At 44.2% G+C, this 144,179-nt stretch overlaps 1 protein-coding gene across 1 annotated transcript; it reads left to right on the top strand.

Moving 5' to 3' along the window:
- The first annotated feature begins 52,873 nt into the window (after positions 1-52,873).
- On the top strand, positions 52,874-132,556 carry LOC146808526 (vomeronasal type-2 receptor 26-like). The gene is made up of 5 exons (XM_085623978.1): positions 52,874-53,057; positions 53,586-53,842; positions 117,450-117,677; positions 122,887-123,010; positions 131,649-132,556. Exons 1-5 carry the CDS (start codon positions 52,874-52,876, stop codon positions 132,554-132,556), a joined length of 1,701 nt encoding a protein of 566 aa, XP_085480104.1.
- The last annotated feature ends 11,623 nt before the right edge of the window (positions 132,557-144,179 follow it).

Here is a 144,179-nt window from a genome sequence, read left to right as displayed (position 1 = left end):
ACTTATTGCTAAATGTGGGTGTTAAATTGGTACCAATGGTGTGCAAGCGACTCTTGCTTCTTTCTGCACAACTCTTGCCTCTTTTTGCATTTCTGCTGCTTCTTTAAGCACCTTTCTTTCTTTTTCTACACTTCTCTTCCCTCTTTCTGCACATCTCTTCTACTTTCTGCACCTCTTATACCTCTTTCTACAGCTATGTTGCCTCTTTCTGTACCCCTCGTCCCTCTTTCTGTACCCCTCCTGCCTCTTCTGCACCTCTGTTCCTTCTTTATGCACATCTTTAGTTTTTTTGTACCACTCTTGCTTCTTTCTGCATCCCTCTTGCCTCTTTCTCCACCCCCTTCCTTCTTTCTGCATGTCTGTTGCTTCTTTCTGCACTTCTCTTGCCTCTTTCTCCACCCCTTCCCTCTTTCTGCATATCTATTGCTTCTTTCTGCAACTATCTTGCATTTTTCTGCACCTCTCTTGCCTTTTCCGTACCCCTTCTGCAGCCCTCTTCTCTTTCTGCACTCCTCTTGCCTCTTTGTGTACCTCTGATCCATCTCTCTGCACTTCTTTTGTTACTTTCTGCACCTCTCTTGCTTCTTTCTGCACCCCTCTTGCCACTTTTTCCACCCGTCTTCCCTATTTCTGCACCTCTGATGCTTCTTTCTGCACCTCTCTTGTCTGTTTTTCCACCCCTCTTCCCTCTTTCTGAACATCTGTTGCTTCTTTCTGCACCTGTCTTGCTTCTTTCTGCACCCCTTGTGCCTCTTTCACACCCCTCTTCCCGCACCACTCTTGCCTCTTTCTGTACCTCTGTTCCTTCTTTCTGTTCTTCTTTTGTTTCTTTCTGTACCTCTCACTTCTTTGGTCACCCCTTTTGTCTCTTTCTGCATTCCTCTTCCCTCTTTCTGTACCCTTCTCGCCTCTTTCTGCACCTCTGTTCCTTCTCCTGCACTTCTTCTGTTTCTTTTTGCACATCTCTTGCTTCCTTCTGCACCACTCATGCCTCTGTCTGCACCCCTCTTCCCTCTTTTTGCACTCCTCTTGCCTCTTTCTATACCTCTGTTGCTTCTTTCTGCACTAATCTTGCTTCTTTCTGTACCTCTCTTGCTTTTTTCTACACCCAAAGTCAAAGTCAAAGTCAAAGTTTGCTTTATTCGGTTAAAATTTAAAACCATCAAAGCACAAAACAGCAGACAAAATAGAGGAAAATGCATTACAGAAAAATTATTAACACAAATAATAAATACAAAACAGATTGGCGCAATGTACAATAAAATAACACTTAGAGAATTCATTCCTATAGCTAAAAACGTGGTAAAATTTCATAATGACCTTAAAAAAAACATTTCATCTACGACAACGTAGTAGGCACAATAATCATTATCAGGTAACTATGTCAACTGGGCCCTATTTCTGACTCTCAGGGCACCCACTATAAAGCAGGCAACCCCAAAGCAAATCAATGGAGATTCCAACATTTGTAAATAAGCCAAGGCATGCCTAACTTGCTTAAATTGGCAATTTTTTAAAATCGGCAAGATATATTTTTTCCGCTGTACAGAGTAAAATTTACAGAAAAATATCATGTGCAACAAATTTTGTTCAGAAATATTATCACAGGGACAGGGCCCCAGAGTTCCCTCTTTAAAAAATCCTTTCGGGTATGCCAAGAGCCAGGGAAGCAAACCATGCTTAAATCTTATTAGCAAAAACATATGGAAAGGTTTATTAATGTAGGTTAGGTAGGGCTGAATCTTGTTCCCTGAACTCAACATCACAAACCTCCTCACTGTCGGTTTCCCCAGCTCATCACTTTCTCTTGACAACATTACTCTTGACAAAAATTGGGTCTTGATAGCTTTAATTTGCTCTTTACTAATCACACAAGGACTAGAGAACAATTCCGAACACCCTATTGAAGTCAATTTATTTTTGATGTAACTTAACCAAGGAATAGACAGGGCTTTTTCCAAGGACAGACAGTCCTGAATAATTTGTTGGTTTAGGTTTGGTGGCTGTTGTGCCCAAACCCTCAACCAGCCTAGTAGCGGGGCCACTGCTATTTGGTCACTGATATAACCCATCCCTAAGTCCTCATGAATATTAAAAGTGGGGGCAGAGGGGGGTAGAGACAGCAGTTTCCGAAAGAAATTATTTTCAACCACTTGGATATTAGGAGAAGCCTTGTAACCCCAGACCTCGCTACCATAAAGTGCCATGGGCAAACACTTCGCACTGTATATTTTTAATAAAGCGGGGAGTGGTTTACAGCCTAAGCGCTTTGCAAAGCCCAACAAAGCGCCTGTGGCACTAGCTAAGATATTCTTTTTTTGAGCACGTTGTGTGACCCAGGATGATCTGTCGTCAAATGCTACCCCTAGATATGGGAACGTCTGGACTTTCGTTAATTCCTGCCCATTGCAGAAAAATTTCACCCTTTTTGCTTTCCCTGAACCAATCGACATAGAATGTGATTTTTTTAAATTAATTAATAAGTCTAAAGAGACCATAAAATCATAAAATCCATCTAAGAGAGCTTGCAATCCTCTCGCGGTTCTGGCCAACAAAACTGTATCGTCCGCGTATAGTAGAGCGGGAATCATTTTGGACCCGGCTTTCGGGGTGTCTTTACAAATCGAATTCAGAACCGGTCCCAAATTATTGATGTAAAGCGAGAAGAGTAGGGGAGCAAGAATACACCCCTGTCTTACTCCCCGCTTTACCTGCCAGGCATCAGTCTGGCTTCCATCATCCCTGTAACGGACGACTGCGGTTGTGTCGTCATGGATTACAGCCAGGAAAGAGATCAAAACCGGGTCAAGCCCCAAACCGGCTAGTGATGCCCATAATTTTTGCCGATTTACAAGGTCGAAAGCGGTGGACAAATCCATAAAAGCTAAATGGAGGTCCCCCTGCTTAGCGACTGTATATTTTCCTATAATAAGGTGTAAATTGAGGCATTGGCCCACTGTGCCCCTTCCCTGTCTAAACCCATATTGTAGATCGGAAATGATGGATTGCTCCTCCAACCACACAGTTAAACGAGCAAGAACAACTTTACCCATGACTTTCATGGCAGAATCAAGGAGAGAAATAGGCCGGTAGCAAGCCGGGTCTTCTCTTGAACCTTTTTTAAAAAGTGGAACAATAACGGCTTTTGCCCATGATCTAGGGGCACCGACCACAGAAGCTGCGTTAAAAACACAGGTTAAAAGTTTCGCCCAAAGCTGTGGGTCTGCCCTATAGAGGTCCGCTGGGACACCGTCCGGACCAGGGGCTTTACCAGACGCCGTGGCCTCAATGGCCTCCCGGACTTCCTCCTCCTTAAAAAGGATTCTTGAAGCTAAAGTGTAATCCACGTAATTTGTGGGATTAGCTTCTTGTATCTCCGAATAGAGACCACTGAAGTGAGCCACCCATTTGTCTGGCGGGATAAGACATTCTTTGATGGTATTCTCCGTCTCATTAAAGAGGGGACTATTTATCACCTTCCAAAACTGGCTGCTATTTTTCTGTATGCTTGCATCCGTCAAATCGTCCCATGCCTTGGACTTTAGCTCGCGTTTCCTATCCTTTATTGCTTTTTTATAACCTTTTCTTGCCTCAGTTATCTTACTGGGGGTGCTCCCAGATTCTTTAAGTGCCAGTAAGAGAGCAGAGTGAGCACTAGAACAGGCATGGTCAAACCAGTTTTTAAACTTCCTGGGTTTAGGTTTCCCATGGGAGGTGAGACTCCCCTGGGCGTGTTTAGTGATTCTTTCGAAAGCATCCAGAATCACTTTCGGTTCCTCCCCTGAAGAAAGACACAAGCTAAAATCCTCTGTTTTGCTTTCATATAAATTGACGAGGAAATCGGCCGGGGTAATGACATCCCATCTAAGTCGTCTGCCCTGGCTTGTAGGCTCAAGATTTGAATTAGAGATCAAAGGCTGAGGAACATCTTTCCTCAAAGCCTTAACTTTGATTTCCAAAATTAGTGGGTTATGGTCACTTAGGCCATTTTCTGTAACACAAAACGAGCCCAATAGGTTCAGCATGTTACGTGGTACAAAAATATAATCGATTGTACTACCGTGGCCATGACCAGTAAATGTGTGAACCGGGTCCGACAAGTCTTGAACCGGCATGTAGAGATAATAAGACGATACTATATTCTCTAGAAAGATCCCGCCTTTAGTGTGCTCAAAGTGGGTCACTTCATTTGGGCAAAAATCTAAATAATTATTTAAGCAACAGTTAAGGTAACATAAGTGTATATTAAAATCGCCAAAAAGTAAAAGAAGATAAGGTTTTTCATTCAATGCATCAAACTCATCCAAGAAACTGAGTAGTGCTTTGAGATGTTCCAGTTCTTCCGTCCTAGTAAATGAATTGTAAAAATTCACCACCAAAAATGATGGCAGGTTAACACATTCCGTTTTCACTGCTAGGATGTGAGGAGAGTTAGTTGGTAATAACTCAATATTATAACGAAGCTTTAGGCTGAATAATAACAGGAGGCCCCCTCATGGTCTCCCCATATCCGAGGGTGTAGCATATTTAATAAAAGATTGGTAGCCATCCATAAAAAAAGGATCTTTGTCCTCCCATGTTTCTTGTAAGGCAATTATATGATATGAGGAGAGAAAAGCCAACCAATTTAGATTGCCTCGTTTGGACCGAAGACCAGCTATGTTCCAAGATAATGCAGAAATTAAATCTGCAGCTGGAAGGTCCATTATGTGCCCTTGATCCTTAGTTAGAGTGTTAACCAGGTTAGATAAACAAGGTAATGGAGCAACCTCTACATCATTCCAAGGTAAGTCCACGCCCATGTTTTCCCCATTAAAAATGGGCGCATTTCCTTTCTCGACTGCATCCTCAGATTGTAATGGCAAATTATTAACTAGTGCAGTGGAAGGGGCATTATTCGCCGTGACGGGAAACCCAGCAGATAAAGGCTCAGAAGAATTAGAAACGTCTATACTAAAAACATCATTATTTAAATAAGCTCCATTATCACTAAGTCAATCGTTAGTATCTAGAGTGCTAAGGGCTTCAAATCTATTTGATAACAACAAAGGATTACTAGTAGGGGCGTACTGAAGGGGACGCTCTCTCTGTCTGCCCTGACCTGCAGGAGATGGTGGATAAAAGAAACCCAATGGAAGAATGTTAATGTGGTCCTGATGAATTCTAATAGACCCTGCTTGTCTAAAAATGTGATCAACTATATCAGGGGTGCTGAAGTTCACCACAACGCAATCGCCCCTCAGAGACTTATTAGATTTCCCCACCCACGGGACCTTTCTCACCATTTTAAAACAATCATAGAGGTGACTCCCCAGGACTGTCTTTCCTGCCAAAAAATGAAGGGTTTTGTTTTTCAGAGTAGACCAGTGCTCTTCTTTACCATCACTAGTCTTAGGAACGTTGGCCAAGATAACGGTGTAAGGGCAGGCTTCTGGGGGCAGATTTAATGAGCGTCCCTCATATGCCAAATGTCCCTGAACTCTTCGGCTTTCAATAATATTCCTCGGGCCTAAACTGGTACCGTTAATGCTCGGGGCAGGTGGTAAGGGGATTGCTGAACTTGCAACAGTAGTTGCCATGATGTCAATCATATCCCCTACTCTAGTAGTAACTTCACCGAGGGGTAGTAAATCAGAGGGATTAGACCTTGGCACAGGGGCGCTTTGAACAGCAATGTGGCGCTCAATAAGAGTAAGTCTGTTATCAATCTCACTGAGTCTATCCAAGACTGGGGATATACACCTACTCAATCGTTCATCCAGCTGCTTAATTACATCAGCTAACATGTCTCTAAAAATAACAGCCCCCCCCTGGGCAACAGACTCCATAACACCGCTACCTGAATGAGGTGTGGCCTCGACCACTGGACTCTCTACCGGGTGAGTCGCCCCCTTAATAGGATCATTATTTCTGGATTGTTTAGCGTGATGACGAGGTCCGTTAGGAGCGTGAATGGCTTTCCTCTTACCTTTAGAAGCTTTAACATGGGCCACAGAGGAAGTTTTTGGCTGCCTAGTACGTAAAACTGGGGGGGAAAGAGAAGGAGAAGGACTGGACACGTTCAACGATGATTGAACGCTGGGATGATAGAACTCAGGTGCGGGCCCAGGGGAAATAGAGTGAGAAGTCCCAGAAGGAGCAGCCAACAAGGGTTGAGAAAGGGACTCTAGTGACAACCTTTTTTCCACGATCTCAATTTCTTTAGAGACAACATGTTCGGCTTTTTTCAAAAAGGCGTCTAAAGTTCCAGGACCTCCCACTATCTGAGCCTTGTTGAAGTTCTTAGCCATGACTTGTGCTGAACAAACAGATCCTTGCCGTAGACTGTGTATGACAGCCCCAAATCACCGTGTAACGTTCGTGCAGGATAAGAGGGGTGGCCCAGCTCAGCCCTGTCCAGCCCCGGACGGCCACAGACGGCCCGCCCTTTGCCCGGGCTTAGCCCGGCGATGCCCGCGCGCGTCCCGCGACGCGGGGGGTGAAGCTGTTTTTGTAGCGCCTTCAGGCGCGAGATGCTGTAGGTCCGCTTCCGCTTCCGGTGGGCAAAGGAGCCTGGGAAATGAAGTTTCCTGCTCCCTCCGCGCTGCAGTCGCCGAAGTCACCGATGCGACGGCGGGAGGGAGAGACGATCCACACAGAAACCCCCAAAGGCCAAGGCAGTGAGCAGGTAGGCACGGCGTTTTCAGACAGCCCCCGCTCTGCCGGGGGTGAAGCTGTTTTTGTAGCGCCTTCAGGCGCGAGATGCTGTAGGTCCGCTTCCGCTTCCGGTGGGCAAAGGAGCCTGGGAAATGAAGTTTCCTGCTCCCTCCGCGCTGCAGTCGCCGAAGTCACCGATGCGACGGCGGGAGGGAGAGACGATCCACACAGCAACCCCCAAAGGCCAAGGCAGTGAGCAGGTAGGCACGGCGTTTTCAGACAGCCCCCGCTCTGCCGGGGGTGAAGCTGTTTTTGTAGCGCCTTCAGGCGCGAGATGCTGTAGGTCCGCTTCCGCTTCCGGTGGGCAAAGGAGCCTGGGAAATGAAGTTTCCTGCTCCCTCCGCGCTGCAGTCGCCGAAGTCACCGATGCGACGGCGGGAGGGAGAGACGATCCACACAGCAACCCCCAAAGGCCAAGGCAGTGAGCAGGTAGGCACGGCGTTTTCAGACAGCCCCCTTCCCTCTATCTGTACCCCTCTTGCCTCTTTCTGTACCTCTGTTCTTTCTTTCTGTAATACTCTTGCTTCTTTCTGCACCTCTCTTGCTTCTTTCTGCAACCCTTGTGCCTCTTTCTGAACCCCGCTTAACTTTTTCTGAACCCCTTTTGCCTCTTCCTGCTTCTCTATTCCTTTTTTCTGCACTTCTTTTGTTTCTTTCTGCACCTCTTGTGTTTCTTTTTGTATCCCTCTTGCCTCTTACTCCACCCCACTTCCCACTTTCTGCATCTCTATTGCTTCTTTGTGCACTTTTCTTGCTTCTTTCTGCACATCTCTTGCTTCTTTTTGCACCCCTTGTGCCTCTTTCTGCACCCCTCTTCCCTCTTTCTGCTCTCCTCTTGCCTCTTAGTGCACCTCTGTTGCTTCTTTCTGTACTTCTTTTGTTTCTTTCCTGCACCTCTCTTGCCTCCTTTTGCACCTCTGTTCCTTCTTTCTACACTTCTTTTGTTTCTTTCTGCATCTCTCTTGCTTCTTTCTGTACCCCGTTACCTCTTTAGCCATCCCTCTTCCCTGTTTCCTCACCCCTGTTGCCTCTTTCTGCACTTCTGTCCCTTCTTTCTGCACTTCTTTTGTTTCTTTCTGCAGCTCTCTTGATTCTTTTTGCAGCCCTTGCTTCTTTCTCCACCGCTCTTTCCTCTTTTTGCACCCCTGTTGCCTCTTTATGCACCTCTGTTGCTTCTTTCTGTACTTCTTTTGTTTCTTTTCGCTCGTGCCCCTTTCTGCACCCCTCTTCCCTCTTATTGCACTCCTCTTGCCTCTTTTTGCACCTCTCTTTCCTCTTTCTGCACCTATCTGGCCTCTTTTTGCTCCTGTCTTGCCTCTTTCTGCACATCTCTTGGTTCTTTCTGAACTGCTCTTGCCTTGTCCTGCACCCCTTTTGCCTCTTTATGCACCTCTGTTGCTTCTTTCTGCCCTTCTTTTGTTTCTTTCTGCAACTCTCTAGCTTCTTTCTGCACACCTCTTGCTTCTTTCTTCACCCCTCTTGTCACTTTCTGTACCCCTGTTCCCACTTTTTGTATCTCTGTTGCTTCTTTCTGCACTTCTGTTGCCTCATTCTCCACTCCTCATAACTCTATCTGTACCTCTGCTGCTTCTTTCTTCACTTCTCTAGCTTCTTTCTGCACCTCTGTCACTTCTTTCTGCAAGCCTTGTGCCTCTTTCTGTACCCCTCTTCCCTCTTTCTCTTCCCCCTTACCTCTTTCTGCACCACTATTCCTTATTTCTGCACTTCTTTTGTTTCTTTCTGCAACGTTCATGCTTCTTTCTGTATCCTTCTTGCCTCTTTATCCACCTGTAACGCCCTGAACGTCTCAGGATCGTTTAACAGACACGACAATGAGGACGCAACCACTTGTGAAGGGTTAGTTCTTTTAATGAAGGCAAATAAAATACAAAGAACAAACAAAAGTTATAGTCACTGGAATCCTCCAGGCTAAGTACGTTACCAGCCCACAGCACGGATGGTCCTAACCGTCCTCTGCATATACGCCGATCCCGGCGTATGCCAACAGAGGGCAGAAATGAAATGGCCGACAATGCCAATCGGTAGGCTGTGAGGGGCACGAAGAGTGTTGGGGAGAATCGAGGAGTCAGGGAAACACCCAGCCGGGGTCTCTACCTGAAGGGAGCAGCCGCTCAACCTCTTCCTCAGACTGCACCGGGACGCGGAGTCACCTCCTGGTGATGCGTCACCGATACCCCAATCACAAGCAAGAAGACTGAACCGAGAGCAGCCGCTCGATCGATCCTGTGGACTTCCGAGTCTGTAACGCGGCAAACACCTCCTGGTGTGCGTTACAGCTGGCAGTCCCTGTGTCTCTGGTCGGGCTGGGAGTTACGACTCCAACCAGCAAAAGCGCCACTGCGCTTGGACTCAGCCGAGTCAAAAAGCGAAGCTCAATGGTTGACCGGTAGAGCTTCCGGGTCCTTCACAGGTGACGATGGGGCAAGACACGGCCCAGGGAGTAACGACTCGACCTACCTCCGTTCTTGCCTTACTGGAACACCACTCTGGAACACTGCTCTTCACGAAGCAGGTACGTCGGTGTAAACACAATATCCGACAGCCTTGTACCTCCCGGTTCCTCCCTTTATAGGGCGTGTTTTCCTTGAGTTATGTAACAGCTCTCCTGTTTACCTAAGGGCGTGTTTCCCTTGAGTTATGTAACAGCTCTCCTGTTTACATAAGGGCGTGTTTCCCTTGTATGACAGGAATTCTTGACAGTACATCCTCCCTCTCAGCGGCTCCCCACGGGTCCAGCGCTGGCAGGAAAACGCCGATGGAACAAGGAGACCAAGCGCGGAGCATGAACCCCTTCAGCCGGTTCCCATGAATGCTCCTCCGGGCCATAGCCTTTCCACGCAACCAGGTACCACAGCTTCCCCCTGCGCCATTTGGACGCCCGTATGCCCGACACTTCATACTCCACCTCCGACTCCACGCATACCGGCCTAGGTGTCCCAGACGGCTTGGAGGGTGCTGGTTTGAGCAATGATACATGAAAGACAGGGTGTATCCGCAATGACTGGGGCAAGCACACCTTCACGTTCACGGGACCCATACACTTGGTAATTCGATAGGGACCCATGTACTTGGGATGGAACACACTGTTCTTTCGAAACCTCATGTTTCTTGTGGATATCCAGACGTAGTCTCCAGTGCGGTACAGTGGCCCGGGCCTTCTCTTCCTATCTGCCGCAGCCTTGTATCTTCTCTTGGCCTCTATTAGGACAGCCCTTGAGCGCATCAACGTGTCTTTTATGTGTGCCACCCTGTCCGCTGTGGCGGGAATCCTGTCCTCTCTGAACGGATGTAGAAATGGCAAGAACCTGGGATGTTGGCCATAGTTGCTATAGAACGGAGATGACTGTGTGGAGCTGTGAGTGGCGTTGTTATAGGCTATCTCTGCAACCCATAGCAAGTCGACCCATTCTTCCCTGCCCTGGTCCACAAAACATCGCAGATACTGTTTGAGCGTTTGGTTCAGGCGCTCGGTTTGGCCGTCCGTTTGAGGGTGGTAGCTGGTGGACAGGGCGGTCTTAACATGCAGCGCAGTGCACCAAGTCTTCCAGAATTGCGCAGTAAACTGCGACCCCCGGTCCGACACGATCACCCCAGGTAATCCATGCAGTCGTACCACATTCTTTAGGAGTAGTGACGCCAATTCCCCGGCCGTAGGGACTCTCTTGCAGGGGATGAAGTGCCCCATTTTCGTCAAGTAATCCACCACCACCAGTATAGCCGTCATCCCCTGGTCTACCGGTAGGCCCACCACGAAGTCCAGTGATATGCTATCCCATGGTCTATCCGGGGTCGGAAGTGGATGTAAGAGCCCTTGGGTTCGGCCATGGTCGGCCTTCATGGTAGCACACGTAGGACACTCCTGTCCCCACCTCCTGACATCCATTCTCATGGTTGGCCACCAGAAATGCCGTCCCATGCTAGCCACCGTTTTTTCAAAGCCCAAATGACCTGCGCATGGAGAGTCATGGCACCAGATGAATGCTTGTTTCATTAGCCTAGGCGTGGGTATCAATAGGCACCTGCCCTTCAGGGGTATCCCGTCCTTCAGCTGCCATTCTCTGTGACTGAGGAGCCACCTCCACCATGCGAATGACCTGATCCCTCTCTTTATTCCCCTCAGGAAAGTATCCGGTTGGATAACTCCCAATACCATCCTCGGGGAAATGATGGAACGCTCGGTTGCAGGCAATGGTTCCTTAACTGCAGATTGACGGGACAGGGCGTCCGCCTTCCGGTTTTCCGTCCCCGGCCGATATGTGATGCGGAAGTTGAACCCCGCAAAGAAGATCATCCACCGCAGCTGCCTGGGAGAAAGGTGTCTAGTGGCCGTCATGAACTGTAGGTTCCGATGGTCCGTGTACACCGATACCACATGTCTTGCCCCCATCAACCAATGCCTCCATTCGGTGAAGGCGTCCTTGATTGCGAGAAGCTCCTTCTCCGCAATATGGTAGTTGCGTTCGGCGTCGTTGAGTTTGCGGGACATGTACGCAACGGGATGAAGCACCCCTGTGTCATGGTTGCGTTGGGACAAGATAGCCCCCAGCGCCACATCCGACGCGTCCGCTTCCACCACGTAGGGTTGATCCGGATCGGGGTGAGCCAACACCGGCGCCTTACCAAAGGCGCTTTTCAGGGCCTCAAAGGCTTTGTTCGCTTCAGGGGACCAGACAAACTCCTTGGACTTCCTCAGTAGCTGTGTGATTGGGGCCACCACTCCTGAAAATCCATCTATAAACCGCCTGTAAAAGTTGGCGAAGCCAATGAAACTTTGGACGTCCTTCACGCTTTGGGGCACCGGCCATTCTTTCACCGCCTTGATCTTTCGTTCTGCCATCTCCTGTCCCTCTGGACTCAGCATCACTCCGAGGAATTCCACGGATGTGACGTGGAAGTCACACTTGCTGAGTTTACAAAACAGCATGTTTTCCCTCAGCTTTTGGAGTACAGCTTTGACGTGGTGTACGTGCTCCTCCACACTGGACGAATAGATGAGGATGTCGTCGATATATACGACCACGTAGATATCCAACTCCTCTCTGAATACCTCATTCAAAAAGTACTGAAAGGCTGCCGGGGCGTTGCACAGACCGAACGGCATGACGAGGTACTCAAAAAGGCCGAACCTGGTCTTAAAGGCGGTCTTCCACTCGTCTCCGTCCCTCATGCGCACCAGATGGTATGCCCCTTTCAAATCCAACTTGGTGTAGATACGAGCTTTCTTGACCTGTTCCAGAAGTACACTGATGAGAGGCAAGGGGTACCGATTTTTTATGGTTATCGCATTCAATGCCCTAAAGTCCACACAGGCTCTCAGCTCCCCATTAGCCTTCGGGATGAAGAAGAGTGGCGAGGCGGCCGGAGACTTGGACGGGCGGATGAATCCTAGCTTGAGGAGTTTATCCAGGTACCCCCGGAGATGCACGTTTTCAGGCTCCGTCAGGGCATACAGCCTGCCGCTGGGAACGCTGGCCCCTGGCACCAGGTCGATCTGGCAGTCAAACTGTCTATGTGGTGGTAGCACTTCCGCCTTCACCTCATCAAATACATCCTCAAAACTGTGATAAGCCTGGGGGAGAGCCACATCTTTTTCTGCCGCTGTAGCCACCGTCTGACTCCCGCTCTCATCTGCGTCAAGGGATTCCGTTCTTATTCCACAATGCAGGATGCAATACGGTGACGTCATTTCGATGCGATGTGTTGGCCAATCCACAAAGGGGTTGTGTTTCTGTAGCCACAGCAATCCCAATATGACGCCATATTGGGGCGCTCGGATGATGTTAAAATCGATTTGTTCCAAATGGTTCCTCCCATATGTCATCGGAAGGACCCCCGTGTGCTGTCCGATGGGCCCCGTCACCAATCGCCTTCCGTCTACCGCATAGACGTCTTCGGGTACTGCTTTGGGAAGAAGCACTAGCCCTAGCCTGCATGCCTCGTTGTGGTCCATAAACATGCCAGTGGCCCCTGAATCCACCATGGCCACAACGGGTATCCACTGGTCATGCACTCCCACGTGCACCGTGATAAACAGGTGTCGTTGTCCCTTAGTGACCGAGTTGGAAAGTGAAGGGATGGATGAGTGACTCCGAGATGCCCCTTCTCTGGTCTTGGAGTCCTCTAGTTTTCCGCCGGTATGTCCACCACGGCTGTTACCGACCGGTTGGCCCGATAACGTGACGTCTTCGGTTTGGCAGGGCATTCACGTACGTAGTGGCCTTTTTTGCCACAATATAGGCACAATCCTTGTTTACGGCGTGACTCTTTCTCCGTGGCTGTGAGGCTCGCTCGTATTGCGCTGATGTCCATGGGTTCTCCCTTGGATGCGGTGGAAGTTTCAGGACTTCCCACCGTCACATAGGATGGAAGGGATTTTCCTTTTCTCCCATGATCCCCCTTTCTTTCACTTAGCCTATGTTCCAGCCGTAATACCAGGTTGATAAGGCCCTCACATGTCTTGGGTTGAGGGTCAATATGAGCCACGGCGTCCTTGAGCTCATCGCACAGCCCTTGATGGAAGAGCGCCGTCTGTTTAGCAACAGGCCACTTGGTTTCCGCAACCAGCCTTCAGAACGCGTTGAGATACTGCACCAGGTCGTTGGATCCCTGTCTCAACTCAAGCATTTCACGGTCCGCCGTGTATGAGTCAGCCCTTCTGTCGAATACCTTCAGGAATTCCTCGCGAAAAGCACCCCAATCACATAAGAGGGGGTCGTCCCTGCTCACCAGAGGTACGGCCCATTGTGCCGCGTTTCCAGCCAAATAGGATATAAGGAAAGCCACACGAGCCTGACTCGTGGGGAACGCCTTTGGTTTGCACGATAAATGTAGCGCCACTTGTGTGAGGAATACCTGCACTGTGTTAGGATCCCCACTGTACCTCTCTGGTGTTGCCAAGGGGATGGCTACCGGCATTTCCACTACTACCGCAGGGGTCTGGTTCGTGAGGGAGGTGCTGGGCGTGAGCGGGTCCAATTGGATAGCATCCAGTCTGGCTTTTACATCAGCTGTTTCTTGCCTAGAGGCAGCCACTTCAACTTGCATGGCCGCTAAAGCAGCCAGCACATCATCAAGTGTTGCCATGTCTGTTATCGACCGGGAGACAGTTAGTGTTATTACGGTCGGATATTTTGTAACGCCCTGAACGTCTCAGGATCGTTTAACAGACACGACAATGAGGACGCAACCACTTGTGAAGGGTTAGTTCTTTTAATGAAGGCAAATAAAATACAAAGAACAAACAAAAGTTATAGTCACTGGAATCCTCCAGGCTAAGTACGTTACCAGCCCACAGCACGGATGGTCCTAACCGTCCTCTGCATATACGCCGATCCCGGCGTATGCCAACAGAGGGCAGAAATGAAATGGCCGACAATGCCAATCGGTAGGCTGTGAGGGGCACGAAGAGTGTTGGGGAGAATCGAGGAGTCAGGGAAACACCCAGCCGGGGTCTCTACCTGAAGGGAGCAGCCGCTCAACCTCTTGTTCAGACTGCACCGGGACGCGGAGTCACCTCCTGGTGATGCGTCACCGATACCCCAATCACAAGCAAGAAGACTGAACCGAGAGCAGCCGCTCGATCGATCCTGTGGACTTCCGAGTCTGTAACGCGGCAAACACCTCCTGGTGTGCGTTACAGCTGGCAGTCCCTGTGTCTCTGGTCGGGCTGGGAGTTACGACTCCAACCAGCAAAAGCGCCACTGCGCTTGGACTCAGCCGAGTCAAAAAGCGAAGCTCAATGGTTGACCGGTAGAGCTTCTGGGTCCTTCACAGGTGACGATGGGGCAAGACACGGCCCAGGGAGTAACGACTCGACCTACCTCCGTTCTTGCCTTACTGGAGCACCACTCTGGAACACTGCTCTTCACGAAGCAGGTACGTCGGTGTAAACACAATATCCGACAGCCTTGTACCTCCCGGTTCCTCCCTTTATAGGGCGTGTTTTCCTTGAGTTATGTAACAGCTCTCCTGTTTACATAAGGGCGTGTTTCCCTTGAGTTATGTAACAGCTCTCCTGTTTACATAAGGGCGTGTTTCCCTTGAGTTATGTAACAGCTCTCCTGTTTACATAAGGGCGTGTTTCCCTTGAGTTATGTAACAGCTCTCCTGTTTACCTAAGGGCGTGTTTCCCTTGAGTTATGTAACAGCTCTCCTGTTTACATAAGGGCGTGTTTCCCTTGAGTTATGTAACAGCTCTCCTGTTTACATAAGGGCGTGTTTCCCTTGAGTTATGTAACAGCTCTCCTGTTTACCTAAGGGCGTGTTTCCCTTGAGTTATGTAACAGCTCTCCTGTTTACCTAAGGGCGTGTTTCCCTTGAGTTATGTAACAGCTCTCCTGTTTACATAAGGGCGTGTTTCCCTTGTATGACAGGAATTCTTGACACCACCCCACTTCCCCCTTTCTGCATCTTTGTTGCTTCTTTCTGCATTTCTCTTCCCTCTTTCTGCACCGCTCTTGCTTCTTTCTGCACTCCATGTGCCTCTTTCTGCACCCCTCCTACCTCTTTCTGTACTACTTTTGCCTCTTTCTGCACCTCTGTTGGTTCAGTATGCACTTATTTCGTTTCTTTCTGTACCTCTCTTGCTTCTTTCTGCACACCTCTTGCCTCTTTCCCCACCCTTCTTCCTCCTTTCTGCATCTCTGTTGCTTCTTTATGCACTTCTTTTGCTTCTTTCTACATGACTTTTGTTTCTTTCTGTACCTCTCTTGCCTCTTTCTCCAACCCTCGTCCCTCTTTGTGCACCCCTATTCTGCACTTCTTGTGCTTCTTTATGCACCTCTGTACCTTCTCTCTACACCCCTCTTCCCTCTTTCAGCTCTACTCTTGCCTCTTTCTGCACCTTTGTTCCTTCTTTTGCACCTCTTTTGTTTCTTTCTGTAACTCTCTTGCTTCTTTCTGTATCCCTCTTGCCTCTTTCTCCACCCCACTTCCCCCTTTCTGAATCTCTGTTGCTTCTTTCTGTACTTCTCTTGCCTCTTTCTGCACCCCTCTTCCCTCTTTCAGCTCCACTCGTGCCTCTTTCTGTACTTCTGTTCCTTCTTTCTGCACTTCTTTTGTTTCTTTCTGCACCTCTCTTGTTTCTTTCTGCACCTCTCTTTCCTCTTTCTCCACCCCTTTTCTCTATTTCTGCACCTCTGTTGCTTCTTTCTGCACTTCTCTTGCTTCTATCTGCAACATTTTTGCTTATTTCTGTACCGGTCATGCTTCTTTCTGCATCTGTCTTCCCTCTTTTTGCACCCCTCTTGCCTCTTTCTGCACCTCTGTTTCTTCTTTCTGTACTTGTTTTATTTTTTTCTACACATCTCTTGCGTCTTTCTGTGCCCCTCTTGCCACTTTCTGCAGCCTTCTCTCTTTCAGCACCTCTCTTGCTTCTTTCTGCACCTCCCTGGCCTATTTCTGCACTTCTCTTGCCTATTTCTGTAGCTTTGTTGATCCTTTCAGCACTTCTCTTGCCTCCTTCTTCTCCCCTCTTTCCTCTTTCCTCTCCTCTCTTGTCTCTTTCTGCATTTCTCTTGCCTCTTTCTATACTCAAATGGGAAGTGGAAGCTGTCAAATTTATAGGTCTGTGTGCTCTCGTGACTGAGGTATATGTCTACTTGTACATGTATTCCCACATGTATTATGCATCTGAAGTTGGTAGCTTAAAAAGCGGGTAGCTTCTCCTGTAGGTGGTTAAATCTTCTTAGTTCTACTCTGTCATTTAGATGCACACGTAGACATGTCTTATGTAAATACGTGTTATAAAGCCCCTCAAAAATACTATTGAATACCCATGTGCCCTGTATTATAAGCAAAATCAAATACATACACCTTTTTTTACAGAGATTTACAGAGTATGCTGTTTGAAACACAGGTATTCAAGTATTTGTATGTTTATTTTTATGTAACACGTCACAAGGTAAAAGAAGAGACACACGCATGCATACCTTCATAAACTTGGTCAGACTTCCAACAGTAATAAGGTTAGGATTGCTGTTTTATATCAGGTTAGCCTAACATTCTGAAAAGTCGATGAATAGTGAGGCTTCAAGAGAAAAGTGAGGTTTAAGACATCTTGGGAGAAGGATTAGTGATTAGGCTACTTTGTATGAGGCTGTGGAACGGTAGTGTTAAAGTAGGCCTCTTTCTGCACATCTGTTGCTTCTTTAAGCACTTTTCCTTGCTTCATTCTGCACCTTTCTTCCTCTTTCTGCACCTCTCTTTCTACAGAAACGAGAAAAATGACGACTGCGCACTAAACAAGTTTGCCAACTACTGCTTAGTTTGCAAAATAAAGGCCGTGAAAGCGAAAGTAATCGCGATCACAGCGAAAGTGATCGTGATCGCGAGGACGGGACGCGCTGTGTGTCAAGCATGCGAGTGGTGCGTGCGCAGCAGTGTACGGCGGCTGCGCATGAGCACGCTTGCGTGAACGCAAGCGCTAGGCCAGCGAGGTCTGGTAGATAGCACTTTGGAAACCCGTATACTAAATGTCGAGCAACAGCGCATGCATTGTTCTAGGACCGACCTAAACAGGGAAGACTGGTGCAGACACAGGGAAGAGAGGTGCAAAAAGTGGGAACAGGGGTGCAGAAAAAGGCAATTGAAGTGCAGAAAGAGGGAAGTGGGATGCAGGAAGAAGCAATAGAAGTGCTGAAAGAAGCAACAGAGGTACAGATTGAGGCAAGAGAACTGCAGAAAGAAGCAGGAGAGGTGCAGACAGAGGCAAAAGAAGTACAGAAAGAGGCAAGAGAAGTGCAGAAAGATGGAAGAGAGGTGCAAAAAGAGGCAAAGGGGGTGCAGAAAGTAGCAAGAGATGTAAAGAAAGAAGCAAGAGAAGTGCAAAAAGAAGAAACAACAGAGTGCTGAAAGTGGCAAGAGGGATGCAGAAAGAGACAAAAGAAGTGCACAAAGAAGCAAGAAAAATGTAGATAGTGGCAAGAAAAGTGCAGAAAGAAGCAACAGAAATGCAGAAAGAGGAAAGGGAAGTGCAGAAAGAAGCAACAGAAGTGCAGAAAAAAGCAACAGAAGTGCAGAAAGAGGCATTAGCAGTGCAAAAAGGGGCAAGAGAAATTCAGAAACAGGCAATTGATGTGTAAAAAGAGGGAACATGGGTGCAGAGTCAGCTCATCAGCAGACTACAGAGAATCCAGAATGCCTCCACATGCCTGATCCTCGACGTCCCGCGCCACGACAATATCACCCCCCACCTGAGGAATCTGCACTGGCTCGTCTTCGACAAAAGAATCTCCTTCAAGCTCCTGATCCACCCACACAAGGCACTCCACAAAACTGGCCCAGCATATCTCAACCGTCGACTCTCCTTCTATATACCCAACAGGAAACTCCACTCCGCTGACAACACCCTGGCCACGGTCCCATGCATCCGGAGAACTATTTTCGGAGGCAGATCCTTCTCCCATCGCGCCACCAAGACCTGGAACACCCTCCCCCTCGACCTGCAACAAACCAAAGACCTACTGACCTTCAGGAGACAACTCAAGACCTGGCTTTTGACCAGTAACAGCACAACCCCCCCCCCACCCAGAGCCTTGAAACCCTACCGGGTATGTGGTGCACTTTACAAATTATGTGATTGATTGATTGATTGATTGAAAGGCAGGAGAGGTGCAGAATGAGGGAAGAGGAGTGCAGAAAGAGGCAGGCGGGGTACATAAAGAACCAACAGAGGTACAGAAAGAGGCAAGAGGGGTGCAGAAAGAGGCAAGAGAAGTGCAGAAAGAAACAAAAGAGGTCCAGAAAGAGGCAAGAGAATGGCAGAAAGAGGCAAGAGAGGTGCAGAAAGAGGCAATAGAAGTTCAGAAAGAAGCAACAGAAATGTAGAAAGAGGCAAGAGAAGTGCAAAAAGAAGTAACCAAAATGCAGAAAGAGGCAAGAGAAGTGCAGAAAGAAGCAACAGAGGTGCAGAAAGATGCAAGAGAACTTCAGACAGTTCTCACACGGTTTCTGTAATATGGAACTAGGTCATACCATACATCATCTCCCTCACTGCCCATTATTCTTGATTACATTTGCAGTTTAAAATATATGGAGTAACGCAAAGAGCTACAATATAGCATAGACATTGCAAGTCACCCAGGAGTTCAATGGACGAAGTGCATGTTGGAGTTCATTTATATCTCAGAGCACTCTGAGGTGGCTTGCAATAGCCCTTTCATGTAAAGCAGGAAGTACTTTATTCCATATAATACATGGTCAGTCATACTCCCTGCCTAACTCCCACTGGCATTCAAAGCTAAAGCTCATGGCCTCTCTGAGGCCACCTAATATTGCAAGTAATGCAGTGTAGCTCACTTTGAAAACCTGTTTTAAATGTGTGGTGACATGACAGATGGTTAATTCCTGCTCTCATGTTCTGCCAACCAGGACTGCATTAAATAAACCGATGGTTGTAAATATATCCTCAGTAGCCGAGGGCTGGAAGCCTTAGGAGTAGAAAAATAAACATAAAAGAAACCTAAAAGAGAGATTTATTTAGGTGCTTACTGTTTTGGTCCAGGGATGTATTTGGCAGCAGACATAGTAACAACAGAACCCAACTGCTGTGTGTTTTAAAAACTAAAAACAAATGAGTTAAGATGTCATTGTCATATAGACGTCTTATAAACTTCCTTTGGATTGAAAATGCTGCATTCTAAGTACACACAGTCAGAATGCAGTAACAGGACCACTTATGACTCCCAACAGGAGCCTTTCAAGCTTCCTTAGGAATGCTGGATTCTGGGTATACCGTCAGACTGCAGTAAGACGATCACATGTGACTTCCTTTGGATTGAAAATGCTGTTTTCAAGATGTCTCGGTCAGACTGCAGTAAATAGATGATGTACATCCTTCAATAGAGGCCTTGCAAGCTTTGTGTGGATTGAAAATGCTGGATTCTAGATATACCCGTCAGACCGCAGTAAAGAGATCATGAACGGAGGACTTGCGAGCTTCCTTTATATTGAAAATGCTGAATTCCAAATGCCTCCATCAAACTGCAGCAAAGGGACCATGTACATCTTTTAATAGAGGTCTTCCAAGCTTCCTTTGTATTGAAAATGCTGGAATCCAGCTATCCCAGTCAGACTGCAGTAAAGAGATTGTGTACACTTTTCAACAGAGGTCTTGCAAGCTTCATTTGGACTGAAAATGCTGGATTCTATGTGTCTCCATGAGATTGCAATAAATAGATCATGCACATCTTTCAACAGAGGTCTTGCGAGCTTCCTTTGGATTCAAAATGCTGGATTCTAGATAGCTCCGTCAGACTGCAGTAAAGAGTCATGTACATGTTTTAATAGAGGCCTTGCAAGCTTCCTTTAGATTGAAAAGGCTGGATTCTAGATGTCTCCATCAGACGGCAGTAGAGAGATCATGTGCATCTTTCAATAAAGGCCTTGCAAGCTTCCTTTGGATTGAAATTGCCTCTTACTCCATCAGCCTGCAGTAACAGGATCTCATATGGCTTGTAATAGAGGCCTTCCAAGCACTTTCTTTGCATTGAAAATGCAGAATTACACATATTAGCTCTCCAATGACAAGAGAAAGCTTATGGAAATGTCCTCCTCAATGTACTGCATAAGGTGGTAGATGTTCAGGCCTCCCGGGTGTAGGAGAGTAGGATCTGATTCACATGGGTACCCCCACTTTTTGCTGGTGTTTCACTGTTTTTCCACCTTAGTCTGGCTGTGGCCCTGCTAATCAGGACCACAGCCTAGCTGCTTCCTCTCTAAAATGGTTTCCATGTACATTAGGTACATATCCAATTGGATTCTGGAGTGCCTTATAAGCCTCTAGTATATGGTATACTATGTACCTAGGGCATAGGTACCTCAGAGGCCTACCAGGGGCTGAAGCATGTATTAGGCCACCCCTGGGAAGCACTCCAAAATGACACCACAGGTCTGCTACTGCAGCCTGGGTAAGGTGGTGCGTGCACCCTTTACAGTGGTATAGGCTACCTATATCACTACTATTGCACCCACATATAAAACCTATAAGTCACTCCTATGGCAGGCCATAACAATCCTGAAGGCAGAGTGCTTGGTTTTTATGTGAGAGGGTGCCCCTGCATGAGCAGAGCCCCTCTGCAGCATTCGCAGTATCTCCTCTGATGCTGTTTGTGGTGCAGCCTGACCATATACTCTTAAGTGCATTATAACCTCGCGGTAAATGCTAACTTTGGGATGGCTGCACGGAAACATGTTGTGTTTGGTGTCAAACGCTTTGGAATACTACCCCCCCCCCCCCCACCAGTTCTGGCAGCTGGGGTAGCATTCCACCCTTCTAGAGGAAGAGGCATGTTCACACTGGTCTAACCCGGTAGGACTTTCTAGAGCCCTGGCATCACAAAATGGATGCCTCTGCCACAGACACAGGTCTGGCCTCCTGCTGCTGACCAAAACTCTGGCAGGGGAGGCCTGGACAATAGGTTTCCTGTCCCAGGGAGGTGTAACCACCTCCCCAGACAGGCAGATGTGTATTGGGGCTGGGCGGGAGCACTCTCTGGTGCTTTGAAGTCCTGCATTGGGGGCACACTTGGTGTCCCTGTGCATAGTCCAGTTCAAACCGGTTGCAGGGGCTAACTGCTCTGACATGAAACTGGACAAAGGAAATGGGTGTAACCACCCCTCTTTCCAAACCCTCCCATAGGTGGGTCCCTAGAGTATATCCAACCCCCAAACTTTGTATAAGTATAGGAACCCAGTCCTTGCGACTTTAGATTACCCTGGACGAAACTCTGCACCATATATCCTGGACCTTCAATGTTCTATCGCGACTAGAAGATGGAAGAAATCTCCCTTGGCGTCAAGGAGTGACTCCCCTGCTTGGCAGGCACCAAAGAGGCAACTGACCGGTCTGCATCGCTGAAGCTGCCGCCGGACGCCAAAGTCTTTGCATCACCAGAGTTAGATTTCCAGACTTCCTCGAGGCTACCCTGAGTCCACAGCAAAGCTGAGGCCCGTGGCTATCGTGGGTGACGTGGAACCGTGACCCCTGGACACGGTGAACTTTTGCAGCAACATCATCTTCCTGGTCTTCCTTGAAGTTGCGCTTTGGGCTCCGAGTAGCTCCAGCCTTGAGCATCTCCTTCACTGAAGATTTCTGGCCTCTACTCCATGAGTGACTCATGGGACAGTTTCCAGTGCGACTGCTTGAGGCTCCTTCGCGACCGCTAGCACATTGGCTAGTATGTCCCCACGAAGGCAACTTCTCTTCTGATTGGGCTTTCCTGGTTGCTCCAGATGTGCCCCGACTTACCTTTGCTGGGTGAGTCCCACAGACCTTGCTGGTCAGCACCGACATCCTTTCTCTGATTCCAAGTGACTTGCTTTTGCCAAGGTTTGTTGGGTCCAATCTGGTCGCTGACACTGCAGCACTTGACAGACTTCATGGGACAGCTTGAATCCAGCTCCTTGTTGTCATTAGCGCCTTCTGGACCTCGTGGCTGAAGAGTCAAGACACCCGTCACCTCACCTGAATGTAAATGTAAATGTAAATGGATCGCTTCCGACACTTCTTCTCTTCACGGCAGCAGTACTTCTTCGCCAGCTTCCATTGAAATCGACGACGCGACCCGACACCAAAAGACACCTATGCACCTAGCTTCCCTGGGTGAGGTAACACAAGTACTCCAGTGCTCCCATGGGTGCTAGCCCTAGAACTTCCTAAGTCCAAAGGGTTTGGTCCTGACTCTTTTCTAAGTGTCCCTAATCTTTAAATTTCCAACCGCGACATTGCCCATAGAAGCTAACGGGAACCCGCGGTTGTGTTTACACACTGCACACGGCCCCGTGGGTCCCCTGCGTCACTACCTTGGGTGGTTCCTTGGGGTCCCAGCGATTCTACAGGCTCTAGGCCTTGTATCTAGTTCAGTCGTGGTTCTTATACCACTTTATTGGTATATGGTTTAGTACGCCCCTAGGGCCCAAACGTGTATTTGTGCTATTACTGTTGATTGCTAACTTGTAAGTTAAGTACTTCGAACTCCAGCCTCATAAATAGACTAGAGGGGTGTGTTTTATATTAAATACATATATTTTAAATATATACCTGGTGTGGTTGTCCTTTCATTTGATCATTCAAGAGATTATAGACTGGTAAAACAAGCTGTTTTACATTCCTTCAAGACTTAGCCTGAAGGCTGCTCTCTATAGCTACCACTAGGATAGCTTTGTAATAAAGGTTGTCTTTGACCTATTCACCATAAGGGGTTGTTTGGACTGATACAGGGTGCCCACTATAACTAGTAGACAGCATATATCAGGCCAACTTCTCACACCGGGTGGCCTGTGGTTATGTTAGTTCATTGCAGTTATGGGCCTCTGTAAATGCATTTCAAGCGATTAAAAGTGTCTATCTGAAAAGTGAAAACACTGTGCAAAAATAAAAAAAAGTTCAGTAGTGCAACAGTGTGTACCCATCAATGTAAGGCCACAGGCATTGTCTCACAATACTACTATGTGAGTGACTGGGCAGCAGAACTAGCGAGCGCTGGAAGAGATGTTGAGTTGCCCCACTGAACATATGCAGCGAAGTAAAGAGGCCCAAGAGATACCTGTGCATTCACAGCTGCTAAAGGACCCTTGCCATGAATGGAACCGTAACCAGATATGGATGTTTTCACAGCCCATTAGAATTTGCAGGTCTACCTTTCCCATGGTTACAATGGGTCTGTCAGTCCAAGCACACTTGCTGATACGGGAAACACTGCTGTCTGTTGGTGTAAGATGTATCATTGGACTCAATGGCATTGGAACACATAATAGGACTATGATCACAACATAAACCAAAGTGTAAAAGTAATTAGATTAACCATCTGCAAGGTACCCTACCAGACTGTATGACAGTTGCAGAAACATTCTAGAACAACTTTTATTGGGCACAGCATAAACAAGGGTTTCCTTCTAGGTCCCAATAGGAAAAATGTAACTACCCATCCCAATATGGTTAGTGCTGTGGGCTGAAAAATCAGGACTGGTTTCAGGTCACCTCATGGAAAGTGGCGAGATGATGGACATGTATTCTCAAATACTGGATAGGCAAGCTAAGCCATTCATCCACACAAGGTTGATAGCACTGAAACTATCCAGGTGGCTTATAACAACTCCCACTATCACCTTGTGTGGCATGCTATATTTGGTGGTGTGCCAATCAGAATGCAGAGAATGCTGGCATTAACTACTGCTTTGCACTTGAGGAAAGTGTACAGCACAGACATGAGGTACAGTGGTAATCTGTATTACGAATGAGCAACACGAAGAAATACAATTTAAGCGGAGCTGAAAACAGTACATTATTATCGCTAGCTCAAAATCCAAACAGATTGTGTCAGAGGGCTGAAAAGGGAAGAGCAATAGTGGTAATGCACACCCACTTCTATCAGGAGAACGTCGATGAACATGTGGGAGACAACATCATGTCTCTCCCCCTAGAAGCAGATCTAACATCAGAAATAGCTGGTCATTTACGGAGGATTCTAACTTATGCAGAGGATATGGGTTGGATTAACAAAAAAACTAGAGCATTCCTAATGACCTTGTTAACAAAAAGATATGCTCCCAAAGATTCATAAGAGCATTACGAACCCACCTTTTTGTCCTATACTGTCAGGCTGTGGGTCTATTTTTGATCCAATAGGCAGATTTATTGACATTCACTTGCAACCATTTGTACAATCTTGGCACACATACATCCTGGACACGACAGACTTTCTAAAACGTTTGATATTTCTATGCTACGAAGGAGATGAACAATGGCTACTTTATACAATCAATGTAGTATCCCTTTATACCTCAATAGCACACACAGAATGTTTAGAAGCCATTGAATGGGCTCTTTTGCAAAAGGAATCTACTGACATAAACAATGTGTTTCTGTTAGAACACCTTCACTTTTGTCTACATCACAGCTATTTCACGTGGAACAAGACATTTTATTAACAGGTAAATGGCACTTCTATGGGCTTTGCAGGGGCCCCTGCTTACACAAATAAATTCATGGCACATTTTTGGAGATCCTGAATGGTTTAGAAATATAGAATATTTTTATCCATACATTGACGACATCTTCTTGGTGTGAAAGGACTCTGAAATGTCATTGCTTCAAAATATAGAGAAACTAAACACCAAAAATCCAAGGATATAATTCACCCACACCATCAGCAACAAAAAGCTACCATTTTTGGATGTATTGGTTGAACTAACAGACTCTGGTTCCCAAACTTCAGTCTACAAGAAACCCACTGAGAGGAATACTACTCTTCTGTTCCAAAGTTTTTATCTTCCAAGCTCAAAGCACAACTTGCCATATTCTAAATCGCACTACATCAGATGAATGTAAATGCAACATAAGGTTGCAAGAACAAAAGGAACAATAGATCCAAAGAGGATATCCCAGGGAACGATTGGATATTCATGAACACAAAGCGCTAATAACTCCACGAGAAGAATTGTTGACAAAGAAATCCAAAGAGTCTCCCAAAAGGATGGTATTTACATCTACATATTCCATCCATTTATTGAAGATCAAGCAAATTGTCCTGCAGAGATGGGAAATGCTATAACAAGACCCCGACTTCCATGGTTTATTTAATTTGAAACCATTATTTGCATACAAAAGAGCACACAACATTAAGGAGATTTTCACACAAAAAGGAAGCACCCTGAAACAGAAATTTGAAGGCACTAAAAAATGTCAGAACTGTATACATTGTAACAACGTAATTTCTGGCAACATCCACAAGCAAGTCATAAAACTGCTACACAGCAGATTGTAATACCAGCAATTTAATATATGCAATCAAATGCCCATGTGGCTTATTATGTATTGGCAAAGCTGAGAGAAAGTTGGAAATCAGGTTAACAGAACACAAGAGTAAAATCAGAAATAAGTATGTTAATTCGAATCTGGCAGTACATTGGAAAGAACACTGACACACCATAGCCCAATTGAAGTTTCAAATAGTGGAAATAGTTCCAGAAATGGAGGATATAGACAATACCAAAAAGTTATTACAGCGTGATGTTTATTGGATTAAACCAATGGAAACCATAAACCCTAAAGGATTGAATGACAAAATCGAGATGGCGTGTTTTTTATAGAATAATTGAGGGTTAAACTTCCACAGTATCACACAAGTAGTATGAATACACAATGCTGCAAGATATGAGTGACACAACACACAGGGACAATTCACACATTCAAATATTTCAGAGTGATTCACTTTAGAGTGTTCAAAATATAAAACAAGCATGAATAATATTGAATCATTAACGTTAGAACAGGATGATAGACACAGAGTCATGAAGCATTCATGAATTTGGATACACAGTTTCACTATCACTCTTGACACACTATTAACAGACTACAACTGCATTGTTCACTAACTTGGATGATTTTGTCTGGTTAGCAGGTTGATATTACAAACCAGGGAGTCTCTGAGAAACGGTAGTCCATCATCGCTGTCGGTTAGCCGGTATTTATATTATTAGTACACTTCTAGAGCAAAATTCTTTCAAACAAGTAAGGAGTAAGACGGAGAGTGGTGATTTACTTATAGAGTGAAAAGCTCTCAACATGGCGGGACTAGTTGACAATGATTGCGATTAGAGCTAATCTTTTCATGTCAGGTTTAAGTAAGCACGTTTCTAGATTCAAAACAGCGACTCATTGGAGACCACACAAGAGTTTGTCGGTGAACAATTTTTCTTGTGGATTGGGAGTTCTGTGATGCTACGGGTAAGCATATTGATAAAAATGTGGTTTTGGTTGGAGTCGAAGAGTTGCAATAGAGATGTGACACATTTATTTTATATTAACAAACTCGCACTAATCATCGTTTTTGAAAATTTCACAAACACAATTTTGAAATCAACGTCAGGTATGGATGCACTGGCAATTATAGATTGAATATCTATTTTGGCTCTAAAGATTTTGGGGCAGATTTACAAGCCCCTTGCGCCACGTTTGCATTATTTTTAACATGGGATAAGTGACGCAAAAGTGGTGCAAGGGGCTTATAAATCTGCCCCTTTGATTATAAGCATAGATTCCTTGTGGCTGATCCTCATTTATCTTGTAGATAGAGAATCGAACCTTGCACATTAAGGTAACTGTAAATATTTTTTGGGCATTAAAACGGCTACTCTTTTATTTGAACCAGTATGAAAGTGCCAAAAGCGGGACTGGGAGCACCAAGCTTGCGCACGTTATAACACAAGGTGTGTTTTTCATGGTATCATCCCGGGCACATTAAGAGGCCCATTAGGATGAAGTCCGCCCGCCACCCTAGCGGTGCTGGGACCGGCCACCAGTGGTGCAGCGGCCCCACACCTGCAATTAGGATGCCACCGCCACCGTGGCATCCTCCATTCCCAGCATTGTGGCAGGCGGTGCACACAGCACCGCCCGCCACAATGCTGGGAATGCACTGTGTGCATTGTCATGCACAAGGTGAAGGCACCGCTAGGTGCCTGCCACTATGTCCATGACAATGCAGTGGGGTACCATAGGTACTCCCCCTGTGCACCCCAAACCCCCAAACACCCTGGGGTCTGCAACAGGCCCCCAAAGCCAAAACCGCCTGCCTTTCCATGGCAGAGTCTCTGCCATGGAAAGGCAATTCCCCGCCATCATCCTAATATGGATGGCGGTGCCTGCAAGGCACCACCACCATAGTCCTGGGCTTTTCCGCCCGGTAGGAAATCGGCGGATTGCCTACTGGTGGAAAACCGATGGATGGTCTTCCCGTCTGCTGGGGTCCCCCCCGCCATCGTAATGTGGCGGGGGATAAGTCAAGCGGGCGGAGGAGTTTAGCGGATCGTAATGACCCGCTATATGTTTCTTTCTACACCTTTAGCATGCTTCATAACAAAAACTACAGACACACTTGAAATAAATATTGACAAACCTCCCTCTAACGAATATTACATTTTTACCCCCATTAAGTATGTGTATTTTTCATTTGTAGATTTTCCCCTGAAGAAGGGATGAAAGTCCAGAAATGCATTGGGCACATTTTTTACCAACAGACATGAAGATGATTTGAAATGTCAAAATTTGTTAATAAGATGGAAAGCTGATATTGCGTTATAGAAAAACTTCTACCCTGATATAATGTTGATTTTTTTGACAAAGATGTGTTAATGAACATTAACAAACACCATAATTCAAAAAAGCTGAAAGAAGAAGCAAGATCACTGGTTTGCAGATGAATATTACTTTATTTACATTGATTGAAATACTTGACACACAAGAATTACAGTTGTGCACGCCCTGTCGTAGTTCCTGGCTTACAGCTGGGCCCTCAGCACAGTGGCAATGTGGACATGGTAATCTATCTACGTTGAGTGATATATGGGAAAGGCAGATGCAAATTGCCTTCTTGCCTACACACTGCAAGTCTTTAACAGCTGTTAATTGCCCAGTCCTTCTATTATGTACCTTTGTCAGTAATTGCAGGGGGAACATCTGTGAACTCTTATAGCAGAGGTCATTAAACACTGCTAATATCCTGGAGAAAAGAGATATGACCATTAAATGTCAGGGTGGGCTTTTAAGGCAGCATTTTCATTAAATCAATGGCTATGAAATATGTCCTGATAACGCCCTAGCAGACCCTGCAGGTCGTGGCTGCAGGGGGTAAAAGTACTCAGAGCTGGAGCTTCAGGGGTACGGTGTGCAGGCACCGCTGTAAGAGCACGAGGCCCCATCCGAGCCTCATCCGAGCCCTCACTTCCAGTGGTGAGTCGAAGTATTGGCAGCACTGACAGCATTTTCAAGATCGGACTTCACTCATGGCAACAACGCTGCTGCTTTTTTCGTCGCAGAAGGTAGAAAAACCTTTTAAAGTCTTTGGGGCAGATTTACATGCCCCTTGCGCCACTTTTGCGTCACTTTTAACATAGGAAAAGTGACGCAAAAGTGGCGCAAGGGGCTTGTAGGTCTGCTCCTTGATTTCTCCAGTATATACGTACTGTTTTTCAAAGCCTGTCTGGCGCATCACCTTGATGAAGCTCAAACTCAAAATGCAACGTTGAGCCCTAAGCATATTTAAGTGAAGGTCGCAGCGATACTGCTTCCGGGCTACGATCTTCTGAGTTCTGATGCTAAAAGCTGCATCAACAAGCATCTTCACTCTGCAACTTCGGCCTCTCTCCTGTGTCTGCCCTGATAACCCTAGAATGTGAAGGTGGTCAATTCTCATTGGTCATATCTGTTTTCAAACCGTGGCTAACGAGTCGATAGACAAAGTTAGTGCAGATGTTTGAAGGTATGCATTTTAAGTTACTGTGGGGCATATTAACAAGGAACAGAGAAAATTAACGCTAAGGGCGCTTAGCGTTAATTTTTTTAACGGCCGCTATCTCTGGATAATATCGCCTGGTTATCGCGTTATTAACAACGCTAACCGCCTAGGCGATAAAAAATCCAGCAATAGTGGCATTTTGGGAGGTTATCGCTGGTAATGCAGCGATAAAACTACAATGATAGGAATATCCTTGTTGATAGGCCATGGTGGATTTAGCCATGTAATCCACCTCCCATTGGGTTACATGACTAAGTCTGAAAATTAGCAGATGTAAAAAAGCAGCGTTAACCATGGTTAGCGCTGCTTTTATTGTCTCTAACAGGGTTAGCGTGAAGCTTGATAATAGGAGAAATGTCAATTAGTGACATTTCTCCTATTATTTTGCTCTGGAACGCCCACTTTGTATCTCATTAGAGATGCAAAGGGAAGCGTAGTGAAAAAGGGTGCTAACATGCGATTTTGCATGTTAGCACCCTGTTGTTGATAGGGCGATATTTTTATCTCCGCTTCTTTGGCTTTTAAAGCCCAAAAAGTGGAGCTAAAGCCCTTGTTAATATGCCACTGTATTATTATCAAACGCTCTTTCTTCCTCACTTACGCCGTTTATACAGTTTAAATTAGATGTTACCATTTCCTATTTTACATTGACCTGTAGTCGAAGTAGATTTGTGTACAACAGATGTGTGGGTCATTCCACCTTAGATATAATTAGGCATAATGTTGTACATTCTGTATACATTATTAAATTGAGGTGGTAGATCGCTAAATGCTTTGATTCAAGGGAAACACAAGTCCCTCAAGTGAAATTCCCACTACTGATTCACTGTGCTCCACAAAAGAAAGAAGTTAAACCCAGCACCACACTAACCCTTCACAATCAAGGCGTACCTCACGTGCTGGTGGGTGGGCGACTGATGTATGTGGAGATCGATTTCTAATACTCGCTTCCCCACTTGGCCAAATTGTGTAATCCAAATTTGGAAGTGCTCCAAAACTCACTAATGCAAAAACAACAGTTGATGGAGAGAATGCCCAACAATGTCATACATTCACCCAAACTAGAATGGCATGGTGAGCTCAGACGTGAGTCCCGTGCTCTCCATGCCCCTGGAATCAAGCTATCCTGGCTGAAGAGGGGTGAAACCCCGAAACCGGTCCTAGGATGCTTGTTTCCAGTCCAGGGAGGACCTGGCTTGGCAGTTTGGGCTGGACTGTTCCCATGAGGCACAGGGTCAAGACTGATTTGCATATGGCTGGGTCCAAACTGCAATGGCATGGTGAGCAAAAAAACAATGGATTTAGGCACAGATCTCTGTACTGGGGTGAATGTATGACATTGTTCTGCATTCTGTCCATCAACAGTTCTTTTTGCATTTGTCACCCCGAGTGGGACGGGTATGCTCAGACGTGAGTCCCGTGCTCTCCATACCACTAGAATCAAGCTATCCTGGCTGAAGAGCGGTGGAACCCTGAAACCGGTCCTAGGATGCTTGTTTCCAGTCCAGGGAGGACCTGGCCTGGTAGTTTGGGCTGGACTGTCCCCATGGGGCACAGGGTCAAGAATGATTTGCATATGGCTGGGTCCAAACTGGAATGGCATGGTGAGCAAAAAAATGATGGATTTAGGCCCAGATCTCTGTACTGGGGTGAATGTATGACATTGTTCTGCATTCTGTCCATCAAAAGTTCTTTTTGCATTTGTCACCCCGAGTGGGACGGGTATCCTCAGACGTGAGTCCCGTGCTCTCCATGCCACTAGAATCAAGCTATCCTGGCTGAAGAGCGGTGGAACCCTGAAACCGGTCCTAGGATGCTTGTTTCCAATCCAGGGAGGACCTGGCCTGGCAGTTCGGGCTGGACTGTTCCCATGTGGCACAGGGTCAAGACTGATTTGCATATGGCTGGGTCCAAACTGGAATGGCATGGTGAGCAAAAAAACAATGGATTTAGGCCCAGATCTCTGTACTGGGGTGAATGTATTACATTGTTCTGCATTCTGTACATCAACAGTTCTTTTTCCAAAGCTCACTAGTTGCAAAAGCCCGAATAAACAGTGCCATGCATCTGTTATCTGTGATCAGACCGGTCCAGAGCATCCAGGTCTGCCAACGAGATTGTTGGGAACCTTTGGTGTATTTACCCTTTTTTATAACACAATTTCTTCTTTTTTCCTAGAGTTCGGATTGTGGCAGATCTGCGGCCAGAGGTCAGGACAGGCATGGGGCTTGCCCGCGATCCAAAAATGTAATTAACTGGGGTCAATAGGAATGAAGTTCAAGTTTCCGGAGCCACGATTGACTATTAAGTGGCATCCCTGGGTTTAGGTGGAACGAGAGATTGTGTGTGTAGTAGACACACGGCAGAGCACCATCATTAAAGTAACACTGCCGGTCGCTTTTAAGCCAGGTCAGCGCCTTGTGTCAAAACTGGCACTGGTGATCAGAGCATGCTGAACAAGAGATTATTGCCTGCGAAGGTACCTTGCTTGTCTGTGGGCATGCTGCCCTGGTGTCATGGTGCCCTGCTGGCATGAGAGACAAACAGAGGCACACTAAGGGCTGAGATTGTAACGTCTAAGAGAACACCCAACTGCACTTGCTTTGACACCCCTGACCTCTGAGAGTTATCAAGAGACTTACACTGTTCAACAGCAGCCGGCTGTCAACCATCATGTTGAGGAAATATGAATTTTTATGATCGATTGTGTCCCCTATCTTAGACCCCAACGGCTCCATGTACATGCTACAAGTACATGTATGTTCCCTCCACTTCCAGCTATGAAGACGCAAATACATATGCGTCCAACGTTAACATGTCCTCTTTCAGATCCACCATGAATGGATCGAATATTCCGTTCCTAAGTATGCCTTGCCACCGTCTTTATATGATGTACTTTTCACGTTTTTCAGCTCTGGCAAGTTAGGCCCTGAATTCTGCCATCGAGCTTTTCCTGCCTTCTGCCTCTAAAATGCTCCAGCCTGGACCTGTATCTGTATCCATGACCTTTGTCTAACTTCCTGCGCGACTAACGGTGCCAGGCCCGGCCTGTTGCCTGCCAAAGACTGTATTCAGCCTTCAAGTTATCTGCTCCGCTCCTCGAGAAATACATTCCTGTCTAGTAGTTTAGGTAAACATCCCTCCAGCTACAGAGCAAAGGGCCCGGCCTTACTGTCTCCGTGCAAGTAACTCATAGCTCCTGTTGCCATGGTGGGCCCATGCCCCCTCGCATCTCATGTAGACACGTAGACGCTTATACACGCACTAGTAGTTAGTATAGGATAGCCTCTGCCTGAGAGACCTTTCCTTCCAGATAATACAGTTCCTTAAACACAAGATATTAGATACGATTTGGGATTAGGTTGTTCTGACATCCCAGACTTCTGTCTCCTCATGTAGGGCTAAATGTCAAGTCCCCTTCACCCTCCAGTTACACGTCAAACACAGGTCATGCTACTGCGCGCACATCTCTGCCATGTATTTCTGCAGACCTTGCAGGATTCACTTATGGATCCACCCACCTGTGTCATCATCAGAATGACGTTTCCAGTACATGCCCTCATGCACGCCTATTGTAACGCCTTTTTCATTACGTATGTGTATTCTTATCTCTCTTCTCAACTGTCACGCCTTCTGCATATGTCTTCACTGTAATGCATCTACTATATATATGATGACCTGTCAATAAAGTATTGCCTCTATCCCTTCCCGAACCTTAGTGGTGACGGAATACGATTGCCTGGTTCGAACCAATTCCTTTGTAAGGAATAAACCCATTTTTAAAACCTCAAATACCACGGATTCTGCCTCTTATTTTTACTGAGTTATTCTTATTGAATTTTACCGCATAAATTAAGTCAGGTAATTAAAATTTACCACATAATTGGCTCCCGAATAAGGACACCTCTCACACCCCACGCGCCGGAGGTGCATTGCAGACCCGGTCTCCTGCCACAGCCGGACGGACAACTACGCGTACCTGCAGGATTTCCTGTACCTCCCTCAGGCCAACGGAGGTGACTGAGGCTGCGATCAACACCCAGACGAGGCGGTGAGGAGTGCGGAGGATCCCGACCAGAGCCTAGCTGAGAGAGCAAGATCCGAGGTATAAAGAGGCCCACCAGGTTCCGAAGTTCCGAAGTTCTGAAGTAACTAAGGCACGAGTCGAGTCCAGTCCAGTTTGGTCTAGTCCAGACCAGACTTTCCGAGGCCTTCTGTTCCGTTCCGTGCTTCCCGGTGAGTACCGTTGCTGGGGACGCATCTAGACGTGCGCATTGGTTTGTGCCGGTCAAGACGGGTTTGGGTACACAGACCTGGTCTGCACTGTTTCAGCAGTGTATCTGTACTGTTTAGCAGTATATCTAGTATTATGCAGTTAACTAGTTTTATTCTAATTATTATTGTTCGTTTCAAAATGTTTTAATATGTTTTAAATGTCGTGGTATGAGTGATTGTTCGATCTTCATTACTGTGTTTATTGTATTAATTGTGTTCAAGTCCGAGAAAGAATCAAGTAGTAAGGTTTAAGATGCCGTTATTCTCGAAATTAAGAGAGATAAAAACTAGAAAAGGGATACTCGAGGAAGCCGTTCCCGTTCCACCTAGAGACACTCCAGGGTACTTTATGTACCATAAACATGGCCTAGATGCCGTATTATATCTCGACTTGTGGGTAGACTACACCAAGGATTTAGCAGAGAATCAGAGATGGCCCGCCGTTGGGACATGGGATGCAGATTGCATCATGAGAGTAGAAGAAGCATTATGGAGAAAGAAAGCCAGACAGTCACAGAAAGATGCCATTGAATTATGGCGTAAAGAATCGCATAGACGCACAGAGAAAGCGCTCAGAAAAGAAGAGAAAAGTAGGGAGGATTCAGACAAAGCCCGAGAAAACGTATTGGTTGAGGAAGGTATCCGAGTAAAAGCAGAACAAGTAGACAGGCAACGAAACACTCTTATGAATGGTATGTATCCTCTTCTGGCCGAGGGTTTACCTAAGGCCACCCTGGAAGTACCGAAAGATCTGCCACCTCCATTGCTTCCGACTAAAGTGCACCCCAAGACTGCAAAGGACATTTTCCTTTCTTCCTATTTAGATGACGTAGCCCCCGAATATGTTAACCCTCCGCCGCCACGCACACCGCCTGCTAATGGCGCTCGACCCCGAGAAAATCTGTCCCCACTCCCGCAGCAACATACTCCTCCGTCCGTTCAAAACCTTCCGCCCGTTCCTTCACTTCTCCCTGCATCCATTCTTCCTACCTTACACCCAACGAATCCTTTTGGACCTAGCACCTCAGGAGGTGCGACAGGAAGTTTTCATACGCCGCCATCAGTGCGTCGATTGACTTATAGGGATTTAGCACACCAACGTACACCGCAAACAGCGAATTATGACATACTTAAAGAGCCTCTTACAGATTGTAGATATGATCCAGTACCAGGTAAAGACGACAGAATGATGCTATCATCAGTACGTCTATGACGAGTTGCGAACTATTTAATGATATTACCAGGAATGATTGAACATCTAGACAAAATATATCACTTTGTCCAAACAGGGCAAGGTCCTGAAAGTATTGGCGAGGCCATGGCATACCAGAAAGTGGACACGCAGAAACTGTTGTTACGCTTCTTTATAAACTGCCTGATAAGACACAGAGATAGGCCAGGTGTAGACGCGGAAGAAATGAGAGCCCTTAACAAATGGGGCCAGAATATAGCAGACGGAAAACATGATAAACAGAATAATATAGAAAGTATGTACCGAAGGATCAGGAAAAAAAGTAGAACAAATATGTGAAAAAGAACAGCCTGAAAGAGAAACAGATGCAGATAAAACCGAGTCCTCAGGGGATGAGGAACAACTAGAAATGACAACAGGACAATTACAATTACCAGCTAGAGAAACGATAGCTTATGTAGGAAAAGGAAGATCCTTCAATAATTCAATACGTCCGATACGTCCAGAAAGTAAGAGAAGTTTTCAAGCAGCCATGTCAAACCCAAAGACCCCCGAACACTTGTTTCAGGCTACTGATAAAATACTTCAAGAACAAATGGGGTACCATGTACTCGATTCTATGGATGAACAAGAATTAGCCAGGTCAGCAGTACAATGGGCTGACAGTTCTGATAAATATAGTAATGATGCGCTAGTACATACGTTTTTGAATCTTTCACCAGACGAACAGCGATTAGCTGGTATATACATGATACAACATCTCCTTATATTATATAAAGGCCAACACTCCGATCCTGGTCCCCTCCCTGATATACTGATAGAACTACTCATGAATAAATGGAGAGGTCTAGGTACCGATCTAATTAAAGTAATTCTAGAACATTGACACAGATATAGTGCCTTTCTGTGTCCAGAGTACGATCCAGCTCCCTCCATGGAAAGAAAGACGTATTACTTAGACAGACAGAATCCCTTACGCGAAGTGCACCCAGTTAGAAACAATGATAATACTTTTAGACGCGTGTTCGTGTACACGCCTATAACTAAAATAGAACTATTGGAAATGAAAAAATTAGTGCCCAGCCATGACAGAGATCCAGCAGGTTTTCACCGTGAAATAAAAGACATGTTACTCATGGGTGATTATACCTATCCTGACATTATGAGAATATTGAAAGTATTATTACCTGCCGGTATTTACGAGAAACTCAAAGAAAAAGAGTGGGAGGTGGGAGAACAAAAGATTGATTGGACCGCATTAGAAAATGAAGAAAATGCCCGAACTGCAGGCGTAGGGCTTGGAGACAAAACTAAAGCATTACCAGGATTATTAGTACAAGTGTTGCCACGTTTATTAACTACGAAAAAGGAAGACTGGGGAGCAATCTCAGCTTGCAAACAGAAACCCGATGAAGACACTAGTGATTTTTATTCCCGATTTGAAAAATGTTTTGGTATTAATAGCGGCCTGAAAGCAAGTAGCGATTCATATCCACATCTTTTTGTAACAAAATTAGTCGAAAATTCCTTGCCCCAGGTTAAGAATAGAGTATTGAAAGTAGAGAGCTCTTGGCAAGCAAATACCCCGTCACAAATGTTACAAATGTTACAGTACCACCAGAATAGAATTAGAGAAGAACAAGAACACGAACAAAGACGTATGAAAGACACAAAAATGAAAATGCTCGTCGCCCAGTCAGTTCCAGCTGACAGTCATAAAAAGGGTGCGACACAGTCCCGTAATTCAGCAGTTCCTGTTAAAGGGACATGCAACTATTGTAAACAGCCAGGTCATTATATAAACGATTGTGCAGTTCTAAAACATAATATCTCTACGGGTAAAACCAAGGAGAGACCACGTCCGCCCAGACAGGATCAGATCCAACAACAAGTTCCCCAGAATGTACAGCCTATGCAAGCTGCACAACAGACCGTAGCGGTACCACAGTCACAGCCTATTGCCGCAACACAAAACACGACACAACAGATGTACCAGTATGCACAAAATGACTATCCCGATTATCAGCGATACACATGAAACAGCCTAGAGAGGGAAGTTGGCTTACCCCTTATAGAGGTACCTGTAGATCAAGAGGGTCCTTATGTACATAGTCAAGTATTAGGGAAAGACAGAAAGTTTTTAATTGATACAGGGGCAAGCAGAACAACTATAAGTCACAACGAGGTTCCAGGGGCACCACTCTCAGGCTCACAGAATATTTCCCTTGGATTTTCAGGAAAACCTATTGTTAATGAAGTATCGCAACCCCTTCCTCTTGCAGTTGGTCCATTGACACGGACTACAGATTTATTGCTTACAAAATCATGCCCAGAAAACTTGTTAGGTATAAAGACATTAAAAGCTCTAGGAGCTGTAATATGTTGTTCCCCGGAGGGGGTACGACTATTTTTGCGTGACTTCAAAGGTCACTATGTATTTAGAGACATGGATCACAGGTTACAGAATGTCCCTGCACATTTATGGGCACAAGGCCCTACTGATGTAGGTTGTATGCATATTACACCATATCGAGTCACACTCAAAGCAGGAGTGGTATTACCACGAATTCGACAATACAAGTTACCTCCAGATGCTGTAGTGGCTTTGCTGCAAATCATTGACGAGCTCATTGCACAAGGAGTGGTAGTGGAAACCGACTCCAATGTGTGTAATTCTCCTATTATTCCAATTCTTAAACGAACTGATCCAAAAGCACCCCCAGTTTATCGATTGATTATTGATCTGCGCGAATTGAATAAATGCATTGTACCACAATATCCCGTGGTTCCAGATATCTCTTCACTATTGACAGCTATTGATTCAGAAGCAACGTTCTTTACTGTAATTGACCTCAAGAACGCCTTCTTTAGCGTCCCAATTGATCCGGAAAGCCAATATTTGTTCGGATTTAGTTTAAATGGACGAAGCTTCAAATTTGCACGCGCACCTCAAGGATTCACAGAAAGCCCCAGCATTTACAGCCAAGCACTGAAAAGACAACTTGACAGTATCCACATGCCTGTTAACACTGCCCTGCTTCAGTATGTCGATGATCTGCTGATCACCGCCCGAAGCGAACCCGAATGTGAAAAAGCATCACTGACGGTTTTACATTTTCTGGCCGACAAGGGGCACAAGGTGTCCCCTTCGAAGCTGCAATTTTGTGTTCAGCAAGTTGTGTACCTTGGGCACTTGCTGTCCAAAGGGGGAAGACAGCTCATACCTGATCGCATCCAGTTAATTATAAACATGCCACCACCCAAGACACAAAAGGAGGTGCGGGCCTTCATAGGTCTCACTTCGTACTGTAGACAATGGATTCCCCAATATGCATTTCTAGTAAAACCACTCATTCAGTTGACAACCCAGGAGGCAGCGACTTCGACTGTCCTCCCTTGGACTCAGGCACATACACAAGCTTTTGAAGACTTAAAGAAAGCCTTATGTCAAGCACCTGTTTTAGCGACACCATGTTACAGTAAGCCTTTTACACTCTTTGTTACAGAACGCGAAGGTACTGCCTTGTCAGTACTCACTCAGGAACAAGCAGGTTCACACAAGCCGTGTGCTTACTTTTCTAGCACATTAGATCCAGTAGCTCAGGCTCTGCCTACATGCCTGAAATCAGTCGCAGCGACAGCTTTAGCGATCAGACAAAGCGATTCCATAGTATTAGGACATCAATTGACAGTGCAAGTTCCACATTCCGTGGAAGTTCTTTTAAACAGAACTCAGACTCAGCACTTGACTATAGCACGACTGACAGGTTACGAATTAACATTGTTTCAGCCACACAGAGAAATCAGACGCTGTAGTACATTAAATCCTGCCACACTTTTGCCATTAAGTGGAACAGACCCATTGGCACATGATTGCATTGAAGTCATTACTATTACGACGAAACCCAGACAAGACTTGACAGACGTTCCATTATCAGATCCAGACCTGACACTTTATGTGGATGGTTCATGCATGAGAACAAGTACAGGAGAATTAGTGGCCGCTTACGCAGTCACGACAGACACCGAAGTTATTGAAAAAAATTGTATTGACACATTGTCAGCTCAAGCAGCAGAGCTCATCGCTCTGACACAAGCCTGTATTCAAGCCAGAAATAAAAGAGTCAACATATACACAGATTCACGTTATGCATTCGGAGTTGTACACGACTTCGGAGTCCTTTGGCGAGAGAGAGGTTATTTAACTTCTCACGGTGCCAACATTCAACACGGTCCCCTTATTCAAGCTCTGTTAGATGCAATACATCTGCCTACTTCGATATCTATCATGAAGTGCAAGGCTCATACAAAAGTCACCGATATCATTTCCCAGGGTAACGACCTAGCAGACCGAACAGCTAAGCAAACAGCACAGAATCGGACTCATGTAACTGACTTGACAAAGACAATAGTTCCGACACCGACACACTGCATGACAGTTAAGGATCCCGCCCTTGATGTAATTGACATACAGACACATGCTACGCCAGAGGAAATCAAGAAATGGACTGAATTAGGGGGGATCCAAACAGATCAGGGATGGATGACGAAGGGAAAATCTACATGGTTTCTCCCTGACTCAATGGTTCAAGTTATCATTAACACAATACATAGTCCAGCACATCTAGGAGAGAAAGCTATGTTAGACAGTATTCAAAACATTTGGTTTAATAAACACTTACGAGCTGCAGCCAAACAGAAAGTCCGTACTTGCATGATTTGTTGTCAGTTCAACCCAGGTAAAGGCGTACCTGTAGAGCAAGGTGGATTTCAACCTCCTGATCACCCTTTTGAAGTCCTCCAGATGGATTATATCCAGATGGAACGATGTCGAGGATTCAAATATGTCCTCGTAGTTGTATGCGCTCTTTACCGTTGGACAGAAGCATATCCAGTCTCAGATTACACAGCCCCGACCACTGCCAAGCAGCTGGTTCGTGAATTCTTCCCACGGTATGGTTTGCCCCGTATCGTGTACTCAGATAATGGCCAACCGTTCTCATCCGAGCTAATGAAACACATTTCACTCCTGTTAGGTTATCAATGGAAATTCCACTGTGTCCGGCATCCCGAGGCAGCAGGTCTCGTGGAACGTCATAACCAGACTCTAAAAATTCGACTTTCTAAAATCTGTAGAGAGAGAGGCGTCGACTGGATAGTAGCCTTACCAGTTGCACTCTTTTACATGAGAATGGTAGCACATTCTCGAACAGGGCTATCCCCGTACGAGGTGGTCTTCGGTAGGCCACCAAATATGTGGGGGACGCCTATACCTCGTAAAATCACTGATGTTGATTGTAATATGCTGACAGATTACCTTGCTTCCTTGATGTCTGCACTACAATCTTGCCGTTCACAGGTAGCTGCAGCCTTTCCCGACAACACCGAGGTGAAGCCCCATGAAGTGGTTCCCGGAGATTTTGTTTTCATAAGAAATTTCGACAGGAGGAGCCCGCTGGAGCCTCGCTGGCAAACGCCGAAATTAGTACTCCTGACCACGAGGACAGCAGTGAAGGTCGAGGGTCGCAAGGGTTGGCTACACTCGAGCCATATCAAGAAATTTCATGGACTACCTTCTGATTTGAACTCTCAGCCCTGCCCCCCTCCACAGACTGATTCAAAACTCCCCCTGGTCGAGAACACTGCTGCCCAAAACTATAAACTGAAACTAAGGTCTAGCAAGTCAGACAATTTGATTGTTTAAGTCCTCTCCTAGGTGAATCGGTTAAATTAGTCTCTGACATGTATCCTCTAGACCGAAATCGAGAGAGAGATAGACAGAAACAGCTCAAGAAACGTGCATATTGTAAATTACTTCATAGTCACTGTATAGTGACATAGTTGATTATGTTTTTTCTAAATCTTCTGATTATTGCTGCAAGTATACTGTTGCACATATACTACCCTATTTTCAAGCGTGCACATTCTGCTTCCGATGTTACTGCCGAACACTCTTTTAGCGAATTACCTCCACATGAGTTGCCCTACAGACTTGCGCTGCGCAACAACACATTCATTAATATGTTACAACACTCCCATCAGGCCAACAACGTTACTAATTGTTGGATATGTGGCCGACTCCCTCCTTTTCAGAAATACAAGGGAGTTCTGCCCCTCTTTCCGTATCCATTCACACACAATGGTTCCTGTGGCGCATGGTTTAGTTTGATAAATTCTTTAGATTCAAATACCGTAGTTTACCAGAGCAACTGGGTATGGGGAAACCTGAACTTAGTGTTGCTTAAAGCCTGCTACCATAACAAGGAGGGACTTCCCAAAAAGACAGGAACTGATCTAGAGAATGAAGTATATGGATTAGGTAATTTTACACTTAACCTCATGATTCTGAATGTTGAATCCGAAGCTGCACCAGTCTTGCCTGCTATGTCCGTATTACCAGTCAAAGGTGAATTATGTGTAAGAAAGAATGGTTCAGTACACTTGGGTCATAGTAAATGTACTACTGTGATCGAATTCAGTGATCAAGGCAAGTCTACATTTAGATCTTCCCGTCATTCCTACTTCATTTGTGGTCATACCGCATATATACGTTTACCTCTAGATTGGGATGGTACCTGTTACATTGCATTCCTTCTGCCACCTGTTTCCCTAGCCCCTCCTGATTATCATAGAAATACCCATCTAGTACACAATAGACCCCAGAGAGATCTCCCGATTGTCGACTACACTGAAACGGCATGGGAACAATATACAGACTTCAATAAAGGTCTCTTTCCCTACATAGGTGTTGTCTCTAATAGTAAACTGATACGCAGATTAACGAGAACCCTTGAAGCAGTAGTGAATGAAACTACCTCTGCCCTAGGCAACTTAACAGAGGAGCAGTCTGCGATGCGGATTGTTGTTCTCCAAAATCGTCTTGTCCTTGACGTCATCCTGGCCGATAGGGGCGGAGCCTGTAGAGTCATCGGATCAAGTTGCTGTGTTTTCATTCCAGAAAACGCGCCATCAGTATATAAAGCCATAACTCGCCTTCATAAGATTGCAAGTCAGATACACCAGAATCCAGGCACCTGGACGTGGTCCGGTTGGTTCTGGAGCATGTTGTCAGCCTGGGGATGGAAAGTCCTATCCTTCCTAGGTATTGGCCTTCTCATAGTATTCAGTTGCTGCCTGTGTCTACAATGTGGACCAGCGATTTGCGGCCTGTGTGCCACATCATGTATTCCACGTTCAAGTTTTCGTTCAAAATACCGGAAGGAGAAAGAAGAGCAAATGATGTTACATGAACAGATTGATGGATTCCTGAGGATCGATATCTCATGAAGGGTCCGTAGGGGACAAGGAGGGAATGAGGAACTATGAATTTTTATGATCGATTGTGTCCCCTATCTTAGACCCCAACGGCTCCATGTACATGCTACAAGTACATGTATGTTCCCTCCACTTCCAGCTATGAAGACGCAAATACATATGCGTCCAACGTTAACATGTCCTCTTTCAGATCCACCATGAATGGATCGAATATTCCGTTCCTAAGTATGCCTTGCCACCGTCTTTATATGATGTACTTTTCACGTTTTTCAGCTCTGGCAAGTTAGGCCCTGAATTCTGCCATCGAGCTTTTCCTGCCTTCTGCCTCTAAAATGCTCCAGCCTGGACCTGTATCTGTATCCATGATCTTTGTCTTACTTCCTGCGCGACTAACGGTGCCAGGCCCGGCCTGTTGCCTGCCAAAGACTGTATTCAGCCTTCAAGTTATCTGCTCCGCTCCTCGAGAAATACATTCCTGTCTAGTAGTTTAGGTAAACATCCCTCCAGCTATAGAGCAAAGGGCCCGGCCTTACTGTCTCCGTGCAAGTAACTCATAGCTCCTGTTGCCATGGTGGGCCCATGCCCCCTCGCATCTCATGTAGACACGTAGACGCTTATACACGCACTAGTAGTTAGTATAGGATAGCCTCTGCCTGAGAGACCTTTCCTTCCAGATAATACAGTTCCTTAAACACAAGATATTAGATACGATTTGGGATTAGGTTGTTCTGACATCCCAGACTTCTGTCTCCTCATGTAGGGCTAAATGTCAAGTCCCCTTCACCCTCCAGTTACACGTCAAACACACGTCATGCTACTGCGCGCACATCTCTGCCATGTATTTCTGCAGACCTTGCAGGATTCACTTATGGACCCACCCACCTGTGTCATCATCAGAATGACGTTTCCAGTACATGCCCTCATGCACGCCTATTGTAACGCCTTTTTCATTACGTATGTGTATTCTCATCTCTCTTCTCAACTGTCACGCCTTCTGCATATGTCTTCACTGTAATGCATCTACTATATATATGATGACCTGTCAATAAAGTATTGCCTCTATCCCTTCCCGAACCTTAGTGGTGACGGAATACGATTGCCTGGTTCGAACCAATTCCTTTGTAAGGAATAAACCCATTTTTAAAACCTCAAATACCACGGATTCTGCCTCTTATTTTTACTGAGTTATTCTTATTGAATTTTACCGCATAAATTAAGTCAGGTAATTAAAATTTACCACAATGTCACAACCGGGTCACAAGAAAAAAGGTGAAAAAAACGGCTGCCAACACTTCCTGGTTTGAAGTGTTGGCAGCTGATCAGAGTCAAGCTCGTGCTCAAGAGGGTTCGCGGATCCACCGCGGCCACCAGATACTAATATTTGTTTATGTATCTATTTCTCAGAAACTACTGACTGGATTTACACCATTTTTTTGAAAAAAGGTCGCTTTTTGAACCAAGACCTACCTTTTTGCCAAATTTGGTGTAATTCCGTTCAGCAGTTCAGGCTGTATCTTGGTCTAAAGTTTCCTATGGAAATTAACATGGAGAAAATGCATTTTGGAACCCCTTTTTTCTCAACCCCTGCTTGACGAATCACCCCAAAACTTTCAAGACCTGAGCGGGCCATTAGTTTTGAAAAATCCACGAAGATTCGTCTAATGGCGCCAAAGATATTGACAGAAGAAAAACGTTTTTGGAATAGAAACAAGGTCCTAACTATAACTATCTACTAGCGATCACCAGTAGCTAGTTATAGTTAGGACCTAGCTTCCATAGGAAAAGTACTTTTTGACATGGCTATAACTTTGATATAATTTGACCAATCTGCATGAAATTTCCCCCAAAAAGGGTCACAATGGGTACTATTGAGGGTGATCTGTGCAGCTTGAACTGAGACTTTGGGGGAGAAATGAGCTTGTGTTTGTAATGTTATTTCCCGTAGGAACCTTTAGCCACACTTACAGCCCGAACCACTGAATGGACTTACACTAAATTAGGCAGGGAGGTAGATTTATTTGGTGTAAATCTGTTCAGTAGTTGTTGAGAAATTTAAGTTTAAAATTATAGTAATATCTCAGGCCGCCGAGATTTCGCGGAGGTTTTGCAATGAATCTCAAATGCATGCACCAACGGGAATGCTCTGATTGGCTGGATGCCATCTGAATAGAAAGTTGCAGCCACCATTTTATCTAACGGGAATGGTTCCCGGGGCTGAAATTCTGTGTGAAAGCCCACAAAAAGGGTCAGCTTGGAGATCCTCTGACCCCATGGTTGAGAAATGGAGGTGTTAGTGACACAAGTTGTGTGTCCAAAATGTCTTTTTTTAATCGCGTGCGATATTCAACGCCGCAACAGCCAATGCAGCCCACCATGTACCATTGCGGGGAGATTGTGACTATCAACATCATCGTGAATATTGGTGAAAATATATTAATGAATCATTAATACGCAATGTTATAGAGACATTGAGATATTCATAAATGTTTTTATAGAATTATTACTGAGGAATATGTAGTCTTTTAGACCATATGGTGAATAATATATGCAAGCTGGGACATACCCTTTGCATGTAGTTCGAAGAAATTGTCAGGTGTATGCTTTTATAGATATTAACGGGCAGATTGTTATATGCACCGTTTTGCCAAATTTGTATCTGATTAATTTAAGTAGAACAGTACTGAGATAGTAAATAGACCACTAACACAGTGGTAGAGAGGCATCCAATAGGTCTTATGTTGTATTTTTTTATTTGGCTGTGCCATGCTGCATTACTTTCGAAGCACAGGGATGCGTTATATTTACATCAATTTGATGGATCCCTATGCTCTCCCCTGTGCTTGTGCACAACTGGCTGCCATGCAGCAACTGAGGTACTCTTACACCATGGTGCAAGGGTGCCTGTGCAGTGGGGATGATTGTTTTTGTGCAGGAAGGGACACAGTTCTGTACAAAAACAATCACAAGAGGTATTTTCCTCTTTGTATGCATGCTACAGAGTGCAGTACACATAGAAAGAGGAAATAATGAGGAGAAAGAAAAGTATTTCTCCATGTTGCATCTTTCTAAACCTCCCCTGGGGAATTGTAGGATTCTGACGCATTGACAGGTTTACGAATTGTTGCAAATTTGGATATGAGGCAGAATCCATGGGTGTTGAATGGAAACACCCACAGCAACACCTGTGGCATGCTTCTTTCACGCAGATTGCTGCCTGAAAAGCGCCTGTATTTATAAGGCCGTGAAATACTACGCAGTGTCTTGACATGGCTTTGTAAATATAGAGCATCACATTACGGCACTCATCCTCTCCCTATCCAACGAACCCAACACCGCCAGACACAACTTTCGAGAAGGCATGGACGCTGTCGCCAAATGGATGAAAAACAGCTGCCTACAACTAAACACCAACAAAACGGAAGTACTCATCATGGGCCCAAACCCAGAAGCCTGAAACGACACCTAGTGGCCCCCCGCCCTCGGAAGCCCACCCTCACGGACCACGCACGCAACCTGGGAATAATCCTGGACTCCAAGTTCAAAATGGACCGCCAGATCAACTCTGTCTCGTCCTCCTGCTTCCACACCCTCCGCCTCCTACGTAAATCCTTCAAATGGATCCCCCTCGAACACAGAAAGACCATCACAAACACCCTGGTCACCAGCAGGCTCGACAACGGCAATGCCCTCTATGCTGGAATAAACAAAAACCTCACCCGCAAGCTACAGAACATCCAAAACGCCACCGCAAGACTGGTCCTCAATCTGCCAAGACACTGCCTCATCTCCCAGCACCTGCGCACACTCCACTGGCTCCCCATCGAAGCTAGAGTCACCTTCAAGATGCTAACCCATGCTCACAAGGCCCTCCATGACACCGGACCAGCATACCTGAATAGCCGACTCAAATTCCATGCATTCCAAAGGACCCTACAATCAACCCAGCTCTCCTACGCCGTGGTCCCCTGTACCAGAAAGACCAGATCGGGAGGCCGCTCCTTCTCCTTCCAAGCGGCCATAGCCTGGAACGACCTTCCGCTCCACCTCAGACAGATAACATCGCTCCCCATCTTCGCAAGAAACGTCAAAATCTGGCTCTTCAACAGACCCCGCCATGATGGAATGGAACCTGTGAACCCCCACCTCAGCGCCTTGAGACCCTTACGGGTGAGTAGTCATGCTTAACACACACCTGATCTGATTTGATTTGATTTTGATTTGGTGTGTTAAAAAAAGTGATGATCCGGTAGTGCATGGGATTTGTAAATATGATTCCTTGCCTTGATGTTCATTTTAAAATTTACTATAGAAGGGATAAACAGTTTTTTCACAATGTATAAGTGGGAAGTGAGAAGTGAGATATGATGTAGCTGTGTTGCATAAGAGGGTGCTTAAATTTTAAAAAGTATCTAATAAGTAAAGTTTTGTGTTTTGCTCTGGGTTTGTTATATTGTATATGAGTAAGTGCATGTAGTAATATATCTAGGTTCATCTGTAGATCTAAAACTGCAGAAAAGCTTAAGCGCTCCATCCATCATCCCTATGGGTTTGCTTTGTTTGCCCTAAGTTGGCAGGGTATGCCCAGACGTGGGTCCCTTGCTCACTTTGCCACTGGATTCAAGCTACCCTGGCTGATGATGGCTGTTATCCAGAAACTGGTCCTAGGATGCTTGTTTCTGGTCCATGGAAGACATAGCTTGGCAGTTCGGTCAGGACTGTTCCCATAAGGCACAGGGTCAAGACTGATTTGCATATAGCTGTGTCTGAACTGGGGTGTTAAAAGTGAGCTAAAGAATGATGAGGGATTCAACCCAGATCTGTGACTGGAGGTGAGTGTCTGAAAAGATTCAGCGCTCTGTCCATTATCTCTTTGTGTTTGCTTTGTTCGCCCTAAGTTGCAGGTTATGCCCAGACGTGGGTCTCTTGCTCACTTTGCCACTGGATTCAAGCTAGCCTGGCTGATGAGGGCTATTAGCCTGAAACTGGTCCCTGGGTGCTTGTTTCCTGTCCAGGGAAGACATGACATGGAAGTTCAGTCTGGACTGTTCCCATGAGGCACAGGGTCAAGACTGATTTGCATATAGCTGTGTCTGAACTGGGGTGGCAAAGTGAGCTAAAGAATGATGATGGATTGAAGTTTAAACCCAGATCTATCACTGGGGGTGAGTGTCTGATAAGTTTCAGCGCTCCATCCATCATCTCTTTGTGTTTGATTTAAAACTGCAACATAACATGAAAACTGTGTTTGTATTATGTGTAAGTCAGTAGTAAAGCAGTTGGTGGATTGGCTAGGGTAAAAATGTTATATACTTCTTTTTTTTACAGAACAATATCTGCATAACTACACACAGTTACAATGCCTACAAAACCTTGGATGAAAAAGGAACAGAAGCAACTACAGTATTGTGAGAAGTTGGCCTGATATATGCTGTCCACTAGTTATAGTGGGCACCTTGTATAAGTGTAAACAACCCCTTATGGTGATAGGATAAAGACAACCTTTATTGAAAGCTATCCTAGTGGTAGCTATGGAGAGCAGTCTTCAGGCTAAGTCTTGAAGGAATGTAAAGCAGCTTGTTTTACCAGTCTATAATCTCTTGAATGACCAAATGAAAGGACAACCACATCAGGTATATATTTAAAATATATGTATTTAAGATAAAACACACCCCTCTAGTCTCTTTATGAGGCTGGAGTTCGAAGTACTTAAGTTACAAGTCGGTATTCAACAGTAAAAGCACAAATAAACGTTTGGGCCCTAGGGGCGTACCAAACCACATTCCAATAAAGTGGTATAAGAACCACGACTGAACTAGATACAAGGCCTAAAGCCTGTAGAAGTGCTTGGACCACAAGGAACCACCCACGGTAACGACACAGGGGACCCACGGGGGACGCGTGCAGTGTGAGAACACTGCCGCAAATCGCCATTAACTTCTATGGGGAAAGTCGCGGTTGGAAATTAAGAATTTAAGGATGCTTAGAGGATGACTACGAGAGAACCCTTTTGGACTTAGAGGTGTCTAGGGCCAACACCCACGGGAGCACCAGAGTACTCGAGTTACCTCACCCAGGGAAGCCGGGTGCATAGGTGTCTTTTGGTGTCAGGTCGCGCCGCTGTTTTCATTGGAAGCTGGCAAAGAAGTGCTGCTGCCGTGAAGAGGAGAAGTTTTTGGAGAGATCCAAGCCTGTATCAAGGATGGAAGGAACCTGAAAGCAGAGGGGACAGTGACCAGGGGCACGATAGTCCAATGCCCACAGATGTTGGGTGCTTCAGGTGAGTTGATGGGTGTCTTGACTCTTCAGCCACGAGGTCCAGGAGGTGTCAATGATGACCAGGAGCTGGATTTGAGGTGTACCACAAAGTCTGTCAAGTGCTGCGGTATCGGCAACCAGATTGGACCCAACAAGCCTTGGTAATCGCAAGTCACGTGGAAATAGTAAAAGGACGTCGGTGCAGACCAGCAAGGTCTGGGGGACTCACCCAGTGAGGGTAAGTCGGGGCACATCTGGAGCAACCAAGAAAGCCCAATCAGAAGAGGAGTTGCCTTCATGGGGACCCACTAGCCAATGTGCTAGCGATCATGAAGGAGCCTTGATCGGTCGCAATTGAAACTGGCCCTTGGGTCACTCGTGGAGTGGAGGCCAGAGATCACCGGTGCAGGAGGTGCTCAAGGTTGGAGCTACTTGGAGCCCAATGTACAACTTTGAGGAAGACCAGGAAGATGATGGATCAGCAAAAGATCACAGTGTCCAGAGGTCACGATTCCACATCACCCACAATAGCCATGGGCCTCAGCTTTGCTGTGGACTCAGGGTAACCTTGGGGAAGTCTGAAAATCTACCTCTGGTGATGCAAATACTTCAGCGTCTGGCAGGAACTTCAGAGTTGCAGACCGGACAGTTTCTTCTTTGGTACCTGCCAAGCAGGGGAGTCACTCCTTGACCCCAAGGGAGATTTCTTCAGTCTTCTAGCGGAAATAGAAAGTCGAAGGTCCAGGATATATGTTTCAGAGTTTCATCCAGGGTAACCTAAAGTCTCAAGGACTGGGTTCCCATACTTATACTAAGTTTGGGGGTTGGACATAGTCTAGGGACCCACCTATGGGAGGGGTTGGAAAGAGGGGTGGTTACACCCATTTCCTTTGTCCAGTTTTGTGCCAGAGCAGGGGCAGGTAGCCCCTGCAACCGGTTTGAACTGGGCTATGCACAGGGACACCAAGTGTGCCCCCAATGCAGGACTTCAAAGCACCAGAGAGTGCTCCCGCCCAACCCCAATACACATCTGCCTGTCTGGGGAGGTAGTTACACCTCCCTGGGACAGGAAACCTATTGTCCAGGCCTCCCCTGCCGGAGTTTCGGTCAGCAGCAGGAGGCCAGACCCATGTCTGTGGCAGTGGCATCCATTTTGTGATGCCAGGGCTTTAGAAAGTCTTTACCGGGTAGACCAGTGTGAACATGTCTCTCCCTCTAGAAGGGTGGAATGCTACCCTCACTGCCAGAACTGGTGGGGGGGTAGTATTCCAAAGTATTTGACAGCAAACACGACATGTTTCCCTGCAGCCAGTCCAAAGTTAGCATTTACCGCAAGGTTATAATGCACTTAAGAGTATATGTTCAGGCTGCACTACAAATAGCATCAGAGAAGGGTCTCCGAATGCTGCATAGGGGCTCTGCTCATGCACGGGCACCCTCTCACATAAGAACCAAGCACTATGCCTTCTGGATTGATAAGGCCTGTCTTAGGAGTGACTTATAGGTTTATATGTGTGTATGTATATATATATAGTGATACAGGTAACCTATATCACAGTAAGGGGTACAGGCACCACCTTACCCAGGCTGCAGTAGCAGACCAGTGGTGTCATTTTGGAGTGCTTCCCAGGGGTGGCATAATACATGCTTCAGCCCCTGGTAGGCCTCTGAGGTACTTATACCCTAGGTAAATAGTATACCATATACTAGGGGTTTATAAGGCACTTCAGAATCCAATTAGGAATGTACCTAGTGTACATGGAAACCATTTTAGAGAGGAAGCAGCTAGGCTGGGGTCCTGATTAGCAGGGCCACAGCCAGACTAAGGTCGAAAAACAGTGAATCACCAGCAAAATGTTGGGGTACCCATGTGAAGCAGATTCTAATCTCCTACAAGTATGTTTGCAGAAATGAGTTACAAAAGGGGCAAAATGCAGAAAAAGTGGTGAAAGAAAAAAGAGCTACTGGTATGAGGACAAAGTAATTTCTTAAAAATATATGCACACATTTGCAAAGATTACAAAATAAAGAAAATGAAATTTAGAGTATGAGAAAGAATAAGAGTGGACAAAATGCAGTGGACAAAGTGAAAGAACAGAAAAGATTGTAACAGACATGGATACACCTTAACCAGGAGACAGAAGCAGTTCAAGGAAATCAGAGCCAGAATATTTCATAGTAGAGTGGTAATACATCTACAGGAGAGAGGCACTGAAACAGAAAGAATGAGTTGAGAGAGTAGTTAGTAAACCCTATACTTTGAAAATGAAGCTTTTCATTTTGATTCTGATAGAATGAAGACTCTTGACAAAATAGTGTTGTGCATGAAGAGACAAAAACAATGGAAAAGATTAGTGAATAGAAGTAACTTTTGTACAGTTTTTAGTGGCGAATGGATGCATACTTCTAGTACAGAACCTTTCTTTAATGAGGAAAGCTATTAACAGGATAACAGATTAGTTTATGATATTCATGAAAGTGGACAATGTTATGAAATGAAGAATGGCAGTCCTATAGCAAAAGAGGTGATGGTACTTAGAAATGTAGAAGACGTTATTGCACAGGATGTACAAGGGAGGCATAGTCAGGCTCCTGTATACAAATGGAACTGTAGTAGTGTTTGTAGTATTAGACAGCAATTCATTGATATATTAATGAAATTGCTATGTATATTTCCAATGAAAAGTTTAAAACGGAAAATAAGTACTTTAAAAGGTTTGGATCCTTGCAAGCTGAGAACACATACAAATTTTCAGGGACACTGACTAGCTTGTTCATCAAAGAAAGTGTGCCAAAAGCACCTTTCTTCATTTTAGGATGTTAGCTGTACTCCACTCAACGGCGCGAACTTTAGTTAGAAGGCTGTACTATGCGAAAACTCTTGCTTTATGTTTAGAAGAAATGAATAGGGCATTTTTGCATGGTAGTGTGGCAGAGCATTTTTGTGATGATGTGCAGTTCTATTTCTTTGGTCCATAACAGGACGGTAGGGAAATTAAAGAGTTGATAACAGTAGGAGCTGCAGAACAGGACACAGGTACTACAATTGATAGTTTTTAGGAAGAGATAACAACATTTAAGAAAGTATGTGCTGAAAACCCAGAGTATGTTTGTATATGCTATCGACGCACTCACTACAAGACTCAAATGCAGACTGTTGGCTAATGTTTAAAAAGTGAAATAGAGATTATTGATAACTGACAAACGTTTGCACTATACATATTTGAAGAAGAAAGATTTGACTTGTCCACTAAACAAGTTATATGCAAGTACTGCTACAATAAATTAGAGGATAATAATATGCCTGCTAGTGTTATGTATAACAAGTTAGAATTGGTTCCCATTCCAGAAGCACTTCAAGGTTTAAATATTTATGAGTCCATTCTTATCAAAACTATACATCCATTTTAGGCTATAGTCCATATGGAGCCAAAGACAGGCAGGTTACCAGCAACAGAGCTGCAAAAAGGTCTAAAAGGTAGAGTAGTGTATTTGCCATTAGATGCCAAAAAAACATTGAAACGGTAGGGGTAGATAGAGATTTAGAAGAAGGACTAGTAATTGTTGTAAATGCTGTGCCTACCAAGAACAAGACGATATGGCAGGAGATGCTGCCAAAGTTAAAAAAACAACTTTATATCCAGTATAAAACAATCTTTACTATAGAAATGTGGAAAGCCTGCAAGATATCACATATATGGAGGATCAGACCAGGACAGAAGAAATGCATGAACAATATAGCATCCACTCTTTGTATTCTAAAGAGGTTATTAGTGATGCCATTGAGCTGTTTCAAATGAAGGAAGCAAAAGTAACTTCATTAACTTTGTGGGGAAAATGTTTAGAAGCTCAGTGTTTCCCACATCTTTTTCCTACTAGAGTAAGTGGCAGGTATGATGAGCAGCCTGTTCAAATACCTACAGATGAGTATAGATGTGGTAGACCTTATTCAGAAGATACTGGATGTTGTCAGTGTATTCCATTTATATTTTACATACTATTTGAGAGTGACTTGTCTGGCCTCTCATATGCCGTGAATCATATTCTAAAACCAGGAGGTAATTTGTATAATATATCAGCAAGAGAACGTTTGGAAAAAATTCAAGGACAAAATGAGCACTTGGAACACAATTTAATAAACCTAATAGCATGTCAGCTTGGGACTAATGAATATTGGTATCGGTGTTATGTTGAACTTAAGTGCAAGCCGAGGAACCTTGGATCACCTACTTGGTTTCTGATGCTGAGTTGTGCTGAATATGCATGGAGTGACCTTCTGGAATTCTTGCAGGAGACAAATTCAAATATAAAAGGCATTCATTTGAAGACACCAGGAGAACTGTGCTCACTAGACCCTGCAAATGTTTGCAGATATTTTAATCACAGATGTCAAGCATTGATGGCTTTCATCTTGAACAAAACAAAGCTCCTCTTGGTGAAGTGATTGATTTCTTTTGGCTGAAAGTGTACCAAGCCAGAGGTGCTCCCCATATTCAAATGCTGTTGTGGGTAAAAGATGCCCCAAAGTTTTGAACAGACAGTGATGAGTCTATGTTGTCTTTTACTGAGCAGCATGTAACTTGCTCCATCCCAAAGGAGAGTAGTGACAACATACAAAGAGAACAAGTTCTATGATTCCAAAATCATAGATGCTGAAAATAATTTCAGTGACAATACAGAGCAAAAAGATAATTTTATACAAGCTGTTTCGAATTCCCACCACCTGTCATTTCACAAGGAAGAGTCAACAGCTTTTTGTCTGCAGTCAGACATACACTTACAAGAAAATCACAGAAAAACATACAACCTAAGAAGAACAGATGCCTCCAAGTACATTAATTACTACAATCCTGTGATTTCGAAGATGTGGAATGCAAAAATGGATGTTCAGTTTGTTGCAGACAACTCAATTGCTGTTGCTCTGTACGTTACATCTTACATAACAAAGTCGGAGAAAACTGAGATGAAAGAGATGTGGGAGGAGATTTTAGCAGAAAAGAGTCTTATGAAGAAATATAACAGTTTTAATTTGAAAATGCTTTCGCACAGTGAGATAGGCTCCTATGAATGTGTAGACCAGTTAACCTCAGCTAGTTTGTTTTCCAAATTTAGATGAGTTCTATGGGTGAGTTTAGGGCTTGCTGATACTGGCAACAGAATACTGAAGTCTTTTCCTGAAATTCAATATCTTGCAGAATTTGTGTCATATAGTACAGATATTCTGAGGAGTAACATGCTGGATACTTACTATCCAAGAAGAAGTCGTCATCTGTAAAGGTTGTGTCTTTATGAAAAACTTCAATACTATACTTTCAGAAGTAATGTCAGTGAAAATATAGAAGGTAAATTTGGTGTGGCTAGATGTGAAGGATATTTGGTGAGACATAACAAAAGAAATTTAATTAACTATCAAAAGCTAAGTTGCCAAACTCCAGACACAAGAGAGTTTTTCTATTTAGCCATGTTACAGATGTTTACGCCATCGTGAACTGAAAGTGAGCCACTGGGAGAATTTAACTGTTATGAAGACTCATTCAATGCTGTGAAAGACAGCATCAAGTGCTCTGTTTTTCCAGTGTATCTTCAAATGTTGAGAGTTGAGATTGAACAAGAAGAGACAATTGCTGCTGAGATTGTGAGAAAGAGTTCTCAGAACAGTCAAAATTCAGCACCTGGAAGTAAAGATCCTCTTTGCCAGCCAAGCATTGAAAATGAAGCTGCAATAGCTATGAATGAGCCGGAGAATGCAATTCAGCAAACAAGACAGGAAACTGTGTATCTAGTAATACTAAACAAGCAATTGAATGCAGATCAGAAAGACAATTTTGAAGAGGTAAAAGGTAAAATAGAACATGATATCTCTATGGGAATAAAAGGTGTGCATGTTCTACATATAAGCCAGTGCTATTGTACATAAGTGGTCATGCTGGAACTGGAAAAAGCTTCCTGATTAAAGTACTGACAAGTTGCCTACAGAAAACAACAGATTCCAATTTGTCATGTAGTCACTGCACCAACAGGCGTAGCTGCTCATAATGTTAAAGGAGTTACCCTTCATTGATTATTAATGCTGCCTATTGAACAGGACAACACATTACAATATAATAAATTATCTGGTGATGCTTGTCATGAAGTGGCAAGAGTACTCAAGAAATTAAAGCTACTAATTATTGATTAAATCAGTATGGTGTCTAACCTAATTCTATCTCTTATACATTTAAGAATACAAAAAATATTAATAACTGAAGACAATGTAATTTTTGGAGGAAAACACTCAATAGTCTTTGGAGAACTGCTACAATTAACTCTCGTAAAAGGACAACCTGTATTCTAGAAACTACTACATAATAAAACAAGGAGTTCACAAGGAAGTATTGGAAATTTAAACAGTTGGGAAAAGTTTCAATACAATGAGTTAATTCAAAAGATGCGCCAAGCATCAGATATGCATTATTCAGATGTACTAAAGGAAATAACAATGGGAGTTCTCATAAAAAAGGTAAAAAAACACTATTACAAACCTGTCTCATCAAAAATGTGTTTCCAAGTAATCTTTCAGCTGCTGAAATAATGTACAATGGGGCATATGCATCAACATTAGCATTTGCGATTCCTTATTAGCGAAAAATAAGGAATCGCTAATAAGGAATAGCAAAAGGCTATGCATGTAGGAATCGCTATTCAAATAGCGATTCCTTAACATTCCTTATTACCGAATCGGTAATACCGAATCGGTAATAAGGAATACCTACCCATTCATTCCTATGGGCTTGGAGGCCCATAGGAATGAATGTAAAGCCATTCTGTATTAGCGATTCGGTATTACCGAATCGCTAATAGCTGGAGCACTTTCAAGGGTGCCAGGGTGTCAAAAGGACACCCTGTTGCACCCCTGAAAATGATATGTGCACATATGTTGCACACACACATGCTCTAAGGGCATGTGTGTGCGCAACATGACACTTTGAAAAATGCACAAAAGTGCATTTTTCAAAGTTTTTGCAAATTACCATGCAGTTCATCTTCATGGTAATTTGCTCCCCTTATTAGCGAAATCGCTAATTTTTTAACTTTGATGCATTGCATTTAAGGAATCTCACTTTGGGATTCCTTAAATACAAGAGCTATTTAAGGAATCGGTATTTAAGGAATCCCTATTTAAAGAATCGCTATTTAAGGATTCCTTAAATACCGATTTCTGCTTTTGGGTTGATGCATTGGGATTGGGTATTTTTTACTTAATACCGGGAGCTAATAAGGAATCGGTATTTTACCGACTGGATTTTGGCTTGATGCATAAGGGTGAATGTTGTTAAGGAAGAAAAGTCTATTGTGTGTTTGATACCAACTCTTGAGGAGTGAAGTAAATTCAATAAACAATTATTGCAACTGGAAAAAGAAGAGATCGTCGAAATTAGAACAAATGATAAAATGGAACATCAAGGAGTTACAGTGCTGCTAACAGAAAAACTGCAATCGAAATTGGATAGTTTGGAAAAGTCTGTGTCAAAAACTGCAGGATTGTCTTGTAATCTTACATCGTAACTTAAATGTTGAAGAAGGGTTAGTGAATGGTGCAAGATATGACATTTTTTAATTATCCAAACAGAAATGATGTGTAATATTTAGGAATAGATAGGCATTGATGATATTGCTGAAGTTAAGCAGAATGGTAGATGTGCTGTACGGTTCCTACTTGTCAAAGACTTGTTTGTCCACAGAAAGCAGTTCCCAGTGTCTTAAGCTTATGCAGTAACTATTCACAAAGCACAAGGTTTAACCTCTTCGATGCCCGTGACGAGCTGGACTCGTCATGGGCCGCGGTGGCGCTGTGCCCATGACGAGTCCAGCTCGTCACAAACCCCGCCCGCTAATGTAACGGCCGGCACAGGGCGGGGAAAGGGGCGGGCACCGAAGGGGTTAAGAGAAGATACAGGTCTTGTTAGTATTTGTAATAGTGTTTTCAAAGAAGGAATGGCATATGCTGCTTTGTTGTGAATTAGAACATTGTCTGGTTTATTTCTGATTTTGATGAGAAGCAAAGTAAGTGCTGATATGAGCTGTGTAAGGGAGTATAATCAGTTAAGAGGTCAATATAAACTTCATTTAGTCCAGTAACCTGTGGTACAAAAAGGAATACTATGTCCAAAGTGGAAAATGTCAAAACAGTCTATCAGATTTGAACAGAAAGATGAACAGAAAGAAGATCAACAAGGAGGAAATAAAATAAAACTATAGCACAATAAGGAAATACAAGGCTTTGATAATAAATCTGGAGTGAAATGTTATGCAAATGTAGTGTTAAATGGACTATATAATTTGCCTCATTTTACAAATTCTATTAAAGAAAAGGTCAACATTACATCATACCCCAGAAGAGTTTACTCCTTTGCATCATGGTGCATGCAGTGCACAATGTGCGCTTCTCTCAGTGTTGACTGTGAGGTCAACACTACAATCAACACTAAGAGAAGCGCCTTTAATGTTGACTGTGGAGTTGACACTATAGTCAACACTTAGGGAAGAGCAGATTGTACCATGATACAAAAGAGCAAACTTTTCCGGGTGATGACGTAGTGTCTTGCCATACCCTTCCCCTGCCCAAACTATTTTTCACGACCTCCTCTACCATTTATCACACATTCCTAATGTTCCTTTTTGCAAAAATTGCATTCCAGCCCATTGATTACACTTTTTCCGGCCCAAGCCGGAGATTACTGCTCGAGCCAGAGATTACGGCCCTCGCCGGGGAGTACGGTCCGTGTGCGGATAGTACGGTCTGGGTGTGGAGATTCCGGCCCGACTGCAGACGTAAAGTTAGGAGTTGTAAGTTATTTATGTGAATATAAAAAATTGTAAGTGCCTTCTGTGAATACCAGAAGATGTAAATTTAGGATTTTGTCTCAGATTAGATCTGTGAATCAGCCCCAGTATCCCTAAATTGCGTGTGAAAACTCTCTTCACCACAAAAAAGTTTCTGCCACAGCAACTTCTATATAGTACAATGAGTTATGTTTTTCATTCATGGACTAAGAACATTATAGACATCATTTGGTCTAACAGGGATGATGTTTACAAAAGTATATGCAAGAATAAAGACTTCTTCATATTTGTTGGACATTCTGTACCAGATATAATAATATCGGAAACAGTGTTACCATATAGTTGCTTTTATTAAGGTAGTAACCTATCAGAAAGCCAGTATTAAAAAAACTTGTAGTGAGTACAGTGAACAGTATGACATAGTTGTAATGATGTACTGTGCACATTATTTTTTATTTTGTTTACAATCCATTGATTGTATTTCCCCACTGTTTCATGATACGTCTTCATACATAGCACTGTTTTTGAACAAGTATGAAAGCTGAAAACAGGAAAAAACTGTAAAACATTTGTCTATGTTGAATTAAAGTTTTGCTTACAAAAAATATTAAATGTTGCTTGGTGACCTAATGTTTGAAATGACATTTGAATACATTTTTGTCTATTTCCATTTTTTCACAGTGGTGGAGGTCGATATATATTATGTGTGTGAAATCACTAATCTTGTGATGGATTCATTGAGTTACTACTCATGTGCTCATCCCATCTCCCAGGCACAACAGTTGCACTTGTCCAATCATTCAGCCAACACCTAAGCAGTCATCCAATCACTCAGGTACTGCACTTGAATAAATCTAATCTCCCAACCACTACTCAGGCACTCATCCAATCACCAAGGCGCTACCCATGTACTATGCAAACACCCAGGCACTTTGTATACACTTATTCATTCACTTAGGCACTACAAATGCACTCATCCACTCACCCGGCACAACTCATGGACTCATCCAATCACCCAGGCAGCACCCTTGCACTCATCCAACCACCCAGGCACTATCCATGCATTCACCCAACCTCCCAGGCACTATCCGTGCACTTACCCAATCACCAAGCCACTACCCTTGCAGTCATCCAATGACCCAGGCTCTACCCTTGCACTCATCCAATGGCCCAGGCAGTACCCTTGCATTCATCCATTCACTCAAACACTACCAATGCACTCATCCATTTACTCAGGTACTACCCATGCACTCATCCATTCACCCAGGCACTACAGTTGCACTAATGCATTTACCCAGGCACTACACTTCTACTCATCCATTCACACAGGTACTACCCATGCACTCATCTATTCACCCAGATACTACCCATGCACTGATTCATTCAACCAGCCATTATCCATACACTCATCCATGTACTAAGACACTGCCCATGCACTCCTTCATTCACTCAGGCCATTCCCTAGCACTCATCCATTCACTGAGACACTACGCTTGAGCTCATCCATTCACTCACTCACTACCCATGCACTCACCCATTCACTGAAGTACTACCCATGCACTCGTCCAATCATCCAGGCACTGTCCATGCACTCACCCAGTCATGCAGGCACCATGCATTTATTCACCCAAGCACTACCCATGCAATCACCCAATCACCCAGGTACTGCCCTTACACTCAAGCAAATACCCAGTCACTACCTTGCACTCATCCAATCACTCAGGTTTTACCCATCCACTCATTAATTTACTCAGGTACTGCCCTTCCACTGATCCATTCACTCACACACTACCCATGCACTCATCTATTCACCCAAGTACTAAACATGCACATACTAAATTACCCAGACACTACCCTTCTACTCATCCATTCTCCCAAGCCCTACTCGTGCACTTATCTAGTCACCCAATCACTACCCATGCACTCATCCAGTCACCCAGGCACTACCCATAACCTCATTCATTTACCTAGACATTATCCATGCAGTCATCCATTCACTCAGGCATTACCCATTCACTCCTCCATTCACTCAGCCACTACTCATCCATTCAACAAGGCACTACCCTCACACTCATTTATTCACCCAGTCATTATCCATGCACCCATCCATTCATCTAGGCACTACCCTTGCACTCATACATTCACTCAGGCAGAATGCACGCTCATGAGGTACTATCCATGCAGTCACCCAATCACCCAGGCACAACCCTTGCACTCATCCAATGGCCCAGGCAGTACCCATACACTAATCTGTTCACCCAGGTTCTAACAATGCACATATCCAATCACCCAGTCAAATCCTTTGCACTCATCTATTTACCCATACATTACCCACATATATATCCAATCACCCAGGCACTACCCTTGCACTCATCCGTTCACAGAAGCACTATAAATGTGCTCATTTATTCACTCAGGCACAACCCATTGCACTCATCTAATAACCCAAGCAGTACCCATGCACTAATCCACTTACTCACACACTATCTCTGCACTCATCCACTTTCCCAGTCACTACTCATGTCCTCATCCTATCACCCAGGCAGTACCGATGCACTCTCCAATCACCCAGGCACTACACATACATTCTTCCAATCACTCATGCACTATGCATGCACTCATCCATTCACTCAGGCACAACACATGCACTCATCAATTCACTCACGCAGTACCTATACACTCATCCAGTTACTCAGATACTACCCATTCGCTCATCCATTTCCCCAGTCACTAAAAGTACACACATCCAATCACCCAGGCACTACCCTTCCATTTTCCTAGGCACTACCCATGCACTCATCTATTCACCCAGACAGTACCCATGCACTCATCCATTCTCTGAGGCTCTAACAATGCACTCATCCACTCAGGCAGGCACTACTCATGTACTCATCCAATCACCCAGGCACTATTCATACATTCTTGCAATCACCCAGGCACTGCCCTGCCACTCATCCATTCACTCAAGCACTATGCATGTGTTCATCCATTCACTCAAGCTCTATCCATACATTCGTCCAATGACCCAGGCCATTCACTCATGCACTACCATGCACTCATGCATTTACCCAGGCACTAACCATGCACATATGGAATCACTCAGCCAGTACCCATGCACTCATCTATTTACTAAGGCACTACTCACACAATCATCCATTCACCCTGGCACTACCCATGGACACATCCAATCACACAGGCACTACCATTGCACTCATCTGTTCACTCAGGCATGCATGTGCACATCCATTCACTCACGCACTACCTATGCACTCATCCAATCACCCAATTACTACCCTTGCACTCATTCATTCACTCAAGCACTGATCCATGTATTTAGACACTACCCATGCACTAATTGATTCTCCAAGGCACTGCCTATTCACACATCCAATCACCCAGGCACTACCCTTCTACTCATCTATTCATGCAGCCACTACCCTGAAGTACTGGGTATTTTAAGCCCAGCGGTGCAGGGGAACACACCCTATGACTTCGGGGTTCTTCCTGTTTCAGACCTACAGAAACACAGAGTCTTCTGGGTGAAGTCAAAGATCAGTTTATTGGCTGCAGACCAATTACAGGTATCCTAGAAGTACAACAGCGTGTATGTTCTCAGGAGACTGCTAAAAAACACAGAAACGGGCTTCTCCTTAAATACAGATTTTCCTGCCTCAGGCATACATTCCTAGGTTTATGGCATGGTCATTCAAAGTGTACATTACAAACGAAAAAGCAGAGTCATGATGACCATCCCACATTCCAGTGAAGCCAGCCCGCAATTATTTACACAGTAAAGCTCAGATCCCACATCAGATATCGGTAGGCCCCAATAAAAATGAGCATCTCCTGTTTTGGGAAACAAGCCATAAAGCAGGAACAGCCAGGTGTGAAAGAGATTAGCTGGAGGCTTGTGTAGGATGAAAAGACTTTATGGTGTGTCAAGCCCTGATGCTAATCACAGGTGGCCAGAGGACGGGGAACTCGTGAGACCAGTTTGACCTGGGGCAGCGGAGCCGAGCTGCCCAGGTCACAGAAAAGTCAAGGAAAGGCACATGTGCTCTAAAAGACCCGTTTTAGCTTCATACTATATAGCCTATGTGAGGGCAATCATAAGATGGCCACCGATACAAAATGGAACCCACGCAGTGATGTAAAATAGCGTATACGCAGTGCATTCATAGCTGAAACGTTACAGAAAGCACTCGTACATACCGCATTAACCATTTGCGGTTCACTATTACCGAGATAGACAGGGGTAGGGCCCTATCTCCTACGCGGTCCCAAATTCTAAAGTACGACAGACCCTCCTTTTGCCCTTACATAGGCAATAACTATACTCATTTCAATCCGAGTCTAGGTCAATATTCACGAAGTCATGGAGATGTTGCTGTAGCATCATCCTATTACTTAGCTCGTCCCTCGATACAGGTTTCCTTACACATAATGTAGCACAGAGGCCACATATCGCAGGAGCACACTGTATGCACAGACAGAACAGGAAAAGGATGGCTAAGATCATTCCAACGACCATCAGAACTTTCCAACCCCATGCAGATATCAGTTCCCAGAACCATCCCACCAGTGACTAATCTCCTTTATCCACGTGTATGGACTCAGCAGTTTGGAGATGGCTTGATAGACTGTTGGAGCGTTGTCTGGTATGAAAATGCAACAACTGGATTGGATAACCTTGCATACCCCACCACGGTCTGCAAGTATGACGTCTAGAACCATGCGGTTCTGCAAAGTCATGAGGCGATCCGCTTGGAGCTCAGCTGTCAAATTACCAAGGGCACCGGCCGTAACATTAACAGTGGATTCAACCACACGAGTCAGCTGTCTCAGGTTCCTACTATTAACCAAAGGTCCCCAAAACGTCAGGAAACCCAAAAAGAAATCTCCCGCTTCCTGACCGGCAGTATCCTCCTTACTAATCTCGCCTCTCACAACTCTGGTTTTGTGATAGTCGGAGGCGGCAGTAAATGTTGGCGGTAGCAGATTTGCAATATAACATGTGCCCGAGAAATCAGGGGGCAACCATGCATATGCTCGGTCATTGCAGATAAAATATGTACCCTTGGCAGCCAAAAACGCAGAGGAAAACTGCGACGGAAAAGTGTACGTTTCAGTACAGTCACTTCTTCCCAGTTGAGCTCTAGGATTCTGACCATTACCTTGCAAACAGAACCGACCTATGTGGGGTACAACCCAGATTGGGGATGAGATTTTCCGCTGTCTTTCACCTAGACTAATACTATACCCCGTCGCGTTCCACCCTACATAAGCTCTCAGCTCTTCTTTGGGAATGGATGAGTATGCATCGATATCTCTACTCATATCGGCAATTCCTTTCACTAAAGCTTTGTTATTCGTGCTAGGTCTGATGGAACGCGGTTGTCGCGGGGAGTATGCTTCTAGAGCATAGAGAAACATGGTCTGGAATGCCCATGACGATCCATTGTAACTATATGGCAGCACCAGATAGGGAATACCCTTATTAATGGTATGTGGCATTAAACCACACACCCAACAATTGGTTGTATTCATGACTAGTTGGTGTTGGTGCAGGAGCTGAATAAACGAGTTGTTTACAAATTCTGGTCGTCTAGCTTGTTCATGTTCAGGCAGAGGGTGAAAAGAGTGCGAGGAGATAGTAGGAGGAGGCATAGGCTGTACAGTGGGGGCAATAGGCTCTTGAGGGGAGAAGAATACAAATCCTACAGTAAACCCTACCATACTACATAATACACACAGGCATAATAATACAAAACGTTTGCGTGTCATGATTTTACACATTCTTGCTTTAAAGTTCATTTCCTCAGTGACTCTCTCCATCTTACAAAACTCCATCCTCTAATCGTGCCGCTCGCGGCGGGTGAGTATCTTCTGCTAAGGAGTACGTCTGTCAGTCCAGGGGACGCCCTAGACCAACCAGAACCGTCGACCTAACGTCTTCGGCCTGTACCCCAAAGTCTTGGCACCGCGACCCTGCGGCTGAACCCGGATGGTGGTTCGAAAAACAAAAATCAAGAAAGTCCTTCAGATGGGAGAGCTCTGGTTATCAAAAAATAAAAAGGTAAAAGAAAAAGAATATTTATTTGTCCGTGGACCTTGGCCTCAGATTGTAACGAAAACGGCCAGGCACTGTTTGATCTTGAAACAAGAGTTCAGGCTCTGTAGTGTCCAATCGAGCAAACGGTGGCACAGCTTCTTGTAAAATATCATCACTTTCCTGCGCTGAAGCTGTGCCTTTTATGCGTGCATCACTGAACGGCACAAAACGAGGTACAGTGTCTGTTTCAGAGTCTGCGATACCCTCCTGGACCCACTGGTCATACGGCAGAGGCAAAGGGATCCTTTTGATGTGGGCGCCGTGGATCCAGTTTTTCTTCCCCTTCACTCGAACCGCTGATCTCGTAGATAGGAGCACGAGATGAGGGCCGATCCAACGAGGCTCATCGTTGCTCTTGCGCTGAAATTTTTTTACCATCATCCACGTGCCGGGATCGATAGGGTGTCCTGGAGCCTCGGAAGCCGGGGGGAGAGTATCATGCACCTGTTGGTGTAAAACACGCAGTTTAACCGTCAAATCATACAAGTAATCAAGTAACACTGGATGCTCGATCTCACTGAATTTCGTCGGTCTTGGCACACCCCATACATTGGCCGGGCGGCCAAAAACGACCTCGTAGGGACTAAGTCCCACCCGTGAATGCACGGTCATTCTAGTGGACAGGAGTGCTAAAGGCAGAGCATCAGGCCATTTAACACCGGTGCTCGCCTGGATTTTGGCCAATTTAAGTTTTAGAACGCCGTTGTAGCGCTCTACTAATCCAGCTGATTGGGGGTGATTTACAGCGTGAAACTTCTGCCTTATACTTAGTCCCTCACACACATTCTTCATCACTTGGCCCACAAACTCACTTCATTATCACTCCACACCATTCTTGGCATTCCAAACCTAGGGAAAAATTCCTTCACGAGGGCTTTGGCTGTGGATAGAGCAGTGTTATCTTTTAGAGGGTAGGCCTCTATCCATTTTGAGAAAGCGCAAACAACCACCAATACATATTTCAGGTTGTTGCACCTTTCCATGTGGATAAAATCCAACTGCAAAACTTCAAATGGATATGATGGAGGCGCAAAATGACCAGCTGGAGTTGGGGTTCCCCTACCAGGGTTGTACTTCAAGCATACCATACAATTCTTGACCACATTCTCTGCACACTTAGGAATTCCAGCATTCTGCCATACTGGAGCCAACAACTTACAGATTCCTTTCGTACTGATGTGTGCCATTCCATGTGCCATAGTAACCACTGGAAGCACATATGCATCAGGCAACAACCATCGCCTATGTTCTGACAAATCAATCCAACAACCATTCTCATCCAACTTACCCATACTTTCTCTCCACTTGCTTAATTCTTTCTCTGTGGCTTCAGCTTGAAGGGACTTTACACTTTCTATTGTGTTTTCACACATTCCAACATCATCAACCCATCTGGCAGGGCCTGCAACATACATTCGAGTCTTTACATCTGTTGCTGTTTCTTTCGCGACTTCATCAGCAAACGCGTTACCACGACCAACATCATCAGTGATTTTCTTGTGTGCACTGCATTTCATTATCGCAACTTGTAACGGTAGGGTCAGTGACTCAAGGAGATCATTCACCAACTTGCCATTCTGAATCTTAGCTCCATGCGAAGTCAGGAACCCACGTTCCTTCCACAATCGCCCAAAACTATGAGCCACGCCAAAGGCGTACTGGCTGTCTGTATATATATTCACTCTCATTCCTTCAGACAACACGCATGCTCTCGTAAGGGCAATCAATTCTGCTGCTTGAGCCGAATTTTGTGGCACACGCGCAGTTTCAACAATCGTGTGCAAAGTCGTGATAGCATATGCAGCAGTCGTATCACCATTCGGAAGCTTGAAACACGAACCATCCACCCATAAAGTACCATCACACTCAGTTAGGGGAGTATCTTTGAGATCTACTCTCCCTTTCATTTCTTCCTCTGTTCTGAACAGACAATCATGTTGCTCAATCTCATCTAGGTCTGCTGGAATTGGCAAGAGTGTAGCTGGATTCAATGTATTGCATCTCTTTATGTGTATGTGATTTGCTAACAGTGTCAGCTCATAGCCAGATAATCGCGCACTAGTTAAGTGTTGTGTCTTGGTCCTGTTTAACAATGTGTCCACAGCATGTGGAACCATGACAATCAATGTGTTATCCATTACTAGGCCAGCAGACTGTCGAATAGACATGGCTGCAGCGGCTGTGGCTCTCAAACAGCTTGGCAATGCCCTCGCTACAGGGTCCAAGGTTGACGAAAAATACGCACATGGACGCGGTCTGTCGCCAAAAGGCTGTGTTAACACTGATAATGCACAACCATCTTTCTCGTGAACATACAATGTAAAAGGCTTGCTGTAGTCAGGGGTACCCAACACAGGAGCTGAACACAATGCATTACGCAATTCCAAAAAACTCTTCTGACACTCTTCAGACCATGGGATAGGATTTGGTGTGTCTTTGCATGTTAATGCCAACAAAGGTTTTGCCAACAAAGAAAAATTAGGAATCCAATGCCTACAGTATGAAGTAATGCCCAAGAAAGCAGGCACTTCTCTCTGTGTTCTTGGCACACTCAACTGTGCAATGGCTTGAATTCGTTCTGGGGTCAGTTTCCTTCCCTCCTTCGATAAGAGATGACTTAAGTAGGTCACTTCTTGCCGACAATATTGCAATTTTGAGAGAGACACTTTGTGATGGAAGGCAGACAAATGACGCAACAATGACAAGGTAGCATGTTTGAAAATCTTTTCAGTATACGCGGCGATCAGTAAATCGTCGACGTACTGAATGAGGATAGCGCCACTAGGTAAAACAAGTGCATCAAGCTGCGCTTTTAAAGCCTGACTGTATATTGATGGACTCTCACAGTAGCCTTGGGGAGCACGTTTAAAGCGGAAGCTGCGACCTCCTAAACTAAAGCCAAAAATGTCTCTGCTCTCCTCTGCAATTGGGATGCTAAAGAAAGCATTCTTTAGATCTATTACTGAGAACCATGCAGCCGAGGCTGGAATCATGGTTAACAAGGCAGTTATATCAGGGACAACTGGAAACTGTGGTACAACAATCTTATTAACCTCTCTAAGATCAATCACAAATCTGTAAACAGGTGGCTGTGAAGGGTCCGTTCGTTTTAAGACAGGTAAAACAGGACTATTGCAAACGTTGCCTCTTGTCTCTTCAATCACACCTTTCTTAATCAAATCACTGACAATTTCTAACAACGCTTTCTGACCTTCATTGGAGATCTTATACTGGGGAATACGTGGCAATCTGACATTGGCTTTTAAAGTGACCACATATGGCGGTATTTCCAAGAGACCCACATCATTGGGACCAGTAGCCCAAAGGGCATCCGACAGGGATGACAATTCAGGTGGCATTGTATTTTTAGACAAATACATCGGGGAAATCACTTTCTTGCCTAATGTAAGTTGTACTCCTGAAGGAGAACAATATAGCGTGGCATGCAATCTTTTTAGCAAATCTAATCCTAGCAAATTTTCACCACAACCTGTCGTTAGAATGAGGGGTGCTTTTAGCTCGCAAGGTCCAACAGAAAGTGACATAGGACTAGAAATCGGGTTCCTAACTGGGGCGCCAGAAAAACCTACTGAGACATTCATTTCGCCAGACAAAGGCGCGCCAGGGAGTTTTGAATGCATGATTGAACTCTTTGCAGCACCAGTATCCAGCAGAAAGGGCTCCGTTACATTTGCTGTAGTTACTTTAACATAAGGTCCGCTCTGATCCACTGGCACTGAAACAACTCCCTCTCTCTGTCTACGGCTGTCCTAGTAATCATCATCTTCTACATTGTCATTTTCTGCATAATAATCATTATTGTAATACTGAGCTGTATTACCAGTCGCGTTGGCTTGCTGATCAAAGCTATTCATGGTATTTTGAGGCGGAAGAGGACGCGCGTTCTGGAGAACGTTTCCACGCCCTCTGCCTCTAGGAGCTTGCTGACCACCTCTACCTCTTGCGCCATACGCATTACTGTTACGCTGCATTAATTTAGGGCAACTACATTTGAAATGTCTTTCCTCTTTGCAATAGGAACATTGGTTGGGACCTACAGGGATTCGTGGTTGATAATACCCATTCATTTGCTGATTATTCTGAAACTGTTGGGGCTGGTGATAGACACCTTGTGTTTGCCTATAATTATTCTGTCCTCCACGTGGCGGGTAGGCCTGCTGCAAAAGGACCTTTGTCTTTAGTTCCTTTGTTTTCTTATCTGTTCTATCCTTCTCATCTTTGTCTCTATTCTCATAATACTGTGCAGTAGCCAGTATTTGTGCTGAAGAGGAAACAGCCCAAGAACTTTCTGAGTCTTTTAGTTTCTTACATAACTCGGGGAGTAGATTCTGCACAAATTTATCAACGAATAACCGTTGGCCACCTTCAGTGCTCATGTCTTGGCCACTGTGGTCAATAAACGTTTCTTCAAACCTGAAGAAATCAGACACTGTCTCATCTTTCTTCTGCTTGCATGCGGATAGTTTGTCCCAATTTACGCGCATCGCGGGCATTATGGTCTTCATGTATGTAATAATTCTACCAGGGAGCTCTGCTACCAAAGGCTCAGGTTTTGCACCACCAACTTGTCTAGCGTCTGCGGCAACGATATTAGCCCATGTGTCACCTAGTTCTGTAGCGTGATCTACATTACGAATGGATCCCCATAAAGGCTGTGGAACCACATTCCCAAACAGCATATCTATGTCGGCTAGATTCATTACACATGATTCTGCAGTTTGTGACAACTCCTTATAATATCCTGCAGGGTTTTTACGGGGATCAGCCAATGTCTGTTTAAGCGCTAACACCTCAGATCGCTTCCACGGGACATGTACCCAAACACGCTGAAAATATGGCTGAACAGGTGGGTTAGCAGCTAGATCACCAGGTCTCCAAACTGGAGGAACCTCGCACATCGGATATTGGCGCGCTTTTACCTCCGTCCCTACAGGGAAATCCTGGTCAAACAATGATTGCTGACAATCGCCATTTCTGAGGGACAGTAAAGTCGCAACTGCTTTATCCACATTGGGGCCCACGATTACACCTGTTCCGAAATCAAACCGCACTCGACACAATTCCTGTGGGTTTGGGTTTGCACCCTTATCCTCCAATTCCTCACAGAGGAATTCACACATTTTATCAAAAACATACCTCTGTTTAGGGGCATCCCATTGATGAAAAACATTAACAACCGATTCCACATCATAGCATGAAGGGAAACCAATCCACCTGCACGCCAGATGATCCAACACCTCTTTCTCTTCGGGACCAGGCAGCTGACTACGCAATTGCTTACGCTGTAAGGCAGGAGTCGCACTAGATGACCCAAACAGAGGGGACATTAAACTAGTAACTACATTAGCCAGTCGTTGTCGTGCTGAAGGAGAAGTTGAGGCGAAAACTGGGGGATAGACAGAGGGAAGAAAAACAGATTCATATACGGGTACCGGGGTAGTGTAAGAAGGAGCGCCAGGGGAAACCGCTGGCGTGCTAGGCAAAGTCGCAGAAAGCGCGGGGGTAACAGGTAGCAAAACTGGCGGCCCTTGAGAGGGCTGCCCTGCAGGGATAGGAGCCAGCTGAGGAGGAGCTGGCAGCTGCGGGAAGGCTTGCGGCATATTTACTAGAGGCTGCGCATTTACAAGCTGTGGCGGTGCGGTGGCATTTTGCGCATATGGGGGTGGTGAACTTAACAAATGGGACATTAGGGGATCTTTCTCATTCTCTTTTGTCTCATCTTGCACAAGGGGTGACAAAACAGGGTAACATTTATCAATCCCTAGTTTGCGCTGTCTGTGCAACTGTTCCTTCATTTGTTCCTCCTCATTATCTTTAATTTGCACAGCTGCTTGCATCACTAACATACCTCTCTCTCTCTTATCCCTTTTCGCTAGCTTTATTTCCTTCTGTTTGGCTTCCTTTCGCCATAGGCGGAAAGAATCAAACATCGCCGGCCGGGCTTTCTTTTTAAACAATTTTACCTCCAAATTATCTAAGATATCTGTATCGAAACTACCATTTTGGGGCCATTTTAAAACACCGTCCTTTCTGGTGTATCGGATCCATATCTCATTATAGGCAATGGGGCCCACGCCATGTTTTACATAAAGCTCATAAGTAGGAGTTCCAATTGGAGGAACCGGACATGAATCCTCTAACTGGAAATCCCTTCCACAACCCAAACAAAACAATCTACAAAATACACTAGAACCAGGCATCTTCGCTCACTAGTCTAGTTTCAAACGTCAAAGGATTATCGAATATGATAGTCTCGTGAATACACAAGTCCTCTGGCTTTGGGACTTGCAAGCACCAAATCGAAATGATCCCGAAGGATACCAAATTCAAACTGGGAGACGCTCCACTTATACTTAACTGAATATTGATGATCGATGGTGTCACCAGAAGACTCTCTCGATTGTTTCGCTCTACCAAAAATCGTCAAGGGTCCAAAACAGGGCGATTAATCAGGGCAGCAGTCCTTTGTAGCCGTCGGGACGCGGAGAACCTCGCAGAAAAGACTTTCGGACCACGTCGACATGCAGGGGTCGATGAAGTGGCGGCCTTCCTCCAGAATTTCCACACGAAGCTCCTCACGAACCTCTGGCTTGGACCGGTACCACTGAAATCGCCCCACGTGGGGCGCCAACTGAAGTACTGGGTATTTTAAGCCCAGCGGTGCAGGGGAACACACCCTATGACTTCGGGGTTCTTCCTGTTTCAGACCTACAGAAACACAGAGTCTTCTGGGTGAAGTCAAAGATCAGTTTATTGGCTGCAGACCAATTACAGGTATCCTAGAAGTACAACAGCGTGTATGTTCTCAGGAGACTGCTAAAAAACACAGAAACGGGCTTCTCATTAAATACAGATTTTCCTGCCTCAGGCATACATTCCTAGGTTTATGGCATGGTCATTCAAAGTGTACATTACAAATGAAAAAGCAGAGTCATGATGACCATCCCACATTCCAGTGAAGCCAGCCCGCAATTATTTACACAGTAAAGCTCAGATCCCACATCAGATATCGGTAGGCCCCAATAAACATGAGCATCTCCTGTTTTGGGAAACAAGCCATAAAGCAGGAACAGCCAGGTGTGAAAGAGATTAGCTGGAGGCTTGTGTAGGATGAAAAGACTTTATGGTGTGTCAAGCCCTGATGCTAATAACAGGTGGCCAGAGGACGGGGAACTCGTGAGACCAGTTTGACCTAACCGAACTGCTCACCGAACTTAACCTCACCCAACAAATTTCTACACCCACTCACATTAAAGGACACATGCTTGATCAGATTTGTACCATGAACATTCCTATGTCTACTGTTTCCTACAAAAAAACCATTGCAGCGGCCAAATCTACTTTTTTCTCTACAAAAATACTGGCCGCTACCAATTGTTCTAAGGAGATCTTCCACATTGTTGATGAGCTCTCCAATCCTGAAAGAACTCTACGTAGGCCCTCACCCTCACAAACATTTTGCAATTCTTTAAACACCTTTTTTATTGACAAAATTAAACAAATTAAGTCCAGCATTCCAACTACCCAAAACTTGTCTCCTTCTCCTCCTCACAGCACTAACTCCTGCTCCTTATCGCACTTTCCCTTATTAACGGACCACACTCTCGCTAAGTTCCTCTCGAAAATCAAATCAGGTTCGCCCACTGATTGTTGCCCCCCAGCATTTTGAAAGAAATTTTCACTCTATTCCCACATCCCGCTCTTAATCTTTTAAATAAATCCCTTCTTCAAGGTACCGTTCCCGCCACCTTTAAAGAGGCCATTGTTTTACCTCTCCTAAAAAAGATGGGCTCAGACCCAGCAATCCCTACCAATTTTCGTCCTATCTCTCTTCTTCCTTTTTTGGCCAAGCTATTGGAAGCCTATGTCACCAGCTGCCTTACTGATTTCCTGGAGAAATCTGATTTTCTTGACCCCCACCAAGCAGGTTTCCGTCCGGCACACTCCACCGAGGCAGTTATCCTTACTGTTATGGATACCCTCCGCGGCGAGGTTGACAAGGGCTCCCCACAGGCTCTGGTTTTACTTGATCTATCGGCTGCTTTTGACACGGTCGACCACCGTCTTGTGGTCGACCGTGTCAGTGAAGCCGGAATCTCTGGCCCTGCCTTAAGCTGGATCATATCCTTTTTGGATAATCGTTCTCAGGCAGTTCGAACTGCTCAGTTCACCGCTCCCAGCGTTCAAATTTCTTGTGGTGTCCCCCAGGGTTCCTCTCTCTCCCCTCTGTTATTTAATCTTTACCTCCATCCTCTCGTTCGCTCTCTGCGGGAGCGGAAAGTCTGCACCTTTAATTACGCCGACGATTTTCAACTTATCTTTCCCATTAGAAACACCCCTGAATCGGTCCACGCATTCCAATCGACTATGTTGTTTATCAGTACATGGATGAACAAGAATCATTTGAAATTGAATCCGGACAAAACAGAAATCATTTTAACTGGTGGTATTGCTAAAAACCCCTGGTGTCCCCATTTCTGGCCCGGAGAACTGGGTCAGCCTCCTGTCCCCTCCAGCACTGCTAAGAGTCTGGGGGTGCTTATAAGCCAAGATCTAACTTTGAAGCCCCAAATTAGTTCTGTGGTATCTACCTGTTTTTTCCAACTTCGGAAAATCAAGAAAATCTGTAAATACCTTACCTATGATGCCCGCATCCAAGTAATCATTCCCATGGTCATGTCACACGTCGACTACGCCAACTCACTGTAGTTTGGCATCCCCCTCAATTTATCTAAAAGACTTCAGCTCATACAAAATCAGGCAGCTCGCCTTATCACTCACCAACCCAGGCATCACCACATTACTCCCATTTTGAAGCATCTTCACTGGTTGCCTGTCACTCAGCAGAGTGCCTTCAAAATTGGTTGTCTCATTTTCAAATCACTCAACGGTTCGAGCCCAAAATTCGTTAATAATATGATCTCAAAATATGTCCCTGCACGTCATCTTCGTTCTTCTTGCAAAAATGTCCTTCTGACTCCCATTTTCAGACTTAAACGTACCGGTGGAGCCAGGTTTTCTACCCTGGCCCCCCGTTCTGGAATTCTCTCCCTTCTGAAATCCGTCTCTCCTCAACTCTGCTCAACTTTAGACACCTTTTAAAGACTTTGCTCTTCCAACAAGCCTTCTAACTCTTCTTCTTGACCAGACTTCGGCTTACCCAGTGCCATGAAACCTCCCCGGTGTACGTGCGCTTTATAAATTCTCACTGACATGACATGACATACTAACACATACTTGCTCACCTAACCAAAGGTTAAATGGACATTATAGTTAGGCTGATATTTCACACAAACCAATCCAGAGAAATTCAGCAGTTATAGTTAGGCTGAGCTAAATATAACTCGAACCCCCACAATGCACTGCTTATAACCTCACATATGACATCACTCATGACATGGTCAGTGACATCACTGATTACATCTTAAATGACATCACTGATGACATCATCCAGTTATTGTGAGTCTTTCCAAAAGTTTGTGAGTGCTAAATATATATACACAAGGTATATTGATGAATCAGTGGGTGTATCTGTGTTTGTATAGATGATTTAGTGGGTGTGTGACTGACTGTATAAGTGAGTGATTATACATGATTGATTGTATGAGTACCTGTATGAGTATATGAGTGTCTGTGTAGGTGGGTGAGGAAGTGTGGGACTCCCTGCACGTTTGAGTGAGTGGTTGAATCACTGGCTATATGGGTTCATGAGTGTATCTGAGAGGGGCAGCATGGGTGAGTGAGTGTGCGTATGGCTGTGTAGGCTAGTGAATGGATGTGTCAGTGATATATGGGTAAGAAACTGCGTATGTGAAATGCAATATAGGAGAGTGTTGGATTATATAAGTGACTATATGTGTGAGTGAGTAATTGTCAAAATAGCTGTATGAATGAGTGTGTTTTTGTGTAAGTGACTATATAGGTAGCAGGTATGTATTAGTATCTGTATGAATAAGTGAGTTGGCATGTGTATAACTGTATATTTGAGCAAGTGACTGTGTGATTTACTCGATGGGTGAGTGAGTAGGTAAGTGAGTAGCTCTATGGGTGACTGAGAGTGTGTGGCTATATAGATAGATATATCAAAGGCTTTATTAGTGAGTGGGTTGGTGTACAAGTGGCCATATGGGTGACTGAGTAGATGTGTGTGTAGACCTATGAATCAGTGAGTGGGTATGTAAGTACTGGTATGGGTGTGTCAATGGTTTTGAGAATGGTAGTGTGAAAGTTGGAGTGGATATATGAATGTTTACATGGGTATGTGAGTGGCTACGTCAGAGATTAAGTGGATGATGTCATGAGTGATGTCATTTGAGATATCAGTGATGTCATGAGTGATGTCACTGACCATGTCATGAGTGATGTAATATGTGAGGTCATGAGCAGTGCACTGTGAGGGCGCGAGTTAAAGTTAGCTCTCTACTTCAATAGCAGCACTACAACACTGAAGCAGAGAGTTCATTCAAAAGTCCACTTCAACTTCAAGATTTGGCTCCAGAGTTTTCTCGATGGCATCATACTACATATATTGTGTAGTTCTAGTGAGTGCTGGAGAGCAGTCCATAACGGTCCTTTGCAATGCTGGAAAGAAGAATAAATATTGATTTATTTTTTATTTTTGGCTCGTCATAGATTTTCTACATTAGCAGGCATTTTATTATCTTACAAAATGGGTATCTAATATCTATGTGTTGTTTATTTTATTGTCCTCAATTTATTGTATCACTACTTACATATAACTTGACGTATGGACAAGTCAAACTGTCCCTCTACAAATAATTACCCGGGTAAATTTTGCCAGCAATTATAATTTACTTTTTCACGTTATAAATATAAGTCAATAGTCTTTATTTAAATCTTCTAGTAAGTGCATCAACAACATATACAAAAATACTCTGGATTTTTATAGAACACTGTGTTAAATTATGTAATCTATTTTTTAAAACTGCCAACTCCTCCTCTTAACAACTCTTCATTTTCCCTAGAATCCTGCTCAGGACCAAAGAAACAAAACTGCACGTCACCACAAACCTCTTCTACCTCTGCCACACTACAATGCAAAAATGCTCTATTTATTTCTAGAAAACAAAAAGCAGGAGTTTTCACATAATACAGCCTCCTACCTAAGTTTCACATTGAGTGGTATAACTTATTTTGTGTTTTAAACATTGCCTTGGAAAGATAAGTAGGAATTTTCTTAATATATTCATGGATTGCTGTCTAATAATAGAAGCACTACTATAATTTCATTTGTATACAGTACCCTGATTACGCCTTCCTTATACCTCTCCTGCAATAACTTCGTCTACATTTCAAAGTATTATCACCTCTTTTGCTATAGAACTACTATTCTTCATTTCATAACATTGTCCTCTTTAATCAATAGCATGAACTAATTTGTTATCCTGGAGATAGCTTTCTTCATTAAAGAAGGCCTCTGTACAAGACTTGTGTATCCATTCTCCACTAAAAACTGTATAACAGTTACTTCTATTCACTAATCTTTTCTCTGGTTTTGTCTCCTCATGCGCAACTCTATTTTGACAAGAGTCTTCATTCCAATTAGAATCAAAATGAAGAGCTTCCTCTTCAAGGCAAAGGCCTTATCAACTACTCTCTCAAATCATTCTTTCTGTTTCACTGCAACTCTTCTTCTTCTGCACTTTTTAATATTTAATTCTAAATTTACAAGGCTGTAACTACACCCTCATTATAACATTTCTGCAGAACCTATGCAGCCATCTAACCCCAGTTACAGCCCATGCAGTCAATGAAATACGGAGGCACACATGTGCACTAATGAAACACTCAGCCTTTACTCATGCACTCATGTAATTTTGTGGAAAATACCATTGTAGTAAATCTATTACCCATATTGTTCAAGGACTACAAATTCCTCAGTAAAACCTGTATATACATTGGTTTGTGGTTAAATACATCAATACTCCCTGGATGATTGAATGAGTGCATAGATAGTGCTTAGGTGATTCCCTGAGGAAACCAGTAGTCCCTAGATGATTTCCTCACTATTTCATAACTCCATGAGTCATTCCATATCTGCATACCTGCATATTTGCATGAGTATACTATTAGTATCTGGGTGTTTGGATGAGTGCATGAGCCAATACATGCATAGAAACTGGTAGGATGATTAAATTAGTGCAACTGAAATATGAAATACCAGCATTTGTAAAGCGCACACCTAACTCCGGAGAGGTGTCCCAGCGTTTGGGAGCTGTTGGGAAGATTAAGCGAGCCATTGCCCAGAGTCACATGATGCTGGTCTAACCTGCCGCTGGCACCGGGGATCGAACCGTGAAACCCCTGGTCTGGAGTCAGGCACCCTGGGCGCTGCGCCACACCTCGCCTTCTCTTTAACTCTTCAACTCTAGTACCTGGATAATTGCAAGAGTCCATACATAGTATATAGGCGATTTGTACAGTGCATGGATAGTGCATACATGATTGTTTAAGCCCACGCATTGTGCTTTGTCTATTAGACGAGTGGATGAATAGTGTTTCAGCGATTGGCTACTGGCTACTTCTTTTTGGTTGACTGAACAGGTAGTACCTGGATGCTCACATAAATACATGGGTAGTGTCTGGAGAGTTGAACAAGTGCTTCAGCAGTGCCTATCTAATTAGATGAGTACATGACTAGTGTCTGGGTGACTACATGATTCCATTGTTAAAGCTTGAGAGATTAGATGAAAGTGAGTATACTGCTGGGTTGATTGTATTGATACAAGTCTATTGGCTCAGTAAGTAGACAACTGCATAGGCACTGGATGAGTGATAGGTTTACTACAATTGAAATCTGTACGTAATTATATGAGTGCATGAGTAAAGCATGATTGTTTCATCAGTGCAAGTGTGTGCCTCAGTATTTCAATGACTGCATGGGTTGAAAGTGGGTGTTTGGATGGCTGCATAGGTTTTGCACAAATGTTATAATGATTGCATAGTTACAGCCTTGTTAATTGCATAAGTCAATACTGAGTAACTAGATGAATGTATACGTAGTCCCTCCATACTTCAATGACTACATAATTTCTGCCTGCCTGATTGCAAGAGTGCATGTGTAGTTTCTAGATAATTGAATAACTCCATGGATAGTGAATCACTGATTTGATGTCTGCCTGAGGGATGTATGACGTTACAACGCACACTTTTACAACGCATGCACTTACAACGCATTTTTTACAACGCATAATCCATTACAACGCATGACATTACAACGCAGGACACTACAACGCATTTTTAAAAAATACCTTTACAACGCATTTCCATTACAACGCATACTACTTTTACAACGCATACCATTACAACGCATAATATTATATTACTTTTAAGGTAAGTATTAGATAGTATAGGGGTAAAAGTTACTTTTCTAACTCCAGGGGGTGCAACAGTAGGGTAAGTGTTGGATAGTATAGGGGTAAAAATTACTATTCTAACTCCAGGGGGTGCAACAGTAGGGTAAGTGTTGGATAGTATAGGGGTAAAAATTACTATTCTAACTCCAGGGGGTGCAACAGTAGGGTAAGTGTTGGATAGAATAGGGTAAAAATTACTATTCTAACTCCAGGGGGTGCAACAGTAGGGTAAGTGTTGGATAGAATAGGGGTAAAAATTACTATTCTAACTCCAGGGGGTGCAACAGTAGGGTAAGTGTTGGATAGTATAGGGGTAAAAATTACTATTCTAACTCCAAGGGGTGCAACAGTAGGGTAAGTGTTGGATAGAATAGGGGTAAAAATTACTATTCTAACTCCAGGGGGTGCAACAGTAGGGTAAGTGTTGGATAGTATAGGGGTAAAAATTACTATTCTAACTCCAGGGGGTGCAACAGTAGGGTAAGTGTTGGATAGTATAAGGGTAAAAATTACTATTCTAACTCCAGGGGGTGCAACAGTAGGGTAAGTCTTGGATAGTATAGGGGTAAAAATTACTATTCTAACTCCAGGGGGTGCAACAGTAGGGTAAGTGTTGGATAGAATAGGGGTAAAAATTACTATTCTAACTCCAGGGGGTGCAACAGTAGGGTAAGTGTTGGATAGTATAGGGGTAAAAATTACTATTCTAACTCCAGGGGGTGCAACAGTAGGGTAAGTGTTGGATAGTATAGGGGTAAAAATTACTATTCTAACTCCAGGGGGTGCAACAGTAGGGTAAGTGTTGGATAGTATAGGGGTAAAAATTACTATTCTAACTCCAGGGGGTGCATCAGTAGGGTAAGTGTTGGATAGTGTAGTGTAATATTATGCGTTGTAATGGTATGCGTTGTAATGGTAGTATGCGTTGTAATGGAATGCGTTGTAAAGGTAGTTTTTAAAAATGCGTTGTAGTGTCATGCGTTGTAATGTCATGCGTTGTAATGGATTATGCGTTGTAAAAAATGCGTTGTAAAGGTAGTGCGTTGTAAAAGTTGCGTTGTAAAGGTTGTTCCCCCTGCCTGAGTAGTGGATGGGTGATTCCATGAGTGCCTGAATACTGCCAGACTGACTGAGAAAGTACCTTCATTGCTGTTAGATACATAACAGTTGTCACTATATCTCTGACTCATTGGTTCTCCTTCTGTCAGTATCAAACTACCTGTTTTACTGTATAAATGATTTTCTTTTGATCTATGTGTGAGTAAAATCTAGGTATCACACTTGATATATAATTGCATACTTAGCCCTCTAGAAACATACATTGAATTTTTACTGAGCATGCCCATGCATCAGTAAGTTTCTAAAACAGAAAACAACATTTTGAAATTTTTCAAAGCACAACACCTTTTGCGAATGGCATATCTACATAATTTCATAAATACTTCTGCTTCTAAAACATACATTTAGCATATCTCAAACATAAGTTACACACGAAATGAAGCTAGCAGAAGAACTCTCAAGGCATTCTCTACTATTCCTTCTCAATTGTAAACAAATCATGTTTAAAGAAAAACACTATGCTCACCAAATTTATGAAACTTTCATCAGCCTTACTGAACATACATCACCATGTAAACATATATGTGATTTCCTAATTGATACACACCTTCAATCCATCTTTCCCAAAATATATACCTCTCTGCATCCTTAAGCTAACTCAAAAGTCCCACTGTATATATAACTATGTGCAAGCAAAAACATATCTCACCATCTAAGCATATGCAAAGTTGTCATATAAGTTAAAAACCATATTGACAAACACTTCCCAATACATACCTAACAAGTATTACTTCTTTCTAATTCATATACAGGTGGACAACATGTTCTCATCTTTTATCTATCACTACACTATTCCTGTTTAATAATATTACTAAAAGTACTACAACTCCCAGAGTGAAAATGGCAGATGTACTTGTTCTGTACATGATGTTTAGACATTTAAAGCATTCTTAGTTCCTCATTGCAACTTTCCATTAGACCATACTGTTATTTTTCCAATAAAATACACAATGCAAGAAACAGACTCTGATTCATTGTTCTCTTATTCCCATAACATCCACCACTAACTTCTTAAACACATAGCCTCTTATACATACAATTCATCTGATATATTTCGTATCATCACTGATACTCCTTTTATTTAAACTCCCATATATATCTTAAACCCTTCGCTGCTAGGCCTTTTCCCCTCCTGTGCTAAGCCTTTTTTGGGCTATTTGGGGTAGTGCGCGCTTAGGCCCCTGTAACGTTTTGACCACATTAGGTATCCACGCCAAATTTGCGTCCTTTTCTTACAACATCATGGGGATTCTAAAGGTACCCAGGGTTTGTGGATTCTCCTAGAGGGTTCCCAGAAATTAGTCAAAATACAACAACATTTTGTTTTTTTTGTGAAAAATGGGAAAAACGGGCTGCAAATGAAAGCTTCTGGGTTTTTCTCTGCAAATGGTATAAAAAAAGGGTTTGTGGGGCTGAAATCACCATTTCTCCAGCTTTTAGGGAATGACAGAATTTTGTCAGAAAACCAACATTTTTCACACAGTTTTGACATTTTTCTGGGACATACCCTATTTTTGCTATTTTTTGTGCTTTCAACCTCCTTCCAGTTAATGGTAGAAATGGGTACAAAAACAATAATGGATCCTAGAAAGCTATACATTTTTGAAAAGTAGACAATATTCTAAATTCAGCAAGGGGTCATTTGTGTAGATCCATCAAGGTTTCTTTATAGAAACTACCAGTTAAATATAGGAAAAATTAAAAATTAGTTGAAAAAATCAGCCTTTTGAGTCAACGTTTTCACCTGTAACTTCTTCTAATTATGACATCTCTTAGAAAGCAATGTACCGTTACATTCACTGGACCTTCCTGGTTGTGGGGATATATAGGACTTGTAGGTTCACCAAGAGCCCAAGGAACCCAGAGTAAAAAACTGAGCAGCATTTTGTAATGGTTTTTTTTTTAGTTTAGTTTTAAAATGTATACATGGAAAAATTGGTATGAAAAACACCTTTGTATTTCTGAAATGGGAACACATTACAGATTTTAGAAACAGTGTATATTTGCACTTTTTCGAAATTAGGAATACTCATACTTGCATGACAATTATTGGTCATTTTTCAAAATGACTTTTTTTTTACACAATGTCTTTCATTTGGAAGGGAGAAATGCATCAAAAATCAATAGGTAATAACAGTTGCTTTACAAATCTGAACTACCCTAAGTCTCCCGATAAAAACAGTACCTCACTTGTGTGGGTAGGCATAGTGCCCACGACAGGAAGTGGCTCAAAACCTAAGGTGAACACACCACATTTTCACACAGAAAATTTACACATTTTTTGCGAAGAGTCTAGCTGTAGTTTTTGAACCCTAGCCCTGCCGGCACCTAGGGAAACCTAGCATACCTATACATTTTTGAAAACTAGACACCCAGGGGAATCCAGGATGGGGTGACTTGACTGCCTCCCACCATGGTCTGTTACCCAGAATCCCTTGCAAACGTAAAAAAATGACAAAAAAACATATTTTCCCCACATTTCTGGGATGGAAAGTTCTGGAATCTGCGTGGATCCACAAATTTCCACCCACCCCGCGTTCCCTAAAGTCCTACGAGAAAAATGGTACCTCACTTGTGCGTGTCGGCCCAGTGCCCGCGACAGGAAACGGCGCAAAATGAAACATGGTCACACCTCAATTTTGCAGTGAAAAATTACCCTTTTTTGGCAAAGTGACTAGCTGTAGTTTTTGAACCCTAGCCCTGCCGGCACTTAGGGAAACCTAGCAAACCTATACATTTTTGAAAACTAGACACCCAGGGGAATCGAGGATGGGGTGACTTGACTGCCTCCCACCATGGTCTGTTACCCAGAATCCCTTGCAAACGTAAAAAAATGACAAAAAAAACACATTTTCCCCACATTTCTGGGATGGAAAGTTCTGGAATCTGCGTGGATCCACAAATTTCCACCCACTCCGCGTTCCCCAAAGTCCTACGAGAAAAATGGTACCTCACTTGTGCGGGTCGGCCTAGTGCCGGCAACAGGAAACGGCGCAAAACGCAACGTGGTCACACCTCAATTTTGCAGTGAAAAATGACCCTTTTTTGGCAAAGTGACTAGCTGTAGTTTTTGAACCCTAGCCCTGCCGGCACTTAGGGAAACCTAGCAAACCTATACATTTTTGAAAACTAGACACCCAGGGGAATCCAGGATGGGGTGACTTGACTGCCTCCCACCTTGGTCTGTTACCCAGAATCCCTTGCAAACGTAAAAAAATGACAAAACAAACACATTTTCCCCACATTTCTGTGGTGGAAAGTTCTGGAATCTGCGTGGATCCACAAATTTCCACCCACCCCGCGTTCCCCAAAGTCCTACGAGAAAAATGGTACCTCACTTGTGCGGGTCGGCCTAGTGCCCGCGACAGGAAACGGCGCAAAACGCAACGTGGTCACACCTCAATTTTGCAGTGAAAAATGACCCTTTTTTGGCAAAGTGACTAGCTGTAGTTTTTGAACCCTAGCCCTGCCGGCACTTAGGGAAACCTAGCAAACCTATACATTTTTGAAAACTAGACACCCAGGGGAATCCAGGATGGGGTGACTTGACTGCCTCCCACCATGGTCTGTTACCCAGAATCCCTTGCAAACGTAAAAAAATGACAAAAAAAACACATTTTCCCCACATTTCTGTGGTGGAAAGTTCTGGAATCTGCGTGGATCCACAAATTTCCACCCACCCCGCGTTCCCCAAAGTCCTACGAGAAAAATGGTACCTCACTTGTGCGGTTTGGCCGAGTGCCCACGACAGGAAACGGCGCAAAACGCAACGTGGTCAGACCTCAATTTTGCAGTGAAAAATGACCCTTTTTTGGCAAAGTGACTAGCTGTAGTTTTTGAACCCTAGCCCTGCCGGCACTTAGGGAAACCTAGCAAACCTATACATTTTTGAAAACTAGACACCCAGGGGAATCCAGGATGGGTTGACTTGACTGCCTCCCACCATGGTCTGTTACCCAGAATCCCTTGCAAACGTAAAAAAATGTAAAAAAAAACACATTTTCCCCCCATTTCTGTGGTGGAAAGTTCTAGAATCTGCGTGGATCCACAAATTTCCACCCACCCCGCGTTCCCCAAAGTCCTACAAGAAAAATGGTACTTCACTTGTGCGGGTCGGCCTAGTGCCCGCGACAGGAAACGGCGCAAAACGCAACGTGGTCACACCTCTATTTTGCAGTGAAAAATGACCCTTTTTTGGCAAAGTGACTAGCTGTAGTTTTTGAACCCTAGCCCTGCCGGCACTTAGGGAAACCTAGCAAACCTATATATTTTTGAAAACTAGACACCCAGGGGAATCCAGGATGGGGTGACTTGACTGCCTCCCACCATGGTCTGTTACCCAGAATCCCTTGCAAACGTAAAAAAATGACAAAAAAACACATTTTCCCCACATTTCTGGGATGGAAAGTTCTGGAATCTGCGTGGATCCACAAATTTCCACCCACCCCGCGTTCCCCAAAGTCCTACGAGAAAAATGGTACCTCACTTGTGCGGGTCGTCCTAGTGCCCGCGACAGGAAACGGCGCAAAACGCAACGTGGTCACACCTCAATTTTGCAGTGAAAAATGACCCTTTTTTGGCAAAGTGACTAGCTGTAGTTTTTGAACCCTAGCCCTGCCGGCACTTAGGGAAACCTAGCAAACCTATACATTTTTGAAAACTAGACACCCAGGGGAATCCAGGATGGGGTGACTTGACAGCCTCCCACCATGGTCTGTTACCCAGAATCCCTTGCAAACGTAAAAAAATGACAAAAAAAACACATTTTCCCCACATTTCTGTGGTGGAAAGTTCTGGAATCTGCGTTGATCCACAAATTTCCACCCACCCCGCGTTCCCCAAAGTCCTACGAGAAAAATGGTACCTCACTTGTGCGGGTCGGCCTAGTGCCCGCGACAGGAAACGGCGCAAAACACAACGTGGTCAGACCTCAATTTTGCAGTGAAAAATGACCCTTTTTTGGCAAAGTGACTAGCTGTAGTTTTTGAACCCTAGCCCTGCCGGCACTTAGGGAAACCTAGCAAACCTATACATTTTTGAAAACTAGACACCCAGGGGAATCCAGGATGGGGTGACTTGACTGCCTTCCACCATGGTCTGTTACCCAGAATCCCTTGCAAACGTAAAAAAATGACAAAAAAAACACATTTTCCCCACATTTCTGGGATGGAAAGTTCTGGAATCTGCGTGGATCCACAAATTTCCACCCACTCCGCGTTCCCCAAAGTCCTACGAGAAAAATGGTACCTCACTTGTGCGGGTCGGCCTAGTGCCCGCAACAGGAAACGGCGCAAAACGCAACGTGGTCACACCTCAATTTTGCAGTGAAAAATGACCCTTTTTTGGCAAAGTGACTAGCTGTAGTTTTTTAACCCTTGCCCTGCCGGCACTTAGGGAAACCTAGCAAACCTATACATTTTTGAAAACTAGACACCCAGGGGAATCCAGGATGGGGTGACTTGACTGCCTCCCACCATGGTCTGTTACCCAGAATCCCTTGCAAACGTAAAAAAATGACAAAAAAAACACATTTTCCCCACATTTCTGTGGTGGAAAGTTCTGGAATCTGCGTGGATCCACAAATTTCCACCCACCCCGCGTTCCCCAAAGTCCTACGAGAAAAATGGTACCTCACTTGTGCGGGTCGGCCTAGTGCCCGCGACAGGAAACGGCGCAAAACACAACGTGGTCAGACCTCAATTTTGCAGTGAAAAATGACCCTTTTTTGGCAAAGTGACTAGCTGTAGTTTTTGAACCCTAGCCCTGCCGGCACTTAGGGAAACCTAGCAAACCTATACATTTTTGAAAACTAGACACCCAGGGGAATCCAGGATGGGGTGACTTGACTGCCTTCCACCATGGTCTGTTACCCAGAATCCCTTGCAAACGTAAAAAAATGACAAAAAAAACACATTTTCCCCACATTTCTGGGATGGAAAGTTCTGGAATCTGCGTGGATCCACAAATTTCCACCCACTCCGCGTTCCCCAAAGTCCTACGAGAAAAATGGTACCTCACTTGTGCGGGTCGGCCTAGTGCCCGCAACAGGAAACGGCGCAAAACGCAACGTGGTCACACCTCAATTTTGCAGTGAAAAATGACCCTTTTTTGGCAAAGTGACTAGCTGTAGTTTTTTAACCCTTGCCCTGCCGGCACTTAGGGAAACCTAGCAAACCTATACATTTTTGAAAACTAGACACCCAGGGGAATCCAGGATGGGGTGACTTGACTGCCTCCCACCATGGTCTGTTACCCAGAATCCCTTGCAAACGTAAAAAAATGACAAAAAAAACACATTTTCCCCACATTTCTGTGGTGGAAAGTTCTGGAATCTGCGTGGATCCACAAATTTCCACCCACCCCGCGTTCCCCAAAGTCCTACGAGAAAAATGGTACCTCACTTGTGCGGGTCGGCCTAGTGCCCGCGACAGGAAACGGCGCAAAACGCAACGTGGTCAGACCTCAATTTTGCAGTGAAAAATGACCCTTTTTTGGCAAAGTGACTAGCTGTAGTTTTTTAACCCTAGCCCTGCCGGCACTTAGGGAAACCTAGCAAACCTATACATTTTTGAAAACTAGACACCCAGGGGAATCCAGGATGGGGTGACTTGACTGCCTCCCACCATGGTCTGTTACCCAGAATCCCTTGCAAACGTAATAAAATGACAAAAAAAACACATTTTCCCCACTTTTCTGGGATGGAAAGTTCTGGAATCTGCGTGGATCCACAAATTTCCACCCACCCCGCGTTTCCCAAAGTCCTGCGAGAAAAATGGTACCTCACTTGTGCGGGTCGGCCTAGTGCCCGCGACAGGAAACGGCGCAAAACGCAACGTGGTCACACCTCTATTTTGCAGTGAAAAATGACCCTTTTTTGGCAAAGTGACTAGCTGTAGTTTTTGAACCCTAGCCCTGCCGGCACTTAGGGAAACCTAGGAAACCTATACATTTTTGAAAACTAGACACCCAGGGGAATCCAGGATGGGGTGACTTGACTGCCTCCCACCAAGGTCTGTTACCCAGAATCCCTTGCAAACGTAAAAAAATGACAAAACAAACACATTTTCCCCACATTTCTGTGGTGGAAAGTTCTGGAATCTGCGTGGATCCACAAATTTCCACCCACCCCGCATTCCCCAAAGTCCTACGAGAAAAATGGTACCTCACTTGTGCGGGTCGGCCTAGTGCCTGCGACAGGAAACGGCGCAAAACGCAACGTGGTCAGACCTCAATTTTGCAGTGAAAAATGACCCTTTTTTGGCAAAGTGACTAGCTGTAGTTTTTGAACCCTAGCCCTGCCGGCACTTAGGGAAACCTAGCAAACCTATACATTTTTGAAAACTAGACACCCAGGGGAATCCAGGATGGGTTGACTTGACTGCCTCCCACCATAGTCTGTTACCCAGAATCCCTTGCAAACGTAAAAAAATGACAAAAAAAACACATTTTCCCCACATTTCTGTGGTGGAAAGTTCTAGAATCTGCGTGGATCCACAAATTTCCACCCACCCCGCGTTCCCCAAAGTCCTACGAGAAAAATGGTACCTCACTTGTGCGGGTCGGCCTAGTGCCCGCGACAGGAAACGGCGCAAAACGCAACGTGGTCACACCTCTATTTTGCAGTGAAAAATGACCCTTTTTTGGCAAAGTGACTAGCTGTAGTTTTTGAACCCTAGCCCTGCCGGCACTTAGGGAAACCTAGCAAACCTATACATTTTTGAAAACTAGACACCCAGGGGAATCGAGGATGGGGTGACTTGACTGCCTCCCACCATGGTCTGTTACCCAGAATCCCTTGCAAACGTAAATAAATGACAAAAAAAACACATTTTCCCCACATTTCTGGGATGGAAAGTTCTGGAATCTGCGTGGATCCACAAATTTCCACCCACTCCGCGTTCCCCAAAGTCCTACGAGAAAAATGGTACCTCACTTGTGCGGGTCGGCCTAGTGCCCGCAACAGGAAACGGCGCAAAACGCAACGTGGTCACACCTCAATTTTGCAGTGAAAAATGACCCTTTTTTGGCAAAGTGACTAGCTGTAGTTTTTGAACCCTAGCCCTGCCGGCACTTAGGGAAACCTAGGAAACCTATACATTTTTGAAAACTAGACACCCAGGGGAATCCAGGATGGGGTGACTTGACTGCCTCCCACCATGGTCTGTTACCCAGAATCCCTTGCAAACTTAAAAAAATGACAAAAAAAACACATTTTCCCCACATTTCTGTGGTGGAAAGTTCTGGAATCTGCGTGGATCCACAAATTTCCACCCACCCCGCGTTCCCCAAAGTCCTACGAGAAAAATGGTACCTCACTTGTGCGGGTCGGCCTAGTGCCCGCGACAGGAAACGGCGCAAAACGCAACGTGGTCAGACCTCAATTTTGCAGTGAAAAATTACCCTTTTTTGGCAAAGTGACTAGCTGTAGTTTTTGAACCCTAGCCCTGCCGGCACTTAGGGAAACCTAGCAAACCTATACATTTTTGAAAACTAGACACCCAGGGGAATCCAGGATGGGGTGACTTGACTGCCTCCCACCATGGTCTGTTACCCAGAATCCCTTGCAAACGTAAAAAAATGACAAAAAAAACACATTTTCCCCACATTTCTGGGATGATAAGTTCTGGAATCTGCGTGGATCCACAAATTTCCACCCACCCCGCGTTCCCCAAAGTCCTGCGAGAAAAATGGTACCTCACTTGTGCGGGTCGGCCTAGTGCCCGCGACAGGAAACGGCGCAAAACGCAACGTGGTCACACCTCAATTTTGCAGTGAAAAATGACCATTTTTTGGCAAAGTGACTAGCTGTAGTTTTTGAACCATAGCCCTGCCGGCACTTAGGGAAACCTAGCAAACCTATACATTTTTGAAAACTAGACACCCAGGGGAATCCAGGATGGGGTGACTTGACTGCCTCCCACCTTGGTCTGTTACCCAGAATCCCTTGCAAATGTAAAAAAATGACAAAACAAACACATTTTCCCCACATTTCTGTGGTGGAAAGTTCTGGAATCTGCGTGGATCCACAAATTTCCACCCACCCCGCGTTCCCCAAAGTCCTACGAGAAAAATGGTACCTCACTTGTGCGGGTCGGCCTAGTGCCCGCGACAGGAAACGGCGCAAAACGCAACGTGGTCACACCTCAATTTTGCAGTGAAAAATGACCCTTTTTTGGCAAAGTGACTAGCTGTAGTTTTTGAACCCTAGCCCTGCCGGCACTTAGGGAAACCTAGCAAACCTATACATTTTTGAAAACTAGACACCCAGGGGAATCCAGGATGGGGTGACTTGACTGCCTCCCACCATGGTCTGTTACCCAGAATCCCTTGCAAACGTAAAAAAATGACAAAAAAAACACATTTTCCCCACATTTCTGGGATGGAAAGTTCTGGAATCTGCGTGGATCCACACATTTCCACCCAACCCGCGTTCCCCAAAGTCCTACGAGAAAAATGGTACCTCACTTGTGCGGGTCGTCCTAGTGCCCGCGACAGGAAACGGCGCAAAACGCAACGTGGTCACACCTCAATTTTGTAGTGAAAAATGACCCTTTTTTGGCAAAGTGACTAGCTGTAGTTTTTGAACCCTAGCCCTGCCGGCACTTAGGGAAACCTAGCAAACCTATACATTTTTGAAAACTAGACACCCAGGGGAATCCAGGATGGGTTGACTTGACTGCCTTCCACCATGGTCTGTTACCCAGAATCCCTTGCAAACGTAAAATAATGTCAAAAAAACCACATTTTCCCCACATTTCTGGGGTGGAAAGTTATAGAATCTGCGTGGATCCACAAATTTCCACCCACCCCGCCTTCCCCAAAGTCCTACGAGAAAAATGGTACCTCACTTGTGCGGGTCGGCCTAGTGCCCGCGACAGGAAACGGCGCAAAACGCAACGTGGTCACACCTCTATTTTGCAGTGAAAAATGACCCTTTTTTGGCAAAGTGACTAGCTGTAGTTTTTGAACCCTAGCCCTGCCGGCACTTAGGGAAACCTAGCAAACCTATACATTTTTGAAAACTAGACACCCAGGGGAATCCAGGATGGGGTGACTTGACTGCCTCCCACCATGGTCTGTTACCCAGAATCCCTTGCAAATGTAAAAAAATGACAAAAAAACACATTTTCCCCACATTTCTGGGATGGAAAGTTCTGGAATCTGCGTGGATCCACAAATTTCCACCCACCCCGCGTTCCCCAAAGTCCTACGAGAAAAATGGTACCTCACTTGTGCGGGTCGGCCTAGTGCCCGCGACAGGAAACGGCGCAAAACACAACGTGGTCAGACCTCAATTTTGCAGTGAAAAATGACCCTTTTTTGGCAAAGTGACTAGCTGTAGTTTTTGAACCCTAGCCCTGCCGGCACTTAGGGAAACCTAGCAAACCTATACATTTTTGAAAACTAGACACCCAGGGGAATCCAGGATGGGGTGACTTGACTGCCTTCCACCATGGTCTGTTACCCAGAATCCCTTGCAAACGTAAAAAAATGACAAAAAAACACATTTTCCCCACATTTCTGGGATGGAAAGTTCTGGAATCTGCGTGGATCCACAAATTTCCACCCACTCCGCGTTCCCCAAAGTCCTACGAGAAAAATGGTACCTCACTTGTGCGGGTCGGCCTAGTGCCCGCAACAGGAAACGGCGCAAAACGCAACGTGGTCACACCTCAATTTGGCAGTGAAAAATGACCCTTTTTTGGCAAAGTGACTAGCTGTAGTTTTTGAACCCTTGCCCTGCCGGCACTTAGGGAAACCTAGCAAACCTATACATTTTTGAAAACTAGACACCCAGGGGAATCCAGGATGGGGTGACTTGACTGCTTCCCACCATGGTCTGTTACCCAGAATCCCTTGCAAACGTAAAAAAATGACAAAAAAAAACACATTTTCCCCACATTTCTGTGGTGGAAAGTTCTGGAATCTGCGTGGATCCACAAATTTCCACCCACCCCGCGTTCCCCAAAGTCCTACGAGAAAAATGGTACCTCACTTGTGCGGGTCGGCCTAGTGCCCGCGACAGGAAACGGCGCAAAACGCAACGTGGTCAGACCTCAATTTTGCAGTGAAAAATGACCCTTTTTTGGCAAAGTGACTAGCTGTAGTTTTTTAACCCTAGCCCTGCCGGCACTTAGGGAAACCTAGCAAACCTATACATTTTTGAAAACTAGACACCCAGGGGAATCCAGGATGGGGTGACTTGACTGCCTCCCACCATGGTCTGTTACCCAGAATCCCTTGCAAACGTAATAAAATGACAAAAAAAACACATTTTTCCCACATTTCTGGGATGGAAAGTTCTGGAATCTGCGTGGATCCACAAATTTCCACCCAACCCGCGTTCCCCAAAGTCCTACGAGAAAAATGGTACCTCACTTGTGCGGGTCGTCCTAGTGCCCGCGACAGGAAACGGCGCAAAACGCAACGTGGTCACACCTCAATTTTGCAGTGAAAAATGACCCTTTTTTGGCAAAGTGACTAGCTGTAGTTTTTGAACCCTAGCCCTGCCGGCACTTAGGGAAACCTAGCAAACCTATACATTTTTGAAAACTAGACACGAAGGGGAATCCAGGATGGGTTGACTTGACTGCCTCCCACTATAGTCTGTTACCCAGAATCCCTTGCAAACGTAAAAAAATGACAAAAAAAACACATTTTCCCCACATTTCTGTGGTGGAAAGTTCTAGAATCTGCGTGGATCCACAAATTTCCACCCACCCCGCGTTCCCCAAAGTCCTACGAGAAAAATGGTACCTCACTTGTGCGGGTCGGCCTAGTGCCCGCGACAGGAAACGGCGCAAAACGCAACGTGGTCACACCTCTATTTTGCAGTGAAAAATGACCCTTTTTTGGCAAAGTGACTAGCTGTAGTTTTTGAACCCTAGCCCTGCCGGCACTTAGGGAAACCTAGCAAACCTATACATTTTTGAAAACTAGACACCCATGGAAATCCAGGATGGGGTGACTTGACTGCCTCCCACCATGGTCTGTTACCCAGAATCCCTTGCAAACGTAAAACAATGACAAAAAAACACATTTTCCCCACATTTCTGGGATGGAAAGTTCTGGAATCTGCGTGGATCCACAAATTTCCACCCACCCCGCGTTCCCCAAAGTCCTACGAGAAAAATGGTACCTCACTTGTGCGGGTCGGCCTAGTGCCCGCGACAGGAAACGGCGCAAAACGCAACGTGGTCAGACCTCAATTTTGCAGTGAAAAATGACCCTTTTTTGGCAAAGTGACTAGCTGTAGTTTTTTAACCCTAGCCCTGCCGGCACTTAGGGAAACCTAGCAAACCTATACATTTTTGAAAACTAGACACCCAGGGGAATCCAGGATGGGGTGACTTGACTGCCTCCCACCATGGTCTGTTACCCAGAATCCCTTGCAAACGTAATAAAATGACAAAAAAAACACATTTTCCCCACTTTTCTGGGATGGAAAGTTCTGGAATCTGCGTGGATCCACAAATTTCCACCCACCCCGCGTTTCCCAAAGTCCTGCGAGAAAAATGGTACCTCACTTGTGCGGGTCGGCCTAGTGCCCGCGACAGGAAACGGCGCAAAACGCAACGTGGTCACACCTCTATTTTGCAGTGAAAAATGACCCTTTTTTGGCAAAGTGACTAGCTGTAGTTTTTGAACCCTAGCCCTGCCGGCACTTAGGGAAACCTAGGAAACCTATACATTTTTGAAAACTAGACACCCAGGGGAATCCAGGATGGGGTGACTTGACTGCCTCCCACCAAGGTCTGTTACCCAGAATCCCTTGCAAACGTAAAAAAATGACAAAACAAACACATTTTCCCCACATTTCTGTGGTGGAAAGTTCTGGAATCTGCGTGGATCCACAAATTTCCACCCACCCCGCATTCCCCAAAGTCCTATGAGAAAAATGGTACCTCACTTGTGCGGGTCGGCCTAGTGCCTGCGACAGGAAACGGCGCAAAACGCAACGTGGTCAGACCTCAATTTTGCAGTGAAAAATGACCCTTTTTTGGCAAAGTGACTAGCTGTAGTTTTTGAACCCTAGCCCTGCCGGCACTTAGGGAAACCTAGCAAACCTATACATTTTTGAAAACTAGACACCCAGGGGAATCCAGGATGGGTTGACTTGACTGCCTCCCACCATAGTCTGTTACCCAGAATCCCTTGCAAACGTAAAAAAATGACAAAAAAAACACATTTTCCCCACATTTCTGTGGTGGAAAGTTCTAGAATCTGCGTGGATCCACAAATTTCCACCCACCCCGTGTTCCCCAAAGTCCTACGAGAAAAATGGTACCTCACTTGTGCGGGTCGGCCTAGTGCCCGCGACAGGAAACGGCGCAAAACGCAACGTGGTCACACCTCTATTTTGCAGTGAAAAATGACCCTTTTTTGGCAAAGTGACTAGCTGTAGTTTTTGAACCCTAGCCCTGCCGGCACTTAGGGAAACCTAGCAAACCTATACATTTTTGAAAACTAGACACCCAGGGGAATCGAGGATGGGGTGACTTGACTGCCTCCCACCATGGTCTGTTACCCAGAATCCCTTGCAAACGTAAATAAATGACAAAAAAAACACATTTTCCCCACATTTCTGGGATGGAAAGTTCTGGAATCTGCGTGGATCCACAAATTTCCACCCACTCCGCGTTCCCCAAAGTCCTACGAGAAAAATGGTACCTCACTTGTGCGGGTCGGCCTAGTGCCCGCAACAGGAAACGGCGCAAAACGCAACGTGGTCACACCTCAATTTTGCAGTGAAAAATGACCCTTTTTTGGCAAAGTGACTAGCTGTAGTTTTTGAACCCTAGCCCTGCCGGCACTTAGGGAAACCTAGGAAACCTATACATTTTTGAAAACTAGACACCCAGGGGAATCCAGGATGGGGTGACTTGACTGCCTCCCACCATGGTCTGTTACCCAGAATCCCTTGCAAACTTAAAAAAATGACAAAAAAAACACATTTTCCCCACATTTCTGTGGTGGAAAGTTCTGGAATCTGCGTGGATCCACAAATTTCCACCCACCCCGCGTTCCCCAAAGTCCTACGAGAAAAATGGTACCTCACTTGTGCGGGTCGGCCTAGTGCCCGCGACAGGAAACGGCGCAAAACGCAACGTGGTCAGACCTCAATTTTGCAGTGAAAAATGACCCTTTTTTGGCAAAGTGACTAGCTGTAGTTTTTGAACCCTAGCCCTGCCGGCACTTAGGGAAACCTAGCAAACCTATACATTTTTGAAAACTAGACACCCAGGGGAATCCAGGATGGGGTGACTTGACTGCCTCCCACCATGGTCTGTTACCCAGAATCCCTTGCAAACGTAAAAAAATGACAAAAAAAACACATTTTCCCCACATTTCTGGGATGATAAGTTCTGGAATCTGCGTGGATCCACAAATTTCCACCCACCCCGCGTTCCCCAAAGTCCTGCGAGAAAAATGGTACCTCACTTGTGCGGGTCGGCCTAGTGCCCGCGACAGGAAACGGCGCAAAACGCAACGTGGTCACACCTCAATTTTGCAATGAAAAATGACCATTTTTTGGCAAAGTGACTAGCTGTAGTTTTTGAACCATAGCCCTGCCGGCACTTAGGGAAACCTAGCAAACCTATACATTTTTGAAAACTAGACACCCAGGGGAATCCAGGATGGGGTGACTTGACTGCCTCCCACCTTGGTCTGTTACCCAGAATCCCTTGCAAATGTAAAAAAATGACAAAACAAACACATTTTCCCCACATTTCTGTGGTGGAAAGTTCTGGAATCTGCGTGGATCCACAAATTTCCACCCACCCCGCGTTCCCCAAAGTCCTACGAGAAAAATGGTACCTCACTTGTGCGGGTCGGCCTAGTGCCCGCGACAGGAAACGGCGCAAAACGCAACGTGGTCACACCTCAATTTTGCAGTGAAAAATGACCCTTTTTTGGCAAAGTGACTAGCTGTAGTTTTTGAACCCTAGCCCTGCCGGCACTTAGGGAAACCTAGCAAACCTATACATTTTTGAAAACTAGACACCCAGGGGAATCCAGGATGGGGTGACTTGACTGCCTCCCACCATGGTCTGTTACCCAGAATCCCTTGCAAACGTAAAAAAATGACAAAAAAAACACATTTTCCCCACATTTCTGGGATGGAAAGTTCTGGAATCTGCGTGGATCCACACATTTCCACCCAACCCGCGTTCCCCAAAGTCCTACGAGAAAAATGGTACCTCACTTGTGCGGGTCGTCCTAGTGCCCGCGACAGGAAACGGCGCAAAACGCAACGTGGTCACACCTCAATTTTGCAGTGAAAAATGACCCTTTTTTGGCAAAGTGACTAGCTGTAGTTTTTGAACCCTAGCCCTGCCGGCACTTAGGGAAACCTAGCAAACCTATACATTTTTGAAAACTAGACACCCAGGGGAATCCAGGATGGGTTGACTTGACTGCCTCCCACCATGGTCTGTTACCCAGAATCCCTTGCAAACGTAAAATAATGTCAAAAAAACCACATTTTCCCCACATTTCTGTGGTGGAAAGTTATAGAATCTGCGTGGATCCACAAATTTCCACCCACCCCGCGTTCCCCAAAGTCCTACGAGAAAAATGGTACCTCACTTGTGCGGGTCGGCCTAGTGCCCGCGACAGGAAACGGCGCAAAACGCAACGTGGTCACACCTCTATTTTGCAGTGAAAAATGACCCTTTTTTGGCAAAGTGACTAGCTGTAGTTTTTGAACCCTAGCCCTGCCGGCACTTAGGGAAACCTAGCAAACCTATACATTTTTGAAAACTAGACACCCAGGGGAATCCAGGATGGGGTGACTTGACTGCCTCCCACCATGGTCTGTTACCCAGAATCCCTTGCAAATGTAAAAAAATGACAAAAAAACACATTTTCCCCACATTTCTGGGATGGAAAGTTCTGGAATCTGCGTGGATCCACAAATTTCCACCCACCCCGCGTTCCCCAAAGTCCTACGAGAAAAATGGTACCTCACTTGTGCGGGTCGGCCTAGTGCCCGCGACAGGAAACGGCGCAAAACACAACGTGGTCAGACCTCAATTTTGCAGTGAAAAATGACCCTTTTTTGGCAAAGTGACTAGCTGTAGTTTTTGAACCCTAGCCCTGCCGGCACTTAGGGAAACCTAGCAAACCTATACATTTTTGAAAACTAGACACCCAGGGGAATCCAGGATGGGGTGACTTGACTGCCTTCCACCATGGTCTGTTACCCAGAATCCCTTGCAAACGTAAAAAAATGACAAAAAAACACATTTTCCCCACATTTCTGGGATGGAAAGTTCTGGAATCTGCGTGGATCCACAAATTTCCACCCACTCCGCGTTCCCCAAAGTCCTACGAGAAAAATGGTACCTCACTTGTGCGGGTCGGCCTAGTGCCCGCAACAGGAAACGGCGCAAAACGCAACGTGGTCACACCTCAATTTTGCAGTGAAAAATGACCCTTTTTTGGCAAAGTGACTAGCTGTAGTTTTTGAACCCTTGCCCTGCCGGCACTTAGGGAAACCTAGCAAACCTATACATTTTTGAAAACTAGACACCCAGGGGAATCCAGGATGGGGTGACTTGACTGCTTCCCACCATGGTCTGTTACCCAGAATCCCTTGCAAACGTAAAAAAATGACAAAAAAAACACATTTTCCCCACATTTCTGTGGTGGAAAGTTCTGGAATCTGCGTGGATCCACAAATTTCCACCCACCCCGCGTTCCCCAAAGTCCTACGAGAAAAATGGTACCTCACTTGTGCGGGTCGGCCTAGTGCCCGCGACAGGAAACGGCGCAAAACGCAACGTGGTCAGACCTCAATTTTGCAGTGAAAAATGACCCTTTTTTGGCAAAGTGACTAGCTGTAGTTTTTTAACCCTAGCCCTGCCGGCACTTAGGGAAACCTAGCAAACCTATACATTTTTGAAAACTAGACACCCAGGGGAATCCAGGATGGGGTGACTTGACTGCCTCCCACCATGGTCTGTTACCCAGAATCCCTTGCAAACGTAATAAAATGACAAAAAAAACACATTTTTCCCACATTTCTGGGATGGAAAGTTCTGGAATCTGCGTGGATCCACAAATTTCCACCCAACCCGCGTTCCCCAAAGTCCTACGAGAAAAATGGTACCTCACTTGTGCGGGTCGTCCTAGTGCCCGCGACAGGAAACGGCGCAAAACGCAACGTGGTCACACCTCAATTTTGCAGTGAAAAATGACCCTTTTTTGGCAAAGTGACTAGCTGTAGTTTTTGAACCCTAGCCCTGCCGGCACTTAGGGAAACCTAGCAAACCTATACATTTTTGAAAACTAGACACCCAGGGGAATCCAGGATGGGTTGACTTGACTGCCTCCCACTATAGTCTGTTACCCAGAATCCCTTGCAAACGTAAAAAAATGACAAAAAAAACACATTTTCCCCACATTTCTGTGGTGGAAAGTTCTAGAATCTGCGTGGATCCACAAATTTCCACCCACCCCGCGTTCCCCAAAGTCCTACGAGAAAAATGGTACCTCACTTGTGCGGGTCGGCCTAGTGCCCGCGACAGGAAACGGCGCAAAACGCAACGTGGTCACACCTCTATTTTGCAGTGAAAAATGACCCTTTTTTGGCAAAGTGACTAGCTGTAGTTTTTGAACCCTAGCCCTGCCGGCACTTAGGGAAACCTAGCAAACCTATACATTTTTGAAAACTAGACACCCATGGAAATCCAGGATGGGGTGACTTGACTGCCTCCCACCATGGTCTGTTACCCAGAATCCCTTGCAAACGTAAAACAATGACAAAAAAACACATTTTCCCCACATTTCTGGGATGGAAAGTTCTGGAATCTGCGTGGATCCACAAATTTCCACCCACCCCGCGTTCCCCAAAGTCCTACGAGAAAAATGGTACCTCACTTGTGCGGGTCGTCCTTGTGCCCGCGACAGGAAACGGCGCAAAACGCAACGTGGTCACACCTCTATTTTGCAGTGAAAAATGACCCTTTTTTGGCAAAGTGACTAGCTGTAGTTTTTGAACCCTAGCCCTGCCGGCACTTAGGGAAACCTAGCAAACCTATACATTTTTGAAAACTAGACACCCAGGGGAATCCAGGATGGGGTGACTTGACTGCCTCCCACCATGGTCTGTTACCCAGAATCCCTTGCAAACGTAAAAAAATGACAAAAAAAACACATTTTCCCCACATTTCTGGGATGGAAAGTTCTGGAATCTGCGTGGATCCACAAATTTCCACCCAACCCGCGTTCCCTAAAGTCCTACGAGAAAAATGGTACCTCACTTGTGTGGGTCGTCCTAGTGCCCGCGACAGGAAACGGCGCAAAACGCAACGTGGTCACACCTCAATTTTGCAGTGAAAAATGACCCTTTTTTGGCAAAGTGACTAGCTGTAGTTTTTGAACCCTTGCCCTGCCGGCACTTAGGGAAACCTAGCAAACCTATACATTTTTGAAAACTAGACACCCAGGGGAATCCAGGATGGGGTGACTTGACTGCTTCCCACCATAGTCTGTTACCCAGAATCCCTTGCAAACGTAAAAAAATGACAAAAAAAACACATTTTCCCCACATTTCTGTGGTGGAAAGTTCTGGAATCTGCGTGGATCCACAAATTTCCACCCACCCCGCGTTCCCCAAAGTCCTACGAGAAAAATGGTACCTCACTTGTGCGGGTCGGCCTAGTGCCCGCGACAGGAAACGGCGCAAAACGCAACGTGGTCAGACCTCAATTTTGCAGTGAAAAATGACCCTTTTTTGGCAAAGTGACTAGCTGTAGTTTTTTAACCCTAGCCCTGCCGGCACTTAGGGAAACCTAGCAAAACTATACATTTTTGAAAACTAGACACCCAGGGGAATCCAGGATGGGGTGACTTGACTGCCTCCCACCATGGTCTGTTACCCAGAATCCCTTGCAAACGTAATAAAATGACAAAAAAAACACATTTTCCCCACATTTCTGGGATGGAAAGTTCTGGAATCTGCGTGGATCCACAAATTTCCACCCACCCCGCGTTTCCCAAAGTCCTGCGAGAAAAATGGTACCTCACTTGTGCAGGTCGGCCTAGTGCCCGCGACAGGAAACGGCGCAAAACGCAACGTGGTCACACCTCAATTTTGCAGTGAAAAATGACCATTTTTTGGCAAAGTGACTAGCTGTAGTTTTTGAACCCTAGCCCTGCCGGCACTTAGGGAAACCTAGCAAACCTATACATTTTTGAAAACTAGACACCCAGGGGAATCCAGGATGGGGTGACTTGACTGCCTCCCACCATGGTCTGTTACCCAGAATCCCTTGCAAACGTAAAAAAATGACAAAACAAACACATTTTCCCCACATTTCTGTGGTGGAAAGTTCTGGAATCTGCGTGGATCCACAAATTTCCACCCACCCCGCGTTCCCCAAAGTCCTACGAGAAAAATGGTACCTCACTTGTGCGGGTCGGCCTAGTGCCTGCGACAGGAAACGGCGCAAAACGCAACGTGGTCAGACCTCAATTTTGCAGTGAAAAATGACCCTTTTTTGGCAAAGTGACTTGCTGTAGTTTTTGAACCCTAGCCCTGCCGGCACTTAGGGAAACCTAGCAAACCTATACATTTTTGAAAACTAGACACCCAGGGGAATCCAGGATGGGGTGACTTGACTGCCTCCCACCATGGTCTGTTACCCAGAATCCCTTGCAAACGTAAAAAAATGACAAAAAAAACACATTTTCCCCACATTTCTGGGATGGAAAGTTCTGGAATCTGCGTGGATCCACAAATTTCCACCCAACCCGCGTTCCCCAAAGTCCTACGAGAAAAATGGTACCTCACTTGTGCGGGTCGTCCTAGTGCCCGCGACAGGAAACGGCGCAAAACGCAACGTGGTCACACCTCAATTTTGCAGTGAAAAATGACCCTTTTTTGGCAAAGTGACTAGCTGTAGTTTTTGAACCCTAGCCCTGCCGGCACTTAGGGAAACCTAGCAAACCTATACATTTTTGAAAACTAGACACCCAGGGGAATCCAGGATGGGTTGACTTGACTGCCTCCCACTATAGTCTGTTACCCAGTATCCCTTGCAAACGTAAAAAAATGACAAAAAAAACACATTTTCCCCACATTTCTGGGATGGAAAGTTCTAGAATCTGCGTGGATCCACAAATTTCCACCCACCCCGCGTTCCCCAAAGTCCTACGAGAAAAATGGTACCTCACTTGTGCGGGTCGTCCTTGTGCCCGCGACAGGAAACGGCGCAAAACGCAACGTGGTCACACCTCTATTTTGCAGTGAAAAATGACCCTTTTTTGGCAAAGTGACTAGCTGTAGTTTTTGAACCCTAGCCCTGACGGCACTTAGGGAAACCTAGCAAACCTATACATTTTTGAAAACTAGACACCCAGGGGAATCCAGGATGGGGTGACTTGACTGCCTCCCACCATGGTCTGTTACCCAGAATCCCTTGCAAACGTAAAAAAATGACAAAAAAAACACATTTTCCCCACATTTCTGGGATGGAAAGTTCTGGAATCTGCGTGGATCCACAAATTTCCACCCAACCCGCGTTCCCCAAAGTCCTACGAGAAAAATGGTACCTCACTTGTGCGGGTCGTCCTAGTGCCCGCGACAGGAAACGGCGCAAAACGCAACGTGGTCACACCTCAATTTTGCAGTGAAAAATGACCCTTTTTTGGCAAAGTGACTAGCTGTAGTTTTTGAACCCTAGCCCTGCCGGCACTTAGGGAAACCTAGCAAACCTATACATTTTTGAAAACTAGACACCCAGGGGAATCCAGGATGGGTTGACTTGACTGCCTCCCACTATAGTCTGTTACCCAGAATCCCTTGCAAACGTAAAAAAATGACAAAAAAACCACATTTTCCCCACATTTCTGTGGTGGAAAGTTCTAGAATCTGCGTGGATCCACAAATTTCCACCCACCCCGCGTTCCCCAAAGTCCTACGAGAAAAATGGTACCTCACTTGTGCGGGTCGGCCTAGTGCCCGCGACAGGAAACGGCGCAAAACGCAACGTGGTCACACCTCTATTTTGCAGTGAAAAATGACCCTTTTTTGGCAAAGTGACTAGCTGTAGTTTTTGAACCCTAGCCCTGCCGGCACTTAGGGAAACCTAGCAAACCTATACATTTTTGAAAACTAGACACCCATGGGAATCCAGGATGGGGTGACTTGACTGCCTCCCACTATGGTCTGTTACCCAGAATCCCTTGCAAACGTAAAAAAATGACAAAAAAACACATTTTCCCCACATTTCTGGGATGGAAAGTTCTGGAATCTGCGTGGATCCACAAATTTCCACCCACCCCGCGTTCCCCAAAGTCCTACGAGAAAAATGGTACCTCACTTGTGCGGGTCGTCCTTCTGCCCGCGACAGGAAACGGCGCAAAACGCAACGTGGTCACACCTCTATTTTGCAGTGAAAAATGACCCTTTTTTGGCAAAGTGACTAGCTGTAGTTTTTTAACCCTAGCCCTGCCGGCACTTAGGGAAACCTAGCAAACCTATACATTTTTGAAAACTAGACACCCAGGGGAATCCAGGATGGGGTGACTTGACTGCCTCCCACCATGGTCTGTTACCCAGAATCCCTTGCAAACGTAAAAAAATGACAAAAAAAACAAATTTTCCCCACATTTCTGTGGTGGAAAGTTCTGGAATCTGCGTTGATCCACAAATTTCCACCCACCCCGCGTTCCCCAAAGTCCTACGAGAAAAATGGTACCTCACTTGTGCGGGTCGGCCTAGTGCCCGCGACAGGAAACGGCGCAAAACACAACGTGGTCAGACCTCAATTTTGCAGAGAAAAATGACCCTTTTTTGGCAAAGTGACTAGCTGTAGTTTTTGAACCCTAGCCCTGCCGGCACTTAGGGAAACCTAGCAAACCTATACATTTTTGAAAACTAGACACCCAGGGGAATCCAGGATGGGGTGACTTGACTGCCTCCCACCATGGTCTGTTACCCAGAATCCCTTGCAAACGTAAAAAAATGACAAAAAAAACACATTTTCCCCACATTTCTGGGATGGAAAGTTCTGGAATCTGCGTGAATCCACAAATTTCCACCCACCCCGCATTCCCCAAAGTCATACAAGAAAAATGGTACCTCACTTGTGCGGGTCGGCCTAGTGCCCGCGACAGGAAACGGCGCAAAACGCAACGTGGTCACACCTCAATTTTGCAGTGAAAAATGACCCTTTTTTTGGCTAAGTGACTAGCTGTAGTTTTTGAACTCTAGCCCTGCTGGCACCTAGAGAAACCTACCAAACCCAGACATTTCTGAAAACTAGACACCTGGCAGCTTCCAGGGAGGTATGGCTTGTGTTGATCCCCCAACGTTTCCTTACCCAGAATCCCCTGCAAACCTCAATTTTTGCTGAAAAAATCACTTTTTTCACACATTTTTGGGTGGGAAAGTAGTGGCATCACCGGGCTCACACAAATTTACCACCACCCAGCGTTCCCCCAGGCCTCCCGGTAAAAATGGTGCCTCACTTGTGTGGGAGGCCCAAGTGCCCGCGGCAGGCAAGGGCCCAAAACATAGTGAGGCGACATCAAAATGGCCTATCGCAAAACCACCTGGTTTTGCAAGGGGGGTCACTTTGGTTTTTGGCCCGGTGCGCGGCGGCCATCTAGGGAAACCTACCAAACCCAGAAATTTCTGAAAACTAGAAAACCGGTGCTTCCAGGGAGGTATGGCTTGCGTGGATCCCCCAAAGTTTCCTCACCCAGAATCCCCGGCAAACCTCAATTTTTGCTGAAAAAAATCACTTTTTTCACACATTTTGGGGTGGGAAAGTAGTGGCATCACCGGGCTCACACAAATTTACCACCACCCAGCGTTCCCCCAGGTCTCCCAGTAAAAATGGTGCCTCACTTGTGTGGGAGGCCCAAGTACCCGCGGCAGGCAAGGGCCCAAAACGTAGTGAGGCGACATCAAAATGGCCTATCGCAAAACCACCTGGTTTTGCATGGAGGGTCACTTTGGTTTTTGGCCCGGTGCGCGGCGGCCATCTAGGGAAACCTACCAAACCCACGCATTTCTGAAAACTAGACACCCGGCGGCTTCCAGGGAGGTATGGCTTGCGTGGATCCCCCAACGTTTCCTTACCCAGAATCCCCTGCAAACCTCAATTTTTGCTGAAAAAATCACTTTTTTCACTCATTTTGGGGTGGGAAAGTAGTGGCATCACCGGGCTCACACAAATTTACCACCACCCAGCAATCCCCCAGGCCTCCCGGTAAAAATGGTGCCTCACTTGTGTGGGAGGCCCAAGTACCCGCGGCAGGCAAGGGCCCAAAACATAGTGAGGCGACATCAAAATGGCCTATCGCAAAACCACCTGGTTTTGCAAGGGGGGTCACTTTGGTTTTTGGCCCGGTGCGCGGCAGCCATCTAGGGAAACCTACCAAACCCAGACATTTCTGAAAACTAGACAACCGGTGCTTCCAGGGAGGTATGGCTTGCGTGGCTCCCCCAACGTTTCCTCACCCAGAATCCCCTGCAAACCTCAATTTTTGCTGAAAAAATCACTTTTTTCACACATTTTGGGGTGGGAAAGTAGTGGCATCACCGGGCTCACACAAATTTACCACCACCCAGCGTTCCCCCAGGTCTCCCGGTAAAAATGGTGCCTCACTTGTGTGGGAGGCCCAAGTACCCGCGGCAGGCAAGGGTCCAAAACGTAGTGAGGCGACATCAAAATGGCCTATCGCAAAACCACCTGGTTTTGCATGGAGGGTCACTTTGGTTTTTGGCCCGGTGCGCGGCGGCCATCTAGGGAAACCTACCAAACCCATGCATTTCTGAAAACTAGACACCCGGCGGCTTCCAGGGAGGTATGGCTTGCGTGGATCCCCCAACGTTTCCTTACCCAGAATCCCCTGCAAACCTCAATTTTTGCTGAAAAAATCACTTTTTTCACACATTTTGGGGTGGGAAAGTAGTGGCATCACCGGGCTCACACAAATTTACCACCACCCAGCGTTCCCCCAGGTCTCCCGGTAAAAATGGTGCCTCACTTGTGTGGGGGGCCCAAGTACCCGCGGCAGGCAAGGGCCCAAAACGTAGTGAGGCGACATCAAAATGGCCTATCGCAAAACCACCTGGTTTTGCAAGGGGGGTCACTTTTGTTTTTGGCCCGGTGCGCGGTGGCCATCTAGGGAAACCTACCAAACCCACGCATTTCTGAAAACTAGACACCCGGTGGCTTCCAGGGAGGTATGGCTTGCGTGGATCCCCCAACGTTTCCTTACCCAGAATCCCATGCAAACCTCAATTTTTGCTGAAAAAATCACTTTTTTCACACATTTTGGGGTGGGAAAGTAGTGGCATCACCGGGCTCACACAAATTTACCACCACCCAGCGTTCCCCCAGGTCTCCCGGTAAAAATGGTGCCTCACTTGTGTGGGAGGCCCAAGTACCCACGGCAGGCAAGGGCCCAGAAGCCTCTTGCCGCACTACACCAACGGGAAGCCTTGCAGCAGCAGGCTGCAGCCCAGATGCCTCTTGCCGCACTACACCAACGGGAAGGCCCAAGTGGAAGCCAACGGGAAGCCTTGCAGCCCAGATGCCTCTTGCCGCACTATCGGCACATCAGTCTCCGCCTCTAACACAGGCACTTCATCCGCACTAAGAGTATCTTCATCATCCGATGACTCCATACGGAGAGACAACTCACTGCCAGAATCGTCCCCTGCCTCCTCTCCCTCAGATGCAGAGTCAGTCTCTGAACCAATATCAGAGGAAGACTCAAACAGCAAACCAACAACCTGCTGAGCAGTCATCCTGCGGCTAGCCATTATACTTACTAAGATAGAAAACTGCACAAACAAGTCAACAACAACCAACAATGTGCAAACCAAGTAAGTAAAGAAATGTGTACCTTTATCACAAAGATCAATGTTCTCAAAAACTATACAATCCAATTACAAGAGACAGCTGCACTCACCAGAAACCAACTCTGCAGTGACACATCAAAAACCAACGATATCAAACTAGAAAGAAGAAAAAAAAGAAATTACTCACAAGACAACAAAATACACATCGAGCACCAATGCAAAAAGTTTTTGACACTCAAAAAACAAACATACTGCTAATATTACACCATTTGCAAAAAAAATTCATGCAGAGATATCAAATACATTTACATTGTACGAAAAAAAGTCTCTTACCAAACTACACAAACAGCAGAACCACCAAGCACAATGAAAAGAGCAAACGCCTTCACCTAGAACTAAAAAGTAAACAAAAAACCATTACAATTGCAATTCACAAAACATATAACAATAAAGATTATAACATGCTAACTCACTACCCAAATGGTCAATCGAGTTGTGTGCCAGGTGGGGCAGAAAACAGCAGGAAAATAAAGGCTACTCTGTCCCGGGGCGGGTGGGCCAAATACATATTATAAAAAATTGCACCCTGGAAGCAAGGGGTCAAATCGATTTTTATTTACACTAATTCCCTGGTGTCTAGTGGGCTTTTCTGCCCCCCCCTGGGACCAGAAACGGCTACACAAAAGACCGATCTGCCCCCAGGAGGGGGCAGAAAAGTCTTGAAAAATATTTGAGCCCCCAGGAAGCAACCCTTGCCCAAGGGGTCGCTTCCTACAATATCACAAAGATCCCTGGTGTCTAGTGGGCTTTTCTGCCCCCCCTGGGAGCAGAAACGGCAAACAAACTAAACCGATCTGCCCCCAGAGGGGGCAGAAAAGTCTTCCAAAAATATTGGGGGCCCAGGAAGCGACCCTTGCCCAAGGGGTTGCTTCCTAAAATATCTAACAGATCCCTGGTGTCTAGTGGGCTTTTCTGCCACCCCTGGGAGCAGAAACGGCAAAAAAATTGAACCGATCTGCCCTCAGAGGGGGCAGAAAAGTCTTCCAAAAATATTGGGGGCCCAGGAAGCGACCCTTGCCCAAGGGGTCGCTTCCTAAAATATCTAACAGATCTCTGGTGTCTAGTGGGCTTTTCTGCCCCCCCTGGGAGCAGAAACGGCAAAAAGATTGAACCGATCTGCCCCCAGAGGGGGCAGAAAAGTCTTCCAAAAATATTGGGGGCCCAGGAAGCGACCCTTGCCCAAGGGGTCGCTTCCTAAAATATCTAACAGATCCCTGGTGTCTAGTGGGCTCTTCTGCCCCCCCTGGGAGCAGAAACAGCAAAAAAATTGAACCGATCTGCCCCCAGAGGGGGCAGAAAAGTCTTCCAAAAATATTGGGGGCCCAGGAAGCGACCCTTGCCCAAGGGGTCGCTTCCTACAACATTGCAATGATCCCTGGTGTCTAGTGGGCTCTTCTGCCCCCCCTGGGAGCGGAAACGGCACGAAAATTCAACCGATCTGCCCCCAGAGGGGGCAGAAATGTCTTGCAGAGATAATGGGGCCATTGGAAGCGACCCTTGCCCAAGGGGTCGCTTCCTTTAGTGCTAAAACGCATCCCTGGTGCCTAGTGGTGGCATTCCTGCAGCACGATTGCGACGCTGTGCGCGATCGTGCTACAGGAATGCCCTGTATTGAGACATCAGGGGAGAGGAAATACTCTTTCCTCTCCCCCAATGCCTCAATACTTTCAAAATCCCCGCCGCGGCCCCCGCGTCCCCACCGGAGAACTCCACTAACCTGATGCTGCTGCTGGGATGCCCGGAAGCAAATGGCTTCCAGGCGTCCCAGCACTTCCTGATGACGTCGGCGCGCGCTGACGTCACCAGGAAGCATGGGGGGGCTCGGGGGTGGCAGCGGAAACTCTTCCGCTGCCATCCCCGTCTGTGGGGGCACGATCGATGCCCCAGGGGGGGAGCGCCAGCGCTTCCCCCGGGGCTGTCCTCATGACGGAGCGGTTCCGTCATGAGCACAGCCCAACCGATGCTCATGACGGAACCGCTCCATCATGAGCATCGAAGGGGTTAATTTCTAATGTACATTTTAAAAATATTTACAAGGTTATATACATACCACTGAATTCAGTTTGTAAATTATATTGTTGTTTTAGCTCTTTCTGCATAGTTTTGACGCTGGTAAGATTTGTAAAAACTAAGCAGAAGAATGATAAATCTCTCTCAAACATAGCAACAATGGCAAGTTCTTCAACTTTCCACTCTATCATCATGAGGAAAGCAGCAAATGAAATCATGTATTTTCATTTTATACTACAGCATCCCTACTTGTGAATGGTTAGCACCTGTTAACCCGTTCCCTCTCTCAAAATGAGGTTCCGGTTGGCAAGTTTTTGAGATGTTTTTGTGATAATCGCGGCGAAATTGAGAAAAAAAAAACGGGATTTAAAACCTTTAACTAGCTTAGTTTTTCTGAAATTTAAATACTACACAACCGTTTATTACATAGTCCTGAGTACTTACATTGTGTCATCACTCCTCAACTTTTTAAAACATGTTCGGTCTCTTTAACACCCATCCCCCAAGACAGTCTTTGCTCAGTGTACCTAGCAACCCACTTGAACCAGTAGGTCAAACGTTCACAGCACTTTCTAGAAGGAACATGCTGCATCTAAATAAGATAGAGCTGGTGTGCTTTAATCTGCAGATAGATTCAAAAACATATCCATTTCTATATTTCATTTATTTTCTTAAACAATGACCGACACACTTCCTAATTTCATTCACTTTCATACTGACAGCATCCAATGAAACAGCCTTCTCATTACTACTATTGCTCCTTCACTTCAAAATGCATATAGTATGGATTGTTGACCACAGCTATATCTATTGGGCTAAAGAGGGTGCAAAAAAGAGAGGTACTGACAGGGACTTCGGTTTGCAAAATGTGCAGATTTCTTAGCTTGGACTAAGCGTCAAAATTTCATTGGTTTCTGTCTTTGGTTAAATATATGGTGGATTTCCAAGCTCATGATTGTGCACTATGGAGGCAACGACCTAGGCACATTGACTGGGGTAGGGCTGGAAATCCTAATGAAAGAAACCTTTGCAGAACTGATGTTGCTTTTCCCTCACACTGTCTTGGTGTACTCTAATATATGCCAAAGACAGAAATGGAAGTGGTCAAATCAATTCTGTCCACAGATTGACAAACCCAGGAAACATGGTGGAAAACTGTTTCTGTGTTTCTTAGAGACCATCACATGGGCTGTATCTATAACAACAAACCAAGAAAGGATGGAATGCACTTTACAGATGAAGGCAACAGGGTGTTTCAAAGTAAGCTGAAACTCTGCATCTGGTGTTATGAGAAGCATTCATATACACACACCCTAGTAACCAAAATATTGTGAAGTTTTTTTCCTAAGGGTTTGTTCTTCTTTCATTTTTGGGAATCTTCAAGATGACGTCACGATCCCCACAGATACATCAGGAAAACGGGTAACCAAAGCAGACATTAAATGGCCACCAACACATCCGAAAACAAAATGTTTAAAAATATGTTCTAAACATTGCCCTACACACACTACTATATACAGACTTCTTTCAAAGCATGTTTAAACTCATATATAAAAAATTATAACTATATAATTAATTCTAGGCATCACAGCAGATAACTCACTATATAAATATGTCTATAGCAACATTTATCAATATCTCTACAACAGTGCATACTAATGATTCATTGATATATGTTTTAATATTTTCACCAATATTTATGACAACATTGATAGTCGTGATGTCCCTGCAATGGTACACGGGGGGGCCACACTGGCATCGCGTCGTCGTCATGAATATAGCGGACAATTATAAAAATCAATTTTGGACATATAACTCTGTCACTAACACCTCCATTTCTCAACCATGGGGTCAGAGTATCTCCACCCTTACCCATTATGGGTGAGTGAGTAGGTAAGTGAGTAGCTCTATGGGTGACTGAGAGTGTGTGGCTATATAGATAGATATATCAAAGGCTTTATTAGTGAGTGGGTTGGCGTACAAGTGGCCATATGTGTGACTGAGTAGATGTGTGTGTAGACCTATGAATCAGTGAGTGGGTATGTAAGTACTGGTATGGGTGTGTCAATGGTTTTGAGAATGGTAGTGTGAAAGTTGGAGTGGATATATGAAAGTTTACATGGGTATGTGAGTGGCTACGTCAGAGATTAAGTGGATGATGTCAGGAGTGATGTCATTTGAGATATCAGTGATGTCATGAGTGATGTCACTGACCATGTCATGAGTGATGTAATATGTGAGGTCATGAGCAGTGCACTGTGAGGGCGCGAGTTAAAGTTAGCTCTCTACTTCAATAGCAGCACTACAACACTGAAGCAGAGAGTTCATTCAAAAGTCCACTTCAACTTCAAGATTTGGCTCCAGAGTTTTCTCGATGGCATCATACTGGATATATTGTGTAGTTCTAGTGAGTGCTGGAGAGCAGTCCATAACGGTCCTTTGCAATGCTGGAAAGAAGAATCAATATTTTTTATTTTTGGCTCTTCATAGATTTTCTACATTAGCAGGCATTTTATTATCTTACAAAATGGGTATCTAATATCTATGTGTTGTTTATTTTATTATCCTCAATTTATTGTATCACTACTTACATATAACTTGACGTATAGTCAAGTCAAACTGTCCCTCTACAAATAATTACCCAGGTAAATTTTGCCAGCTATTATAATTTACTTTTTCACGTTATAAATATAAGTCAATAGTCTTTATTTAAATCTTCTAGTAAGTGCATCAACAACATATACAAAAATACTCTGGATTTTTATAGAACACTGTGTTACATTTTGTAATCTATTTTTTAAAACTGCCAACTCCTCCTCTTAACAACTCTTCATTTTCCCTAGAATCCTGCTCAGGACCAAAGAAACAAAACTGCACGTCACCACAAACCTCTTCTACCTCTGCCACACTACAATGCAAAAATGCTCTATTTATTTCTAGAAAACAAAAAGCAGGAGTTTTCACATAATACAGCCTCCTACCTAAGTCTCACATTGAGTGGTATAACTTATTTGGTGTTTTAAACATTGCCTTGGAAAGATAAGTAGGAATTTTCTTAATATATTCTGTCTAATAATAGAAGCACTACTATAATTTCATTTGTATACAGTACCCTGATTACGCCTTCCTTATACCTCTCCTGCAATAACTTCTTCTACATTTCTAAGTATTATCACCTCTTTTGCTATAGAACTACTATTCTTCATTTCATAACATTGTCCTCTTTAATCAATAGCATGAACTAATTTGGTATCCTGGAGATAGCTTTCTTCATTAAAGAAGGCCTCTGTACAAGACTTGTGTATCCATTCTCCACTAAAAACTGTATAACAGTTACTTCTATTCACTAATCTTTTCTCTGGTTTTGTCTCCTCATGCGCAACACTATTTTGACAAGAGTCTTCATTCCAATTAGAATCAAAATGAAGAGCTTCCTCTTCAAGGCAAAGGCCTTATCAACTACTCTCTCAAATCATTCTTTCTGTTTCACTGCAACTCTTCTTCTTCTGCACTTTTTAATATTTAATTCAAAATTTACAAGGCTGTAACTACACCCTCATTATAACATTTGTGCAGAACCTATGCAGCCATCTAACCCCAGTTACAGCCCATGCAGTCAATGAAATACGGAGGCACACATGTGCACTAATGAAACACTCAGCCTCTACTCATGCACTCATGTAATTTTGTGGAAAATACCATTGTAGTAAATCTATTACCCATATTGTTCAAGGACTACAAATTCCTCAGTAAAACCTGTTTATACATTGGTTTGTGGTTAAATACATCAATACTCCCTGGATGATTGAATGAGTGCATAGATAGTGCTTAGGTGATTCCCTGAGGAAACCAGTAGTCCCTAGATGATTTCCTCACTATTTCATAACTCCATGAGTCATTCCATATCTGCATACCTGCATATTTGCATGAGTATACTATTAGTATCTGGGTGTTTGGATGAGTGCATGAGCCAATACATGCATAGAAACTGGTAGGATGATTAAATTAGTGCAACTGAAATATGAAATACCAGCATTTGTAAAGCGCACACCTAACTCCGGAGAGGTGTCCCAGCGTTTGGGAGCTGTTGGGAAGATTAAGCGAGCCATTGCCCAGAGTCACATGATGCTGGTCTAACCTGCCGCTGGCACCTGGGATCGAACCGTGAAACCCCTGGTCTGGAGTCAGGCACCCTGGGCGCTGCGCCACACCTCGTCTTCTCTTTAACTCTTCAACTCTAGTACCTGGATAATTGCAAGAGTCCATACATAGTATATAGGCGATTTTACAGTGCATGGATAGTGCATACATGATTGTTTAAGCCCACGCATTGTGCTTTGTCTATTAGACGAGTGGATGAATAGTGTTTCAGCGATTGGCTACTGGCTACTTCTTTTTGGTTGACTGAACAGGTAGTACCTGGATGCTCACATAAATACATGGGTAGTGTCTGGAGAGTTGAACAAGTGCTTCAGCAGTGCCTATCTAATTAGATGAGTACATGACTAGTGTCTGGGTGACTACATGATTCCATTGTTAAAGCTTGAGAGATTAGATGAAAGTGAGTATACTGCTGGGTTGATTGTATTGATACAAGTCTATTGGCTCAGTAAGTAGACAACTGCATAGGCACTGGATGAGTGATAGGTTTACTACAATTGAAATCTGTACGTAATTATATGAGTGCATGAGTAAAGCATGATTGTTTCATCAGTGCAAGTGTGTGCCTCAGTATTTCAATGACTGCATGGGTTGAAAGTGGGTGTTTGGATGGCTGCATAGGTTTTGCACAAATGTTATAATGATTGCATAGTTACAGCCTTGTTAATTGCATAAGTCAATACTTAGTAACTAGATGAATGTATACGTAGTCCCTCCATACTTCAATGACTACATAATTTCTGTCTGCCTGATTGCAAGAGTGCATGTGTAGTTTCTAGATAATTGAATAACTCCATGGATAGTGAATCACTGATTTGATGTCTGCCTGAGTAGTGGATGGGTGATTCCATGAGTGCCTGAATACTGCCAGACTGACTGAGAAAGTACCTTCATTGCTGTTAGATACATAACAGTTGTCACTATATCTCTGACTCATTGGTTCTCCTTCTGTCAGTATCAAACTACCTGTTTTACTGTATAAATGATTTTCTTTTGAGCTATGTGTGAGTACAATCTAGGTCACACACTTGATATATAATTGCATACTTAGCCCTCTAGAAACATACATTGAATTTTTACTGAGCATGCCCATGCATCAGTAAGTTTCTAAAACAGAAAACAACATTTTGAAATTTTTCAAAGCACAACACCTTTTGCGAATGGCATATCTACATAATTTCATAAATACTTCTGCTTCTAAAACATACATTTAGCATATCTCAAACATAAGTTACCCACGAAATGAAGCTAGCAGAAGAACTCTCAAGGCATTCTCTACTATTCCTTCTCAATTGTAAACAAATCATGTTTAAAGAAAAACACTATCCTCACCAAATTTATGAAACTTTCATCAGCCTTACTGAACATACATCACCATGTAAACATATATGTGATTTCCTAATTGATACACACCTTCAATCCATCTTTCCCAAAATATATACCTCTCTGCATCCTTAAGCTAACTCAAAAGTCCCACTGTATATATAACTATGTGCAAGCAAAAACATATCTCACCATCTAAGCATATGCAAAGTTGTCATATAAGTTAAAAACCATATTGACAAACACTTCCCAATACATACCTAACAAGTATTACTTCTTTCTAATTCATATACAGGTGGACAACATGTTTTCATCTTTTATCTATCACTACACTATTCCTGTTTAATAATATTACTAAAAGTACTACAACTCCCAGAGTGAAAATGGCAGATGTACTTGTTCTGTACATGATGTTTAGACATTTAAAACATTCTTAGTTCCTCATTGCAACTTTCCATTAGACCATACTGTTATTTTTCCAATAAAATACGCAAGACTCTGATTCATTGTTCTCTTATTCCCATAACATCCACCACTAACTTCTTAAACACATAGCCTCTTATACATACAATTCATCTGATATATTTCGTATCATCACTGATAATCCTTTTATTTAAACTCCCATATATATCTTAATTTCTAATGTACATTTTTAAAATATTTACAAGGTTATATACATACCACTGAATTCAGTTTGTAAATTATATTGTTGTTTTAGCTCTTTCTGCATAGTTTTTACGGTGGTAAGATTTGTAAAAACTAAGCAGAAGAATGATAAATCTCTCTCAAACATAGCAACAATGGCAAGTTCTTCAACTTTCCACTCTATCATCATGAGGAAAGCAGCAAATGAAATCATGTATTTTCATTTTAGACTACAGCATCCCTACTTGTGAATGGTTAGCACCTGTTAACCCGTTCCCTCTCTCAAAATGAGGTTCCGGTTGGCAAGTTTTTGAGATGTTTTTGTGATGATCGCGGCGAAATTGAGAAAAAAAACGGGATTTAAAACCTTTAACTAGCTTAGTTTTTCTGAAATTTAAATACTACACAACCGTTTATTACATAGTCCTGAGTACTTACATTGTGTCATCACTCCTCAACTTTTTAAAACATGTTCGGTCTCTTTAAAACCCATCCCCCAAGACAGTCTTTGCTCAGTGTACCTAGCAACCCACTTGAACCAGTAGGTCAAACGTTCACAGCACTTTCTAGAAGGAACATGCTGCTTCTAAATAAGATAGAGCTGGTGTGCTTTAATCTGCAGATAGATTTAAAAACATATCCATTTCTATATTTCATTTATTTTCTTAAACAATGACCGACACACTTCCTAATTTCATTCACTTTCATACTGACAGCATCCAATGAAACAGCCTTCTCATTACTACTATTGCTCCTTCACTTCAAAATGCATATAGTATGGATTGTTGACCACAGCTATATCTATTGGGCTAAAGAGGGTGCAAAAAAGAGAGGTACTGACAGGGACTTCGGTTTGCAAAATGTGCAGATTTCTTAGCTTGGACTAAGCGTCAAAATTTCATTGGTTTCTGTCTTTGGTTAAATATATGGTGGATTTCCAAGCTCATGATTGTGCACTATGGTGGCAACGACCTAGGCACATTCACTGGGGTAGGGCTGGAAATCCTAATGAAAGAAACCTTTGCAGAACTGATGTTGCTTTTCCCTCACACTGTCTTGGTGTACTCTAATATGCCAAAGACAGAAATGGAAGTGGTCAAATCAATTCTGTCCACAGATTGACAAACCTAGGAAACATGGTGAAAAACTGTTTCTGTGTTTCTTAGAGACCATCACATGGGCTGTATCTATAACATCAAACCAAGAAAGGATGGAATGCACTTTACAGATGAAGGCAACAGGGTGTTTCAAAGTAAGCTGAAACTCTGCATCTGGTGTTATGAGATGCATTCATATACACACACCCTAGTAACCAACATATGGTGAAGTTTTTTTCCTAAGGGTTTGTTCTTCTTTCATTTTTGGGAATCTTCAAGATGACGTCACGATCCCCACAGATACATCAGGAAAACGGGAAACCAAAGCAGACATTAAATGGCCACCAACACATCCGAAAACAAAATGTTTAAAAATCTGTTCTAAACATTGCCCTACACACACTACTATATACAGACTTCTTTCAAAGCATGTTTAAACTCATATATAAAAAATTATAACTATATAATTAATTCTAGGCATCACAGCAGATAACTCACTATATAAATACCTCTATAGCAACATTTATCAATATCTTTATAACAATGCATACTAATGATTCATTGATATATGTTTTAATATTTTCACCAATATTCATGACAACATTGATAGTCGTGATGTCCCTGCAATGGTACATGGGGGGCCACACTGGCATCGCGTCGTCGTAATGAATATAGCGGACAATTATAAAAATCAATTTTGGACATATAACTCTGTCACTAACACCTCCATTTCTCAACCATGGGGTCAGAGTATCTCCACCCTTACCCATTATGTGGGCTTTAACACAGATTTTAAGCCCCAGGAACCAATCCCGATAGATAAAATGGCAGGCACATACCCATTGGCACGTGCATTATCAATTCTCAATTCCTTGCAAATCATTCACAAAATATCCTCTGCCAGAGATATCACTATAATTTTAAACTTCAGTTTCTCAAAAACTACTGAACGGATTTACACCAAATAAGCAAAAGGCACTTCCTTAAACCAACATCTACCTCCCTGCCAAATGTGGTGTAAGTCCGTTCAGCAATTCGGGCTGTAGAGGTTGCTAAAGGTGCCTACGGGAATTAACATTGCAAACACAACCTTATTTCTTACCCCAAATTCTTGGTCCCCACTGCACAGATCATCCCCAAACTTCCCATAATAATAGTCCCCACTGTGACACTTTTTGGGCAAAAGTTCATGCAGATTGGTCAAACGACACCAAAGTTATACCCAAGTCAAAAAATGTTTTTTCCTATAGAAACTAGGTCCTAACATTTACTACCATATATATATATATATATACTATAGCAAGGATAGATCTGTATCTTTTCACAAGAAAATTGAAATTACGCAAACATTTCTTTAATATCAAAGAGAAAAAAATCTCGCTAGACCAAGGAGCAAGCACTGAACCAGAATCAGATAATTTATATGCAGCAGAAGCAGCCTTCTTTAAAGACATGGCGGAACTTGAGCAGGAATGTTTAACACAGGTACCCATTTCGGATGCAACAGGAGCAATTTTGGATTACAATGTATCTACATCTGTGTCAACACCGTTTCGGCCTAAATCCATTTTCAATCCTCTTATGCCAAGAGACAATATTGACATTTTTGCAGATAAAATGATTCAGGAACTTAGAGTCTTGGCAATTGATAGTAGTAATACATTTAATTTGCTGAAAAATAAAGAACCAGCTGGATATTCAAAGACAATGCAAAAAATCAAAGCACGTTCTGACATCGTGGTACGTTGGTCCGACAAAGGTGGGAACATCGTACTCTGGCCCCTTGATATGTACAACAAGGAAGCTTTGAACCAATTATCAGATACGAATTGTTACACACGGATCAGTGCAACTAATATCATCAGCACCAAAGAACGATTCCACGGATGTTTATATGAATGGAAACGGAATGGGTTAATAACCAAAAACGAATTTGATTTTTTAAAAAATGACTATCCAGTGACACCGCAATTGTATTTACTACCAAAAATTCATAAAAATGCAGAGTGTCCTCCCGGAAGGCCAATCATATCTGCCATTGGGAGTTTATTTGAAAACACCAGCAAGTTCATAGACTTTTTTCTGCAGCCTTTTGTACGGACTTTACCAGCTTATATCAAGGATACTGGCGATTTTCTCGCCAAGATTTTTGATTTTAAATGGCAAGAGGACTATTTGTTTGTTACATTAGATGTACAGAGTCTGTATACTAGCATACGACATCAGGATGGCATTCGAGCAACCAAACATTACTTGGACGCAAGAGATTCAAGTTTACAAGAACACACAGTGATGTTGTTAAATATGGTGGATGGGTGTTTAACTAACAAAATTTTTTTGTTTGATAGGCTTCTTTACAAACAGGTTCAAGGGACAGCGATTGGTACTTGCTTCGCCCCCAGCTATGCGAATTTGCATATGGGCTGGTGGGAGGAGCAAGTACTCATGACTCAGTGCAATACTCAAATGATTGAAAATGTTGTTTTATATCAACGTTACATTGATGATATTTTTATTGTTTGGAGGGGCAGTGAGTCTAGTGCCGTAGATTTTGTGAACACGATCAATACCAATGATTTAAATCTAAAGTTCACAGGCACCATAGACAAACAGTCTATTGTGTTCCTTGATTTAGAACTGTACACCATGAAAGACCGTATACACACACGCACACATCGCAAATTGACATCAGGGAATGCCATTTTACATGCTCAGAGTTTCCATCCTGTAAAACTCATTGAAAGCATTCCCTATGCCGAGTGCCTCCGCATGAAGCGGAACTGTAGCACCACTGAGAGCCTCACTATGGCAACAAATGATTTGTGTACAAGACTCAAGAATAGAGGCTACAATGTTAAAACTCTCAAATCAGCCAAAGATAAGTGCCAAAATATTGAAAGAAGGGATCTTCTTTTCAAGAACAAGGGCCAGAAAACAACTTCAGGGGAAACAGCCCAACAGACACCCAGGCTAATTATTGGCTACAATAGTTTCCATCAGAGATTCAGACAAATTCTGTACAGACACTGGCCGATTGTAAGGTGTGATCCTGTTATAGGTCCTTCATGTGCCAAGTTCCCCCAGCTAACTTTCAGGAGAGCTAAGTCCATGAAACAGGAACTTGTTTCTAATGCTCCGGTATCTGAAAAAGGTACCAGCTGGCTAAAAACCCAAAAAGGATTTTTTAAATGTACAAAGTGCAAAGCCTGCCAATACGGAATCAATACCAAATCCATCGTGACCCCTCTTAGGAGAACTCCCATTGAGATCAGGGAGCACTTCACGTGCAAAACCGAATTTGCGGTGTACGTACTACGTTGCACATGCAATAAGATGTACGTCGGTAGCACTATTCACCCGGTACATGTCAGAATTCTGCAACATTTAAGGGCAATTAATAACAAAGACCCAACATATCCAGTGGCTCGACATATCAACAGAGTACACAATGGTAAAGCAGAAGATTTGGTATACTTTGTGGCTGACAGTATCAAGAAAAATGTTAGGGGTGGGAATAGACAACTTGCTCTGAGGAAATTGGAGTCACGATATATTATTCAATTAGATTGCAAGATTCCTAATGGTTTGAATGCCGACGAAGCGCTAAGTGTTCATCTATAAATTTCAAACTGCTTCTTCAGAAAATCCTTGTAAACAATCCTTTGAGTCGTGACCCAGTCTAGTCATTTTTGATTCAGCTGAATTGTTCATATGTGCTCAGTAAGTCCTCCGAGGTTAATACATGGCAATAACAGACTAATATTATGTGGCTGCATTGTCTTTTGGTCATCAATAGTAGATTTCTTATATTGTGCTTTACGAATGCCCACTTGGGCTGTACCTCCAAATGTTTATGCACTATGCACTGTTTTTTTGGGAATTTTTCCTGCATTTTTTACAAATAATGATGTACTGATATGCCCTTTCTTTCAAATACTTTGTATCGTTACATTTTTCGATTGACACTTGTCTGAGGAAAGACTTGTTTGACATAAGTATTTCTTTCATGTAAATTGTTTGTTGATTGGTTGCCAAGTAATTGGGGGGTGTGTACTTTGTGCACATTACCAGCTTATAAGCAGTATATGTGAACTGGGTCAGACACAGTGAGCAAGGCGGACTCGTTCGCCGAAACGCGTCTGTGCCACAGCTTTTGAAATAAAGCATTTCTTTAAAAACATCCCACGGAGTTGGTGCCTGATTCGTATGCAAGGAACCCGGTTTGGAGCCAATATATATATATATATATACATACATATATATATCACTCCAAAAGTGCCCCAGATCATAAAGACGCAACTCCGTGACTGAACAGGTCACCAACCTTCTTTATTTGGGAACTGCGCAATGTGTCTGTTTGTTGACAAGGTCCCAGGTCACCAACCTTCTTTATTTGGGAACTGCGCAATGTGTCTGTTTGTTGACAAGGTCCCGACGCGTTTCGAAGTACATTCTTCTTCCTCATGGGACGACACAAGAATGAGGAAACGGAGCGCTGCACCCATATTTATCCAGAGCGTATGCACTCTCAGGTGAGTTGCATGCTGGTAGATGCAGTGTTGCTTTTGTTCCTTCGGTGGAATCCGTGCGCCTCAATCTCAAACCTTTGCGTGTCATTGTTCATTTTTCATTTTTACAGCCCTCCAGTGGGCTACAGACACATTATTCAGTTCCAATTAAGCAGTTCACTCACGCTGCAAATTGGATGTCTAATGGCATTCCCAGCAGTCCCGCTATCTCATTCCCAGCGGGCGGTGCATCCTCCGCGGTTGAGGCTAACCGCGTGAAACATCACTCTATATATACATATATATATATATGTGTGTATATATATATATATATATATATATATATATATTCATTAAAACAATGGTTACAGGGATGTTATAGTTAGGTTCTGAATTTACTTGTGCAAAACCATAGCAATTCAGCAGTAAAAATAATGTTTTAAAACTATAACTAGCAACCAAAGTAATATCATTTGAGATGTCATCAGTAATGTCATCAGTGATGTCACTGACCGTGCCATGAGTGATGTAATAAGTGACGCCATCAGCAGTAAAATGTCAGACTAAGTATAACGTCCCTGAAACCTCTGGTTTTTTTCAGTAAATTTCAAAGTTTTTTTAAATGCTAATTACTAACTATAATGTCACTGAAACCTGTGGTGTTTTCAGTGAATTTCAAAGGTTTTTTAAATGCTAATTACTAACTATATCGTCCCTGAAACCTGTAGTTTTTTCAGTGAATTTCGTAGTTTTTTAAAATGCTAATTACGAACTATAATGAATTTCTAAGGTTTTTTTAAATGCTATTCTATAACTATAATTGTAGTAGTCACGTTTGCAGAGTGGTGCAGAAAGGAGGCTGGGCCACAGACCAGCGCAGGAATTCCTCTGCGTAGGACTTACAGAAGGTACCAGGAGGGCTTTTTGGCTCCCAAAGTCCCTCAGGAGTAAAGTGGACTTCATCCCCAACCCGTAGTGTGCCAGGAGGCGTGTTTGCAGAGTGGCGTAGAAAGGGGGGCATGCCCTCTGAAAGATCTACTCTAGCCGTTACGACATTGAGTCAAAGGTCTGTTTTTTTCAAAAGCAAATAGTTCATTTTTGTTCATGGATATTGGTTTGGTTATTTGGCAAGTTGATACTTTATGTCCTGCAGGAAACAACAGTAGTTTTGAATAATCTTAAATTAATTTCATTCTGTAAAAGGAATATTGAAAAAAAGATAGGTTTTTTTCGTTTGTGTTAAATCAATGAAGCAACAAAACTATATTTGCACTACAGATGTTTGTTTAAGTTTTGGAATGGATGTATGTTTAAATGTATATAGACAGTGTTTTGTATCATGCTCTTCATCATTAGATCCTTCACTATCTGAAAAATCTGCACTTTAACACCAACACTGGAAAGGAAATTTTCTTTGATGCCAATGGAGACGCCCCAGCAACCTACGACATACTGAATGTGCAGATATCTCAAGATGAAGTATTCAAGCTCGTAAAGGTAGGAAAGTTAGACCCAACTGCACAAGAAGGTGAAGACATCATCGTCAACACTACCGCCATCCTGTGGAGCGATGGGTCTTCTCAGGTGAGATCATTGGTTTGTGTACAGGCATTTATTAAAGCAGTAGCACCACAAATCTAAAAAAATCTTTCTTAAGAAATGTCTTATTCTGGTGTCATGAAGTGTCAAAGAACAATTACAGAAGATGCCTTGATTGGTACATAAATTGATAGAACTAGCAATTAATTTATCATATGGAATAATAGCTCAGTTGAGAAAGACTAAGTAGCTTATTTATGTGCCCTTGCGTCACTTTTGCGCCACCATTGCATCACTTTTTGGGATGCACCAGTGGTGTAAAAATGCACCATTTTGCGCCAAATTGGCACATCTATAATGTATGCGGGGGGGCGTTCCGACGCAAGAAAGGGTTGTAGAAGTGATGCAGTGAAATCTATGAGATTTTTCTGCGCCACTACTAGGACGCAAATATCTTACGCCTGTGTCATGACGCAGGAACATTTAACATGAGACTTGCCCATGAGTAATGGCCCATTGCTGGAGTTGCGTCACTTTTGTGACACACTCCAGCAATGCGTCATTTTTTGCGCCTACAGACACATCAGAAATACTGACGTATCTCTAACTCCATGCGACATGAAGCGTACTACTGTAAATATGACGCATCATTGGTGTTTTCTCACAGCGATGCGTCACTTTTCATAAATGAGGGCCTAAGTGTAAGAGTGTGTGAAGGAAGATATAATGGCAGATATTGATGTTAGAAGTGCAACACTTGAAAGCCTGAAAGGATTTGGGATATATCAGAATATGAATTAAGATCAAGGTGCTAGTAATTCACTAATTAGTGAAGAAATGCCAATGAATTACTTGAGCATGAAAGACGTTTCTGAGACACTAGCAGAGCTGCAACTATTTCCAGTGGGAGAATGGCATGCAAAAACACAAAAAGACTAACGTTGGGAACTTGATTTGGGAACCTATAAACAGTAATTTGGAGAAACCACTCAAATTATTAGTCTGACCTCTCACACCAAATAGATTTGCATTAAACACCACAACTGAGTATTTTCCCATTGGCATTTCTATGATGACCTCATTGCAGCTAAACAGAAAGCTCAGTACCTGAGTCACACTGCTCATCTCTGCCACAAATTCATCCTCACCAATGGTCATTTATTTAATTATAGGACACAAGCAAGCCTGGACCCACACCCACTGTACTTCCCTGTTTGGTTCAACCCATACTCACCTAGCCATTCCCAGAAGGCTTTGCCTCTAACTTCCTGCGCATCACCAGGGCCAACATATCTCACAAAGTAACACCACGGTCTAAGGCTGCTTTCTGATGGAAACCAACCTTGATTCTTTCTTCCTGGGTGTAAACAGGAGGCTATCATATATCTGTTGGTTTGGCAAATGTCAGGCACATCTTCCAAAAAGGAATGATGTGATTGTTCCAAACAATAACAGCATTTTACATTAAAAATGTAAGGCACTGAAAACACAAGTGAGGCTTGAAACAGCCTGCCTACTACATACTCAAACACACTCCACTACCAACACCAATATGTATGCACCAGAGCAGGACATCACATGGAAAGAGTCCAGAGTCCTGAATCATAGATACCCACAACACCTAAACACATATATTAAGTCTCCTTCATTATCCCTGGAGGAGGCAGAAGAGAAGAGTTTAGATGTTGGACAAAGCCTCTGCATCAACTACATGCCAAATCTGCTTGGGTCTAGATCCTGCTTGTCCTGCCTCGCTTGGTCCATGCGGTAACTAAATGCTGTCTGCTAACCCTTCGTGACTTAAATCATCTTGGCTTCATACACAATATAAGGTTCCCCATGAGTATGCCTCCAATTTATATGACCTGCTCAGTGTAAATTACACCTTAGCCTTGAATGCGGACTACAATCCCAAACCGCAGGCCTGTCATTGAATCCCTACAAAACAGAAAAGGAGACATTACAAAAATATTGTGCCTATCAAAAATGCATCATCCAATGACAGTTCAGTTGTAGGCAAAGATGATATTTAGAGGTGAAATTCAAGAGATAGTGTGCAAATACAACCAACCAAGGAACTAAATAATTTCCCAACCAGTTCTGGGAATCTTAAGCAAATTGTACAAGAGGTGCTTCTCCCCAGAGTGCTGACGTTACCAGGAGGCTGCTGATGCATATGGACCTATGATGTACAAGCATTTCAAGATAATGATCTTCTTCGCAGATCTAGGTACATAATTCCTCCTGAATCAAAACCTTCTATGATGTAATGCTAAGGGGGTAACATGTGAGTGGATCTTGTGCCATAGAACACTTCTAGAATGCCACATATTATAGACAACAAACATATATACATACATACACTGTGGCTGTAGGTGGTGTTAGTGCTGGGTGATGCCACATCCCCAATGAAGGTGAGAAGGTCTGGTCTACGATTCAAGAAAAAGTCAATATGTAATAGGTTTCTCAAGAAGAAGAGCTGGCCATGGATAATAATATATTTTAAAATGATGCTGAATGGGTGTGTCCTTTCTTCGATAGCAATGGCTATTATGTCAGTATGGTAAAATTCTGTGTGAGCAAATTTGATGTCCAGCATACTCATACTCATGACTCTTTGAGTATTCCACAAATAACGCAGTATTGCCCTACCCTTAAACTGCATGCAAACGTATTACTGCAAAGCGAAAGGGTAACAAGTAACTCCATTGTCTGGATCAGACTGGGACAGAAACTCCCAATATTGAGTAGGGTGTAAGAGAAGGACTTCATACATGGAGAAAGCCTTTGCCATTGAGAAGTTAGAAATACATTTCTTAAAGACAAAATTCACTTTTGAGACATATTTCCAACAGCTGAAAATACACCTTTTACATTTCATTATGATGAAATATATACGTAAGTGAGAACTCCCAGGAATCACATGCCTAAACTTTTATTATTTGAGAAATAAACTGTAAACTAACCCCAATCCTATACACTCAAAAATCTACATTTCTGCCATTCCTGTTGCAGCTTTGGGAAGTCTGTAGGAGGCCCTGCTTTTTCTATTCTGAACAAAAATAATTGTTTAGTGCAATAAACCATCATCAACCCATCCTTATCGGTGAGATCCTCTTGGCCTTAACTCAGTGTTGCTATCATAGTTATCTCCCATGGTTTCAGGTTCCTAACATCGTGATGACAGGAATGGATCACACTCTTCAAAACTCTGTCAGGTTAGCATGTTATAAAGTTGTTCTGTATCTAACTTTGCTAGCCACAATTGATTTATGGAAAATTAGTCAATGGTTTAGTTGCCTTTCCTTGTGTCAGGACTCTCAGACCAAAGATAAGATTGAAGCCTTTGGTAAGGTCTAGGGTTCTGAAAATGATCATGCACAAGAAGAGGAGCGGCTTCTTAAGCTTATTAAAAGATCGATCTAAATCTAAAATGGCCGCCAAAACTGGACCGAAGGAGCTGCAGGTTAGCGCTCTAGCTTTTCACAAGGCTAATGAAGATGCAGGTGCTGAGCGGTTGCCGCTTCACACTTCACCAAGAATCTGAGGAGAGAGGTTGTTGCCAAGCGTCGCGAAGTCAGTCAGGGAAAATTGATACTACGTTGCGCAAACCAGTTCTTGAGCATTGTTAGTTTGTAGCGGAGATAAAACAAGTTCCTGATATTAAAGCCGAAGTTCGAAGTAGAGTGATAAATTGTCGAACATGTAACAATTGATATTAATACAGTTAAAGCAGCTTGGGGAGTCAAACCAGTAAAGGAAATTGTATAATAATATCCATGAGTACGCTCCTTACCATGTAAATAGAGATTTACTTCAGACACAGTTTCCAGAACCTCTGCGTGTGGAGAGATCAGTGTACAGCATATTAGTGAGAGTAGAGAGAACGGCGAGAGATTGGAGGAAGCAGGAGTTTCAGACGCACTCAGAAGTCAGAAATAATTTAGTATTAAAAGTATACTCACCAGAACAGAATCCCGTCGAGGCGCTCGTCTCGAGTCCTTGGGTAAGGACCACAGAGAAGATACCAGAGCAAAAATAAATACACAAGAAATAAGTAAGGAGCACAGGAAACTAATAGTGTTCGATTTAATTACAGCACCACATAAGAAAGAACAGAAAAATAAGAACCAGGACCGAAAAGAAGAGAAGCATTGGTCACTATAGACAGGGTAGGTGATAGAGGAGGGTTTCATGACACACCACATACAGCTAGGTAGGAAGGACAAGTTAATGAATAATGTTGTTTCTCTTTTAGTCACGATTCACCTGTCCCGTCCAAAGAAGATAGAAGGGTCTGAAGAGTGAAGAGCCAGGAGGACGATAGTGGCTGTCTCTTCTCTGTCCCATCCCCTTTCCCCCCTCAGAATTCCTGGGTGTGTTCGCTCAGATTATAACGCGAAACACCCGGAAGGCTAGGGGAGGTACTGGGAACTTGCGACATTCTGCTCCCGTGCTACGAGGCCTTGACACCTTGCATCTCTATGCACTTTTAAGTTAATTTCAACTTTGTTGGTGACTAATTCATCCAAGTCTTTCTCCGAGTAACCAGGATCACTCTTCTCTTTTTCATGAGTATTTTTATTTATATTTTAAAGGTTTATGACTTTTAGTTTCCATGTATTGATGTTCCTTCTCTCTCTGCTTAAGTGCTCTGTCTGTAACCCAGAGACGTTTTAATGCATGGGCAAAGTGGGCTCTGGCCCAGGGCCCCAGCCTTTCAGAGGACCTCCTGATAGAGCCAGCTCTGTTCTGGAGAGAGTCATGCCCTAATGACCTTGAATATTTCTTAAATAGATTGTTTTAAATACTGTTTTCCTTTAATATACTTTTAATGTGGGTGATGTGTGGGAGCTCAGTACAGACATTTTACAAGGAAATGTTGTGTTTATGTTTCATACAACATTCATAAAAAGTTTCTTTCAGATCAAAACAGGGCCTCACATATGAGAAATAGGAGGGTGTCACAGAGATTTGCAGTCATATTGATGATCTGCTACTGCTGTGTTACAATATTAAAAACACACAAAATTATCCCTGAAAATGACATGTAAACACATTTAGAATGTGGACCAATGTGTCTGGGCACTGTCAGTGACCTGGCCAAAGAAGATATGGAAGAGCTGAAACCGTATCTTAAATTCAAAGCTGTTCCGAACAGGGGCCCTCAAAACACAATCGGCCCAGGGCCCCCAAAATCCTTAAGATGTCCCTGCTGTAACCGGTCACCACTATCTTTTCTCCCCCTCTGCAGGTCCCGCGTTCGGTCTGCAGTGAGAACTGTCCCCCTGGGTACAGGAAAGCATCACAAGAGGGGCAACCATTGTGCTGCTATGACTGTGTACCCTGCTCCCAGGGAGAGATCAGCAATGACACTGGTTAGTCAATTATTCTTCCTACTCACTCACTTCATCCTCAGCGTCAGAGAGTAGATCACTCTCTCAAAGAATTGTGACAAAGTTGTGTAATTGATTTGTATTCAGGTTTTATTTGGTAGCGCTGAGTGACAGATTCTGACAATGTCTGAATGTTGAAATCTTTTTTTGTGTGTGGCTCGCCAAGGATAGTTTTCGGTCGCTAGACAGGCACTCAGCGATATTTCTCCAAGACGGGCGGTCACGGAAAGTCGCGACCATTTTTGGTTAGAAAGCTGCCATTCAAGCAGAAAATCTACTCAAGCAGCAGCAAAATCAACTCGAGAAGCAGCGCCTTCTGGCCGTTTGCGGGGGATTCCACTCATTCATGGCATTCCATGGACTCTCACAGAGCTTTTATGTAACTCACCAGAATTCCATAGAGTGAAACTCAGCGAGTTACGCCCAACCCCTAGCATTTAGTAAGATTGTTACTTTTGTCATCAGAATACAAGGATAGATGGCCCACAGAGGGTCACCTTTTTTTAGGTGCCTATTTACTGCCGATTACAAGAGGATGAAGTACCATGAATACTATATTAGGCGACCATTCAGTCAATATATAGCTTGGAGGTCTCTCTGTGTGTGACAATATTGCCCAAGTAATTCCTCATTGGAAGTTTAGCTCACCGACAAATTGTAATAATTTCCACAAGTCTGTTCAGGTTTCAAAGTCAGAGACCAACAATTCATAGTTCCCAAAAATGGCTCACAAATTCTACGTCACGGATTGGCCCCGACCAATCAAGATTGCAAGAAAGTTAAAAGTAAATTAAAACAAATTAAATTTCTAAACTTCAGAAAACAATGGATAATACTTATGTCAGTTCTTTGAAACTCAAATTTCTCATAAGCAAAGCACTAATAGAGTACAGAAAGGACATGTGGGGATGACCTGCCTGCAGAACCACATTACTAAAGAGACAAAACACCCAGCCAGACAAAAACATGCATGGTGACATTGCCTTTTCCTAGCCAGCAGAACTCCTTTCACAACCTGCGGGAAACTACAGTGTGCATGATCTCACTATCGGATGTTGTACACTAATACACATTACTTAAAAATTATGTAATAGTGCAACTCTGGCCCTGCACTTTACAGCCAGACATCTGGATATTGTAATGTAATGTGCCACCTACTAACAAGGAATCAACAAAAACTGCTACCAACAAAAATTTGGCACATAACACACAATAGACCTCAATGCGAGGAACCTCCTGTGGATACCATTCCTGACTAGAGCAAGTTTTCTGGAGTGCCCGGGTCTAAACTAATGAGGTGCATAAACACGTGACCCGATAAGTTTGGACCTGGAGATGCTGGGTCCGTGCTGTTCAGTGTCAGGGCCGGCTCTATGGTGGTGCAACGATGTGGCCGCACTGGGTGCTGACCAGGAGTTGGGACACGGACCTCAGGGGGGCACTGAGTGTTGCAGTAATGCACGATTTAAAAGCACCTGCTGCAAAGATACAGGCAGCAATACAAATGTCATGCTAACTCTTGTGATTAATGTTGCAGCTAGAAAGACAGAGATTGGAGTTTTACCTAGTGGCAGTTTTAACTCACCATAAAGTACTGCATTGTGTGTATGCCTGCTGCAAAGAACAGGTCTGTATTTTATGCAGACAGCTGATTAGATTAGTAACGCCAGCCTTTACCAGCACTTTTAAACAAATGAAATGTATTTGAGAGAGGGGCTAGGATGAGATGCTGGGCCCTTTTGCTGGGAGGTAGTGAGAGAATACCAAGAGGAGGTCATATTGTGGGGCATGCCAAAAAGGATTTTTGCACCAGGCACCACCAGTGCTAAACACACAAGATGATGGATGGAATGTTGCACATTGGCAAAACATTCACCCCCAGTCACAGATCTGGGTTTAATCCATCGTTATTTTGCCCACCACTCCACCCCAGTTACGACATGGCCATATGCAAATCAGTCTTGACCCTGTGCCTCATGGGAACAGTCCAGCCCGAACTGCCAAGACATGTCTTCCCTGGACTGGAATCAAGCATCCTTGGACCGGTTTCGGGGTTTCACCCCTCTTCAGCCAGGATAGCTTGACTCCAGTGGCGTAGTGAGCACAGGACCCACGTCTGGGCATACCCTTCCCACATAGGGCGAACAGCAAAACACACAAGATGATGGACGGAATGTTGCACATTGGCAAAACATTCACCCCCAATCACAGATCTGGGTTTAATCCATCGTCATTTTGCTCACCACGCCACCCCAGTTCAGACATGGCCATATGCAAATCAGTCTTGACCCTGTGCCTCATGGGAACAGTCGAGCCCGAACTGCCGAGCCATGTCTTCCCTGGACCGGAATCAAGCATCCTAGGACTGGTTTTGGGGTTTCACCCCTCTTCAGCCAGGATAGCTTGACTCCAACAGAAATATGAAGACAGTCTCAGCCAACGCGTTTCGTTCAGAATTTAACTTCGTCAGGGCATACGCGAAGATTAGAATTAACTCAGGACCAAACACCCAGTGGCAGTACGAGAAGGGAGCACGAACCTCTGACGGCTCCAGAATCTATTATTGTGCCCTTATCAAGGAGGCACCTGCGTTTGCCTCAGACCCACCAAATGATAAAGAAATGCTACATTATCAATATTGGTTTCTCCTGAGAGACTGTTTGTCGACTATACAGACAACTGCCCCATTGTGGAGTTAATTCTTATCTTCGTGTATGCCCTGACGAAGTTCAATTCTGAACGAAACGCGTTGGCTGAGACTGTCTTCATATTTCTGTTGTATGATCACAATAAAGACTATTTCTATTGAAAGAACATTGACCACTTAACAGAATAATCTGGTAGTGCACCGCTCCATTATCTCTTAAACTTTGTTTATCTGCCTGGCAGTTTGCATCCTTTAACGGCGGATGTAGGAGCAGTTTGTGCACATCAACTATAACTATATTATTAACCACACTTCATGGGAACACAGCAAAGAGGTGTGGCATTTGGAGTCCACCGTTAGTCCTTGGTTTCTATAGATAGCCATATTTGGTGCTTAGTGATCTGTGGCTCATTTTCATTAAAATATTTAAGAATTCATAGCTTTGGGTCTGCAGACTGATTTTTAGTTTTTTGGTGTCAAATAATGTAATAAAATGTACTGTATTTTTCTAAATTGTGTTTTGCCTTTACTTTATTATTGTTTGTGTGCTGTATAACTACTTTACACATTACCTCTGAATTAAGCATGATAACTTTTTGTGCAAAGCTACACAGGGTACCAAAGGGTAAGTTAGTGACTTTTTGTGTTTCACCCTGACAGTGATTGTGGCTGTTGCTTGACCAGTGCTCACACCACAGTCAAGCAACAGCACCATTTCTCACAGCAGGTATTTTTTACCAGAAGTGGATAGGTAGTCGCTACAAACCATGCACACTAAATCTGATCTTTCCTTGTACATCACTTACAGCCAGAGGAGCAGTTCATTCAGGCAGCCGGAGCACCACGCTGTTTCATCCTTTACATAGCCGCTAATCAAGTCAATCTAAGATGTTGAGTTTACAGCTGTCTAATATGGCCATCCTAGAAAGAATACAGTTACAAAGCATCCTTCTTCCTTTATTGGGCCATCACACCAAATGGCACTTTGAAGACAGGGTGAGGAGGAGGGCTGTACCATTGATGTGCAGTCTCTGGTACACAATTACTCACCACTTGATAGAGAAACATACAGCGGGGCTGCAAAAGTCACACTGCTAAAGCCATTCTGTCTACTTAGATAGAAGCAGTGTATGTGCCATGGCCAATATTAATAATCTTCCAAAGAGTTCAATTTTTAAACTACACAATTCACTGCCTAGCCATGCCTTATGAACTAACCTTCCTGCGGGAGTCTGCAGTGCCACATAACAATGGAAATCTATTTTTAGAACAAGAAGTTACTTTGCAGTCTTACTTTCATTCAAGCATCACAGCGTTCTAACTTTGTTGTGTTTTAGGTCAATAGGAATCCACTGCAATCCCTAGAGTCCTTTCAATTTCCCCAGGCACCATGGACATCGATTTACCAACATGTCTGGGGCAACAGAAGTGACATCATATACCCTTTGACTTTACCAATGTCATAGGAAGTAAAATCATATCATCCTTGAACCTGATTTTTTCCAGGCAGGCATGTCACATGACCTTAATATTGCAACAGTGATTAGTTTAACAGCATAACACAGATAAATGTCTCTTTTGGATGCCACCACCACTGTGGTGCAGGCTTGATCCTTTAAAGGTCCTAATACTTGCATAATACTTTCCCTGAATTGTAATGCCCAAGCCAAGTCAGTAAGCAAGACCTCCTCTTGCAAGTTTAAATACCACTTTGAAAAATGTGAAAAGAATGGGATGAAATGGTACGTTTTAAAGCTAAAATGGCATATGAACTTTGAGGGATGCTAAAAGGGCACTTATAACACAGTCAAATCCTTCATGGTTTGCCAAGCCAAAGAACCCTTATGTTCCCTAGGAGTTTGACATCACTTTTTTAAAATATGGTATGGGTACCTCGATATGTCAAAAATTAAAATTACCTCCATTGTGCCAAGCCCAGCATTTTGTCAAGGATACCTCCTTATACAAGAATTTTGCAAGTTATGCTGTTCATACACTGATATACCATAGGTATAAAAAATGACCTTAGTATTTCAGAACCAGCCTTTTATCATGGTTGCCACCCTCCTATACCAGGTTGTCACCTCTATCGTAAGAATGTCCTCATTTAGTACCATCACTTCACCATTGGAGTCCACATGCCAAGAGACTCCTCAAGTGTGCCAGTATTTTTCCAGGGATGCTCTACATGGCATGAATTACCTCTAGTATGCCAGTACCAGTATTTTATCATTGGTGCCATTTATGCAATACAATTAACCCCAGTTTGCCAGTATGTTTTTACAGGTGTATGTCATGCCAGGTACAGCTGCGAGTATGTCAGTGCCAGTATTTTGCCCTGGGTGTCTCTATAAGAGAATTATTACCTTCAGTGTGCCAGGGACAACATTAAACTCACAATCATCACATCAAATTCTTGCTCACACTCATTCACTCTCTGACAATCATTCTCTCACTCACACTCATTCTCACACTCTTACACCCCCATATACTCATTCTTCTTCATTCTCACTCACTCACTTGCATTCACTCTTCATCTCACTCATGCGGACACTTAGGCCCAGGTTTAATAATGCTTTATGCCGAGTTTGCATCACTTTTTTACAAACCCTGAGCAACGTTCTAAGGTGGGATTTACTGTCCAACACAAATCTGGATTTGCACTGAATAGTATCCCAAAGTTATGCGATGTGCTGGTTTGCACTACTTTATATCAAGGTCATTCCATGGGTGGTGTAGAGCCAGTCTGTGGGTGTCGATGCAAATCCCTATCTATAAACATTAGTAGACATTAATTACCCTCCTTGAGGCAGGTGTAACAAGGAGAAATGTTCTCTCTACTCATTGTTTTACCACCCTTGCATGTGTGCTGCATTCTAGTGCATACATAAAAGGGGAAAAGCCATGAAGCATAGTTTTTGAACTGGAAGGAACTCCTGCCAGTGCAAAGCCTGTGCTTCAGAGAACACACACACGCACCCTCGCTCTATGGCACAAGGGCGTGTGCATTAACACACGATTGACAAAATTGCACCAACGCAAGGGAGAAGCAAATGCACCATATTTAGTAGATATGGCACACTTTTCTCTCTGAATGTGAGACAGCGGTGGTAGACTGCACTCCAATGTACTCCAACTTTTATGCTCACCAGCTTTAGAACTTTAGAGGTGTGCAAGCTTGACCCGCACTCGCCCAATTGAGCTTTAGTTGAATATAGTAAAAAGGAGACTACTCTGGTCCCCAGTCAAGCTGCACAGCCATATCCATGAATGAATCAGGTAAATCAAACATCTTTAACCATTTTCCACAATTTAGTCTTCTCTTTATCTACATTTAATCCATTTTTATTCCACATTTTTCATAAAATTTCAATTCATTTCACACGTTCAAATTGCCCTCCCAGGCTTTTCACAGTAGCATTGGAGAGTTTAACTATTCCAAATGTCACAATTTTTAGAAAAATACCCAATGCATTTCAGGATTGTTCCCTTCGTCAGGGGTATCTAAAATACAAGAATTCGTAAAAAAACATCAGCATGAATTTTATTCAACGACTCCAGTTTTTGTCATGGGTGCAATCCAACCGTTGGACGGAAAAATCATTGAATATGAGACAGAGGTGATGGATGGCACTCCAATGCACTCCAACGTTTCTGCTCAACAGCTTTAGAACTTTAGAGGTGTGGAAGCGCGGTTTGAGCTTCACCTCCGCCCACCGGTTAGATTGCCCCCATGACAAAAATGGAGTCCTTGAATAATGCAAGAACGAAGATGAGATGAAACGTATAGTGTAGATCAAAGGTCAGCAGCACAGGGAGGTGTTTCCAGTCATGAGCTACAAATTCAAAAATGATCATGGAAGCATAAAAGGACTCATATATACTCATATATATCTCTCCATGTGATAATAGATGTTTTGCAAAGTGACACCACAATCGAGGATATGTCAAGTCTGTATTGCTTTTATTGATATGTACTCTATGTTCATTGTTATTTTTCACTATTGAGGTTGGAGTGATCTGTTGCAGGGTTGTTCGGGGCAGCCAGGAACACTGTGCGGGATGATTAGCAAGGCAAGCTGGGAAATGTAGTGTGAATGGGTAGGCAGTAGGAAAGAGCACAGTCCTGTGTTTGTTTCTATTAGACACACCTGGTGAAACATGTGAAGGGAGAACAGAGCTGCCTGCCCCGAAGTTGATGGAAGATAAACGTGATAAAAAAGGGAACTAAATATTGAAACTAACTTGAACTGGGTCACTTCGGTCCATGGTCATTCACAAATGCAGTTAAACATCAGTGGCCTTATGTATGAACACATTTTCCCATAGACACAGAATGGATAAAAACCTTTGATACATCTGGCCCCAGATGTGGTAAGCACACTAATGGCCTTTGGTATAAAGGGGTTGTCCTCTCCAAGGAAAGGGGTTTCACTGGTAAATATGGGGGTGTGGGTGGTATTTAAGAACTGGAGGTTTTATCTTGCTTCATAGAAGATAGGTGTGTCGGTCTGTAATGAGGATTGTTTTTGGGTGGAGGAATCAGTAGTCCACGGAATCTTAGTTGGGTAAAAACACATGTCGTTTTTCATGCAGCATATACGAACTTGAATACAATTATCACAGTTAATTCAGTTAACAGAACAAAATTCATGCTGATGGTTTTTTATGAATTCTTGTATTTTAGATACCCCTGTTGAAGGTGCATTGGATATTTTTTTTAATCGTGACATTTGGAAATGTTAAACTCTCTTATGCTACCAGGAAAAGCCTGGAAAGGCAATTTGAACGTGTGAAATGAATTGAATAATTTTGAAAAACGAGAAATAAAAATGGATTAAATGTAGATTAAGAGAAGACTAAATTGTGGAAAATGGTTAAAGATGTTTGATGTATCCAATTCATACATGGATATGGCTGTGCAGCTTGACTGGGGACCAGATTAGACAGTTTTCTCTCTCCCCTTGATGCAAGGCAGCGCAGCAACTTTGCTACAGCATTGTCTTGTGCCAAAGAATAGTAAATCTGAGATGCAATCACACTCACTACCTGTCACTCCCTCTCACACATACACAAATAACACAACTACTCTCTTACATGAACACACTCTCACCCCCAAGCACACACACAACATACATTTTGAATCATTTTACTTATCACAACTGCCACCAAAGGTCCCTTTCCAACAAAGTGTGCTTCTTTTATATGACAAATGAGCAGAAAACTGTAATTTGGAGCCACCCTGTGGTCTTGGCACATATTCTGCAACCTCAGAGCTGCAGCCCCTGGAAACACCTAACTTATGTCCATGCCAGAAACCAAACTTTAGTGATGGGAAAAATCAGTTACATCACGGTGTTTACACCGCAATACCATCCCAACGCTCTTATTACAACGCAAGTCATTACAATGATGGCGCTCTAAGCTAACGAATAGTATGATTTACTATTCCAACACCTTCCCTACTGTAACGTAGGCTGGAGTTTGAATAGTAAATCATACTATTCCTAAGTCCAGCGCCCTCCAGTGCAAGTTGTTGCAACGACTTGCGTTGTAATGCCTGCGTTGTAAATGTATCGCAGTGTAAACACTGCGATGTTACGTCGTATATTCTTTAGTGATGTTACCTTTGCGAGGAAGAAATGAACTCAGTAACCATGCAAGACTTTGGTGTAAACTCTATTGTATATGTGACAAGATGTGTACTGAAGCCATTAACTCATTGCATTAAGAATGTACTATTTGTGTTTTAGGACCTTGGCAATCCATTGGCTGTCTAGATTTAAGGTCATAAAAAAGCCCATGCTGTCCTGATCAATCTCGTGTTGTTGTGGATTTAAATGAGCCTCTCTATTGTAGTATCTCATCTACTCACAGGCATGTTTAATGATTCTTTTAGGCCAAACCATCAAAATCAGTTTTTCCAAGAGGAAATTGTCTGAGATAAATCAAACATCTTTTTTTCTTTTACAGATGCAGTAAAATGCCTTAAATGTGTTGAAAACCAGTGGTCAAATAAGAGACGTGATCGATGTATTCAAAAGCAGGTTGAATTTCTAACAATGAATGATCCTCTGGGACTCACACTGGCCATCTGTGCATCATTGATGACCCTTGTCACTGCTTCAGTGCTGTTTCTCTTCAACAATTACAGACACACTCCTATCGTAAAAGCCAACAACCGGGAGCTCAGTTACCTGCTCCTCTTCACCCTCATGTTCTGCTTCCTTTGCTCCTTCATGTTCATTGGTCGCCCTACGAAGCTCACCTGCATGCTGCGACAGACTATATTTGGGGTCATTTTTTCCATCAGTGTGGCCTCTGTTCTGGCAAAAACAATTCTTGTTGTTCTTGCCTTTAAGGCCACAAATCCCAGCAGCTCATCAAGGAAGTGGCTGGGTTCAAAAACACCATTTTGTATAGTTTTCTTCTGTTCGTTGATCCAAATTGTAATCTGTGTTTTGTGGCTAGCAAAGTCTCCTCCGTTCCCAGAACTGAACATGAAGTCTTACAAAGAGAAGATAATCCTTGAGTGTAATGAAGGAGACACCATCTTCTTCTACTGCATGCTGGGATACATGGGCCTCCTGGCCACAATCAGCTTCATAGTGGCTTTTGTCTCAAGGAATCTCCCTGGAAGCTTCAACGAGGCCAAGCTGATCACCTTCAGTATGCTGGTGTTTGTCAGTGTGTGGATCTCCTTCATCCCGGCATACCTGAGCACCCGGGGGAAGTACATGGTGGCTGTGGAGGTGTTTGCCATCCTGTGCTCCAGCACTGGAATGCTCGGCTGCATGTTCTTTCCCAAGAGTTACACCATTCTTGTAAGACCGGAAAGAAACTCCAGGTCTTATTTAGTAAGAAAAACACATAGTCAATAGAGTCAAAGAAGGACGATGGCCAGTGAGAGAGAGTTTTATTTTCTGGTACACTGATAAATAATCAGGATTAATGATGAGCATGCTGACCATTAAAAGTGACATCAAAAAAACATGCAATTTTTTTGGGGTGTTTGGTAAAAGTGTCCACAGAGCAAATTGATCCATAGAGGATGGAGTTTAACTACCCAACATTTGGCAGTTAATCTCAGTGCACTCGGGTCTCATGTGAATAGCTTTGTGTGCATGTTAATCAGCAATATAATTTTGCTCCACATCACTGTCACACCATTCTGGAAATCACAAAGCCTCCTGTTTGTCTCTGAGAAATAATGAAATATACTCAGAAAAAAAGTTACATGTAGCCCTTTCACAGTGCCAAAATGAAGTGTTTTTTCCACTCTTGTGACTTTTCTCCATAACAACCAATGCCTATTTGCTCCACCAAGAACCCTGTGATTTATCTTTCCCCATCATTATGTCTGTACTAGCTAGCCAGTTTGCTTTAAGAAAGCACCTGGCACAGTGGAACATCAGCTTTCCCTCAAATCTGTGCAAGCGATCATGAATATAAAGACTCCTTGGAGGGCAAACTTGACAAATTATCATATCAAGGTATTCATTGTAATGTATAGTGGGGAGTCAATTGGCACTTGACTTAATGCTTTTTTTCTCTAAATGGCTTCTGTATAGAACCCCAGCTCTTTAAGTATGCAGTAATATTCATTATGGCCTTTAAAATCCCTATAAATAAGGCGTGGTTACCTTCCGGGGTAGAACTTTATCTTGTTTACCTAAGGATATAGACTCTTGAAATTGTAATAGTTTATTTTCTCTCCTTCAGTCACAGTTTTGTACAGTTGTATAGTGTTAGTTTGACCCCCAAATAAGGCAGCAGAGGGTTCAATAGGATCAGGCAATTTCTTGTTTTTCTTGAAAGAGTTGAGGTTCTTATTTGGTTTAACCATGTCTAAGCACTTGTGCTTACACAGGGATTTCACAACAACACCGCAATTTTTATTATAACAGGTCTTTAATAGAGTCCGGCAATACAGTCGATCAAACTTGGTAGCCAAAAGGCTGTAAAATTATGGGGTTTCTAGCATTTGGGGTATCCGTGGTAGAAACACCTAATATATACAAACGTGGTTAACTGCAGTGAACCAATCTAGGAACTATGACCCCACCAAGGTTTGTTGAATAAAATGTTTTACTTTTCAGAGATGTATTTTAACCATTGAATGGAGGGCGTAGAATGTCACTTTTGTTTGCCAATATACAAATCAGCTGAGACCAATGCTGTGTTTCACGTGATAAACACATGCCTAACTCTATGCCTAATAATAAAATCACTTGGATTCAATCTTGACAAACATCTTAAGACCACATCAACTTTTTGACCAAATGTGTTCAGCTCCAGGTCGTATTTCTAAAAGAGTTAAAACAATACATCCCAGAGCTATACTTCAAACAAATCACATAGGCCTTTGTCTGGTTTTGATGTCACACGCCGGAAAGAGTGAAAGATAACGGACGGACATGGACACTAAGATCGAGAGCAGATGGACACTGATTACCAGCCTGGGCTGGTCCCATGTCATTCAGCCAACTGGAGTTGGTCGAGACAACAAGAGTGAGTGGACAGCGTGTTGCAGCAGCACTGGCACTAGAGGCGGTAAGGGCGGGCTGGAGCCTCAGTTCCAGATCTGTGCGGTCGTCGTCTGGCCGATGCAAACCACTGTAAACGCTTCAGCTCATCTGCTCCACCGCCTTGCCTTGCGACTTGCTTTGCCCCTCGAGTTTAGCAATCAGCTGCATGGATGGACCTCTCGTTGCACTCCCTGGGCTCCGCGCTTGGGCTCTTACTACCGCTTTCACCGCTTTGACAAAAATGCCCAGGGGAAAAACTCAAGCTTTATACAACTAAATTCGACTATCTCCTGCTTGCCTTGCCTTCCCATTTCCTGGAAAATACAGCTGAGTTAAAGCAGAGAGACAGCAAGTAAGGAAGCATTGCACCAACGAACCTTACTTAGCCATCTACTCAACAAACACTTAAAGTGGTGTGTGGGGGTTTGTTGCAAGACACCTTGGTGACTATCAGCAGAGATTATTACTGAGACCTCTGAATTGCATAAGCGTGTATGCTCCAATACTTGTGAATCACATGTGTCTTTGTTAAATTCATCTATGTGTATAATAATTCATGCATATTAATGCTGAGGGTTCAATGTGTCTTGTAACAATGCATGATACACGCTCTGCATGTGCTTGGTGATATGTGCAAACCTTCGTGGTAGGGATACTCTTCCTCTACGGATTGATCTTAATCAAAGGAGGTTTTTCAAAGGGGGTCCTGACTTCTCTTCTCTTATAGGACAAATGCCAGAGTCGGGGACTGACCCAAGGCTGAGTGAGAAGGTATGTGTAGGACATAGGCTAGGGCAAGTATCTAATATTCAGATTTTGCTTCACTGTTTGATAGCAAATTGGGCCCACTTAATAGAAGCTCTCTTTTGCAGTTACTGTCTGAAATTGAGGACGTGAGATTGGTAATAAGTAGAGAACTTGAGCGGGTATACCTAGACCTCAGAAGTGGACTTCCAAACTCCAGAGTAACTTTTGGCTCAGGGATAATTGCAATGTTAGTTTTGGCTAACGTCAATCATTTTAGGAAAAATGGGATTGATGTTTTCCCATTTGAGGAGCCAGTTTTTGCTCCACTCGAATCCCATAGGAAAGATTGCCAGGACCCAGATAGAGTGTTATCTAATATTAGGGGGGCTAAAAAACCGAAAGATATTCAAATCTTATTTGGTAGCTTTTCTGGGAAAAGAGTGAATAATATTGTGGGTCCTGAGGTCCATAGGGACATCAAACCTAGAGGGGAAGAAGAGATGGCCCAGTGGAGATGTGTAGCTCATTCACTGAATGCTTCCAAAGAAAATATAAAACTCCCTATCCTGCGGCAGTAGCCCTCTGGGAAACATGTTGTCCTGGAACCTGGCTTGTGTAGGAAATTCCAGTTACATTTCTTAATGAGACATGATCCAAAGATAATTTGTCTTCAGGAAACATGGCGCTGTGCAGATTTTAACTTTGAGGATCATTTTGTTTTCTGTTGTGCAGCAAAGCCTTCAGTAAAAGGCCGTGCAAGTGGAGGTCTAGCTATCTTACTTAGCTGCAGTATAAATTGGAATCGCCTGGTTTTTCTCCATCTGTAAAATCTTTGTATGGGCTTGAAACTTATGCTGGGTAATGGGATACAAGGTCAGCACTCTTTATTGGTAAATGTACATATTCTCCAAGACTCTCTGTTGAATCTATTATTCCTTTTTACATAAAATTAGCATTTCAGAAGAGTGCACTTCGATATTGGTGGTGGGAGGTTTCAACGCCAAACTTTAAAGCAGTTCTTCAATTACCTTTTGTAACCAGTAGCTAGAGGATGTATGGACCATCCCTGAATCGCTGTTGCCCAGTCACATTAGATCTGAGGGCAGAATTTGCATTGTCTGAGAACGAATGAGCTTGTTATTTTAGATTGGAGATTCCCAGAGGACTCTCCTGCCTACCTCACTTTCCATGCTTCTTGTGGGCAGTCACTCATCGACTATATGGTGGTATCCTACGAGCTCTTTGGTGCATGCATGCAGTTCACGTGCTGAGGACAAACTTGAGTAACCGCAGTTTTTTATCAGTATGTGTCAACCTGGAACTCAAGTCACTGGAGCCCTGGAATCCCAGAGATAATAGCATTATGTATAATAAAACAAATGGAAGCACTTTTTGGTGCAATAAAAACATCACATGTCTAGGGAGGCTGACTAAAAAAGCAAGGTCTGGTCCTATACATGAAAATCCCATCATGTGGTTTGAAAAAAACGTGGCATTTTTTAGATCATGTGGAAGGTAAAAGTGGGTCTGTGGCATTAATCAACCAGTGGTTATATCTGGGGAGGTAAAACAATGAAACCTGGAGATAAATGCCCTGGTAAGGGAACAATTTAAGCAGTCTTCTGTGACTAGACAAAGGAAAATCAACAGATTGAAGCAGGCAAGAAAAATAAGGCAGGCTTCAGAACATAGATGGGTGGAAGATTCAAATTGGATTAAACTAAGAGAGGTTGCACAGTTCGCTGACTCATGTAAATATTGGTCTTTAATAACTAAATATTGTGATAGTAGAATTAAGGCAAAAGCCATTTTAATATCAGATGCAGAATGGACCCTATATATCTCACAGTTGTATGGATTAAATCCTATGGCCGGTCCCAATTTGAGCAAACTTTGGAGTCTCCCCTGGGGAAGGAATAAGACCCCCCTTCCTGTAAGTAAATAGAGTGCTTTATTAAAGGGGCAAGGTACTCAGGTGTGATGGGCCCAGACGATCTACCGATAGCTATAATCAAACAAGATAGCTCGGCATGGGCATCAAACAAGATAGCTCTGCATGGGCAAAATTTTTTTGTTCGGTATTCTCCTTCTACTGTGCATTTGGGATCATTCCGTCCTCCTGGAGAGGAAGTTTTAAGGTTCTATTATATAAAAAGGGCCCTAAAATGTCCCCTGTCAGCTTTAGGCAGATAGCATTACTGTACGCGACCAGAAAACTGTTGCTAAGAGTATACTTCTCTGTTGGACTTGGCCCTTCTGGCAGGTTCACCCCTGAACTTTTTGCTTTTTATTGGTGACTTGGTGTGGTGATTTTTGGTTTCTGCGCACTTTCCCTGTGTCCCAGAGGAAAGTGCGTGCGCATTCTGAGTGCATGTGGTGAGATAGGCCTGCCCTCCCATAGGAATGCATGGGGAATGTATGTGTCCCTAGTAGTTCCTGAGGCGTGGGGTGTGCAGGCCCGAGTTTGGTATGTGCGGACTCGTGTGATTGAATGCTGCGCGATGATGTGTGCGGCGTGCATGTACCTAGTGTGGAAGTGCCACTTCTAGAAGTAGGCACTTCGGTGTGCAGTGTAAAATGTGTGGCTTGTCTGGCGATTGGCTGGTGGAGGTCATGTGACGGACTAGGGAAATCCCCAGGGTTAGGAGGAGTCACCCAGTGGTGAATGGGGAGTTTAGCATACTGATGGCTGGGGAGGAGTACACCTGGGTCCTGAATAGGACAGGGCTTTCCCCACACAATGCTGGCTCCGGCCCCTGTGGTGCGTCTGATGACCCTGGCCTGCCCAGTGAATAGGGAGAGGGGCTGAGCAAAACAAAGTGCTCAGGAACCTGTTGTAACTGGTTCGCCCCTTCCCTGCACCTTCAGACAAAGACTTTTACTGTATAAAAAGGGGCTGTGTCCCCTTACAATTTGTTCTCTTCCAGGATCCTAGCTGAGGGGGGGCTGCTGCTGCTGCTGGAGGCCAGGAGGAACCGCCACTTGGGACTGCCTTCCTGCCCTGGAGGGCCCAGTGAGCTGGCCTCTGGCCCAGCCTTGCCCCCTGCCTACCTTCCTAGAGACTTTGCTGGACTTTGTACTTGTTCTCCTCTAAGCGCTGGGAGCGCTTTGTTTGTGTCCCTAAAGCGTCTGGGAGCTTTTGTTGGCCTTTGGCGCTGAGAGCGCTTTCACGTTTTGTCCCTAGCGATAGGAGCGCTTTATTTCTGGAAGCCGGTGCCCACCCGGCATTTGCCCCGTTCTAGGACTGATTCTGAAGTCCCCTGGCAGGTGCCCACCCTGCCAGGGACATTGTTGTGGCGTTCGTTGGCGGGTGCCTACCCCGCTTATTGAATTATTCCTACGGCGGGTGCCCACCCCGCCGTACATTGCCCTCTTATCGTCAAAAATCACCGCTGCAGCCTGGGCCAGGACAGCCAGGAAGTCAGGCGGGCCTCCGGGACAACCGGAACAGGAAACAGGAGGGCGGGAGCCTACCCCGCCTCCCTCCGACGACTCGTGGCTAATTTCGAGCCCCGGAGCAGGCAGGAGCCTACCCTGCACCCCGGGGCACTCTAGAGGAGAAGCGCCGTGTCCCCTCCAGGCGGGAGCCCACCCCGCGCTGGATCTTGCAGAGTCCTGGTGAGTGAGGAGGGGGCCCGTGTGTGATATAGGAGCAGCGCGAGGCTCCCATCTGCTAGGGAAGCCCCGCACCGCCGGTCCGGCTGGGAGAGGCAGCGAGGAGAGGAGTCCTGCCGAGCCCCGGTGAGTGAGGGGGGGGGTCGCTCCCACGCCAGCGCCTGAGATCTGCCTGAGTCCCCCGAGCGGGACTCCAACGTGTAACGGGGCACTTTGTTCAGAGCGCCCTGCGGCCCCAACGGTTGGGGACATTACTGGTTCTCGAGCGCGAGTGGCGCTCCAACGAAGGGACAGTGGTTGTCCAGAGCGCGAGTACGCTCCAACGACGGGGGCAATTTTTGCATAGAGCCCTGACAGGCTCTAGGGGGCATTTCGTGCTGTAGAGCCCAGAGGGGCTCAGGGGGCCACACGTGTTGTGTAATTAGAGTCCAGGAGAGGCTCCAACGACTGCCATAATTGTTCTCAGGGCCCAGAGGTGCCCAGGCCCCAGTCCCTACAGCTGCCCAGCACCTAGTGGGCAGCTGCCACGTTTAGGTTGTACCTTGTGCGCCTGGCTTGCGCATCCTGCGCAGTCGCACCCTGATATCGCTGGGTATTGGGTATTTCTGCATCCTGAGAGGCCAGTTGGCCTGGGGACAGTTATCTTGTGTTGTGCCCTCCCCTAGGGCGCCTGGTGATTTTCATACATGTACTTTTTGCGCCTGCGCAAGGCCTTCATGATATTTTCTTTCCTAAATTGTGTTTACACCTCTGAATGTATTTTATGCATCATGTATTTATGTGCTTAGACCCCTACAGGTAGAGTGATACTTAGGTGGTTGTTTTTCTCCTAGTACAGGTGGTGCTAGTGAGGTCCTGATTCCCTGCGCAGTATTTTCCTAAGGTGGTTAGGGTTGCGTAGGTGGTACTTACCTGTTACCAGTAGTTACTGGTAGTGTGCTACATGTGTTATTTTGTGCTACAGTAATTTTATATCCTATGTTCTAAGTGCTAATTTCTACAAAGTGCTAATTCCTGACAGTGGTCCATGTGGCCCTGTCCCCTGTATATATAATCCCTTGTAAATTCTGCCCGTGCCTGTTGGCACATTGTAAAGTGTGTGTTTCTATCTAATGTGTTTTGTATAATACAAAGGTTATTTTTATAGAATACCTTGTGTGGAGTTTCCTTTGTGGTGGGCCTTGGGTGTTGTTGCTGGGTGCGCGCGCAAATGCGTTACACATTGCCTCAGAGATAAGCCTGACTGCTCGTGCCAAGCTACCAAGGGGGTGAGCAGGGGTTATCTTTGGCGTGTAACTTCCTTGCCCTGACTAGAGTGGTGGTTTCTGCCTGACTTTGGCGCAAGCCTTAGCCAACCAGAAATCCCAGTTCTAACATTCTCCATCTCCAGGATTGGGCTTTTGGAAATTACCTTGTCCTAGCAGAGCAAGCTGGGTTCCGTAAGCATAGTGGCATGTTAGACGATATTACTGCCCTGCAAACCTTGATCGGAAAATATCCAATGGGCAAGGGAATGGCCTTATTTACTGCCTTTATAGATTTCTCCACGGCTTTCGAACAGGTTGACTGGGGGACACTGTGGAGGAAATCGTCCGCTATGGGAATCCCCATGCACCTGCTCAGATTGATCGTTGCACTGCACTCCTCCACCTGGACCCACACTCATAATGTGCTGAAGCAGAGGTGCCTATTAGCTCCTCTCCTTTTCTCTTTATATTAATGATTTGCAGAGTAGGGTGGGGCTCTGTAAAGGAGATTCCCCGAAATTAGAGGCAATAAAATTGAGCTGCATGCTTTACGCGGATGACGCTATCCTGTTGAACCGAACTCCGATAGGATTAAAAAAGGCATCCTAATGAGCTAGCTCACTACTTGGATGATCACCTTTTAAAAATAAATACCTGAATAAGTAAAATAATGTTTTTTAGATTACGGGGATGTAGTGTTAGGAATACTATGCATTGATTTTTGGGGAAGACAAACTCAATGTAGTGAAGTTGTACCCGTCTCTAGGAACAATATTTACAAGCAAGTGTTCTAGCAGTGATCACATCGACCAGTGCAGAAGTAAGGCAATATCTCAGGCCTGCGCAATCGGAAGACTTTATAAATATTGCGGGCAAAGACACCTTACACATGTTTTATCAGTTTACAAATTAAAATCCCACCTGTTCTGAGTGACGCTTGTGAATCAGTGGATGAACAGCAGTGGGATCATTTAGAGAAGGTGGAAGGCGCATTTGGCACCAAATTTGTAATCTGAATCGCGCAGCCTTGATAGCAGCAATCCGGCTCGAATTCGGGCTCCTTACGACTCATGTTTTCACCATGGCTGCGTGCTCAAGATGGAGTAATGCATTACTGAATAGTGCTGACAACCCTTTACAAGTAGCATTTCAACAGAAAATATTTGCATACCTGAAGGGGAAAAGCGTTGTCTTCAGGACCTATGAGAATGCCGCAAAGTTATTTGAGATTGGGCATAGTGATGTAGGCTATCTACCAAAACAAGTAAACTCTAATTAAAAAAACAATTTACTCTCCATTCCCTTATTTGTTTTCCTTGCGCACCTGATGGTTTTTCCCTGTATCCCTCCCTTCTTCCTCTTCTCTTGTTCGTATTCTTGTTCACATGTTTATATTTTAGCATGCTATCTTTGACTGAATTTTTTGCTTATGTAAGAGGTACATTCCTTGTTCCCCCTGATGCACCTGTTCTTGAGTTTCTCATTTATCCTCTTCTTCTCTTCTTCTCTAGCATATCCACACTGGTTCTCTCTTTCTTCTTCTTTCTTCATGTCTTTTCTACGATGCATGGGCTTTTCATTCTTTGGTCATGTTTTTTTACATTTTTTGTAAATAGATTATTGTTATGTCCTTGAATATCTTGTCATGGAATGTGAAGGGTATTAACTCCCCGATCAAGCGTCAAAGAATTTTGTCACACCTAGCCAAATTGAATGTTGATATTGGATTCCTACAAGAAACGCACTTAAATAATGTAGAGTCAGTTAAGCTCAAGCGTGGATGGGTGGGTGAACTCTTTTACTCACAGGGTGATGGCAAACGGAATGGTGTAGCAATCCTTTGTCGCAAGTCTCTGTCATTTCAGGTTCTTACCCAAGAATCGGATGTTTCGGGTCGTTGGGTTTATGCCAAGCTATCACTCAAAGGTGTTCCAATTTCCCTTCTTAATGTTTATGGCCCAACTACGGGTGAGCCCTCTTTTTGGGCTGATTTTTCTCCACTCCTAACTAAATTTATGGATCACAACTTTATTTTGGCGAGGGATTGTAATCAACCTCTGGATCCCTTTATTGATAGGAAATCCATGGCCCCCTATGTTCCCAACAAGCCCCATAAGCTATTTTGCCATGCTATCTCACAGCATAAATTGGTGGACTCCTGGCGCCTTTGCAATCCCAAACTGCGGGAGTACACCTTCTACTCTCCCTGTCATCGCTCCCAGTCAAGACTTGATTATATTTTTGTCTCCCACAACCTTGCTCAATCACTATTACATTCCGAGATAGGCCCGATATTACTTTCGGATCACGCTCCCGTCCTTACGAGCGTTGATGTGTTCCCTAAGGTTAATGGTCCCAGAAGATGGAGATTTAATAATTCGCTCCTAACTGATCCCAAGTTTACGGCTAATTTCACTTCCTTTTTTGATGAATTTTTTCTGATTAACGATCACACCGATATCCCGGATGCTTTTAAAGTGGCTGCACGTGACTTTATCATTAGTTATGTTGCGAACAAACGCAGGGCTGCCAGATGGTCCACCAAACAGCTCCTTTTAAATATTAAGAAGTTGGAACACACATATTTTACCTCCCACTCTGAGGATAGCTTGACGGCCCTTGTTGCTGCAAAACTGAAATTTAATGAGAAATCCACGGAGGACGCCTCCCTATACTTGTTAAAATCTACTGCCAAATTTTATGGGGGTAGGAATAAAGCAGGGACGCTCCTAGCTAACTATTTAAAGATTAAGCACAATAAGTTAAATATTGAATCTGTTTATGACTCGAATGATAACCTGAAGCATAAGGATGTTGATATTCTGGCTGCGTTCTCTCATTTTTATGAAACATTGTACACATCTGAAACTCAACCCTCTCCCAACTCCCTTGCTCATTTTTTCTCCACCATTCACACGCCACCCACTTTTCCTCTTGACCTTTCCTCCCTAGAATCTGACATCACACAAAAGGAACTGCTCGCTGCTTTGCAACACCTTAAACTTAATAAGGCTCCTGGCCCCGACGGTTTTACCGTTGAATTTTATCTTCATTTCTCTAAGTTGTTGATCCCACGCTTGCATTCCATTCTCCATACTTTTATTGCTCAAGGTGCTTCCTCAGGGACGTTCTCAGATGCTCATATCTGTTTAATACCCAAACCTGGGAAAGATGTACAATATTGCAAAAACTATAGGCCCATATCTTTAGTCAATATTGACTATAAACTTTTTGCTAAAGTATTGGCAGTCCGATTGGACCACCTACTTCCTGATCTTCTCGGTGAAGAGCAATCCGGGTTTGTTAAGGGCCGACATATTACGGACAACACCAGACTTTTATTTAATATTCTATCAAAGTCTTCCCGCTGTCAACACTCACTTGCAGCGATTGCCCTTGACGCCGAAAAGGCGTTTGATCGAGTTGAGTGGCGATATCTCTTTCACACCCTTACTTGGTTTGGTTTTGGCCCTAAATTTATTTCTTTAGTTTCCCTGCTATACTCACACCCTAGAGCCTCAGTAGTTGCCAATGGCCAAATTTCTTCTTATTTCAGTCTGGGTAGAGGCGTTCGTCAGGGTTGCCCCCTTTCCCCCTGTCTTTTCAACCTTGCTTTAGAACCCTTTTTATCCAGAATACGTCAAAACCCCGTGTAGAAATAACACTTCCAAGCTTGTAGTAGTTTTCTTGTAGTTTAATATTAGCAGCACAGCAACCAGTAATCCAGTGGTCAGTACAGCAATCCAGATACAACTGTCCTTCAACCCCCAGACTCATCTTCAATGTTCCACATGGAACCAGAATGTTATTCATAAAATGCTCTGGTGCACATGCTCAATATGGAGTGAAATAAACAAGCCTTAGCAATGCAAATACAACATATCTCCCTTTTTCAACAAAACAAGAAAAAGAATAATGAACATACATCAACTACAAACATTACATATCATGAAATCTTTTTGGAGAACATCTTTCACGATCTGAACTTTTTACCCTTGAAGCTACAGTATCATGAGAATGTACAATAGGAGGACCCACAATCTGTTGAGAGACATTGGAACATTTGGCCACACGTTTAACATTCCAATACCTACCATCTTGGGTCAAAACACTGTTGTCAAACACTTTCACTAACTTAATGGGCTTGCCAAAAGTATCAGAACACTTCGTGTTTAAACCAGGTTTCTTTATTCTGACCCAATCCCCACTTTTGAAATCATGAATCTTAGTTTTCCACTTATTATCATACCAAGACTTTGTTTTTGTTTGTTTCAAACACACCCTCTCTTCCACACCAATTACCATTTGGTCCGAGAACGGCTTATGATTACACTTCTCCTTAAACCACCATGGACAAATCCTAGAAG

The sequence above is a fragment of the Triturus cristatus genome, chromosome 8 (genome assembly GCF_964204655.1).
Source record: "Triturus cristatus chromosome 8, aTriCri1.1, whole genome shotgun sequence".
Taxonomy (NCBI): domain Eukaryota; kingdom Metazoa; phylum Chordata; class Amphibia; order Caudata; family Salamandridae; genus Triturus; species Triturus cristatus.
Note: the sequence above shows the minus strand (reverse complement) of the source record. Positions and strands in the feature narration are given on the sequence as shown.

What these genes read in the sequence shown, in the direction of transcription:
- LOC146808526 (XM_085623978.1), top strand. Translation starts at nt 52,874, where the DNA reads ATGTGGAATGCAAAAATGGATGTTCAGTTTGTTGCAGACAACTCAATT. An exon ending in TTTGAAAATGCTTTCGCACA is followed by an intron (nt 53,058 to 53,585) that starts GTGAGATAGGCT and finishes CTGTTTTTCCAG; the next exon opens with TGTATCTTCAAATGTTGAGA. An exon ending in AGAAAGACAATTTTGAAGAG is followed by an intron (nt 53,843 to 117,449) that starts GTAAAAGGTAAA and finishes CTTCATCATTAG; the next exon opens with ATCCTTCACTATCTGAAAAA.